At 41.2% G+C, this 134,039-nt stretch overlaps 2 protein-coding genes and 1 long non-coding RNA gene across 4 annotated transcripts in view; 2 read left to right on the top strand and 1 right to left on the bottom strand.

Moving 5' to 3' along the window:
* The first annotated feature begins 12,421 nt into the window (after window positions 1-12,421).
* On the top strand, window positions 12,422-68,972 carry LOC128688891 (zinc finger protein 665). The gene is made up of 3 exons (XM_070085653.1): window positions 12,422-12,500; window positions 43,982-45,642; window positions 67,149-68,972. Exons 2-3 carry the CDS (start codon window positions 44,059-44,061, stop codon window positions 68,334-68,336), a joined length of 2,772 nt encoding a protein of 923 aa, XP_069941754.1. The 5' UTR covers window positions 12,422-12,500; window positions 43,982-44,058; the 3' UTR covers window positions 68,337-68,972.
* A 2,585-nt stretch (window positions 68,973-71,557) lies between these two features.
* Window positions 71,558-87,377, bottom strand: LOC128688892 (uncharacterized). Its single transcript, XR_011392072.1, has 3 exons — window positions 87,089-87,377; window positions 80,210-80,294; window positions 71,558-71,696 (listed from the first exon to the last, which is right to left on the bottom strand). It is a non-coding gene; the product is annotated as an uncharacterized lncRNA (long non-coding RNA).
* A 44,805-nt stretch (window positions 87,378-132,182) lies between these two features.
* LOC128688888 (zinc finger protein ZFP2) overlaps window positions 132,183-134,039 on the top strand; it is a 47,504-nt gene continuing 45,647 nt past the window's right edge. Inside the window, exon 1 of one of the 2 annotated variants that reach the window (XM_053776917.2) lies at window positions 132,183-132,493. The gene's annotated coding sequence lies outside the window, so the exon portion shown is untranslated. The remainder of the gene's footprint in view (window positions 132,494-134,039) is intronic. The other variant, XM_053776915.2, reaches the window with a different exon arrangement.

The raw sequence follows: 134,039 nt of genomic DNA, 5'->3' as shown, positions 1-134,039 counted from the left end.
GCTAGGAAAAGAGACAAGGAGGGAACCAGCAGAGGTCAGTCAGAGCAGGACAGAACAGCAAGGGCAAGCACACACACAACTACTCTCAGAACCACACACACACACTACCCACTACACACACACACACACACACACACACACTACCCACTACACACACACTATAGAACCCCACAGTATGCCACCAGGTCTCCCACCCTCACAGGCCCCCCAAACCACAGTGTTGGAAAGGAAACTGAAGGTATGGTACACAAACGCTGATGGAATAACAAATAAGTGGGAGGAGTGGCAAGAAAGAGTCAAAGAAGCATCACCGGACATCATAGCTCTCACAGAAACCAAGCTTACAGGTATGATAACAGATGCCATCTTTCCAACGGGATACCAAATCCTGAGGAAAGACAGAGGGAACAGGGGGGGTGGAGGAGTGGCGTTGCTGATCAAAAATCGCTGGAATTTTGATGAGCTGGTGAGAGAAGATAGCGGAGAAGAAAGTGATTACATAGTGGGAACACTTCACTCTGGAGGTCCCAAGGTGGTAATAGCAGTGATGTATAACCCACCACAGAACAGCAGGAGGCCAAGGCAAGAGTACGACGAGAGCAATAGAGCGATGGTTGACACACTGGCTAGAGTGGCCAGAAGAGCTCATGCATGCAGGGCAAAGCTCCTGATCATGGGTGACTTTAACCACAAGGAGATAGATTGGGAGAACTTGGACCCACATGGGGGCCAAGATACTTGGAGGGCTAAGATGATGGAGGTGGTACTGGAGAACTTCATGTACCAACACGTAAGGGACACTACAAGAGAGAGAGGAGAGGATGAACCAGCAAGGCTGGACTTAGTATTCACCTTCAGTAGTGCAGATATCGAGGACATCACATATGAAAGACCCCTTGGGGCCAGTGACCATGTGGTTGTAAGCTTCGAATACACAGTAGAGCTACAAGTGGAGGGAGAAGCAGGAAGGCCAGGACGAATGAAGCCAAACTACAAGAAAGGGGACTACACAGGAATGAGGAACTACCTGAACGGGGTTCAGTGGGACAGAGAACTGGCAGGGAAACCAGTTAATGAGATGATGGAATATGTAGCAATAAAATGCAAGGAGGCTGAGGAGAGGTTTGTACCCAAGGGTAACAGGAGTAATGAAAAAGCCAGGATGAGCCCATGGTTTACCCAAAGGTGCAGGGAGGCAAAAACCAAGTGTGCTAGGGAATGGAAGAAATATAGAAGGCAAAGGACCCAGGAGAATAAGGAGAACAGTCGTAGAGCCAGAAATGAATATGCACAGATAAGAAGGGAGGCCCAAAGACAATATGAAAATGACATAGCAGCGAAAGCCAAATCTGACCCGAAACTGTTGTACAGCCACATCAGGAGGAAAACAACAGTCAAGGACCAGGTAATCAGGCTAAGGAAGGAAGGAGGAGAGACAACAGGAAATGACCGGGAAGTATGTGAAGAACTCAACAAGAGATTCAAAGAAGTGTTCACAGAGGAGACAGAAGGGACTCCAGAAAGACGGAGAGGTGGGGCACACTACCAAGTGCTGGACACAGTGCACACAACCGAGGAAGAAGTGAAGAGGCTTCTGAGTGAGCTAGATACCTCAAAGGCAATGGGGCCAGATAACATCTCCCCATGGGTATTGAGAGAGGGAGCAGAGGCGCTATGTGTACCCCTAACAACAATATTCAATACATCTATCGAAACAGGGAGATTGCCTGAGGCATGGAAGACAGCAAATGTAGTCTCAATCTTCAAAAAAGGAGACAGACATGAAGCATTAAACTACAGACCAGTGTCACTGACATGTATAGTATGCAAAATCATGGAGAAGATTATCAGGAGAAGAGTGGTGGAACACCTAGAAAGGAATGATCTCATCAACAGCAGCCAGCATGGTTTCAGGGACGGGAAATCCTGTGTCACAAACCTACTGGAGTTCTATGACATGGTGACAGCAGTAAGACAAGAGAGAGAGGGGTGGGTGGATTGCATTTTCTTGGACTGCAAGAAGGCGTTTGACACAGTTCCACACAAGAGATTGGTGCAAAAACTGGAGGACCAAGCAGGGATAACAGGGAAGGCACTACAATGGATCAGGGAATACTTGTCAGGAAGACAGCAGCGAGTCATGGTACGTGGCGAGGTGTCAGAGTGGGCACCTGTGACCAGCGGGGTCCCGCAGGGGTCAGTCCTAGGACCAGTGCTGTTTCTGGTATTTGTGAACGACATGACGGAAGGAATAGACTCTGAGGTGTCCCTGTTTGCAGATGACGTGAAGTTGATGAGAAGAATACACTCGATCGAAGACCAGGCAGAACTACAAAGGGATCTGGACAGGCTGCAGAACTGGTCCAGCAATTGGCTCCTGGAGTTCAATCCCACCAAGTGCAAAGTCATGAAGATTGGGGAAGGGCAAAGAAGGCCGCAGACGGAGTACAGTCTAGGGGGTCAGAGACTACAAACCTCACTCAAGGAAAAAGATCTTGGGGTGAGTATAACACCAGGCACATCTCCTGAAGCGCACATCAACCAAATAACTGCTGCAGCATATGGGCGCCTAGCAAACCTCAGAACAGCATTCCGACATCTTAATAAGGAATCGTTCAGGACCCTGTACACCGTATACGTTAGGCCCATATTGGAGTATGCGGCACCAGTTTGGAACCCACACCTAGCCAAGCACGTAAAGAAACTAGAGAAAGTGCAAAGGTTTGCAACAAGACTAGTCCCAGAGCTAAGAGGTATGTCCTACGAGGAGAGGTTAAGGGAAATCAACCTGACGACACTGGAGGACAGGAGAGATAGGGGGGACATGATAACGACATACAAAATACTGAGAGGAATTGACAAGGTGGACAAAAACAGGATGTTCCAGAGATTGGACACAGTAACAAGGGGACACAGTTGGAAGCTAAAGACACAGATGAATCACAGGGATGTTAGGAAGTATTTCTTCAGCCACAGAGTAGTCAGTAAGTGGAATAGTTTGGGAAGCGATGTAGTGGAGGCAGGATCCATACATAGCTTTAAGCAGAGGTACGATAAAGCTCACGGCTCAGGGAGAGTGACCTAGTAGCGATCAGTGAAGAGGCGGGGCCAGGAGCTCGGACTCGACCCCCGCAACCTCAACTAGGTGAGTACAACTAGGTGAGTACACACACACACACACACACTACCCACTACACACACACACACACACACACTACCCACTACACACACACACACACACTACCCACTACACACACACACACACACACACTACCCACTACACACACACACACACACACACACACACACACACACACACACACACCACACACCACACACCACACACACCACACACACCACACACACCACACACACCACACACACCACACACACCACACACACCACACACACACACACCACACACACCACACACACCACACACACCACACACACCACACACACCACACACACCACACACACCACACACACCACACACACCACACACACACACACCACACACACCACACACCACACACAACACACACACTACCCACACACACTACCCACACACACACACTACCTACACACACACACACTACCCACACACACACACACTACCCACACACACACACACTACCCACACACACACACACTACCCACACACACACACACTACCCACACACACACACACTACCCACACACACACACTACCCACACACACACTACCCACACACACACACACACACACACACTACCCACACACACACACACTACCCACACACACACACACTACCCACACACACACTACCCACACACACACACTACCCACTACACACACACTACCCACTACACACACACTACCCACTACACACACACTACCCACTACACACACACTACCCACTACACACACACTACCCACTACACACACACTACCCACTACACACACACTACCCACTACACACACACTACCCACTACACACACACACACACACACACACACACACACACACACACACACACACACACACACACACACACACACTACCCACAGTACCCATCACACACCTTCTCCTCACTACACAGCTCTCTCTACATACACCTCTCTTCTACACTCCCTCTCCTTATTACACTCCCTCACAATACACACTCCTCATTACATACTTCCTTTCTCTAGTACACACTCCTCCCCCCCTGCTACACACTCCCAATCCCCAGTATACACTCCCAATCCCCAGTATACACTCCCAATCCCCAGTATACACTCCCTATCCCCAGTATACACTCCCTATCCCCAGTATACACTCCCTATCCCCAGTATGCACTCCCTATTCCCAGTATACACTCCCTCACCATGTTACACATTTCCTTCTACACTCATCCTTCTACTCACACTCCACTCGCACTCCCTATCCCTACTCTACACAGCCTCTCTACAATACATTCTCCCCCCCCCCCACTTGCACACTCCCTTCATAATACACTCTCCCTCCTCTAATGAACTCTCTCAACACATTGGGTACCAATTAGTATGAAGACATAGGGAGGAGCAAGCTGCTTGAATCTCAAGTGCAATACTTCATAAGGAGCATGTCAGTGAACGAACAAGACCGATATAGGGACAATAAAAGTTGGAATGCGTCTTGCGGCAAGCAGTCACTGCATGGACATATATTATCTGATGGAAGGGAAACTGAAGAAGAAAAAGAGAAATTGGAAAATTCAAGAGACTGATGTACAGGAAAGCTGATTGCTGAGAGGTTAGGTCTTTTTGGCTTGAGCACAGTGATGTGATTGTGAGAAAAGTATACAATAATTTTCACTCAGAAGAGCAAGGAAGTAATAGTTTATAGGTGAATAAGACACACAAGTAACCTGTAGGCATCATTATTTGAGAGATGTTTTGCTCACCAGGGGCTCTGTCAATCGAATACAGAGATATAAAACTTAGGTACAGGTCAGTTAAAATTGGGTTATGTTTCTGAAACAGATGCTTTAACTGAAATCATGTTAACTGCACTGAAGAAACGTTTGAGAAAATAGGGTTAAGTTTTTAGACATTCCAAGAAAAAAAGTTTTTCAAGTTTATTACAGTAATTTGTCAAAATGGACAAGTTTTTCATACCTAACATTGCAGTTGTATATAGTAACTTAGTTGCCCAAAATGCATTGCATAACTAGTGGCCTTTTGTGTTTACTGTTGTATTATTTCATGTAAACTATATTATTTGTACAGCATAAAGAAATAAACATTATTATTATAGAGTTGCATCTGCCACTTCCCCAACCACAGCACCATCCTATACAGATCATTCTGTAGTGCTCTAGTGTCTTCATCAGAATTTGATGACCTAATTTAATGTTATTGGCAAACTTACTTATGCTGCTGTTTTTTACCTCAGTGCTTTTGGTGTATATTGTGAGCAAAGCTCCCAATACTGATCCCTGTGGCACACCACTTGTAATAGGTCCCCATTCTAAAGTGAGCTAGTGGCAGCAAAAAATTCACTCTCTAGACCCTTAGTGTCCTCATTTAGAAAAAAAAAAATTTTTTTCTAAATTGGTAGAGAATCTTTTCATGAAGGTAATGACACCAAAAATGCAAAATCTGATGGAAAATTTACAGAATTTCACAGGCATAAAGTTAGCAGTCTGGGCGTATTTTACATGTCGACAATTTCGCCAACTGTCTTAAGCCAATTCCATTGCTCAATTTGACCAAATTCTTAGAAATTTCACTAGTACACCTTCCATTCTATTGAGTGAATATAAGAAATTGCCCATTCAGTTATCAGAAGTGCCCAATAAAGTGCACAGAATTCAGTAATTTGGCCAGTTTTACACAAAGTTCAATAAATTCCAATTTAAAAAGTCCAAAATAAATACTTAAGACATTTCAGGCACTAAAACATTCCCTTTGTGCAATAATTATGTCCCCAAGACTTTCCTGTACAACTACACTTGCCTTCCATTTTGAATTCTTCACAAAAAAAATTGAAGATTTAAATTATTTCTTATATAATATTCAGATATTTGGGAGTGGACGTGTCAGCGGATGGGTCTATGAAAGATGAGGTGAATCATAGAATTGATGAGGGGAAAAAGGTGAGTGGTGCACTTAGGAGTCTGTGGAGACAAAGAACTTTGTCCTTGGAGGCAAAGAGGGGAATGTATGAGAGTATAGTTTTACCAACGCTCTTATATGGGCGTGAAGCATGGGTGATGAATGTTGCAGCGAGAAGGCTGGAGGCAGTGGAGATGTCATGTCTGAGGGCAATGTGTGGTGTGAATATAATGCAGAGAATTCGTAGTTCGGAAGTTAGGAGGAGGTGTGAGATTACCAAAACTGTTGTCCAGAGGGCTGAGGAAGGGTTGTTGAGGTGGTTCGGACATGTAGAGAGAATGGAGCGAAACAGAGTGACTTCAAGAGTGTATCAGTCTGTAGTGGAAGGAAGGCGGGGTAGGGGTCGACCTAGGAAAGGTTGGAGGGAAGGGGTAAAGGAGGTTTTGTGTGCGAGGGGCTTGGACTTCCAGCAGGCATGTGTGAGCGTGTTTGATAGGAGTGAATGGAGACAAATGGTTTTTAATACTTGATGTGCTGTTGGAGTGTGAGCAAAGTAACATTTGTGAAGGGGTTCAGGGAAACCGGCAGGCCAGACTGGAGTCCTGGAGATGGGAAGTACAGTGCCTGCACTCTGAAGGAGGGGTGTTAATGTTGCAGTTTAAAAACTCTAATGTAAAGCACCCTTCTGGCAAGACAGTGATGGAGTGAATGATGGTGAAAGTTTTTCTTTTTCGGGCCACCCTACCTTGGTGGGAATCGGCCAGTGTGATAATAAAAAAAATAATAAAATATTATTTATTTCTTTATTAATACATCAGTAGTTTCCCATCAAGGTAGGGTGGCCCAAAAAAGAAAAACTTTCACCATCATGTCACTATCTTGCCAGAGGTGCACTTTCACTACAGTAATAAAACTGCAACATTAACACCCCTCCTTCAGAGTGCAGGCACTGTACTTACTATCTCCAGGACTCCAGTCTGGCCTGCCGGTTTCCCTGAATCCCTTCATAAACATTACCCTGCTCACACTCCAACAGCATATCAAGTCCTAAAAACCATTTGTCTCCATTTGCTCCTATCTAACACGCTTACGCATGCTTGCTGGAAGTCCAAGCCTCTCGCACACAAAATCTCCTTTACCCCCTCCCTCCAACCTTTCCTAGGCCAACCTCTCCCCTGCCTTCTCTCTACTACAGATTTATACACTCGAAGTCATTCTATTTTGTTCCATCCTCTCTACATGTCCGAACCACCTCAACAACCCCTCCTCAACCCTCTGAATAATAGTTTTGGTAATCCCGCACCTCCTCCAAACTTCCAAACCACAAATTCCCTGCATTATATTCACACCACACATGCCCTCAGACATGACATCTCCACTGCCTTCAGCCTTCTCCTTGTTGCAGCATTCACCACCCATGCTTCACACCCATATAAAAGCATTGGTATAACTGTACTCTCATACATTCCCTTCTTTGCTTCCATGGACAAAGTTCTTGACTCCACAGACTCTTCAATGCACCACACCCTTTTTCCCTCATCATTTCTATGATTTACCTCATCTTTCATAGACCCATTTGCTGACACATCCACTTCTAAATATCTGAATACATTCACCTCCTCCATACTCTCTCCCTCCAAATTTTTTTGGTTATCCTCATCACCTTACTTTTTCTTATATTCACTGTCAATTTTCTTCTTTTACATACCCTACCAAACTCATCAACTAACCTCTGCAACTTCTCTTCAGAATCTTCCAAAAGCACAGTGTCATCAGCAAAGAGCAACTGTGACAACTCCCACTTAGTGTTAGATTCTTTATGTTTTAAAGCAGTGCTGTGTGGCCCTTGTGGTTTAGTGCTTCTTTTTTTATTATAATAATAATAATAATTATCTTTTAAAAGGTATAATAAAATATGACCAGGAATGATTTGTCATGGTTTACACCATCCCAATAATTTAACCCTTTCAGGGTCCGTCCCGTAGATCTACGGCTTTATGGTGAGTGTCCAAACCGTAGATCTACGCCATGAGCTCAGCTCACTCTGATAAACTGTGAGTGGTACATTTGGGCCTAGATATGAGAGAATACATCTATGTGGTATGTGTGCACCACATAAAACAGATCCTGCAGCACACTGTGTATAATGAGAGAAAAAAACTGAAATCATGATTTTTTGATTAAAACAGCAACTTTGCAGTGTTTTTTCGTATGTTTTTTATAGTTGTATTTGCGATTTCTTGGTCTCATTTGATAGAATGGAAGACATATTACAGAAATAGAGATGATTTTGATTGGTTTTAGCACTGGAAATGGCTTGAAACTGAGTTCAAAGTAGCGGAAATGTTAAATTTTTGCCGATATTCAATTGTAAACAAACGACCTCACACGTCTAATACACGTCAGCTGGTGGGTCTAATATACATTCACAAATATGGTGATGATATTTATACAATTATTACAGTATTGCATAGCAGTAAATCTTCTATTTTTTGGTGTGAATAAAAATTCATTATGTGAATAAAAAATCAAAATGGAATTTATTTGTAAAGCCTCAAAACATGACTAATGAACAGAGGAAATGTTAGTTTAGTGCCAGGAATGCCTACATTGTTTATTCTGGACCCTATTTTGAAATTGGAATATTTTGAACTTTGTGTTAAATTGGCCAAATTAACAATTTCCGATCACTTTATTTTGTAGTTGAAACAGTTGACTTGGCGATTTCTTGTGCTCAATCGATAGAATAGAAGTAATACTAGTGAAATAGCTAAGAATTTGGTTGATTGGAATAATGTAATTGGCCTAAAATGGGAGTCAAAGTCGGCAAAATCGCCGATTCGTAAATATCGCTGACACATCAAAATTCGCGAGAGCATAATTTCGTCAATTTTCCACCAAATTTCGTACTTTTTGTTTTATTACCTTCACAAAAAGATTCTCTACGATTTCATAAGAAAAAATAACAAATTTTTTTTTTGAAAATTCTTGGACACTGGTGCGTGACTCCAGATTTGGGCCTTGGACCCTGAAAGGGTTAAACATACAGTGGACCCTCGGGTAACGACAATAATCTGTTCCAGAGAGCCTGTCTTTAACCAATTTTTTCGTTATCCAAATTAATTTTCCTCATAAGAAATAATGGAAATCCAATTAATCCATTCCAGACACCCAAAAGCATTAAACGAAATAATTTGTTTACATGAAATATACATTTCCCTACACAGAAAACAATGACGTATGCAGAATAAACAATACTGAAATGACACTTTTATTGAAGACGTATTGATGAGTGATGAGATGGGAGGAGGGCAGAGGATGGAGGAGTTTACAATTGTTTGGAAGGGGAATCCCCTTCTGTAAAGACTTCAGGTAACAAGTCCTTTTCTGGGGTTACCTCCTTTGGTTTTTAATGCCACTAGGACCAGCCTGAGAGTCACTTTACCCCTGTCGCACCAAAAATCTGTCCAGAGAGCTCTATTTCTGGCATCTCTTTAAGATTTCCTTAAAATGGGACACAACATTGTCATTGTAGATGTTGCCAGCATGGCCTGCAACAGCTGTGTCAGGGTGATGTTCATCCATAAATGTTTTTGCATAAGAAAGCAGGAATACTGCAGCAGGCTGGTGGCCCATACTAGGGAGGTCCTTCACAAACCATCCCACTAACAGAATCGTATTTGCCCAACCCAATTTTCAATGCTTCCCAAACAATAAGCATTTGATAATTCTATTCACTCATGCGCAAGTCCTAATCAGATCAAATCGTGTGTGTGGGGAAGCACCCTGGCTGGTATGTGGGGAAGTACCCTGGCTGGTGTGTGGGGAAGTACCCTGGCTGGTATGTGGGGAAGTACCTTGGCTGGTATGTGGGGAAGTTCCCTGGCTGGTATGTGGGGAAGTACCTTGGCTGGTATGTGGGGAAGTACCCTGGTTGGTCTGGGGAAGTACCCTGGTTGGTATGTGGGGAAGTTCCCTGGCTGGTATGTGGGGAAGTACCTTGGCTGGTATGTGGGGAAGTACCCTGGCTGGTATGTGGGGAAGTTCCCTGGCTGGTATGTGGGGAAGTTCCCTGGCTGGTGTGTGGGAAGTACCCTCACTGGTGTACATAAGAAAGCAGGAACACTGCAGCAGACCTGTTGGCCCATATTACCACCCTCTACCATCATCACTACCACTTTCGTATCTTTCTACAACCTTTTTCTTGAATTCTGTAGTGTTTCTCACCCTATTTACCACAGGGCTGGCACTAGAAGCTTTCTTTGGGCCCATGGTGGCTTATTTAGCAGTTACAAGCACTAAAAATAATGAAATAATACAAAATGTATCACATGTACGCATGGAATCATCCTCACTGGCTTGTAAACAATGGCACACTGGCTATACATGGAGTGTCCAGGTGCTCACTCCGTGCAGACATGTTCGGAACGAATGTCCTTAACCGAGTTCTTTTTCGGTAACCAAGCCAATATTTTGGCGCAAAAACGTATCGCTATCCGATTTTTTCGTTATCCAATAACATTGTTACCTGAGGGTCCACTGTATCTAGCAAAAACCCATAAAACAAGCCAGGGGGGGGTGTAGGGGAGACCTTACCAGTCCTCAGGAATATTGCAAAAAATCAGATATTTCCACTACGTTGAGGCCAATTTCAAGCTACTTCCAGTCATGGAACCAATTAAAATTATCTCTGTCCTCTATTTTTTTGAATGATACCAAGAAACAGCCAATAAAACCATAAAAACCATCCTATAAAACACTTCAGATATGCTTTTTAAACCAAACACAAGGTCAGATTTTTGCTTTTCCCATCATGTGCTGCATGAGGCAGGATTGTTTTTATACTGTGCACACCATCCTTGCAGATCAATTCTCTCATAGCTTGGCCAAAATTTACTGCTCATAGCTTATCTGAGTGAGCTAAGCTCATGACATAGATCTCCGTGATGGACCCTGATGTCAGTGACAAAGTTCTATTTACTGGACAGTCAGAGGGTTAATATTGCTCCAAGTGTCCACCACTGAGAGGGTTAATGAGGCTGGGTTAAGAAGTATAATTCTCTGTACTGCCCACGTATAAACCACGAGTTTAGCTTTGCTAACGTATCTACAGATAGCAGGACCAAGAGCTAGAGTATATCTCAGCAAACTCAAATAAGTATAGTGGAACTTCGGTTTTCGTATGCCCTAGTTTTCGTACAATTCAATTTTCGACAACTTTTTTCATCAAAATTTTGTCCCAGTTTTCATACATCCGCTCAATTTTCGTACAGTTGAAAATGGTCCAAACCAAACTTGTCTGCCTGCTCACGTGGCTCGGCCACTCATTTCCTGGAATCAAGCGCCCACACAAAGCATCCTATGCGTTTGTGACTCAGTCTGCCTTGGTGTATCGTTGAGTGAGCATCACCACCAGCGTTCATCCAAAACATTTCATAATAATCCATTGTTTTTAATGCTTGTTGTGGAAGAGTTGGTGGATGACCACAGGGAAGAGGTAACCACTGAAGAGCTGCAAGACATTCAACTGGAACAGCAACAGACCGCAGCTGAGAAAATTGCTTCAGAGGAAGAGGAAGAGAGAGGAGAGAATGTGCCTTCTTCAGTGATTAAGGATATGTGTGCAAAGTGGAATGAGTTGCAGAATTTTGTGGAGAAATATCACCCTAGCAAAACTGTTGCAAGCTGTGTCTGCAACATGTTCAATGACAATGCCTTGTCCCATTTTAGGAAATTCTTAAAGAGATGCCAGAAACAGACCTTTCTGGACAGATTTTTTGTGTAACAGGGGTCCAGTGACTCTCAAGCTGGTCCTGGTGCCAGTAAAAAACAAAGAAGGGAAGTAACCCTGGATAGGGCCTTGATACCTGAATTCCTTATGGACAGGGATTCCCCTTCCAAACAATAACCTCTCCTCCTCCCTCTCCCCTCCTTGCTGTCTTCCATACGCCAACAAGAGTCTTCAATAAAGGTAAAAGTGATGTTAAGTGTTCATTTATCCATTTTATTAGTTATATATATTTTGCACTGTTTTCTGTATGTAAAACTATAGTTATTCTGTATAAAATGTACTTTTTGTTAATATTTTTGGGTGTCTGGAACGGATTAATTGGATTTACATTTTTTCTTATGGGAAATGTTATTTCAGTTTTTGTACGATTCGGTTTTCGTCAGTTTTTTGAACGGATTAATCACGAAAACAGAGGTTCCACTATAGTTAATTGCTAATGAGGGTAATATAGAATTAGTATTATGGAAATAGTCATACAGTATTGGTGCTAGTATTTGTTACACTACAGTATTTTACCAATAATAGTTACGTGTACTGGTATATAAGTAAACAATACCCAAGCTAAAACTTTAAAAATGTTTTTTCTTTACAGGTATCCGCAGAAAAGTGAACTTACTGAATCACATGAACCTGTGCGAGCAGCAGCAGGTAATCTGGACGATGTCCTTCATAATTTTTCTTAATACTAGGTCACTTTTGTTTTACATGGCTATAGTAAGATGTATTTATGCACACACACACACACACACACACATACACACACACACACACACACACACACACACACACACACACACACACACACACACACACACACACACACACACACACACACACACACACACACACACACACACAGTAAAACAAGAGAGACAGGGGTGGGTAGACTGCATTTTCTTGGACTGTAAGATGGCATTTGACACAGTTCCACACAAGACATTAGTGCAGAAGCTGGAGGACCAAGCAGGGATAACAGGGAAGGTACTACAATGGATCAGGGAATACCTGTCAGGAAGACAACAGGGAGTCATGGTACATGGCGAGGTGTCAGAGTGGATGCCGGTAATGAGCGGGGTGCCACAGGGATCAGTCCTAGGACCAGTGCTGTTTCTGGTATTTGTGAATGACACGACGGAAGGAATGGACTCCGAAATGTCCCTGTTTGCAGATGATGTGAAGTTGATGAGAAGAATTCAATCGGATGAAGACCAGGCAGAACTACAGAGGGATCTGGACAGACTGCAGGCCTGGTCCAGAAACTAGCTCCTGGAGTTCAACCCCACCAAGTTCAAAGTCATGCAGATTGGGGAAGGGCAAAGAAGACCACAGACGGAGTACAGTCTAGGGGGCCAGAGCCTACAAACCTCACTCAAGGAAAAGGATCTTGGTGTGAGTATAACACCGGGCACATCTTCTGAGGCGCACATCAACCAAATAACTGTCACAGCATACGGGCACCTGGCAAACCTAAGAACAGCATTCCGACATCTAAATAAGGAGTCATTCAGGACCCTGTACACTGTGTACATTAGGCCCATATTGGAGTATGCAGTGCCAGTTTGGAACCCTCACCTAGCCAAGCATGTAAAGAAACTAGAGAAAGTGCAAGGGTTTGCAACAAGACTAGTCCCGGAGCTAAGGGGTATGTCCTACGAGGAGAGGTTAAGGGAAATCGACCTGATGACACTGGAAGACAGGAGAGTTATGGGATATGATAGCGAGATATAAAATACTGAGGTATAGACAAGGTGGACAAAGACAGGATGTTCCAGAGATGGGCCACAGAAACAAGAGGTCACAATTGGAAGTTGAAGACTCAGATGAGTCAGAGGGATGTTAGGAAGTATTTCTTCAGTCATAGAGTTGTCAAGCAGTGGAACAGTCTAGAAAGTGATGTAGTGGAGGCAGGAACCACACATAGTTTTAAGACGAGGTTTGATGAAGCTCATGGAGCAGGGAGAGAGAGGAACCAGTAGCAATCATAGAAAAGGCAGGGCCAGGAGCTATGACTCGACCCCTGCAACAACAAATAGGTGAGCACACACACATTATACAGCAATAACATGTTTGGAGATAATGCATTACAATATTGAAAAAAATAATCTACAAAGAATGACTAAAGGCATTGGAAATCCCCATGTTGGAAGATAAGAGGAAACATGATACATATAGCAAGACTGATTTACAAACATAGTTGAGGCCTTTTATGAATTGCAGTTAAATGCACACACACAGTTATGTAGTGTCTGTTCCTAAAGAAATACCTAAGTAAAGCAGAAAATGTCCAGAGGTGTGAAATAAATTTGATTCCTTTAACTGATGTATAAAATTTGACCTATTGAGGATAACAAAACCTTAAAACTGCCTATACACATGTATTACAAGTAGAGGAGGGGAGACACAATAAACACATAAAGCTTAATAAAAACATTAAAAAACAGTCACTGGAGTAAGAGATATATAGAGGAGGAGGTGTTAAATAGAGCCAGTGAAAAGCAGGGGCACCATGTGCACAATAAGAGAACACTGTGTTAATATCCATGGTCCAAAACTGCCATCAGCAGACACAAGAAACATTGCCTGAACAAATGTAGAAGTTTTCAAAATGAAACTGAATTATTACTTCTTCCAAGTGCTAGATCAACCAGACTATGATTGCTGTGTGAAAGTGAACATCTGGCTTGTTTCGTTGGGATTTTTTTTTTTTTAGGGCCTTTCCCAGGATGCATTCCACAACAGTCGACAAGCTCTCATGCCTCTATTTACGGATAACTAATGGGCAGGAGGTGTTAGGAGATTTTCTCATAAAATGAAAATTTCCTTGCAAAACTTACAATGTGTGGTTTTCATATTATAAAATATTAATTACAAAGAAGGCCTCTAGCATGCCTGGGCATTTCAGGCAGACTAATCCTAATTCTTACTCTCTATTAACACAGATTATGGAGCAGTACATTTTAATATACCTTATTGCATACTAGGTAACTGAAGTGATTAAATACGTAGATTTATAATAATGAGGTAGTACAAAACATAACAATATTACAATTAGGAATTTTAGTAGTAGGAATGGTTAAGTCTTGGCCTGCACAAGTTTATCCTTGCCTAGGATTCAACCCAAGTCAGTTGTCAGCCAAACACCCTACCACTGTACTTCTTGATACCTAAGTAATCCCACACATGTGCATATTATTTCTTATAGTGCTCAAAGAGCAAATAGTTCAGTTTGAAAGATTTACCTAACTTGTGAAATTCCATGCATGTACACTGGAACAAGACAAGTTTTTATATAATTTAACCCTGTCAGGGTCCAGAGGCCAAATTTCAAAGTGTGTGCCAGAGTCCAAGAATTTTCAAAAAAATTTTCATTATTTTTTCTTATGAAATGGTAGAGAATCTTTTTCTGAAGGTAATAAAACCAAAAAGTACGAAATTTGATGGAAAATTGACGAAATTATGTTCTTGCAAATTTTGATGTGTCAGCGATATTTCGCATCGGCAGTTTTGCCAATTTTGACTCCCATTTTAGGCCAATTACATTATTCTAGTCAACCAAATTCTTAGCTATTTCGCTAGTATTACTTCCATTCTATCAAATGAGCACAAGAAATTGCCCAGTCAGCTATTTTAACTACAAAATAAAGTGATTGGAAATTGGTAATTTGGCCAATTTAATGCAAAGTTCAAAATATTCCAGTTTCAAAATAGGGTCCAGAATAAACAGTGCAGGCATTCTTGGCACTAAACTAACATTTCCTCTGTTCATTAGTTACTTTTTCAGGCTTTATAAATGAATTCCATTTTGATTTTTTATTCACATAATGAATTTTTATTCAAGCCAAAAAATGGAAGATTTACTGTTATGCAATATTGAAATAATTGTATAAATAATATCACCACATTTGTTAACATATATTAGACCCACCAGCTGGTGCGTATTAGACGTGTGAGATCATTTGTTTACTGTTGAACAATGGCAAAATTTTAACATTTCTGCTACTTTGAGCTCAGTTTCAAACATTTCTGCTACTTTGAGCTCAGTTTCAAGCCATTTCCAGTAAAAAAAAATAATCAAAATCATTTCTATTTCTGTAATATATCTTCTATTCTATGAAATGAGACCAAGAAATTGCAAATACAACTATAAAAACATACGGAAAAACACTGCAAAGTCGCTGTTTTAATCGAAAATTGTGGTCTCGGTTTTTTTCACATTATGCACTGTGTGCTGCAGGATTTCTTTTATGTGGTGCACACTTACCACATAGATGTATTCTCTCATATCTAGGCCCAAATTTACCGCTCAGAGCTTATCTGAGTGAGCTGAGCTCATGGCATAGAACTATGGTTTGGACCCTCAGCTCAAAGCCATAGAACTACAGCATGAACTGTGAAAGGGTTAATTGCATTGGATATTCAGGATCACCTGACCCTGTTTAACCACTTTAGTTTTTACAGAGGTATGAAATCTGATAGAATGGTGTAACTCAAATATGAGAACTGAAACCAGCAACAAGAGAATAAGCTGTGATTGAAAATTGTCCTAACCAAAAATTCAGTATCATTCAGCAGTTCTGTAAAGCTTCTTTCCTAAAGGAGTTTGCAGTATACAAGTAGAGGGAGCAAGGAAATACTGTACCCCATTTGTTTTTATATGTGGGACAACTAGTGTTAGCGAATACAAATAGATTTGATGAAAATACAGAAATGTTGCTGGATTCGGGAGACCTTTGGTAACAAGATCTTGTATTTAAAAGCAGCATAACATAGTGTAAAAATACTATATACAGTACAGTGAAACCACACCTGTGATTTTAAAAAGCAAAAGGTTAAAGATGCATGAAAAAGTATAGTAAAAGTCAATAAAAGTCGAAAGAAAACAAAAATTTATCTAGGCGTGTTCCGTGGAAGTATTTTGATCAACTGTGTTGAAGCTATGTAGTGCTTGTAAAGTGCAGTACTAAATTTAAATCATGGTCAGCAAATTATAGTACTGTACAGTATTACATACAGTAAACCCTCCACTTTTATTTATTTATTTATTTAATAATTTGAACATACATACAGAGGTACAAAAAAATACAGGTAAAAGCAGCATGCCAAAGCAACTTGTATGCATAGCATTACGGGCAGGCTTAAAATTAACTTAAGATTAACTAAGCAATGATGTAATCAGTGATAAAACATTATTGTAAACAGATAACAATAAAGCACAAATGAGTATTACAAAGACAGGTCATATGGTTGCATGCACTGCTGTACATTCAGTAGAATGGAGTATTCTGTTAGGTAGCGTATTTAAAAAATAACAAAGTTAGATTGGGTCTTAGGTTTAACATTTATGTGATATAATTGTGAGAAACATTTAAGATATACAATTTACAAGGTTCAGTTATTCAGTATTTATTTGGTTTTGGGTGAGTAAGTGATCTTTGAGAAGAGACTTGAATTTATAAACAGGTAGTGTTTCTTTTATATTTACAGGTAATGAATTCCAGATTTTAGGGCCTTTTATGTGCATTGAGTTTTTGCATAACATGAGATGGACACGAGGAACATCAAAGAGTGATCTGTGCCTTGTGTTATGGTCATGTGTTCTGTTGAGGTTGGCAAGGAGATGTTTGAGGGGAGGGTTAATATCAGAGTTAAGTGTTCTATGTATGTAATAGGTGCAGTAATAAGTATGGATGTTTTGTATGGTGAGTAGGTTTAGTGTATTGAATATTGGTGGAGTGTGCTGCCTGTAGTGAGAATTTGTTATTCTAACTGCAGCCTTTTGTTGGGTAATTAGTGGTCTGAGATGATTAATTGTTGTTGAGCCCCATGCACAAATTCCATAGGTGAGATAGGGGTAAATAAGAGAGTGATATAGGGCCAGGAGGGCTGACTGTGGAACATAGTACCGTATCTTCGATAGTATGCCTACGGTCTTGGAAATTTTCTTAGAAATTTGTTGTATATGTGTATGAAATTTGAGTCTATTATCAAGGTGGATTCCTAAGAATTTTCCCTCTGTTAGCTTTGTGATAGGTGATCCGTTTATCATTATGTTAAGAGGGACATCTGTAGCTCTGTTACCAAACTGAATGAAGTAGGTTTTGTCAATGTTTAGTGTAAGTTTGTTAGTCCTCATCCAGGTAGATATTTTCTGTAATTCGGTATTTACAGTATTGGCTAGCATGACTGGGCTCGGGTGAGAGAAGACGTATGTAGTGTCATCTGCAAATAGTGTGGGTTTGAGTAATTGCGAAGCATTTGGTAGATCATTTATGTATAGGAGAAAGAGAAGAGGGCCAAGGACACTTCCCTGTGGGACACCAACTGTAATTGGTTGTGCGGAAGAGTTTGCCCCATTTGTGTACACATATTGGCTTCTGTTGCTGAGGTATGACTTGAGGTAGTTGAGGGAGTGCCCTCTTATACCATAGTGTGACAATTTTATGTGGAGCAAGTCATGGTCAACTTTATCAAAAGCTTTACGTAAGTCAATGAAGATCCCCAGTGGGACTTCTTTTTTCTCTATTGCAGTGTATATATGTTCTAACATGTGTATAATAGCATCATTAGTATTTTTATTAGGCCTGAATCCAAATTGGCAGGGGTTGAGTATGTTTTGGGAGATGAGGTAGGAGTAGATTTGTTTATGAATTAATTTTTCAAAGATTTTTGAGAGAGGGTGTAAGTTGGATATTGGCCTATAGTTATTTAACTCTGTTTGGTCTCCTCCTTTATGGATCGGGGTGACCCTTGCTATTTTGAGAACTGTAGGGAAGGTAGAGGATTCAATGGATTTGTTAAAGAGTGTTGCAATGATTGGTGATAGCACTTGTGACACTTTTTTGTATATAAAGGGTGGTAAGGTATTTAAATCTCCTGCCTTGTTTTTTAGTGTGTTGATAATAAGGGAGACTTCGTATGGGTTAGTCGGAGCTAGGAACAGTGTGTTCGGGTAGTTGCCAGTGAGGTAGTCATTTGGTGGGGTATCTGAGCTTGGGATTTTATTGGCAAGGTTTTGTTATTATTAATGGACTTTGTAAAATAGAACAAAATCTGCTGGGTTGATAGCTTTGGAAATGATGGACAAAGTGCTTTAGTCACATGATTATTCATTCTTGTTACAATCACAGCAAAATAGTCTTTTCTTTACCCAATATATCTACCATTACTGGTCATCTGGTTCCCCCCCCAATTAGTCTGTTAAATAGAGGGTTTACTGTACATAGTGTATGGGAAAACAAAATTACTTACAGGTGTTTTGGTCTATATTAAGGCTATCATTTAGCGAATTCTACTACAATAATGCATTTTATGTGTTAAACATTATCATACCTTCTATTTTGTTTTAACGAGCTAGACACAAGGAGGGACATGCATAGCCACTTCCTCAAAATTTAAATTCAAATTGTTTATTTCTTTGTAAAGTTTACTAGTATGCCTGAGCATTTTGGGCAGACTAATACACTACAGGTCCGCCATCACAAATCCGGCAATCAGTTATTCGGTTCCTTCAGTTATTCGGCACTAATTTTGGCTAGCATAATTTCAAATTTCCAGGGTCGCCACACCAACCTGCTGGTACTGTTTGGTGGCGCTACTTGCTGCATAAGTCATTCCAATTTCTTTTTCTCCATTTATTGTTTTAACCTGCTTACTTTTAGCCCTAGCCATGGTTCCAATGAATAAAAGAAATGCTTCTCATTATGTAAAGCACCTACACAGTACATTATCCATTAACGATAAGGTGGCTTTGAAGCCACTGTCGGCTGCCATGAGCTCAGTCTCATGAAGCAGGAGAATATGCTTTATTATTACGCTAATATCAACACTACAGCTTATTTGCCTATCACAATTGATCTAATATCACATAAGAAACAATATAAATAACATAAAACATGTTAAATACTCCAGAATGAATAATATTTGGCATAACACCGAGCAGTTCGACAGAGTTATGAAGAGGATATGGTAAACAAATACCATTCTCCTATCCTTGTCTTGGGGGCTTATATTAGAGAAAACGGAGTATAGCACAGGGCTAACTGTGATATACACTCGTACTGCACCATAAACATGAAACAAAAAAGTTATTTTCTCTCAATAGATTATCACACATAGCAGCATATGTGTAGAGAACCTAGGATAACCCCAAAGAAGTCAACGTGGCTTATTTTTAGTACCTGGCTTGGGTTAACCATATATGATGTTTGGTAAATAGAAACATTAGTAACATTTATGAAGGGGTTCAGGGAAACCGGCAGGCCGGACTTGAGTCCTGGAGATGGGAAGTACAGTGCCTGCACTCTGAAGGAGGGGTGTTAATGTTGCAGTTTAAAAACTGTAGTGTAAAGCACCCTTCTGGCAAGACAGTGATGGAGTGAATGATGGTGAAAGTTTTTCTTTTTCGGGCCACCCTGCCTTGGTGGGAATCGGCCAGTGTGATAATAAAAAAAAATAAAAAAAGAAACATTAGGTGTGTTTCTTTACACCTGTTGTCTATGTTTACCCATCAGTAAATGGGTACCTGGGTGTTAGTCGACTAGTGTGGGTGTTATCCTGGGACACTGACCTAATTTTCTTGAAATACTCAGCATAACAAGTGCCTTTCTATACAGTAGTATGTCACTGATGTCAGCTAGGCCTGTATACCTTGTACATGTACGTGTAGTAAATAAAGATATTATTATTATTATTATTATTATTATTATTATTATTATTATATTATTTTCTCAGTTGTTTGTTGGGTTATCTTATTCAAACTTGGGCAATGTATGATGGAAAGGTACTTCTTCACGTACACCAAAAATGAAAGAAATCAGACCATAAATAGCGGAGTTCACTTCTCAGCCATTAGCAGCCGCTTAGCAGTATATTTTTGTATGGTTGTTATGGTTATATTCTCATTTGATAGGATGAAAGATATACAGTGGACCCCCGGTTAACGATTTTAATCTGTGCAAGAGGGCTCATCGTTATATGATGCGAATGAATTTTCCCCATAAGATAATGCCGTGCAAGACGCCCAAAAGTTCACATGAAATGTTAATTTTAATACGAAAAGTGCACAATTACATGACACTTACTTTTATTGAAGATCTGGTGATGATTGATGGGATGGGAGGAGGGGAGAGCATTATCTTCTTACTGCCCCTTCCACTTGAGGTAGCAAGTCCTTTTCTGGGGTTACTTCCCTTCTTCTTTTAATGCCACTAGGACCAGCTTGAGAGTCTACCTCTGTCGCACAACAAATCTGTCCATAGAGCGTACCTCCCGTTCCTTCAAGACTTTCCTAAAAATAACATTGTCATTGAAATAGTCACCAGCACGGCTTGCAACAGCTGTGTCAGGGTGATTTTCATCTATAAAGGTTTGCAGTTCAACCCACTGTGCACACATTTCCTTAATCTTTGAAGTAGGCACAATGGATTCCACTGGCATAGGCTTCTCAGGGTTAGCCCCAAACCCTTCAAAATCTTTCTTAATTTCCATACTAATTCTCACCCTTTTTACCACAGGGTTGGCACTAGAAGCTTTCTTGGGGCCCATGGTCAGCAGCACCGAAAACACTGTAATAATACGAAATATTCCGAGTGTATGCTTGGATGTTACCGCGGAGGCTGGCTGGTAAACAGTGGGACGGCCGGCACATGTGAGGGCACATTGGACGCGTCTCGGACGAAAATCGGTAAGCGGGTTTTTAATCGGTATGCGCGGCAAAAATTTTGCGATAAAAGTAATCGTTATGCGGAAAAATCGCTATGTGATGCCATCGTTATGCGGGGGTCCACTGTATTACAGAAATAGATATGAATCTGATTGCTTTCATGACGAAAAGTACCTTGAAATTGCGCTCACAGTAGCAAAAATGTTCTATTCTTTAGCGAAGCTCGAGTAAACAAATGACGTCACCGTCCAATACCTGTCCGCCTTCCAGTCTAAATTCCAGTATGGAGTCAAGAATGGATTGACATTATTTATACAATTATTAAAATAATGCACTAGTCTGCATAACAGTAAATCTTCCATTTTTTTGTGTGTGAATAAAAATTCCAAATGGTAAGCAAGAGTAATATAAGAGTGGCCTGTAGCCGTGACTAATGAACAGAGAAAATGTTATTTTAGTGCCAGGAATGTCTGCATTGTTTATTCTGGACCCTATTTTGAAATTGGCATCTGTTGAAATTTGTGTGAAATTGGCCAAATTGCCAGTTTCTGACCACTTTATTGGGTAGTTGAAATAAGTGAATGGGCAGTTTCTTGTACTCAGTTGACAGACTAGAGGTAAATAAGTTTATTCAGGTATACACAAATACAGTTACATAGATTATCATACATAGCAGTGTATGTATAGAGAACCTGGGATAACCCAGAAAAGTCAGACAAAGTGACTTATTTCCAGTACCTGGCTTGGGCTTGCCATATAAGATTTTTGGTAAATATTTTTTTTTTCTCGGTTGTTTGTTGGGCTATCTCATTGAAACTTGGGCAATGTATGATGGAAAGATGCTTCTTAACGTGCAACAAAAATAAAAAAGACAGACGATAAATAAGGGAGTTCACTTCTTGGCCATTAGCCGCCTCTTTGCAGTATATTTTCGTATTGTTTTATGGTTGTATTCTCATTTTTTTGGACTCATTTGATAGAATGGAAGATATATTACAGAAATAGACATGATTTTGATTGCTTTCATAACGAAAAGTACCTTGAAATTGAGCTCAAAGTAGCGGAAATGTTCGATTTTTGCCGATGTTCAATGAACTGTGCAAGTCGAAGTTGGTTAATTTTATTAAGTGTATTCTAACCTAACCACTCTGTAATTCGGCAAACTCAGTAATCCGGCACACTACAGGTCCCAATGATGCCGGATTTGCGATGGTGGACCTGTATTTAAAACTAGACATAGGTTATGGAGTGGTAAATTTTAATTAGTCTCTCCTCACTTAGTGATGTACTCGTTTGCCGATGACTCAGACTTATGACAGGCTCTGACCAGTATGCATACCAAAATAATTTATATTAGAGCTGATTTCCTCTTATTCTGGTTATTACAGTATACAGGACAATACTGTATAAACATTTAAAAATATACTAGAAATGTTATAAATGGTGCAGAGGTGACATTAAAACAATATCAAAGATGGCCGACACGAACCCATTACCATTATAGTATGCTCCTCATTTAGCTTCAGATTTGTTTACCGAGGTCTTAGGAACAGAACTCTGTCATTAAGTGAGGAGAGGCTGTATTCATTATTTTACATTATTACAATAGACAGGTAGCCAAAAATTTTATAATTAATAAGATTTATAGTAGAAAGGTAGCAAGAAAAACAAATAACAGTATTAAATTTAGTACAGTTTGCATTATTACAAGGAGAACAATTTTAAGCATGTCTTAATATTATTTTAGATTGAGCTAGCGGTCCTAATTTTTGGGGGATTTCTTGAGCAGTTTTAAACTGGCTGAATGATTTAGTATAGTGGAAGTAACATTAAGTTTGGAAGATGAGATGAATTTTAATTATAGCCCTAAAGTGATTGGCAGGCAGGGAACCCTTTGCAGATTTAAACAGTGGCCCTTTATGTGCATTGCATATTTTGCATAGGGTGAGATGAACATAAGGGATTTCGAAGAGAGTTTTGTGCCTTTGTGTTGTGCCTGTGAGTTCTGTTGTAGCTATCAAGAAGAAGCTCTTAGTAGTACCATATGTAAACTAATGGAATGTATTGTCAGCAGGAGACTAGTATGGTACAGGAAGGCCCCGCTTACGGAGTTTCACTTTACGGCGTTCCGCTAATACGGTCATTTCAAATTATGACCAAAACTCGCTATACGGCTCCCCCCACCTGACTTTCTAATACGGTCACCACGCCCCACCTTGTTTGTTTACATTCTTCGTGAGCTCAGTAAGCACTAAGTCTCTCCATTTTGTTTGGAAACTCCAAAATTTCAAATGTTTTTAAAAGTTATTTCATATTTTATATATACTCTGATAATTATACTTATGTATACCTGTACTTAAATAAACTTACATACTGTGCTGGCATGCAGGTACACATTAAAATCAGTAAGTGTGTCTTATGTCTCCAGACGTCATATTAGTAATGATAATAATAATCATTGAGTCTCATTTAAATGTCGTATATTACGTTAAATACACATTTTCATTAATCCATCTATGATATTTTTTCAAAATTATATAATAAACACGATACATAACATAAAAAGATGATAAATACACCCTACAATAGAATAAATAAACTTAAATATGAGATGTGGTAGCAGACGACTTGCACAAGTGACGCCATATTAGAAATGCTAATAATAATAATAATAATCACCAAGTCTCATTAAATGTTGTATATTACATTAATATACACATTTTCATTAATCCATCCATGATATTTTTTCAAAATTATATAATAAACACGATACATAACATAAAAAGATGATAAATACACCCTACAATAGAATAAATAAACATAAAAGAGGAGGCAGTTAGGGTAAGATATAAACAGCTATTGGAGGATAGATGGGCTAATGAGAGCATAGGCAATGGGGTCGAAGAGGTATGGGGTAGGTTTAAAAATGTAGTGTTAGTGTGTTCAGCAGAAGTTTGTGGTTACAGGAAAGTGGGTGCAGGAGGGAAGAGGAGCGATTGGTGGAATGATGATGTAAAGAGTAGTAAGGGAGAAAAAGTTAGCATATGAGAAGTTTTTACAAAGTAGAAGTGATGCAAGGAGGGAAGAGTATATGGAGAAAAAGAGAGAAGTTAAGAGAGTGGTGAAGCAATGTAAAAAGAGAGCAAATGAGAGAGTGGGTGAGATGTTATCAACAAATTTTGTTGAAAATAAGAAAAAGTTTTGGAGTGAGATTAACAAGTTAAGAAAGCCTAGAGAACAAATGGATTTGTCAGTTAAAAATAGGAGAGGAGAGTTATTAAATGGAGAGTTAGAGGTATTGGGAAGATGGAAGGAATATTTTGAGGAATTGTTAAATGTTGATGAAGATAGGGAAGCTGTGATTTCGTGTATAGGGCAAGGAGGAATAACATCTTGTAGGAGTGAGGAAGAGCCAGTTGTGAGTGTGGGGGAAGTTCGTGAGGCAGTAGGTAAAATGAAAGGGGGTAAGGCAGCCGGGATTGATGGGATAAAGATAGAAATGTTAAAAGCAGGTGGGGATATAGTTTTGGAGTGGTTGGTGCAATTATTTAATAAATGTATGGAAGAGGGTAAGGTACCTAGGGATTGGCAGAGAGCATGCATAGTTCCTTTGTATAAAGGCAAAGGGGATAAAAGAGAGTGCAAAAATTATAGGGGGATAAGTCTGTTGAGTGTACCTGGTAAAGTGTATGGTAGAGTTATAATTGAAAGAATTAAGAGTAAGACGGAGAATAGGATAGCAGATGAACAAGGAGGCTTTAGGAAAGGTAGGGGGTGTGTGGACCAGGTGTTTACAGTGAAACATATAAGTGAACAGTATTTAGATAAGGCTAAAGAGGTCTTTGTGGCATTTATGGATTTGGAAAAGGCGTATGACAGGGTGGATAGGGGGGCAAAGTGGCAGATGTTGCAAGTGTATGGTGTAGGAGGTAGGTTACTGAAAGCAGTGAAGAGTTTTTACGAGGATAGTGAGGCTCAAGTTAGAGTATGTAGGAAAGAGGGAAATTTTTTCCCAGTAAAAGTAGGCCTTAGACAAGGATGTGTGATGTCACCGTGGTTGTTTAATATATTTATAGATGGGGTTGTAAGAGAAGTAAATGCGAGGGTCTTGGCAAGAGGCGTGGAGTTAAAAGATAAAGAATCACACACAAAGTGGGAGTTGTCACAGCTGCTCTTTGCTGATGACACTGTGCTCTTGGGAGATTCTGAAGAGAAGTTGCAGAGATTGGTGGATGAATTTGGTAGGGTGTGCAAAAGAAGAAAATTAAAGGTGAATACAGGAAAGAGTAAGGTTATGAGGATAACAAAAAGATTAGGTGATGAAAGATTGAATATCAGATTGGAGGGAGAGAGTATGGAGGAGGTGAACGTATTCAGATATTTGGGAGTGGACGTGTCAGCGGATGGGTCTATGAAAGATGAGGTGAATCATAGAATTGATGAGGGAAAAAGAGTGAGTGGTGCACTTAGGAGTCTGTGGAGACAAAGAACTTTGTCCTTGGAGGCAAAGAGGGGAATGTATGAGAGTATAGTTTTACCAACGCTCTTATATGGGTGTGAAGCGTGGGTGATGAATGTTGCAGCGAGGAGAAGGCTGGAGGCAGTGGAGATGTCATGTCTGAGGGCAATGTGTGGTGTGAATATAATGCAGAGAATTCGTAGTTTGGAAGTTAGGAGGAGGTGCGGGATTACCAAAACTGTTGTCCAGAGGGCTGAGGAAGGGTTGTTGAGGTGGTTCGGACATGTAGAGAGAATGGAGCGAAACAGAATGACTTCAAGAGTGTATCAGTCTGTAGTGGAAGGAAGGCGGGGTAGGGGTCGGCCTAGGAAGGGTTGGAGGGAGGGGGTAAAGGAGGTTTTGTGTGCGAGGGGCTTGGACTTCCAGCAGGCATGCGTGAGCGTGTTTGATAGGAGTGAATGGAGACAAATGGTTTTTAATACTTGACGTGCTGTTGGAGTGTGAGCAAAGTAACATTTATGAAGGGATTCAGGGAAACCGGCAGGCCGGACTTGAGTCCTGGAGATGGGAAGTACAGTGCCTGCACTCTGAAGGAGGGGTGTTAATATTGCAGTTTAAAAACTGTAGTGTAAAGCACCCTTCTGGCAAGACAGTGATGGAGTGAATGATGGTGAAAGCTTTTCTTTTTCGGGCCACCCTGCCTTGGTGGGAATCGGCCGGTGTGATAATAAAAAAAAAAAAAAATATGAGATGTGGTAGCCAGATAACTTGTACAAGTGATGCCAAGAATAACATTTTCTCTAATCTAACATAAGAGAAAATGTGTTACTGGGGGTAACTGTAGAAATTTATTCCTTTCGTATGTATGTATGTAAGTAAGTTTATTCAGGTATACACAAATACAGTTACATAGATTATCATACATAACAACATATGTGTAGAGAACCTAGGATAACCCAAAAAAGTCAGAGTGACTTATTTCCATTGCCTTCACTCAGAGCATCATTTCTTCTCAAAATGATGTTACATGAGAATGGGAGTGTTCTTCTTTATTTATTCTACCGTATCAATGTAGAGACAACCTGTACACAATGTAACTTGTACACAAACCAGACGTGTACACTTCGTTTACAAAACTTACCTTCGCCTGGTTTGTTTACATAACTCTGCGCCTGTCCTCTCTCATGCACTCATTCTTTCTCTCTCTCATTTATTCGTTTTATCTCATTTACTTACTCCTGACCCTACATTAAGACTACAAATATTTTAAGGTAAGTAATGAGTGAACTGTATATACATTTTATCGCTCTGGGATGCTTAAATGTAATAGAATATTATGTGTAGGTGGGTTGGCCTGGTATGGTAGCCCGGCTGACTACCATACATACCACACTTGATTTTTTACAATAAATACTACTCATCTCACCCTATATTTTAAGGTAAGTAATGAGTGAACTGTACAGGAAGGCCCCACTTTACGGCGTTTCACTTTACGGCGTTCCGCTAATACGGACATTTCAAATTATGACCAAAACTCTCTATACGGCTCCCCCCACCTGACTTTCTAATACGGTCACCGTGCCCCACCCTGTTTGTTTACATTCTCCATGAGCTCAGTAAGCACTAAGTCTCTCCATTTTGTCTGGAAACTCCAAAATTTCAAATGTTTTTAAAAGTTATTTCATATTTTATATATACTCTGATAATTATACTTATGTATACCTGTACCTAAATAAACTTACATACTGTGCTGGCATGCAGGTACACATTAAAATTGGTAAGTGTCTTATGTCTCCAGACGTCATATTAGTAATGATAATAATAATCAGCGAGTCATTTAAATGTCGTATATTACGTTAATATACACATTTTCATTAATCCATCTATGATATTTTTTTCAAAATTATATAATAAACACGATGCATAACATATAAATAAGATAAATACACCCCACAGTAGAATAAATAAACATAAATGTGAGATGTGGTAGCAGACGACTTGCACAAGTGACGCCATATTAGAAATGATAATAATAATAACAATACTCACCGAGTCTCATTAAGTGTCGTATATTACGTTAATATACACATTTTCATTAATCCATCCATGATATTTTTTTCAAAATTATATAATAAACACGATACATAACATAAAAAGATGATAAATACACCCCACAATAGAATAAATAAACATAAATATAAGATGTGGGAGCCACATAACTTGTACAAGTGATGGCAAGAATAACATTTTCTCTAATCTAACATAAGAGAAAATGTGTTACTGGGGGTAACTGTAGAAAATTATTCCTTTTGTATGTATGTAAGTAAGTTTATTCAGGTATACACAAATACAGTTACATAGATTATCATACATAACAACATATGTGTAGAGAACCTAGGATAACCCAAAAAAGTCAGTGTGACTTATTTCCATTGCCTTCACTCAGAGCTTCATTTCTTCTCAAAATGATGTTACATGAGAATGGGAGTGTTCTTCTTTATTAATTCTACCGTATCAATGTAGAGACAACCTGTACACAATGTAACTTGTACACAAACCAGACGTGTACACTTCGTTTGTTTACAAAACTTACGTTCGCCTGGTTTGTTTACATAACTCTGCGCCTGTCCTCTCTCATGTACTCATTCTTTCTCTCTCTCATTTATTCGTTTTATCTCATTTACTTACTCCTGACCCTACATTAAGACTACAAATATTTTAAGGTAAGTGATGAGTGAACTGTATATACATTTTATCGCTCTGGGATGCTTAAATATCATAGAATATATGTGTGGGTGGGTTGGCCTGGGATGGGAGCCCGGCTGACTACCATACATACCACACTTGATTTTTTACAATAAATACTACTCATCTCACCCTATATTTTAAGGTAAGTAATGAGTGAACTGTATATACATTTTATCGCTCTGGGATGCTTAAATATCATAAAATAGTATGTGTGGGTGGGGTGGCCTGGTAAGGTAGCCTGGCTGATTACCATACATACCACACTTGATTTCTTACAATAAATACTACTTGTCTCACCCTAGATTAAGACTATAAATATTTTAAGGTAAGTAATGAGTGCACTATGTGTGTATTGTACTTTTTTATTGTTTTTTGATGCCTGGTTCTATTGCTAACTTAATATATGTTAGTGTAAACTTATTATCTAGTGTTTGTATGCATTTATAAGTGGAAAAAAAGGGTGTTCCACTTTACGGCGGTTTCCGCTTTACGGCGGTAGCCTGGAACCTAACCAGCCGTATAAGTGGGGCCTTCCTGTATTAAAGACACAGCTACACAATCCTATATCAGTTGGATGCAGAAGCCGTTCTACTATTGATCCTCTACTCTAGTTGATATGTACATTTGATGCCTTTGATAAAGGTTGGCTTGTGGCGGTAGCCTTTTTCAACTTAGAAAAAGCTTATGATACAGCATGGCAATACAGTGGACCCTCGACTAACGCTATTAATCCGTTCCTGAGAGCTCATCGTTAGTCAAAATTATCGTTAGTCAAGTTAATTTTCCCCATAAGAAATAATGGAAATCAAATTAATCCGTGCAAGACACCCAAAAGTATTGAAAACAAAAAATTTAACACATGAAATATTAATTTTAATACACACAACCTGAAGAAGACATGCACAGTTACATGACACTTACCTTTATTGAAGATCTGGTGATGATTGATGGGATGGGAGAGTGTTGATGGTGTTAGTGTTTAGAAGGGGAATCCCCTTCCATTAGGACTTGAGGTAGCAAGTCCTTTTTCGGGGTTACTTCCCTTCTTTTAATGCCACTAGGACCAGCTTGAAAGTCACTGGACCTCTGTCGCACAACATATCTGTCCATAGAGGCCTGTACCTCCTGTTCCTTTATGACATTCCTAAAGTGTTTCACAACATTGTCAGTGTCACAATTAAACACTAGTTCAGGTTTCAATTCTTCACTGTCTATGTACTCCTTGAATTCCTGCACATATTTTTCAGCTGCCTTTTGGTCCAAACTGGCAGCCTCACCATGCCTTATCACACTATGTATGCCACTACGATTCTTAAATCTCTCAAACCAACCTTTGCTGGCCTTAAATTCACTCACATCATCACTAGTTGCTGGCATTTTTCTAATTAAATCCTCATGCAACTTCCTAGCCTTTTCACATATGATCGCTTGAGAAATGCTATCTCCTGCTATCGTTTTTCGTTTATCCACACCAATAACAGTCTCTCAACATCTTCTATCACTTGCGATCTCAGTTTTGAAAACATAGTTGCACCTTTGGCAAGAACAGCTTCCTTGATTGCCGTTTTCTTGGCCACAATAGTAGCGATGGTTGATTGGGGTTTTGTGTACAGCCTGGCCAGCTCGGAGACACGCTCTCCACCTTCATACTTAGCAATGATCTCTTTCTTCATATCCATAGTAATTCTCACCCTTTTTGCTGTAGGGTTGGCACTAGAAGCTTTCTTGGGGCCCATGGTGGTTTATTTTGCAGGTGCAATCACTAAAAAGGCTGTGATAATATGAAATGTTCCGATTGTATGCTTGGAAGCGACCGCGGTGGCTGGCTGGCTTGTAAACACTGGGCACTCAGGCCAAAGTGGACGCGTCTCGTACAGAACGAATAGCGCTGGTCGGGTTTTTAAGCGCTAGTCGAGGCAAAATTTTTGCGTTAAAATGTATCGCTAGTCAGATTTATCGTTAATCGATGCCATCGCTGGTTGAGGATCCACTGTATTCAATTCTATCTTGGGAGGCCCATTCTTTTGGCTTGCAAACCCAACACCCACTCTTTCTTGAGGTTGTTATGGATCAACATTTAACCCTTTGGGGGTTGACAGGTCCTCTCAGAGACTTGTTCTCAGGGTTGGCCAAATTTAAAAAAAAAAAAAATTATTTTTCTTATGAAAAGATCTTTTCCCGATCATAATGACAGCAAAAGTATGAAATTTGATGGAAAACTTACGGAATTATGCTCTCGCGAAGTTAGCGGTCTCGACGATGTTTACGCAACGGCGATTTTGCCCACTTTGAGCCCTGTTTTCGGCCAATTCCAGTGTACTAGTTGACAAAAATCATAATTATTTCGCTAAAACTCCATTTTTTCTATCGAATGAGTACAAGAAACCACCCATTTACTGATTTCAACTATCCAATAAAGTGGTCAGAATTTAGCAATTTTGCCAATTTCACACAAATTTCTAAAGATGCCAGTTTCCGAATAGGGTCCAGAATAAACAAGAAAGACATTCCTGGCACTAAAATAACAAGTTCTCTGTTCGTTAGTCACATCCCCAGGCCCCTCTTATATTTCTTTGGCTTTCCACTTTGAATTTTTATTCTTACACAAAATAGAAGATTTACTGTTATGCAGACTACTGCATTAGTGTAGAAATGGTATAAATAATATCAGCGCACTTGTGAAAGAATATTAGACTCACCAGTTGATGTGTATTGGATGCTTGGCATGATTTGTTTACTTTTGAACTTTGGTAAAAATCAAACATATCTGCTACTTTGAGCTCAATTTCAAGGTACTTTTCTTTGTAAAACCAGTCAAAATCATCTCAATTTCTGTAATATGTCTTCCATTCTATAAAATGAGACCAAGAAAACTAGAATACAACAATAAATAACATACGAAAATACAGTGGAAAGTCGCTGTTTTAATCCAAAAACACAGTCAAAGTTTTTTTTCTCATTACGCACTGTGTGCTGCAGGATTTTTATACTGCGCACACTGACTACATAGACCCATTCTTACATATGTAGGCCTACCAGCTTTCTCTCACTAGATTTGAGGGCGCTAGAATTTAGGCATACTAGTACGTCAAAAACCCTGGGTCGTAAGACGTACTAGTACGTCCGAAACCCCCAAAGGGTTAAATGTCTGTGTTCCATAAAGGTGCATTTTTAGTACAACCTTTTTTCTGTTAGATATTAATAGTACTTAGTACTACTATAAACTTGGTCATCTTTATGTGTGGATGATTTCACCATTGCTTGTGCTGGCACAAATATTCACTGGGTTACCACCTCTGTTGATTATAATTGACTGTGCATCCAGCTGGGCTAAATTACATGTCTTTTAAGTTCTCACTATCCAAGATAAACTTGATTATATTTACTTGGTACCCTATTATTCCATATTTTGTATTCTCCCTGTATGGTTTTATCCCAGTTTAACACACTTAGATTTCTTGGCCTCCACTTTGACAGTATAATGTCATGGAAATTATATATGGCTGTTGTGAAAGCTGTGTGTCTTGGTAGACTGAATTCTCTTAGAACTTTATCACAGAGTGCATTGTAAGCTCTTCAAAGCACTGACTCCTCGCATCCCATTATTCTTATATTCATTGCTCTCTGTGTCACTTCTTCAGCAGGTATGAAGATATCTTTTGTTGAATCCCGGGTCATTCTGGTGTATGAAGCAAGGAACTTGCAGACTCTTCTGCACATTCCATAATCAAAGACCTGTCCATCTCCTATTGGGATGTGCCCTCTTTGGACTATTTTCCCGTTTTGGTTAAGTATTCAGGACCGATGGCAGTGTCATTGCTTTGGTTTAGAGAACAACAAGCTGTTTGTGATCAAACCACAACTGGGTTTTTAGATGACTCTTTTCATTGTTGTTATATTTGGAAGACGGTTATTACACAACTGCATATTGGCTACATGACACATGTGTGGTTAGTATACGAGTGGTGGTCAACAAGAGAATGATAATGGGAAAGATACCTTTGTGGATCTCCAGGTGATTACCCCAGACACACATACACACCTCCCAGATCCACAACACCAAAGACATAATTTCATTTGCCATTCCCTACAATTAAGAAATACTAGTATTTCCCATCGAGGCAGGGTGGCCCAAAAAGAAAAACAAAAGTTTCTCTTTTTAAATTTAGTAGTGAATACAGGAGAAGGGGGTTACTAGTCCCTTCCCCCGAGCATTTTAGTCATCTCTTATGACACGCATGGCTTATGGAGGAAGAATTCTGTTCCAGATAAGCAGAAATAAACAAAAACAAGAACTAGTAAAAAAAATAGAAGAAAACCTAGAGGAGTGTGTGTGTGTATATATATGTATATGCTTGTACATGCATGTGTATTGTGACCTTAGTGTAAGTAGAAGTAGCAAGATGTACCTGAAACCTTACAGGTTTCCATTTTACACTCACTTCGCAGGACGGTAGTACTTCCCTAGGCGGTTGCTATCTACCAACCTACTACCCAGGAGTTCAACAGTTATATATATTTATTTCCAAATGGAGTGTCCACTTGAGGGATACCATGAACCACAAATGTATTATTAACATCCAAAGAAAAAATGAACACAAGAAGTAAATGTTTTAATAAAAAGTTGTCCTGAGCGAGGGAGTACTATATGATATTAATGTTTTGTAACTGTTGCTGAAGCTTTTTTTTTTTTTTTTTTTTTTTCTCCTGAATTTTTAAATTTCCAAATCACTTATTAATTTAAACTGTATAGCCCTTGTGGCTTAGCACTTCTTTTTGATTATAATAATAATAATAATAATTATTAATTTAAAACTTTGTCTTTGAGCTTCTCAGATTTTTTTTTCAATATCTTGAAGGGTTTTATTGGAGCCCTTCTTAATGTATTCTTCAGAGAAAATAGACTTAGCTCTGAGCCTTTCATCATATTCTTTACTACCGCATAATAATAAACTTATTTGCTGTTTTCTGTTTTGTAACATTTCTAGATTATCATCATTCACAAATTATTTGGTGCCTAAACTGTAAAATGTACTATATTCAAGGTGTTAACATTTATTGGTGGGAAAGATGCAAAAAAAAAAAAGTGGTAATATATGCATGGCTATTATTGTAATTAGGTTCTTTGTGTGTAGATGTGTTTGTTAGCCTTTGAACTGCTTAACCCATGGATGGGTTCATGGGTGTATGGCAAACTGGCTACAATGTTGATTCGTGTTAGTGTCTTTACATCGCTGATTCATGATTCAGTCCATGGATGGGTCCATGGCTGTATACCTGGAGAGGGTTTCAGGGGTCAATGCCCCTGCAGCCTCATGGTGGATCAGGGCCTGATCAACCAGACTGTTACTGTTGGCCACACGCAACCCGACGTACTAACCACAGCCCGGCTGGTCAGGTACTGACTTTAGGCTCCTGTCCAGCGCCTTCTTGAAGACAGCCAGGGATTTATTGGTCATCCCCCTTATGTATGCTGGGAGGCAGTTGAACAGTCTTGGGCCCCTGACACTTATTGTGTTGTCTCTTATTGTGCTAGTGGCACCCCTGATTTTCATTGGGGGAAGTTTCATCGTCTGCCAAGTCTTTTGCTTTCATAGGGAGTGATTTTCATGTGCAAGTTTAGTACTAATCCCTCTAGGATTTTCCAAGTGTATATAATCATATATCTCTCTCGCCTGCATTCTAGGGAGTACAGGCTGAGGAACGTAGAGCGTTCCCAGTAATTGAGGTGTTTTATTGCAGTTGTGTGTGCCATGAAGGTTCTCTGTACATTTTCTAGGTCAGCAATTTCACCTGCCTTGAAAGATGCTGTTAGTGTGCAGCAATATTCCAGCCTAGTTAGAACAAATGACTTGAAGAGTGTCGTCATGGGCTTGGCATCCCTAGTTTTGAAGGTTTTCGTTATCCATCCTGTCATTTTTTCTAGCAGATATGATTGATAGTGTTATGGTCCTTGAAGCTGAGATCCTCTGATGTTATCACTCCCAGGTCTTTTACATTAGTTTTTCGTTCTATTGTGTAGTTGGAATTTGTTTTATACTCCGATATAGTTTTAATTTCCTGACGTTTTGAATATTGGAGTAATTGAAATTTCTCATCATTGAACTTCATATTGTTTTCTGTGGCTCATTTAAAGATTTGGTTGATGTCTGCCTGGAGTCTTGCAGTGTCTTCAATGGAGGACACTGTCATGCAAATTCAGGTGTCATCTGCAAAGGAAGACACAGTGCTGTGGCTTACATCCTTGTCTGTGTCAGATATGAGGATGAGGAACAGGATGGGAGCGATTACTGTGCCTTATGGAACAGAGCTTTTTACCGTAGCCACCTCAGACTTTACTCTGTTTACTACTACTCTTTGTGCTCTGTTTGTTAGGAAATTATAGATCGATCTACCAACATTTCCTTGTATTCCTTTATCACGCATTTTGTGCACTATTACACCATGGTCACATTTGTCAAACTGGCTGTAATGTTCATTCATGTCAGTGTCCTTGCATGGCTTATTCATGATTTGATATACAAAACATCTACTCTTAGTACTGTGCATACTATGTCTATTGGACAATCAATTTAAATTCAAACCTTTTTGTAATGCTCTTCTTAGAGCTGCAATAGATACAGATATCTTTTCAGTGTCCCATGGGTCAGTCTCAACCTTAGTAGAATTTCGCTGCGTCTTGCTTGATGTGACATATAATAATAGAATATAAATGGCAAAGACTATATCTTTTAATATAAACATTGTAAATTGATACCAACACAGTGGTTTAAAAAGACACATGAGCAAACACTGGGACATATTAGAATACGTGTTCGAGTGATTGAGGACCAAAATGTTTTCTAATAAATATGACCTAGTGTTTGCAGAGGCATTTGTATGTTCTGCAACCTGCTGATCAAGTTGCTATTTCACAGTCATAATCATGCACTTCTTAACTCCACTTTCTTTCTACACTCAAGAACTTTGTATTTTATGTAGGTTGGTAGACAGCAACCACCCAGGGAAGTACTACTGTCCTGCCAGATGACTGTGAAACAGAAACCTGTAACTGTTTTGCATGATGGTAGGATTGCTGGTTTCTTTTTCTGTCTCATAAACACACTAGATAACAGGGATATCTTGCTACTCCTACTTACACTTTGGTCACACTTCACAGATGCGCACATGCATATATATATATACATACATCTAGGTTTTTCTCCTTTTTCTAAATAGCTCTTGTTCTTCTTTATTTCTTCTATTGTCCATGGGGAAGTGGAAAAGAATTTTTCCTCCGTAAGCCATGCGTGTCGTATGAGGCGACTAAAATGCCGGGAGCAATGGGCTAGTAACCCCTTCTCCTGTAGACATTTACTAAAAAAGAGAAGAAGAAAAACTTTATAAAACTGGGATTCTTAAATGTGTGTGGATGTAGTGCAGATGACAAGAAACAGATGATTGCTGATGTTATGAATGAAATGAAGTTGGATGTCCTGGCCCTAAGCAAAACAAAGCTGAAGGGGGTAGGGGAGTTTCAGTGGGGGGAAATAAATGGGATTAAATCTGGAGTATCTGAGAGAGTTAGAGCAAAGGAAGGGGTAGCAGTAATGTTGAATGATCAGTTATGGAAGGAGAAAAGAGAATATGAATGTGTAAATTCAAGAATTATGTGGATTAAAGTAAAGGTTGGATGCGAGAAGTGGGTCATAATAAGCGTGTATGCACCTGGAGAAGAGAGGAATGCAGAGGAGAGAGAGAGATTTTGGGAGATGTTAAGTGAATGTATAAGAGCCTTTGAACCAAGTGAGAGAGTAATTGTGGTAGGGGACCTGAATGCTAAAGTAGGAGAAACTTTTAGAGAGGGTGTGGTAGGTAAGTTTGGGGTGCCAGGTGTAAATGATAATGGGAGCCCTTTGATTGAACTTTGTATAGAAAGGGGTTTAGTTATAGGTAATACATATTTTAAGAAAAAGAGGATAAATAAGTATAAAAGATATGATGTAGGGCAAAATGACAGTAGTTTGTTGGATTATGTATTGGTAGATAAAAGACTGTTGAGTAGACTTCAGGATGTACATGTTTATAGAGGGGCCACAGATATATCAGATCACTTTCTAGTTGTAGCTACACTGAGAGTAAAAGGTAGATGGGATACAAGGAGAATAGAAGCATCAGGGAAGAGAGAGGTGAAGGTTTATAAACTAAAAGAGGAGGCAGTTAGGGTAAGATATAAACAGCTATTGGAGGATAGATGGGCTAATGAGAACATAGGCAATGGGGTCGAAGAGGTATGGGGTAGGTTTAAAAATGTAGTGTTAGTGTTCAGCAGAAGTTTGTGGTTACAGGAAAGTGGGTGCAGGAGGGAAGAGGAGAGATTGGTGGAATGATGATGTAAAGAGAGTAGTAAGGGAGAAAAAGTTAGCATATGAGAAGTTTTTACAAAGTAGAATTGATGCAAGGAGGGAAGAGTATATGGAGAAAAAGACAGAGGTTAAGAGAGTGGTGAAGCAATGTAAAAAGAGAGCAAATGAGAGAGTGGGTGAGATGTTATCAACAAATTTTGTTGAAAATAAGAAAAAGTTTTGGAGTGAGATTAACAAGTTAAGAAAGCCTAGAGAACAAATGGATTTGTCAGTTAAAAATAGGAGAGGAGAGTTATTAAATGGAGAGTTAGAGGTATTGGGAAGATGGAGGGAATATTTTGAGGAATTGTTAAATGTTGATGAAGATAGGGAAGCTGTGATTTCGTGTATAGGACAAGGAGGAATAACATCTAGTAGGAGTGAGGAAGAGCCAGTTGTGAGTGTGGGGGAAGTTCGTGAGGCAGTAGGTAAAATGAAAGGGGGTAAGGCAGCCGGGATTGATGGGATAAAGATAGAAATGTTAAAAGCAGGTGGGGATATAGTTTTGGAGTGGTTGGTGCAATTATTTAATAAATGTATGGAAGAGGGTAAGGTACCTAGGGATTGGCAGAGAGCATGCATAGTTCCTTTGTATAAAGGCAAAGGGGATAAAAGAGAGTGCAAAAATTATAGGGGGATAAGTCTGCTGAGTATACCTGGTAAAGTGTATGGTAGAGTTATTATTGAAAGAATTAAGAGTAAGACGGAGAATAGGATAGCAGATGAACAAGGAGGCTTTAGGAAAGGTAGGGGGTGTGTGGACCAGGTGTTTACAGTGAAACATATAAGTGAACAGTATTTAGATAAGGCTAAAGAGGTCTTTGTGGCATTTATGGATTTGGAAAAGGCGTATGACAGGGTGGATAGGGGGGGGCAATGTGGCAGATGTTGCAAGTGTATGGTGTAGGAGGTAGGTTACTGAAAGCAGTGAAGAGTTTTTACGAGGATAGTGAGGCTCAAGTTAGAGTATGTAGGAAAGAGGGAAATTATTTCCCAGTAAAAGTAGGCCTTAGACAAGGATGTGTGATGTCACCGTGGTTGTTTAATATATTTATAGATGGGGTTGTAAGAGAAGTAAATGCGAGGGTCTTGGCAAGAGGCGTGGAGTTAAAAGATAAAGAATCACACACAAAGTGTGAGTTGTCACAGCTGCTCTTTGCTGATGACACTGTGCTCTTGGGAGATTCTGAAGAGAAGTTGCAGAGATTGGTGGATGAATTTGGTAGGGTGTGCAAAAGAAGAAAATTAAAGGTGAATACAGGAAAGAGTAAGGTTATGAGGATAACAAAAAGATTAGGTGATGAAAGATTGAATATCAGATTGGAGGGAGAGAGTATGGAGGAGGTGAATGTATTCAGATATTTGGGAGTGGACGTGTCAGCGGATGGGTCTATGAAAGATGAGGTGAATCATAGAATTGATGAGGGGAAAAGAGTGAGTGGTGTACTTAGGAGTCTGTGGAGACAAAGAACTTTGTCCTTGGAGGCAAAGAGGGGAATGTATGAGAGTATAGTTTTACCAACGCTCTTATATGGGTGTGAAGCATGGGTGATGAATGTTGCAGCGAGGAGAAGGCTGGAGGCAGTGGAGATGTCATGTCTGAGGGCAATGTGTGGTGTGAATATAATGCAGAGAATTCGTAGTTTGGAAGTTAGGAGGAGGTGCGGGATTACCAAAACTGTTGTCCAGAGGGCTGAGGAAGGGTTGTTGAGGTGGTTCGGACATGTAGAGAGAATGGAGCGAAACAGAATGACTTCAAGAGTGTATCAGTCTGTAGTGGAAGGAAGGCGGGGTAGGGGTCGGCCTAGGAAAGGTTGGAGAGAGGGGGTAAAGGAGGTTTCGTGTGCGAGGGGCTTGGACTTCCAGCAGGTATGCGTGAGTGTGTTTGATAGGAGTGAATGGAGACAAATGGTTTTTAATACTTGACGTGCTGTTGGAGTATGAGCAAAGTAACATTTATGAAGGGGTTCAGGGAAACCGGCAGGCCGGACTTGAGTCCTGGAGATGGGAAGTACAGTGCCTGCACTCTGAAGGAGGGGTGTTAATGTTGCAGTTTAAAAACTGTAGTGTAAAGCACCCTTCTGGCAAGACAGTGATGGAGTGAATGATGGTGAAAGTTTTTCTTTTTCGGGCCACCCTGCCTTGGTGGGAATCGGCCAGTGTGATAAAAAAAAAAAATTGTCCATAAGAGAAATTTCAACATTGTAACTCTTGAACATTACCTCAGAGTTTAGGCACCATGTGTTTACAAGTGGCATGGATAAACTAATATCTTCCAGACTAGTTTACCAATTTTTTCTCTCTCAGATCATTCATTTCAAATTCTCCATATTCTTGATTACTACAGTATTTATTGATACCTAAAAACATAATCAAATGAGGGAACTGAGGCTGAGTATAAAAGCAGATTACAAAGGCTTTAGAGGTTATTTACTATCAAAATATATTTTGTGTACTGCCTTTAGAACATTAACTTATTTTTGATATGGGGTGGTCAGGAATGACACTCTTAATGAGATGGCTGGTGCTTTTCCCAATACTTACTAACTTTTCAATCTGTAGTGATGTTTTGAATGCCACAGTATTGAGATTATCTTTAATATGGTTTCTACTTTGTCATTTAGACTTTATAAGCGAGCAGGAAGGAAATTTTACACATGGAAAAAACTTGAGTTTCTTGGAGCCTGTGTTCCTCTAAGATAGCAGAGCTGTCATCCATTATATGCCTGCTTATTAGAATTTGATGAGCATCCATCAGTCATCTCCTTGGGCTGTTATTTGTATGTTTATTTTTTTCCATTAATTGAAGGCTTTTCATGTGAGGGAACGGGTCACATGAATTTGAAGCTTAACAGCAAGTCCTACACATAACTAACACATTTTCAACTTGCACCTGCCAGTCACACTGGCTTCTCTTCCCTGTCTGTATAGACTTAAATTCACAGTTTCTCTTTTTGTTTTTTGACATTATAGTTTTAGTAAAAGAATTGCAACATGAGACTTGGGGAAATTGGCATTCGATAACTTTTGCACTTCACTACAGTATACTGAAAAAGAAGCACTAAACTTGTGTGGGCCATACAGTGCTGCTTGTGCTAAAAAAAAAAAAGACAGCTTTATTAATCGTTAAGTTCGAACCTTACAGTACAATAAGAACAATACAGTATGGTTATATTGTAATATGAAAATATGAAAACATAAGTATATAAATGATATATATGTGATAGTGATGTTACCACAATATTTGAATACACACTTGATAGCTAACTTACAACTTGTATTGAAGAAAGCACCAAAAAATATGTGTAGTAGTATTTCAGTGAGGTGAATAAATGTACTTTAGAGTAAATGCTTGGAGTAAAATTTTGGAAGGGGGCAAGAATTTAAATGGTAAGATTATTAAGGATAAATCTGACAATTTCTCCGGCATGGATAATGTTTTTACACCAGCCTGAGGAAGCATGAACAACAACAAATGTTTTTTAAGGTGTATTCAAACATATTACTATTTATTAATGAAGTTAAAATAAATTTAATGCAAATTATTCTTGGAAAGTTTTAAACTTATAAGGGTCATATAACTCTTGGGAAATAAGTGTTAATTAGGTTTGATTCAAGGAAGGGTAGGGGAGCTCCAATTCTCTGGATCACCAGCTGTTCATTGGCATCAAGGGACCCTTGAAGAAAGGGGTTAATGTAAAGATGGTTAATGGATAATATACAATCTTTTGTAAATGTATCAGTCTTCATCTTGATTTTTTTCCTCATCTTTTCTAAATAGAGGTGTAAATAAATACAGTGAAACATCAAATTTCGAACTTAATCCGTTCCAGGAGCTAGTTCTAAATTCGAAAAGTCTGAAATTTGAAGCAATATTTCCCATCAGAAATAATGAAAATACAATTAATCCATTCCAGAAACCCAAAAATATTAAAAAAAAAAAAAATACATTTTATAGAGATTAATTACAGTTTTACATACAACAAATGCTATAGTCTTTAATTATGTAAAGTAATATAAAATAACATTTTTACTTACCTTTATTGAAGATTGGTGATGGCATCTGGAAGATAGGGAGGAGGAAAGAGGGAGTTGGGGTTATTGTTTGGAAGGAGAATCCCCCTCCATGAGGACTTCCGGTATCAAAGCTCTCTGGGGTTGCTTCCCTTCTCTGTATTTTAATGCCACTAGGACCAGCTTGAGAGTCATTGGACTCCAGTCTCACAAAATAACTGTCTACAGTCCTCTATTTCTGTCTCACAAAATAACTGTCCACAATCGTCTGTTTGTCTCACAAAATAACTCCACAGTTGTCTGTTTCTGTCTCACAAAATAACTCCACAGTCATCTGTTTCTGTCTCACAAAATAACTGTCCACAGTCCTCTGTACATCCTGGCAAGCTCAACAAGTCTCACTCCAATCTCATACTTCTGTATTATTTCCTTCTTCACATCTATGGTGTTTCTCACTTTCTTTACCACAGGGGTACCACTAGCAAGTTTCTTTGGGCCCATGGCAGCTTATTTCACAGCCCCACAAGCACTAAACACAATTAAATAATCGTAAAATGTGTGATTGAGATCGCAGGTTAGTGTTCACTCAAGCATAAACAAAGCTAGACTGCTCACGGCGCCTGCGCAGGGACGCGGACAGAGGAGGCCAGCAGACAGGTCCCATACCCGGCGGTCCGAAAATAGGGGCGCGTTCAATAATAGGGACACAGTTTGTCCGAAAAAATGGTCTTATTTTCGAAGCATTCGATATGTGATACGTTCGATTTTTGAGGTTCCACTGTAATTTATAATATAATAGCTGTTAAAAAGAGCAGAGTTAAAGCAAATCATACATTAATAACAGAAGAAAATTAAAGGAATGACAATGTTCAGCCTTGTAGGTAGTATTAGTAGAGGCTCAGATTACACTGATGTTTGCCAATAATCTTTATGCTATCTTCCACACAACCAAGCACAGTAGCAGTCCCACAGGGAAGTGTCCTTGGACCACTCCTCTTTCTCATCTACATCCATGACCCACCAAATGCATCACAGCTACTCAAACCCATATTATTTGCAGATGACACTACATACGTCTTCTCCCACCGAAACCCAGTCATACTCGCCAACACTGTCAGTGCTGAATTGCAGAAAATATCTACCTGGATAATGACTAATAAACTTACCCTAAATACTATCAAAACCTATTTCATTCAGTTTGGAACCAGAGCTGCAAATGTTCCACTTAACACTAAATGGATCACCCATCACAAGACTCACAAAGGGAAAATTCCTAAGAATCCACCTTGACAGTAGCCTCAAATTCCACACACACATACAACAAATTTCCAAGAAAATCTCTAAGACAGTACACGTACTATCAAAGATACGGTACTGTGTTCCACAATCAGCTCTCCTTGCACTGTATCATTCACTCATGTACCCTTATCTCACATATGGAATTTGTGCATGGGGATCAACAACATCAAATCACCTAAGGCCACTAATAATCCAGCAAAAGGCTGCAATCAGAATGATGATAAATTCCCACTCCCTACAGCATACTCCACCTATATTCAAAAGTTTAAATCTCCTCACCATAAAGAACATCCACACTTATTCATGTGCCTACTACATATTTAGAACAGTACACGCAAACATCAACCCTCCACTCAAACTTCTCATCAACTTTAACAGGACACATGACCATAACACAAGACACAGATCTCTTTTTGATGTACCTCGTGTCCATATCACACCGTGTAAAAACTCTATGCGCATAAAGGGCCCCAAAATTTGGAATTCATTACCAGAACATACTAAAGTAACCAGGCCTGAAAATCAATTTAAGACTCTTCTAAAGAACCACTTACTTGCCCAGGACTAAATAATCAACACTCAGTATTTAACTTTACCAATAAATCTCCCAATTACTTAAATCTTAAAACTTCAAGACAACTTATAGTAAAGTGATCATCTTGTTATGTATACATTGTAATGCAACAAATTTGTACAACGGCAATGCTTCAAAATCAAAATGTTCAAATTTCATTGTTTCAAACACTCGGTTGTACCTCATATTGTAAATTGTTTACAGTAATTTTTACCACTGAACCTTTCATTGCTTAGTTAATTTTAAGTTAATCTTAAGCCTGCCCATAATGCTCTGCATACAAGGGGCTTTTGGCATGTACACCCAACTACTATAATTCCTTGTACAACTATTTATCATGTCCAAATAAAGGATTGATTGATTGATTGATTGAGATAACATATAGAAAGACATATGGGAAAATAGCAAGAGTGTGATAAAATGTGTTTTGGGAACATGTAATATTTTTTTGGAATGACTAATTTTTGCACAAATTATTTTATTGTTCAGTTGTATTTTTTATTTATTTAAAAAAATTAAAAGGCAGAGGGATGTGCAGATTTGTTATTTTTACAAAATAGTTTTGAAAGATTTGTCATCGTAAATCTTATAAAATTAAATTTTTAAAAAAAATTAATCGAGTCTGAAGTCTCTCTAAAACTAGTACATGTTCTTGAATGGCATGTTATCAACAGTTAAGAAGTGTATTTATAATGCTAATTGATCTATGTATGTGCAACAAAATACATAGTTGACTTCAGCTTACATGGCACCATTATATGAAATTGTATTATTTGACATTTTGAAAGAAAGGAAACAATAATATTTGAAAAGTATTTTCAAACTTCTACATACATATGTTACTTTGAAATTGTAAGCACTACTTAATGGTAACTCGTGAACACGACTAAAATGACTGAAAATAATTACGTATAACTCAAATTCTATCAAAATTAGTTTTTTGTGAGTGCATATCTAGTATGCATGCTAATTCTCAGTATATAATTACAGGTGCCACGTAACCTGAGAGTCATGGCGCGGTGAGGTGGATAATGAAGTGAGGGCAGGTTGTGTTGTGGCACATCATCATGGACCATTTGGCTCCTTCATCAGGGGTCAACTGGTATACCAGTTATAATGGTTTTGGGGAATTGCTGGCAGGCTCCCAATTTCCTCCTCTTGAATTGGGTGGGACGGATGTTGGGAGACGGTTTACCCACCAGGGACATGTGCAATACACACTGCCACAATTATCAGGCGGGGGTATGCACTATACACAGGATCATCATAGTCTTCATAGCTCCATTGTCGAAGAAACCCACACTATCCAGACCGAACCTTCATTGCACCTCGGATTCCATACTGATCACCATATGCGTCCAGCTTTAGTAGAGAAGGTAATTTGTCATACATGCGGTGCTACATTTGCCTGTGGGGCAAATCTTAGAAATCACATGAGAATACATACTGGTGAAAGACCATATGTATGTGAGGAATGTGGCTCTTCTTTCACTCAGCGTTCAAATTTGCGTAGTCATAAGCGTGTTCATACTGGTGAACGACCATATATGTGTGGAATTTGTGGACAGACATTTTCTCGGTCATCACATTTACCAGGGCATATGCGAACGCATACGGGTGAAAAGCCATTTAATTGCCCTCGGTGTAATCGTTCTTTTGCCACTAATCAAATCATGAAAAATCACATGAGGACTCACACGGGAGAAAGACCTTTTGTGTGTGATGTTTGTGGTGCCACATTTGCTCAGAGTTCATGCTTAGCTACTCATAAGAAAATTCATACTGGTGAACGCAATTTTAAGTGTGTAGAGTGTGGGAAAACTTTTATATCCAGGTCAGGGTTGCAAACACATGAACGTGTTCACACAGGAGAAAAGCCTTATACATGTGAAAAATGTGAAAAATCCTTCAAGACTTCCTCATATCTTTCTAAACATAAGCAAAATTATTGTGGTAATAATGGATACAAGAAAAGAGTTCATCAAGCTGATGCGCTAAACCCAGGTCGGAAGACTACAAACAGTAAGAATATGAGCAGATCACGAAAGTCTGCAAAACGACCAGGGAGATCACTGAAGAGAGGTAAAGCAAAGATATTTCAACATACCCAAAAGTATAAAAATGATTACTGTAATGACAAATTACCAGAGGCTAAGTACATCATAAAAGAGGCTCCTTGTGAAGTAGATGATTTACTAATAAAAGAAGAAATTTATGATTCAGAAGAAAGTGGCAAAGTGAACAGTCTTCATCAGTCCAAGTTTGCATCCATTGCTCCCCATTTTAATTTCAGTGATGAAGAGAACATTCCATCACCTTGTCATGAAAAAGAGAGTTTCTTGGTTGATAGCAGTGAAAGCCTCAAAAATGAAAAAAACCACTATAATCCTTCAGAATCTTATTCACAGTTTTTACATATCCATCAGAAAGTCACAGAAATCCAACAACAGACAACAGATGCTAACTTCAAGGAAATAGCAGATACAGAGTTACCCAAGAGTACAAACTGCAATTCAGAAGTAGCAAGTTCACCTCTAGCAGATGCTCATCAGATCATCGGAGTATTCCCACCAATCCTTGCTACTCTTCTCACCTCTGAGGCTCATCAAAAAGAGTATGTAGTTAAAAATGGCTCAACTGCCTGGTATTCCTGAACTTTGTTAAGTCTGACACTCAGAATACAGGTATATTTTTTGTATTTTTCCATATAGATTCTATGTACAAATTGCCTTTTGATGGCTGATAGTAGATTCATTTTATGTAATATTTTTGTACAAGTTAATATGAAAATAATTTGTTATATTACATATAAGTGTTGATTATTTTATGAATGAATTTCTAGAAGAAACACTGAAAAAAGGCAGAGCCGTAATAATGTGATGAGGGTGTTATAATGATGCTGCTGACAATAACAAAGAAAAGATGTTTTTGCAAAACTTTTCAATATATTAAGATCTTTATCGAGTTATACAGAGGATACAGATTGCACGCACATATATAATGGTAGGAGAGGAAGAGCTGAGGGGAGTGAAATTGTTGAAGCATGATGAATCATGGGTCTGTGGAGTACTGCAGTAGGTACACTGAATAAGTATGTTGAAATGCTATCCGGTTTCTGAAATGGTGTGTGTGCCTATATTCCCATGCACCTTTAATGCCCTGTAATATTAGCATGTTCCAGAGGTTTGGTATACAGGTAATTTAGGTATGGAATGTTCCAAGAAAACTACAAGTGTGTCATCATCACTCGTGTGAGCATACCCTTGCTGGAGAAGTTGTTGATGTCAGGTGTGTATATTTTTTTCCAGTAGCTGTGTGAATGTTAGTGTCCAAGTCAGTGAATGCCAGAAGAGGAACCAAGAAAAGAAACTTGACAGAATCTGCTGACATGGTACCTGGAATTATTATTAACCCTTTCAGGGTTCCCGACGTACTAGTACGGCTTACACACCAGAGTTATTGACGTACTAGTACGCCTAAATTTTAGCGCCTTCAAATCTAGCAAGAGAAAGCTGGTAGGCCTACATATGAAAGAATGGGTCTATGTGGTCAGTGTGCACAGTATTTAAAAAATCCTGCAGCACAGTGCGTAATGAGAAAAAAAAAAACTTTGACCGTGTTTTTTGGTTTAAAACAGCGACTTTGCACTGTATTTTTGTATGGTATTTATAGTTGTATTCTAGTTTTCCTGGTCTCATTTTATAGAATGTAAGACATATTATAGAAATTGAGATGATTTTGATTGGTTTCACAATGAAAAGTACCTTGAAATTGAGCTCAAAGTAGCAGAAATGTTCGATTTTTGCCAAAGTTCAGAAGCTAACAAATCATGCCATGCGTCCAATACACGTCAAGTGGTGAGTCTAATATTCTTTCAGAAGTGCGCTGATATTATTTATACTATTTCTACACTAATGCAGTAGTCTGCATAACAGTAAATCTTCTGTTTTTTTGTGAGAATAAAAATTCAAAGTGGAAAGCAAAAGAAATGTAAGAGGGGCATGGGGACGTGACTAATGAACAGAGGAAATGTTATTTTAGTGCCAGGAGTGTCTGTCTTGTTTATTCTGAACCCTATTTGGTAATTGGCATCTTTTGAAATTTGTATGAAATTGGCAAAATTGCTAATTTCTGACCACTTTGTTGGATAGTTGAAATCGGTAAATGGGTGGTTTCTTGTACTCATTTGATAGAAAAAATGGAGTTCTAGCAAAATAGTTATGATTTTTGTTGACTAGTACACTGGAATTGGCCGAAAATAGGGCTCAAATTGGGCAAAATCACCTATGTGTAAACATTGTCGAGACCGCTAACTTTGTGAGAGCATAATTCCGAAAGTTTTCCATCAAATTTCATACTTTTGGTGTCATTATGATCGGGAAAAGATTCTCTATCTTTTCATAAGAATAAAATAATTTTTTTTTTTTTCCCTGAAAAATTTTCAACCCTGAGAACAAGTTTAGGGGAGGGCCTCTCGACCCTGAAAGGGTTAATACAGTATAATCATAACTAAGTGCTGAACCCACAGAGGTCATACAGCCCTGCTCACAGTACCTGGTAGAAAATAAGAAACCCAACCAATAACTTCAGCAAAGGTATACTCATATTCATAGTAACTGTAACTTTCTTGGAACCTTTAATACTTCTGCCAGACTACTGGCACATTTCTTATTACAGGAACAGGGCAAAGTTGTAAAATGGCATTTCAGCACACTCCAGTGTGTCTCCTGTAGTATTCCACAGATGCACGAATCATCACATTCCAATGATTTCATTCTTGTCACCTCTTCCTCTCCTACCATTATTTATATACAGCAGGGCCCCCATATCTGCGGGTCCTGTTTCCACAGTTCCAGTTATTCAGTTTACCCTGGCCTGAAAATAACCCTTAATTTTGCTTAATAATGGCCTCTAAGTGCATAGGCAGTGATGCTGGTATTTCTTCAAAGCTGAAGAGAAGCCATGAAGTGCTTCCTATCAATGAACAAAGGCTAATTCTCTACTTAATGTTCATAATTTATCAATTAAACTTTATCATAGGTATGTATGTAACCGAAAAACAACTTCTATAGTATAGGGTTTGTTACTATCCATGGCAGGGCCTTGAAATATATCCCCCACAGATACTGGGGTCCTACTGTATATACAGCCTCTCCTCACTTAGTGACGTACTCGTTTACTGATGCCTCGGACTTACAATGGGCTCTCTGACCAGTATTTATACCTAAATAATGTATATTAGAGCTGATTTCCTCTATTCTGTTTATTACAATATACAGTACACTGCTGTATAAACATTTAAAAATATACCAGAAATGTTATAAATGGTGCAAAGGTGACATTAAAACAATATCAAAGATGGTCGACACAAACCTACTACCATTATAGTATGCTCCTCACTTAGCGATGAATTTGTTTAACGACATGGTCTTAGGAACGGAACTCCGTCGTTAAGTGAGGAGATGCTGGCTCTGTGCGTGTGTGTGTGCGAGTGTGTGCATGTGCGTGCACACACAATTTGTATCCTCTGTATGACTTGATAAAAGATTTCAACATGTCAAAAAAATTACCCAATAAAAGATCTTTTTGCAAATATGTCTTTCCTAGTAAATATTGTCATGTGACCCGATATGAGATTGTATTTAAAAACTCTTTGCAAATGTAATTGTTCTTAGGGACTTTACTGTGCAATGTTTCAGAACACTTTTTATATGAAGAGAATTTTGTATTGAAAATGCTTGATATATTTTTAATACATATGGAAAATTACTTTGTTTTATTTAACCCTAATATTTAATAGCTACTGAAATTTAGCCCAGCAAATGTAAAGTTATGAAAACTGGAGAAGGGCAAAGACGTCTAGAAACAGTATACGGGTTCAGGACAAAGGCTGTAAACCTCTCTGAAAGAGAAGCACCTTGGGGTGAGCATAGTTTTGAGCATTTAGGCACACATTAACCGAATAACCTCTTTAGCAAGTGAGAGACTGCCAAGTTTAACAGTAACTTTCGAGAAAATCAAGAAGGAGGCATTCACAGTCTTATACAAGGTGTATATCAGGACCATTTTGAGATGGAAAAAGTCCAACGGTTTGCAACAGAACTCCTCTTCAAGGGGGGCTCCTTGGCGTGGTGAAGAGGCTCTTGGTCTGAGGAATTAGACCTGTCGGTCTCCTTCCTCAGACCAAACCTAATGACCCCCCAATCCCCCCTTCCCTCTCCCATCCTCCCCTTTTTCCTTTCCTCCTCCTCCTCCCCACCCCTCCCTTTTGCCCTTCCTTTTTGGCCTTTGGGATTTTTTCCCACAGGCACGCTAGTTCCTAGGTAGGGGAAAGGGTACCGGGGTCCATCCCATTCCATTGAGGTTCTTGGCAGTAGCGTAGTTTGCCGTGGAATCTGGATTGCCTGGGAATGTCCCGATCCCTCTCCGGTATCCCGGAGGGTGGCTTTGGGTGTCTTTCAGGCGACGGGTGTATCTCTGGAAGCCACCTTTTGGATTCCGGGGGTGGTGGCCGAAGTAGGTATGCTTTGTGGCGGATATCCGGCCACCCTCTCTTTTGTCCACCGAGGTAGCTCGGCAGATGTGAGGTTGCTATCCCGGATTGCTGGTTTACTGGCATGATGGGTAGGGTATGGCACGGGTCCCATGCTGCATCTGTGCCACTTGCGGTGCTGAGGTCCTCTTGGGCGCAGAGGGAGATTTCTGGCCCTTTCATTCCTCCTAGGAACTATCCCTCCCCGGTCCCCCCCCCCTTTTTTTATTCTTTTTTTTATTTTATTTTATTTTTTTTTCTTAAAAACAAAAAGAAAGGAGCAACCTAACCATGGAAGCCCTAGTCCATGAACCTGCTACCCCCGGGCCCCTTCTTGATACCGCACCCCATTCTGACCCCGCCTCGTCTTTGGACCACTCTTTGGACACTCCTAATGTCTCTGTACCTCTTGCCGGTGCTGTTTCCTCACCCGCTTCAGGTACTGAGGTCTCGACTGACTCCTTCAATTTATCTGACCTCCGCTCTCCTTTGACTATGCTTCCAGCCTCTCCCTCTCCCTCGCCGGCCCGTTCCACGTCGGACCAACTCCGGTCCCACGCCTAAACGCCAGTGACAATTACCTGCTGATGATACTTCTCCACCTTCTCGTTCTTCTCAGAAAAGATTGACACGTCCTGCACTCCATTTCCACGCTCGGTTTCAGAATGCACAATGGACTAAATTCTTCAATTTACGACCGACTTCCTCTATTGCCTATCTTTCCGACCATAGTATTGGCAAGGCACTCCTACGCCATGTCGGTAAAGATATTTCTTTTCATGCTCTTAAGAGCGGTACGTGCATCATCACTGTACAGAATGTTACTCAAGTCCATTATCTTTCTCTTCTTTCCCATATCGATACTGTTCCTGTCACTATTGAAAAACATCCTTCCCTCAATTCTTGTAGCGGTACCGTCATTCTGCCCCATACCATAGTTCAAAAAAATTTCCAGACAGGTGGCAATGACATTCTTGAGCAGCTGGAACTCCAAGATCTCCCAATCCTCAAGGTAGACACTTATGTTCTTCCTGCCCACGGGCGGAGACGATACCCTAGCAATGTGGCTCGTTTAACTTTTGACAGCCGTGAACTCCCATCCTCAGTTTATGTAGCAGGACATCGGTTACAAGTTCGAAAGGTGATCCCTACACCGCAACAGTGTAGAAATTGCTGGCGATTTGGCCATCCAGCGAAATATTGCAGATCTATAGCCGAATGCCCAGTCTGTGGTGCCGATGACCATTCTAATACGTCTTGCAATCGACCTCCCTCTTGCTTGAATTGTCATGAGGCTCACCCTTCGTACTCTCGCCGTTGCCAAGTCTACTTAATGAGCACCTCTTCAAGGGGGGCTCCTTGGCGTGGTGAAGAGGCTCTTGGTCTGAGGAATTAGCCCTGTCGGTCTTCTTCCTCAGACCGAACCTAATTACCCCCCATTCTCCCCTCCCCTATCCCATCCTCCCCATCCTCCCCTTTTTCCATTCCTCCTCCTCCTCCTCACCCCTCCCTTTTGCCCTTCCTCTTTTTAGCCTTCGTGATTTCTCCCACAGGCGTGCTAGTTCCTAGGTAGGGGAAAGGACACCGGGGTCGATCCCATTCCGTTGAGGTTTCTTGGCGGTGGCGTAGTTTGCCGTGGAATCTGGATTGCCTAGGGATGTCCCGATCCCTCTCCGGTATCCCGGAGTAGCTTTGGGTGTCTTTTGGGCGACGGGTGTATCTCTGGAAGCCACCTTTCGGATTCCGGGGGTGGTGGCTGAAGGAGGTATGCTTTGTGGCGGATATCCGGCCGCCCTCTCTTTTGTCCACCGAGGTAGCTCGGCAGATGTGAGGTTGCTATCCCGGATTGCTGGTTTACTGGCATGAAGGGTAGGGTATGGCACGGGTTCCATGCTGCATCTGCGCTACTAGCGGTGTCGAGTCCTCTTGGGCGCGGAGGGAGATTTCCGGCCCTTTCATTCCTCCTGGGAACTATTCCTCCCCGCTCCCCCCTTTTTTTATTCTTTTTTTTGTTTTTATTTTCTTTTCTTCTTTCTTTTTTTTTCTTAAAAACAAAAAGCAAAGGAGTAACCTAACCATGGCAGCCCTAGTCCATGAAACCACTACCCCCGGGCCCCTTCTTGATACCGCACCCCATTCTGACCCTGCCTTGTGTTTAGACCACTCTTCGGACACTCCTGATGCCCCTGTACCTCTTGCTGGTGCTGTTTCCTCACCCGCTTCAGGTACCGGGGCTTCGACTGACTCCTTCGATTTGTCTGAACTCCGCTCTCCTTTGACTATGCTTCCGGCTTCTCCCTCTACGGTACGGCAATTTTCGAATCGCCCACCCATTTCATGCCGGACCAACTCCGGTCCTACTCCTAAACGCCAACGTCAATCTCCTGATGATGCTCCGTCGTTACCTTCCCATTCTACTCGGAAACGACCGACACGTCAAGCACTCCCTCTCCACGCTCAGTTTCGGACCACACAATGGACTAAATTCTTTACTTTAAGACCAACTTCTTCTTCTGCCTACCTTTCTGACCATAGTATTGCCAAAGCGCTCCTGCGTCATGTTGGCAGAGATATTTCATTTCACGCTCTCAAGAGCGGTACGCGCATCGTCACTGTCCAGAATGCTACCCAAGCTCATGATCTTTCTCTCCTTTCGAATATCGATACTACTCCTATCACTATTGAAAAACATCTTTCTCTCAATTCTTGTAGTGGTACTGTCATTCTGCCCCATACCATAGTCCAACAGAATTTCCAGTCATGTGGCAATGACATTTTTGAACAGCTGGAACTCCAGGATCTCCCAATCCTCAAAGTAGACACTTATGTCCTTCCTGCCCGGGGGCGGAGACGTTACCCTTGCAATGTGGCTCGTTTAACTTTTGACAGCCGAGAACTCCCGTCCTCTGTATATGTCGCGGGACATCGGTTACAAGTTCGAAAGGTGATACCTACACCGCAACAATGTAGAAATTGCTGGCGTTTTGGTCACCCAGCGAAATATTGCAGATCTATGGCCGAATGCCCAGTCTGTGGTGCCGACAACCATTCTAATACATCTTGCAGTCAACCTCCATCTTGCCTTAATTGTAATGAAGCTCACCCTTCGTACTCCCGCCGTTGCCAGGTCTACTTAAATGAACGTGAAATCCGTTGCCTCAAAGAGGCAGAAGGTCTCCCTTATGCTATGGCAGTTACTCATCTCCGCCTCCAAGGGAGACTACCCCGTGTTTCTTATTCTCGTGTTTCCAAACATCCCCCCACTTCTGGGGTCCCATCTTCTGCAGCCTCCTCTGTTGTTACCCCTCCCATAGCCATTACGGCATCTAATCCTTTTGCTGTCCTTGGCTCTGACGTCCCGACTACAACTCAGTCTGTTCTCACATCTTCGCGTCCTTCCTCACAAGCCCCAGTATCGACAAGACCTCGTACGACACCTAATACCAATCGCCCCTCTACTCAGAAGTCCAAAAAATCCACATTGCTCAAATCTTCTTTGCCCCTTCCTTCCCTTCTTCCACCTCCACACGTTACCTTTCCAGTCTCTGTACCTAGTTCTTCCCCTCTCTCTGGCTCTATTACAAGTGTGGAGATTCACCCTCCTCCTCGTACTATGCCTTCCACCCCCGTCCCCTCCCAAGTTTCTCCCTCTTCTGTCACCTCCCAGGTTTCTACCTCTTCTGTCCCCCCCCACACTTCATCTCCAGTCCCTTACACTTTTCCCTCCCCCTCTACTTTGGTACAGTCCATTACTGTCCCAATCTTTACTCACCCTCCTCCTCCTATCTCCAATATGGTTTCCCATACATCTTTGAATTCAGAAACACTTGAAGCCATTTCAGAATATATTGCAGAGACTAAACCTTCAATGGACACTGATTCACTTCCTGTTCCTTCTCTTCCCTCTCCTCCATCTTCACAACCCCATTCTTCGCAACGCTCCGTTCCTTCGCTACTTGAACATCTTCCAATGCCACCACACGTTGACTTTTCTAACCCCTCTAGTCCGTAGGTGCCTTTACCTACAGATTCCTGATATTTTCTTCATCGCCAATCATGGCCTATTTACAGTGGAATATCCGCGGCCTCAGGGGTAATCGGGGTGAGCTTCAGATGTTGCTTTCCAGGTTTTCCCCTGTTGGTGCTTGCTTACAAGAACCAAAATTACACTCGGCTGTTTTCCAACCTATCTCAGGCTATAATTTATTGTATTCTTCGGATCCTTTCTCAGATGGGACCTTTAATGAAAGTGCCCTTCTTCTACGCAATGATATTCCGTACTGTCAACTATTTGTCCATACCTCGCTGCATTACACTGCAGCCCGTATCCACTTGAATAAGTGGTTTACAATATGTTCTTTATATCTCTCTCCTTCTCGAGCATTTTCTATCCCAGACTTTGCCTTTCTTGTTTCATCCTTACCACCACCACTTCTGTTACTTGGTGATTTTAATGCCCACCATTTCCTCTGGGGGGGGTCTCATTGTGACTCACGTGGCATTCAGTTGGAGGCTTTTCTTGCCTCTCACCCCCTCCATGTTTTAAATACGGGTACTCCCACCCATTTTGATCCTCGTACTCATACTCTCTCTTGCATCGATCTATCAGTCTGCTCTTCCTCCACAGCACTAGACTTCACCTGGTCTGTTCTACCAGACTTACATGACAGCGATCATTTTCCGATCATTCTTACTTCTCCTTCCTATTCACCACCTTCCCGTAGCCCTCGCTGGCAATTTGATCGGGCAAATTGGGATCTTTACTCACACCTCACTGCTTTTAGTGAGGTTCCTTCTTCATCCTCCATTGATGAGCTCCTACACATCTTCTCGACATCAGTTTATACCGCAGCTTCTCATTCTATACCCCACACCTCAGGCAGGCATTCTCAGAAGTGCGTGCCTTGGTGGTCTCCTGCTTGTGCTCGTGCAGTACGTTTGAAACGTGCTGCATGGGGCAGGTACCGGTACAATAGAACCGCTGAGAGACTTGTTGATTTTAAGCAGAAGCGTGCGATCGCTCGCCGTGTCATCCGTGAAGCTAAACGCACTTGTTGGCGAGACTATGTTTCCACCATCACCTCTGCTTCTTCTATGAGTGCAGTCTGGAAAAAAGTGAGGAAATTGAGTGGTAAATACTCTCCTGACCCGGCTCCTGTTCTACGGGTCACTGGTGTTGATATAGCAAACCCTCTCGACGTTGCCATTGAACTTGGCACACATCTGGTCCGTATTTCCCGAGGGCTCCATCTATGCCCCTCGTTTCTTTCCTCAAAGTCTGCCAGAGAGTTAGTACCCTTGGACTTTTCTTCTCTCGGAGAAGAACAGTATAATGTGCCTTTTACACTTCAAGAACTGGAGGCAACGCTCTCAGCTTGCCGATCATCGGCAGCTGGGCCTGATGACATTCATATTCGTATGTTACAACATTTACATCGGTCAGCCCTTGTAGTCCTCTTACACCTCTTCAATCTTATTTGGGCACAAGGAGTTCTTCCCCAGCTGTGGAAATCTGCCATTGTTCTCCCTTTCCGCAAACCGGGTACTACAGGACATGATGCCTCCCACTATCGCCCCATCGCTCTTACAAGTGCAGTTTGCAAAGTGATGGAACGCCTCGTAAATCGACGTTTAATGTGGTATTTAGAGACTCACAACAGTCTCTCCGCTAGTCAATATGGCTTTCGTAAGGGTCGTTCTACCATAGACCCCTTACTACGCTTGGATACGTATGTTCGTAATGCCTTTGCGAATAATCACTCAGTTATTGCCATATTTTTTGACCTTGAGAAGGCATATGACACAACTTGGAGGTATAATATTTTGGCCCAGGCCCATTCCTTAGGCCTCCGAGGCAATCTACCATCCTTCCTTAAGAACTTTTTAACTGACAGACATTTCCGTGTTCGAGTCAATAATGTTCTTTCCCCGGACTTCGTCCAAGCTGAAGGTGTCCCTCAGGGATGTGTTCTAAGCACAACACTTTTTCTCCTTGCTATAAATGATTTGGCCTCTGTTCTTCCACCCAATATTTGGTCATCACTCTATGTTGATGACTTCGCTATTGCTTGTGCAGGCGCTGACTGTCACCTTATTGCAGTTTCTCTCCAGCATGCGGTCGACCGTGTTTCCACTTGGGCCACCACACATGGGTTTAAATTTTCAAGTACCAAAACTCACCAAATTACTTTCACTAGACGCTCTGTTATCTCCGATCATCCTTTGTATCTCTATGGCTCCCGTATCCCCGAACGTGATACAGTCAGGTTTCTAGGCCTTCTCTTTGACCGTCGGTTAACCTGGAAACCTCACATTACCTCTCTGAAGGCAACTTGTCACAGCCGGCTAAACCTTCTTAAAACCCTTGCTCATCTTTCCTGGGGAGCTGATCGTCGAACTCTGCTTCGCCTACATTCAGCCCTCGTTTTATCGAAACTCGATTATGGTGACCAGATTTATTCCGCGGCCTCTCCTGCTACTCTCTCTAGCCTTAACTCTATCCATCACCAAGGCTTACGTTTGTGCCTTGGTGCTTTTCGCTCTTCCCCTGTTGAGAGCCTCTATACAGAAGCAAATGTTCCATCCTTGTCTGATCGCCGTGATGCCCATTGCCTTCGTTACTATGTACGCTCTCACGATCTACACAATCCTTCCATTTATAGAATGGTCACCGATATTAGTAGACATTCTTTATTCGTTCGCCGCCCCTGTTTGCTCCGTCCCTTTTCTCTTCGCCTACTTTCACTCTTGTCTTCCCTTCAGTTACCACCTTTATATGTTCATGTAGCATCTCACTTTTCCCTACCCCCCTGGGAAGTTCCAGCTGTTCGGGTCTGTTCTTTCTCACTCCCTTGCTCGAAAGCTCAACTGCCTACGGTGGCTTCCCGCTCTCTTTTTCTTGATCACTTCCACTCTCATTCTCATGCCACCGCTGTGTACACAGATGGCTCTAAGTCTTCAGACGGCGTCGGATTCGCAGCAGTGTTTCCGGACAGCGTCGTACGAGGGCATTTACTATCTTCAGCTAGCATTTTTACTGCTGAACTGTATGCCATTCTTGCAGCACTTATTCGTATCGCATCTATGCCTGTGTCATCATTTGTAGTAGTCTCAGACTCCCTTAGTGCTCTACAGGCTATACGAAAATTTGATACATCTCATCCCCTAGTTCTCCGTATCCAACTTTGGCTACGCCGTATCTCTACCAAACATAAAGATATTGTTTTTTGTTGGGTCCCTGGTCATGTCGACGTACAGGGCAATGAACAGGCAGACACTGCTGCGCGGTCAGCAGTATATGACCTACCAATTTCCTATCGAGGTGTTCCATTTCTGGACTATTTTGCTGCAATAGCTACCCACCTTCGCACCCGTTGGCAACAACGTTGGTCAACTCTGCTCGGTAACAAACTTCATTCTATTAAACCGAGCATAGGTTACTGGCCGTCTTCTTGTCATCAGTGCCGAGGTTGGGAGACCACTCTCTCCCGCCTTCGCATTGGCCACACTCGTCTTACTCATGGGTATCTCATGGAGAGGCACCCTGTTCCTCTCTGTGAGCAGTGTCAAGTTCCAGTATCGATTAGCCACATTCTGTTAGACTGCCCTCTCTATCAACGAGCACGCAGAATTTACCTCCAACGTCGTCTTCGTTCTCCTACTCTCTCTTTACCTTCCCTTCTTGCTGATGGACCCTCCTTTAATCCTGACTCTCTCATTGACTTCTTGACAACGACTGATTTACTCCACAAACTCTGATGATACTTTTCGCACTCCCCTCAGCCCTTTCTGGTTCAGTCTCTTGCTGCCCTTTACCCTTTCACCATCCACTGCCCCGCTGTTATCCGTAACCTGTTGCTCATCCATCTCCCTTTTGCCACCTGATGCCCTCGCTTCCTTCCTGCCCTGCAGCGCTGTATAGTCCTTGTGGCTTAGCGCTTCTTTTTGATTATAATAATAATAATACTTAATGAGCAGGAAATCCGTTACCTCAAAGAGGCAGAAGGTCTCCCTTATGCCATGGCAGTTTCTCATCTCCGCCTCCAAGGGAGACTACCTCATGTTTCTTATTTCCGTGTTTCAAAACGTCCCCCCAGTTCTGGGGTCCCATCTTCTGCAGCCTCCTCTGTGGTTACCTCTCCCATAGTCACTCCTGTATCTAATTCTTTTGCTGTCCTGGGCTCAGACGTCCCTACTTCAACGCCTCAGTCTGTTCTTGCTTCTTCGTATTCTCCCTCGCAAGCCTCGGTATCGACGAGATCTTGTACGACACTTCCTCCCAATCGTCCTTCTACTTCTCAGAAGTCAATTATTATTATTATAATCAAAAAGAAGCGCTAAGCCACAAGGACTATACAGCGTCTCAGAAGTCAAAAAAAGGTCCTTTAACCCCTCCTTCCCTTCTTCCACCTCCTCATTTTACCTTCCCTGTCTCTGTACCTGGTTCTTCCCCTCTCACTGGCTCTGTTACAAGTGTAGAGGTTCACCCTCCTCCTCGTACTGTACCTTCCTCCCCTGTTCCCTCCCAAGTTTCTTCCTCTTCTGCCACCTCCCAGGTTCCTGCCTCTTCTGTCCCCTTCCACGCTTCTTCTCCACTTCCCTCCACCCTTTCGCCCCCCCCTACCTTGGTACAGTCCATTACAGTTCCAATCTTTACTCATCCTCCCCCTACCATCTCCAATATTGTCTCCCATACGACGTCTCTGAATTCCGAAACACTTGAAGCAATCTCTGAATATACTGCAGAGATCAAACCATCAATGGACACTGATCCACCCTCTGTTCCTTCTCTCTTCTCTCCTCCATCTGCGCAACTCCTTTCTTCGCAGAGCACCGTTCCTTCGCTGCTTGAACATTTTCCGCTGCCTCCGCATGTTGACTTTTCTAATCCCTCTAGTCCGTAGGAACCCTTACCTGCGGATTTCAGGTATCTTTATCATTGCCAATCATGGCCTATTTACAGTGGAATATACACGGCCTCAGGGGTAATCGGGGTGAGCTTCAGATGTTACTCCCAGTTTTCCCCTGTTGGTGTTTGCTTACAGGAACCAAAATTACACTCTGCTGTTATCTATCTCATCTCAGGCTATAATTTATTGTATTCTTCAGATCCTTTTCCTGATGGGACCTTTAATGAAAGTGCCCTTCTACGCACTGATATTCCGTACCATCAGCTATTTGTTCGTACTTCGCTGCATTACACAGCAGCCCGTATCCACTTGCATAGGTGGTATACGCTCTGTTCTTTATCTCTCTCCTTCTCGGGAATTATCTATTCCAGATATTGCCTTTCTTGTTTCGTCATTACCGCCACCGCTTCTGTTACTTGGCGATTTTAATGCCCATCATTTCCTCTGGGGGGGGGTCTCACTGTGATTCCCGTGGCATTCAGTTAAAGGCTTTTCTTGCTACCCACCCCCTCCATGTTTTAAATACAGGTACTCGCACCCATTTTGATCCTCGGACTCACACTCTCTCTTGCATCGATCTCTCAGTCTGCTCTTCCTCCGCCGCATTAGACTTCACCTGGTCTGTTCTCCCAGATTTACATGACAGCGATCATTTCCCAATCATTCTTACTTCCCCTTCATATTCACTACCTCTTCGTATCCCATGCTGGCAATTTGATCAGGCAAATTGGAACCTTACTCACAACTAACTGTTTTTAGTGAGGTTCCTTCTTTGTCCTCCATTGATGAGCTTTTACACCTCTTCTTGTCCTCCGTTTTAACCGCAGCTTCTCATTCTATACCCCAAACTTCGGGCAGGCATTCTCAGAAATGCGTGCCTTGGTGGTCTCCTGCTTGTGCTCGTGCAGTACGTTTGAAACGAGCTGCGTGGGGCAGGTACCGGTACAATAGAACCATGGAGAGACTTCTTGATTTTAAGCAGAAGCGTGCGATCGCTCGCCGTGTCATCCATGACGCTAAACGCACTTGCTGGCGAGATTGTCTCCATCATCACCTCTGCTTCCTCTATGAGCGCAGTCTGGAAAAAAGTACGAAAACTGAGTGGTAAATATTCTCCTGACCCGGCTCCTGTTCTGCGGGTTGCCAGTGTTGATATAGCAAACCCACTAGATGTTGCCAATGAAATTGGCAATCATCTTGCCCGTATTTCTCAGGGGCTCCATCTATGCCCCTCGTTTCTTTCCTCAAAGTCTGCCAGAGAGTTAGCACCCTTGGACTTTTCTTCTCTCAGAGAAGAACAGTATAATGTGCCTTTTACACTTCAAGAACTGGAGGCAACACTCTCAGCTTGCCGATCATCGGCAGCTGGGCCTGACGACATTCATATTCGTATGCTACAACATTTACATCAGTCAGCCCTTGCAGTCCTATTACGCCTTTTCAATCTTATTTGGTCACAAGTTCTTCCACAGCTGTGGAAATCTGCCATTGTTCTCCCTTTCCGCAAACCGGGCACTACGGGACATGAAGCCTCCCACTATCGTCCCACTGCTCTTACCAGTGCAGTTTGCAAAGTGATGGAATGCCTGGTAAATAGACTTTTAGTGTGGTATTTAGAGACACACAACAGTCTCTCCACTCATTAATATGGCTTTTGTAAGGGACGTTCTACCATAGACCCCTTACTACGCTTGGATACGTATGTTCGTAATGCCTTTGCGAATAAGCACTCAGTTATTGCCATATTTTTTGACCTTGAGAAGGCATATGACACAACTTGGAGGTATAATATTTTGGCCCAAGCCCACTCCTTAGGCCTCCAAGGCAATCTACCATCCTTCCTTAAGAACTTTTTAACTGACAGACATTTCCGTGTTTGGGTTAATAATGGCTCCCGTATCCCTGAACGTGATAGTCAGGTTTCTGGGCCTCCTCTTTGACCGTAGGTTATCCTGGAAACCTCACATTACCTCTCTGAAGGCAACTTGTCACAGCCGGCTGAACCTTCTTAACCCTTTGACTGTTGCAACCCCCAATCCTGAGGTGTCTCCTGGTGTCGCAAAATTTAAAAAAAAAAAAATATTTTTTCTTACGAAATGATAGAGAATTATGCTCTCACGAAGTTAGCGACCTCGGCGCTGTTTACAAATTGGCGATTTCACCCACTTTGAGTCCTATTTTCGGCTATTTCCATTGTTCCAGTCGCCCAAACTCATAGCTATTTCTTTAGAACTCCATATTTTCTATCGATTGAGTACAAGACACTGCCCATTTACAGATTTCAACTACCTAATAATGTGGTCAGAAATTTGCAATTTGGCCAATTTCACAAAAACTAAAAAATATGACAATTTCAAAATAAGGTCCAGAATGAACAATGCAGACATTCCTGGCTCTAAAATAACATTTTCTTTGTTCATCAGTCACGTCTCCAGGCCCCTCCGATATTACTCTTGCTTTCTATTTTGAATTTTTATACAAACGAAAAATAGAAGACTTACTATTATGCAGCAGCGCTGTATAGCCCTTGTGGCTTAGAGCTTCTTTTTTATTTTAATAATAATAATAATACTATTATGCAGACTACTGTAATAATTGTATAAATAACATCAACCCATTCATGACTGCATATTAGAATGGCTAGTTGGACATTTATTGGACAATGGCATCATTTGTTTACTTTTGAACATTGGCAAAAATCAAACATTTCCCCTACTTTGAGCTCCATTTCTAGGTTCTTTTTATAGTAAAATCAATCAATATCACCTCTATTTCTATAATATGTTTTCCATTCTATCAAATGAGACCAAGAAAACGAGAATACAACCATAAATACTATACGAAAATAGACCACAAAGTCGGCATTTTAATTAAAAAAAAAACGGTCGGAGTTTTTTCTCATTATGCACTGCATGCTCCAGGATTTTTTTTATATGGTGCACACTGACCACACAGACCCATTCTCTCACATGTGGGCCTACCAGCTTTCTCCTGCTTGATTTGAAGCCGCTAGAATTTATGAATATATATACGTCAAACACGGTACCTCGTAAGACGTATATATACGGCCGCGACAGTCAGAGGGTTAAAACCCTTGCTCATCTTTCATGGGGAGCTGATCGTCGAACTCTCCTTCGCCTACATTCCACCCTCATTTTATCGAAACTTGATTATGGTGACCAGATCTATTCAGCGGCCGCTGCTGCTACTCTCACTAGCCTTAACCCCATTCATCACCAAGGATTACGTTTATGCCTTGGTGCTTTTCGCTCTTCTCCTGTCGAGAGCCTCTATGCAGAAGCGAACGTTCCATCCTTATCCGATCGCCGTGATGCCCATTGCCTTCGCTACTATGTACGCTCTCATGATCTCCGCAATCCTTCCATTTATAAAATGGTCACCGATATTAGTAGACATTCTTTATTTGTTCGCCGCCCCTGTTTACTCTGTCCCTTCTCTCTTCGCCTACATTCGCTCGTCTTCTCTTCAATTACCACCTTTCTATGTTCATGTAGCATCTCACTTTTCCCTACCCCCCTGGGAAGTTCCAGCTGTTCGAGTCTTTTCTTTCTCTCTCCCTTGCTCGAAAGCAGAACTGTCTACGGTCGCTTCCCGCTCTCTTTTTCTTGACCACTTCCACTCTCATTCTCATGGCATTGCAGTGTACACAGATGGCTCTAAGTCTTCTGACGGCGTAGGATTCGCAGCAGTGTTTCCGGACAGCGTCGTATGAGGGCATTTACTATCTTCGGCTAGTATTTTTACTGCTGAATTGTATGCCATTCTTGCAGCACTTATTCGTATTGCATCTATGCCTGTGTCATCATTTGTGGTTTTCTCAGACTCCCTTAGTGCTTTACAGGCTATACAGAAATTTGATACACCTCACCCCTTAGTCCTCCGTATCCAACTTTGGCTACGCCGCATCTTTACCAAGCATAAAGATGTTGTTTTTTGTTGGGTCCCTGGTCATGTCGACGTACAGGGCAATGAACAGGCAGACACTGCTGTGCGGTCAGCAGTACATGACCTACCAGTTTCATATAGAGGTATTCCATTTACGGACTATTTTGCTGCAATACCTACCCACCTTCACACCCGTTGGCAACAACATTGGTCTACTATGTTCGGTAACAAACTTCAGTCTATTAAACCGAGTATAGGTTACTGGCCGTCTTCTTGTCACCAGTGTTGAGGTTGGGAGACTACTCTCTCCCGTCTTCGCATTGGCCATACTCGTCTTACTCATGGATATCTCATGGAGAGGCGCCCTGCTCCTCTTTGTGAGAATTGTCAGGTTCCATTATCAGTCAGCCACATTCTGTTAGACTGCCCACTTTATCAACGAGCATGCAGAATTTACCTCCGTCGTTGTCTTCGCTCCGCTGCTCTATCTTTACCTTCCCTTCTCGCTGATGGACCCACCTTTCATCCGGACTCTCTCATTGACTTTTTGACAACAACTGACTTACTTCACAAACTCTGATACCTTCAGCCCTTTCTACCTCAATCTCTTGCTACCCTCTACCCCTGCACTATCCCCTGCCCCGCTGTTTTCTGTAACCTACTGATCATCCCTCCCCCCTTCTGCCGCCCAATACCCTCACTTCCTTCCCTACCCTGCAGAGCTGTATAGCCCTTGTAGCTTAGCGCTTCTTTTTGATTATAATAATAATTGCAACAGAACTAGTCCAAGAGCTGAGGAGGCCTATGAGGAGAGGCTAGAGGAGCTAAACATGATGACAGCAGGGTCAGAGGTGACATGATTACAGTACACAAAATGGTCAGAGGAATTGACAAGGTGGACAAGGAGAGTCTGGTTGAGGGGTGGGTCTCGGGTACACGAGTCACATCTGAAAGTTAGTCACAGGGTTGTTAGGAAATACAGTATACTTAGAGTGGTCAGGAAGTGGAACGACCTAGATAGTGTAGAGGTAGATAAAATCCATACATAGCTTTAAGAATAGGTATGATAGGACTCATAGCCAGGTGTGTGTGAAACCAGTAGTGACCAGCAGGAAAGCAGGACCAGGAGCTAAGACTCAATCCCTGCAACTACAGTTAGGTGAGTACCATTCTTGATTTTTTTTTAATTCTTTATAAGAAGGAAAACAAAAAGGCAATATAAAAATGGTGACATGATAAAAAAAACAATCACAAAGGACAAAATCTGAATATGCAGTAGGAATAGTGTCAGACCCCATAAAACATGTGAGCCAACTAGAAAAAGTGCCATGATTAAAAAGTTATGGAGAAAGGCTGAAAGCATTACTGTATATACCCACTGTATGACCCTTATGAGTTTAGTGCTGTCCATCAGTATAATAAATATAATTAGATGGGCCTTTGTTAAACATGATAATTTAAAGTAAAAGAGTAAAAAACTATGAAAAAATAGATATGAAAGATTTCTCATGACAATCAAATGGAGAAAACAATCTATAAAATACAAGTTTATTTTAACATGGTACATTGTTTGTACAAAAATAGGTTGACACTTGAGAGCATGTTGAAAGTCCATCATTGTGCAGAGCATTTCAGGCAAGCATAAACAGAAAGGAAGAGGTGGTGTTGAAACACTTCCGGAAAGTTGTTTTGTTTGTGAATGTGTGATATATTCTGCAACCATTCAATTTCTTGATGTCAACAGTGGAGAATGAGAGGGCATTGCTGTAAAATAAGAAGTGGTATTGAAAGAATACTAGAAAGCTCTTCACAGCAGGCTAGAAAGAAAAAAGATTGAAGATCAGTTATCAATGGAAACTAAAAAATTAAGTACTGAAGATGAGTCATTTTTGGGAAATAATGGATGACGGTTTATAAGGAATATTTATAGTCACATGATAATATCAGTCATTCAGACGAGATTTAGTAAAGGAGAATGTATAGTCTATGATGATCTAATTTAACTCTGAGGGTTTTCGTCGTACTAGTACGTCTTACGCGTAGGGGTTTTTGACGTACTAGTACTCATAAATTCTAGCGGCCTCAAATCTAGTGGGAGAAAGCTGGTAGGCCTTCATATGAAAGAATGGGTCTATGTGGTCAGTGTGCACAGTCTAAAAAAAATCCTGCAGCACACAGTGCATAATGAGAAAAAAAAAACTTTGACCATTTTTTTTTAATAAATCAGCGACTTTGCAGTGTATTTTCGTATGGTATTTATTGTTGTATTCTAGTTTTCTTGGTCTCATTTTATAGAATGGAAGACATATTACAGAAATAGAGATGATTTTGACTGGTTTTACAAAGAAAGGTGCCTTGAAATTGAGCTCAAAGTAGCAGAAATGTTCGATTTTTATCAAACTTCAAAAGTAAACAAATCGTGCCAAGCGTGCAATACACGTCAACTGGTGAGTCTAATATTCATTCACAAGTGCACCAATAATATTTATACCATTTTTTACACTAATGCAGTAGTCTGCATAACAGTAAATCTTATATTTTTTGTGAAAATAAAAATTCAAAGTGGAAAGCAAAAGAATATAAGAGGGGCCTTGAGACGTGACTAATGACTAGAGGAAATGTCATTTTAGTGCCAGGAATGTCTTTCTTGTTTATTCTGGACCCTATTCGGAAATTGGCATCTTTTGAAATTTGTGTGAAATTGGCAAAATTGCTAAATTCTGACCACTGTACTGGATAGTTGAATTTCATAAATGAGTGGTTTCTTGCACCCATTCGATAGAAAAAATGGAGTTCTAGCGAAATATTCATGTTTTTTGTCGACTAGTACAGTGAAATTGGCCGAAAATGGGGCTCAAAGTGGGCAAAATCGCCGATGCGTAAACATCGCCAAGACCGCAAACTTTGCGAGAGCATAATTCCGTAAGTTTTCTATCAAATTTCAAACTTTTGGTGTCTTTATGATCGGGAAAAGATTCTCTATCTTTTCATAAGAGAAAATAATATTTTTTTTTTTTTTTAAATTTGGCCGACCCTGAGAACGAGTTTCGGAGAGGGCCTGTCGACCCTCAAAGGGTTAAAAGCAATGTGATCAACAATGTCGAATGCTTTGCGAAGTTCAAAATTTGTCCCTCCAGGACAGTGTCTTGATGCTAGTGAAGGGCTCTTAACCCACGTGAAATTTAAGCTACCCTCCATTGGATTACACCTGATTGCATTACATTCCCTAGGAACTGTTGACTTCTTCATGGTAGATTTATGTGATATCTTTTGTTAACCAGTCTAAGAATCTTGGGTGGTGGGAAGTAGTGTACCTGCACTTGGAAGGATGGGGAGGATGCTACAGTTCAGAGCATCCAACAATATAGTTATTGAATTACTGATTGTGAATTTGTTAACTTCTTTAGCACCATATAGTATTGTGGTGGATCATGGGGATGGTAAAGAAATCTCTTTGTTACACGAAGAGCATCATGTGAATCCTGGCTTCCAGATGTTATTGATTTTTATCACAATTTTTATGAATGAGAACCGTATAAGGATTAGAATCTGCAGCATCATTTTTCTGCCTTCAAGTTTCCTTTTTTTGTTAAATACAACTTTTTCCATTGGTCTTCTTTTTTATCCCTTGTATAGGCATCTGTCATTATTTCTTTTATTACACTTTCTGCAATTATATACATACTTTCTTAAGGACTCATTCTTCCACACCTTCATCTTTCTCAGTGTGTGTACATCACAACTGCTACATATGTGTAATAAAATACAGTACTTGGTATAGTGTAGTCAGTGGTATAAATAAACTTGCAAGAAGAAATAGAGGGTAAGAAAAGAAATGTACAGACCTCAATATGAGATCAAAATAACATGCAGTACGTACTTCTCTTAACTTGCATTTTATATTATTCATGTGAATTTTTTGTGCCATTGACCAGTTTTATTACACTTTATATTTATGTTTAGCTAATTTTCAAGCACTTCAAAAATCTTCATTACTTAAAAGGAGTTAGAGTACTTGATCAGAATTCAGACTAATGCTACTCCTTAAGGGAGTTAGACAAGGGAACAACAAACAAGGCTCAAAGATAAAGAAGACTGAAGCCTTCCATTACATTGTTCTGCAACATATTGCTTGATAATTTCCTAGATCAATCTTTATGTAGTAATAAATATTTCGTCAGTGTTTTATTGTGTAAGTTATTAATTGTACACTGTATTATATAATAATTTTATTTTATTTTTATCATAATCTTTTGGTGTCCCTGAGTAATGTTACCTGTAAAACACTGAAATTAGCAACTCAAATCTTATTCTTATTAGATTTCACATATGCTATTGCTCAGTATTCCTGATATGCAAAAAGTTATTCCAATGCATTGTTGCTAACTTTCAGTGTTTTTACAGGTGGCAGGAAACGGGACATAAAATGGAGGCGTCGGTGTGGAGGGTAGCAGACTGTGTGACACGTCCAGCAGTGCACAAGCTGCCTCCACTTCTCACTCGGCTCTCTCTCTCTTCACTGTTTTCTCAAAGAAAATATCTTGAAATCTACATCATGTTATTTCTGTCACATTAACAGAATAAGATTTTTTCAAAGTTATTTGCAGCCATCAGAGATATTATGAATTTTAATTTAACTTATTCTTTGTCTACAGAGGTACTGTACTTCAAAACATGACCATGTGTAAAAGACAGTGGAAAAAGAAGGGATGGCTCTATTTGCTGAAAATTTTATCTAGAGAAATAAGACTTTTTTTGACATTATATTTAGTGGGGAAAGGCAATGAAAGTGTTCTTAATTTTGCATTAACTCTTTAGGATGGAGCACCTTGGAGGAGCTAGTGTTGGGTGGTATAACTGGGATCTTGTGACAAATAAGGTTCAGGTGGACCTTATGAGTGCTGATGTAGCCCACCAGATAAATCAGCAAGTTCATGCTTCATATGGAACTCCTCAACATGTATCTGTGCAGCTAGCAGTTCCTCAGGCTTCACGAGGAACACATGCCTTACCCGCTGATACTCCTAATGCTACCAATGTTCCTAAACAACCGGGATCGCGACCACCAAAAGTGCGAAATGCTCATGGTGAGAGGGTGTCATGTCTAGAATGTGGGAAAACATATGCATGCAATGCAAATCTTCGTGATCACATGAGAATACATACCGGTGAAAGACCATTTATTTGTGATGAATGCGGGATGACTTTTACCCAAAGATCAAATCTTCGAATGCATAAGCGTGTCCACACTGGTGAACGACCATACATGTGTGGTGTGTGTGGTAAAACATTTTCTAGGTCATCACACCTACCAGGACATATGCGTCAACACACTGGAGAAAAGCCATACACATGTGAAGAATGTGGACAAACATTTACAACAAGTCAGAGCATGAAAAATCATAAACGAATTCATACTGGAGAAAAGCCCTATGTATGTGATGTTTGCGATGCTGCCTTTACCCAAAGTTCTACACTATCTACTCACAAAAAATCGCACACTGGAGATAAACCTTTTAAATGTGATATTTGTAATAAAAGATTCATATTCCGTTCAGGACTAAATGAACACATGATTGTACATAGCAGAGATAAACCATACCAATGTGACCAGTGCCACAAAAGATTTAAATACTCAAATTATTTGTCCAAGCATAAAAAGAAATACTGTGGCAATGATGGGTACCGGAAACGATGGCAAAAATCAGGAATAAAGAAACCTTCAGGACGAAAAATAAACATGGTATGCAAGACTACCTCATCAATAAGATTTCCAGCCTCTCGCACATTAAGCGATATTCAAATTAATACTGATGATGATGATGATATCTCTCAGCTTGATGAAGAAGAAGAAGGAGAGGATACAGAAGAAGAAAGGCAAGAAATATTACACCAAAATAGAGTATCCCAATACGAACGGAAGAAAGAGAAAGTGCCACTACATATTTCTGATGATGGAGACTGGATAAAAGCTTGGATAAGACAGGGCTTTAAATAGCGCTAAAATTCCAAAGAATAAATGAACAGTTATTATTTTAGAACTGAAGTGAATGACATAATTTGTCGTCTTTCAATTTGTTTGCCAAATTATTACATGCATTATTGTGCCGACAGATAAAGTTAAACAATACAACACAAAGATTCTTATACTGTTGCAGATATCATGCTAAATCTCATTAGATCACTGGTATATAATACCAACATGTACAGAACCTGGGTATTTTTTATTGGGAAACTTTTACCCACCAAGAGCTTTAGCAGTCTAATAGAGAGACATGAGACTAGACACTTTTGAAAGTCTATCTTCATATCAGTGTATCAGATTGATAATGCCCCTAGTGAGTAAAAGATCTCATTAAAAATATCCAGGTGTTGTACTTGTGTCATATTCATCATGCCAAGTCTCCATACATATAGCATTCCATTTCAGTAGGCATTCTCTTTGTTCATTATATTTTGCCATAGGACAAGTCAAGCTATATTTTTTGTTCTAGATTATGAGTTTTATGTTACAATGATTTATAATGACTCATTTTTTAATACAGGAAAATGATCCTCACTGTATATTTAAAAAGCACATTTATTTATGTTGCCAAATGTTATGGCCATTAAGCATAAAGTATACCAAATTTTATGAGAATTTTTATTTGGAAAATTTTAAACATTTAAGTCCCCCCCCCCCCAAAAAAAAAAAAAAAAAACTTTAAACTTACAAAGTTTTAATAGATATTATTAACCTTTTCCCTGCCCAGATCCCCCAAATTAATATTGATTTCTGTCCACATTTTTAAAACAAAATATCTGAAATTGTAGAGATTTTTTTTTTTTAAGGTACTGACACCAAAAGTATGAAATTTAATGAAAAACTGAAAAACTTATGAACTTATGCAGGCACAGCAGCGTTGTATAGCCCTTGTGGCTTAGCGCTTCTTTTTGATTATAATAATAATATGCAGGCACAAAGCTATCAGTCTGGGTGGAATATATGAATTGGCAGCGTTTTGCCCGCTTCAAAGTCCTATTTTAAGCCAATTCCATTGCTCTATTTGACCAAATTTTTAGCAGTTTTACTAGTCTACTTCCATTATATTGATTGAGCACAAGAAATTGTCCATTTAACTATCAGAACTATCCTGTAAAGTGTACATAAATTGGTAATTTGGCCAATTTTACACAAAATTAAAAAAATTCAATATAAAAATAAAAGTCCAAAACAAATACTGTAGACATTCCAGGCACTAAAACATTATTTTTGTTCATTAATCATGTTCCCAGGCCTCTTCTATATTGTACTTGCCTTCCATTTTGAGTTCATCATCATAAAAACAAGCAAAGACTTACCCTATTTCTCAGATAAAATATAACCAGAAATGAGTGGTCATGGTTTATGGAATCCCAATAATTGAATCAGACCTATTAAAAACCCATAAAACAGACCAGGGGTATAAGGGGGGGGGGGGAGGGCTTTACCTGTCCTCAAGAAAATCAGCAAGAATTGAATATTTCAGTTACTTTGAGCCTAATTTCAAGCTACTTCCAGTCCTAAGCAACCAAAATCATATTTTTTTCAGTAGTATATCTTCCATTTTATCAAATAATACAAAGAAATAGAAAAAAGTATTAAAAACCATCCTAGAAAACCCTTCAAAGTCATTATTTTAAACCAAACATAAGGCGAGCGTTTTGCCTCTTCTATCATGCACTGTGGGGGAGTAGGATTATTTTACACTGTGTACACTGTATAGGCCCATTATCTCATATCAAGGCCAAAATTCACCACTCACAGCTTAACTGTGGGAGCTGTACTCAAAATGTAGATCTACACCAGGGACTCAGGCATCAAAAGCTGTCAGGGACCCTGACATCAATAACATAGATTTACGTGACGGCCACTGAGAGGATTAAGTCTTATAATTTCTGTTAACATTCCTCATTGTATCTCTTTAGTTTGTGTATTCAATACCTTGTAGACTTCCTTTCCTGTGTGCCTCATTTTGCAGCTCATCCTACCTCTCATTTCTGTTCTTCATTTTGAAGTTCTTCCTACCTTTTACTTTTCACTTCCACCTTGGATACCTTTATGCTTTACCACTACCCTTTTCAAAGACTTTCTTATCTGCTATTTACTTGCTTTCTCCCTTTATTTAGCATTTCCAGTTGCATTCTCTCATACTTGATGTGTACAATAATGGTTTTATCTCATTGTAAAAGTATTTTTCACTTGGATTTTATGCCCTACTTTCAGCCATCATCTATACTGCTACCATGTCTTTCTTATGTTTTTCATGTGATTCTATCAGTGCACTGCAAGCAATTCAGTCTTTTGATTCTTCTCATCCCCTTGGTAATTTCCATGTAAGTGTTACCTTGTTTCATCTCTGGATCCCTAATCATTCTGGAATTCCAGACAATGAACTTGCTGACTCCTCTAAATATTCAGCATTTTGGAAGCTTCCAGCCTCCCACAGGCAATTACTGTATACCCAATTTTCACCCAGTACATATGAGGTTGCTGGCAGTACTATTAGGCATAAAGATACCCAATAAGCTGTTTTCTATAAACACACCTGGCCAACTGACCATCTTTGCATTATCATTACACTGAGCATACCATTCACCCATGGTCATCTCATGGTTGGGCACTACTTCACTGAGTGAGGTTTACAAAAACCATAATGTCCATCACATCATATTAAACTAATTTGTTAATCTTTACATACATTGTGTTTACTTTCAGTCTCTATTTTCATGCTCAATCATCCCTTTTCTGTAAAAGTTCCAACTTTAATATAGAGGCTATCTACAACCTTTTACCAGAGACCTGTTACACTGATTTTTCTTGTAATTCTCCTGTCCTGTCCTGTCCGCCTTGTGCCTTTTGACCTTTTTTTCTTTTGATGGGCATTCTTTTCTGCTGTACAGTGCTGAATGACCCTCCTGGGTTGAGCACTTTTCATTAATAGTATTATTACCGAGTGATCTTTATTACTTTCATGTTTATTCTACTTTTACTTTTCAATGACTATTCAAAATGATAATTTTGCTTTTAAATATATACTGTATATAGATAACCATTCCTGTAAACTTAGAAAGCTGCTACAAGAATGTTGTGTTGGGTGAAATCTGTAACATTCAGATATACTTGCTCAGTTTTCTTACTAAACTTTCAGGATGTTTATCATAATTTCATTTGTATCAGTCCACATCTGGATGAAGACATGTCCCAAGCCTTTTTCCTATTTGCTTCCTCACACTTGTGTACTGTATTGACATCTATCCACCCACTGGGAGCAACACAGCAATCAACATTTATCTTCATTAACCAATTTCCCATCTTCATGGAACAGGGAGGCACATGCTAGGAAGAGGTAGAAAAATATATATTGTACAGTAATAGTCACACTAACATGACAGGAAAGTAGTATATTTAAGCTGTTTTGTGGGTTGTGTAATGTACAGTGAAACCTCGGTTTTCGTGATTAATTTGTTCCAGAAAGTCAGACAGAAACCGAACTGTGATGAATGGTTTTGAAAACCGACAAGTTGAAAAATTGAGACACTTATGCAACATATGAGAATCTTTAATTTAGAAATGTTTCGCCACACAGTGGCTTCAGTCCAATACAAAGTAGAAATGGGTAAGGAGAGGAGGAGTTTGAGGTAATCAGTACCTCACCCTGGAATCGATGTGTTCAATCCACCACTCTTGTAGGAAGTACAGCATAGGGCCAGAGAGGTGGCTTATATACTGCAGTCAGGTGAGTCAAAGCAGGAGGAGGTGGGATCACAGTGGGACCTTCCACTAGTGTAAGTAGGTTGTCGTCCAAAAGTTGGACAAGCGCTGAAGAGGTCTATGTACCAAGATCCCATGATGTTGCAGTGTCTGACAGATGTGATGAATGGTTTTGAAAACTGACAAGTTGAAGAACTGAGACACTTATGCATCATACGGGAATCTTTATCGAAGAAATGTTTTGCCACACAGTAGCTTCATCAGTCCAGCTCAAAGTAGAAATGGGTAAGAAGAGGAGGAGTTTGAGGTAATCAGTCCCTCACCCTGGAATCGATGTGTTCAGTCCATCACTCTTGTAGGAAGTACAGCATAGGGCCAGAGAGGTGGCTTATACACTGCAATCAGGTGAGCTGAAGCACGAGGGGGTGCGATCACAGTGGGACCTTCCACTAGTGTAAGTAGGTCGTCGTCCAAAGGTTGGACAAGCATTGAAGAAGTCTTTTGTATTGGACTGATGAAGCCACTGTGTGGCAAAACATTTCTTCAATAAAGATTCCCATATGTTGCATGTGTCTCAATTCTTCAACTTGTCGGTCTTCAAAACCATTCATCACATCTGTCAGACACTGCAACATCATGGGATCTTGGTACAAAGACTTCTTCAAATCTTGTCCAACCTTTGGATGATGACCTACTTACACTAGTGGAAGGTCCCACTGTGATCCCGCCTCCTCTTGCTTCGACTCACCTGACCTCTCTGGCCCTATGCTGTACTTCCTACAAGAGTGATAGACTGAACACATCGATTCCAGGCTGAGGGACTGATTACCTCAAACTCCTCCTCTTACCCATTTCTACTTTGTACTGGACTGATGAAACCACTGTTTGGCGAAACGTTTCTTCAATAAAGATTCCCGTATGTTGCATAAGTGTCTCAATTCTTCAAAAACCAAATTGTACGAAAACTGAAGCAATATTTCCCATAAGAAATAATGTAAATCCAATTAATCCGATCCAGACACCCAAAAATATTCCATACCCCCGGCCGGGATTGAACCCGCGGTCATAGAGTCTCAAAACTCCAGCCCGTCGCGTTAGCCACTAGACCAGCTAGCCACAATAAGATTCATCCAACTAGGTATATTTCTACACCATAGGAAAGTTAGCACAGGCACCTCTGTGACCACAAATGCAAGTTTTTACAGACGAATCTCCAGCTAGCGTGGCCATGACGAACTCTAGCTCAAGTCCCTTCACTGCCGTCAACATGACTCAAGAAATCGTAATGACACGATTGCAAATAAACCATACCCCCAGCCGGGATTGAACCCGCGGTCATAGAGTCTCAAAACTCCAGCCCGTCGCGTTAGCCACTAGACCAGCTAGCCACAATAAGATTCATCCAACTAGGTATATTTCTACACCATAGGAAAGTTAGCACAGGCACCTCTGTGGCCACAAATGCATTTGTGGTCACAGAGGTGCCTGTGCTAACTTTCCTATGGTGTAGAAATATACCTAGTTGGATGAATCTTATTGTGGCTAGCTGGTCTAGTGGCTAACGCGACGGGCTGGAGTTTTGAGACTCTATGACCGCGGGTTCAATCCCGGCCGGGGGTATGGTTTATTTGCAATCGTGTCATTACGATTTCTTGAGTCACCCAAAAATATTAACAAAAAATACATTTTATAGAGAATAATTATAGTTTTGCATACAGAGAACAATGAGACATAAATATAAATTACTAAAGAAATAGATACATGAACATTTAATATCACTTTTACCTTTATTGAAGACTCTTGTTGGCATATGGAAGACGGCAAGGAGGGAAGAGGGAGGAGGAGAGGTTTATTGTTTGGAAGGGGAATCCTCCTCCATAAGGACTTCAGGTATCAAGGCCCTATCTGGGATTACTTCCCTTCTTTGTCTTTTACTGGCACTAAGACCAGCTTGAGAGTCACTGGACCCCTGTCACAAAAAATCTGTCCAGAGAGGTCTGTTTCTGGTGTCTCTTTAAGATTTGCCTAAAATGGGACAAGGCATTGTCATCAAACATCTTGCAGACACAGCTTGCAATAGCTTTGTTAGGGTGATATTTCTCCACAAAACTTTGCAACTCATTCCACTTTGCACACATGTCCTTAATCACTGAAGGCACATTCTCCCCTCTCTCTTCCTCCTCCTCTGCGGATGTACAAAAACTGGGACAAAATTTAGACGAAAAAGCCATCCAAATCCGAATCCTACAAAAAGCAGGGCACACAAAAACCAAGGTTCCACTGTATATACAGTAACGTGAATTAAAAGTAAATTGTTTTACGTACATTCCTTCCTTCCTAAGGAGTTACTTCCACTCAGTCCTGTTCATTGCCACTGTGTTTTGCCTACATATCACATTATATCATGCTACCATCCGAGTCATTAGTATTCACTTTTTGGCGCCTTATCAATATTCATGTGTTCGAAACAGCCATTCCATGTGGAATACATGGAATGTTTCCATGTACATTTTCAGGGTTCTTTATTTTTAATCTAGAGCCATCAAGAAATGGCTGACCCTCTGAAATGCTACTATTTAAAAATAGATGTATGGATGAACAGTATGACAACTCTATTATCCCAGAGGAAAGAAAATACAGATACAATATTGCTGGTGTTAGTGTCTAGGTGGATTGTGAATTCAGTAACCCTCATAGTGCTGCTGGGGTGAAAAGCTGAAAATTTTATTAAGGTATACCTGAAGTAATTTGGATTAGGTGCTGCTTATATGCCAAAAATAATTATATTCTTACTGAACCAAAAAAATATAAAATTTCTATAACTGCTTTAAGAGGATTACAAAACTGTTAATACAGAATGATCATGTGGCAATGACCTCAGCATTGAAATGAATAATAGCATATTTATTTTTATTATCACACTGGCCGATTCCCACCAAGGCAGGGTGGCCCGAAAAAGAAAAACTTTAACCATCATTCACTCCATCACTGTCTTGCCAGAAGGGTGCTTTACACTACAGTTTTTAAACTGCAACATTAACACCCCTCCTTCAGAGTGCAGGCACTGTACTTCCCATCTCCAGGACTCAAGTCCGGCCTGCCGGTTTCCCTGAACCCCTTCATAAATGTTACTTTGCTCACACTCCAACAGCACGTCAAGTATTAAAAACCATTCGTCTCCATTCACTCCTATCAAACACGCTCACGCACGCCTGCTGGAAGTCCAAGCCCCTCGCACACAAAACCTCCTTTACCCCCTCCCTCCAACCTTTCCTAGGCCGACCCCTACCCCGCCCTCCTTCCACTACAGACTGATACACTCTTGAAGTCATTCTGTTTCGCTCCATTCTCTCTACATGTCTGAACCACCTCAACAACCCTTCCTCAGCCCTCTGGACAATAGTTTTGGTAATCCCGCACCTCCTCCTAACTTCCAAACTACGAATTCTCTGCATTATATTCACACCACACATTGCCCTCAGACATGACATCTCCACTGCCTCCAGCCTTCTCCTCACTGCAACATTCATCACCCATGCTTCACACCCATATAAGAGTGTTGGTAAAACTATACTCTCATACATTCCCCTCTTTGCCTCCAAGGACAAAGTTCTTTGTCTCCACAGACTCCTAAGTGCACCACTCACCCTTTTCCCCTCATCAATTCTATGATTCACCTCATCCTTCATAGACCCATCCGCTGACACGTCCACTCCCAAATATCTGAATACATTCACCTCCTCCATACTCTCTCCCTCCAATCTGATATCCAATCTTTCATCACCTAATATTTTTGTTATCCTCATAACCTTACTCTTTCCTGTATTCACTTTTAATTTTCTTCTTTTGCACACCCTACCAAATTCATCCACCAATCTCTGCAACTTCTCTTCAGAATCTCCCAAGAGCACAGTGTCATCAGCAAAGAGCAACTGTGACAACTCCCACTTTATGTGTGATTCTTTATCTTTTAACTCCACGCCTCTTGTCAAGACCCTCGCATTTACTTCTCTTACAACCCCATCTATAAATATATTAAACAACCACGGTGACATCACACATCCTTGTCTAAGGCCTACTTTTACTGGGAAATAATTTCCCTCTTTCCTATGTACTCTAACGTGAGCCTCACTATCCTCGTAAAAACTCTTCACTGCTTTCAGTAACCTACCTCCTACACCATACACCTGCAACATCTGCCACATTGCCCCCCTATCCACCCTGTCATACGCCTTTTCCAAATCCATAAATGCCACAAAGACCTCTTTAGCCTTATCTAAATACTGTTCACTTATATGTTTCACTGTAAACACCTGGTCCACACACCCCCTACCTTTCCTAAAGCTTTCTTGTTCATCTGCTATCCTATTCTCAGTCTTACTTTTAATTCTTTCAATAATAACTCTACCATACACTTTACCAGGTATACTCAACAGACTTATCCCCCTATAATTTTTGCACACTCTTTTGTCCCCTTTGCCTTTATACAAAGGAACTATGCATGCTCTCTGCCAATCCCAAGGTACCTTACCCTCTTCCATACATTTATTAAATAATTGCACCAACCACTCCAAAACTATATCCCCACCTGCTTTTAACATTTCTATCTTTATCCCATCAATCCCGGCTGCCTTACCCCCTTTCATTTTACCTACCTATTAAGAGGTAAAGAGCTAAATTTCAATATATTATCATACATTGTATGATGCCAAGTCATATACTGTGTCTGTGGTTTGACTGAAGTACTGTACTGTATTTAGTAAAAAGAATCTCAATATTTTCCAGGAGACAAAAAAACTCTTAATCAATTTGGCCTTTTCTGCAATTTTTAAATAATTGATTTATACTAAATTACAGTAGGTAGGGTGTTGGGCATCTGTGGAAAGAAAGAAGTTTATGGAGGCAAAAATGGGAACTGTACCAGAATATGGTTGTACCAACACTTTTATATGGGTGTGAGACATGGGCTTCAAATGTTGCAATAAGGAAAAGGTTAGAGGCAGTGACAATGTCACGTTTGAGAGCAATGTGTGGTGTGAATATTATATAAAGAATTTAGAGCAGAAATAAGATGGTGTAAGATTAACAGAGGTAGAATTCAGAGGGCTGAGGAGTGGGTTGTTGAAGTGGTTTGGGCACGTAGAGAGGATGATGTAGAATAAGATGACATAGAGGGTGTATACTCTCAGGTGGAAGGGGGGAGGGGTAGGGATTGTCCCAGGAAAGGTTGGAGGGAAGGGGTAAAGGAGGTTTTGAATGCTAGGGGCTTGAGCATCCAGTAATCTTATATAAGTGTGTTGGATCAGAATGGAGACAAGTTGTCTTTTATGGTCTGGCGTGCTGTTGTAGTGTAAGGTAACATATATGAAGGAATTCAAGGAAATGATTAGTTGGACTTGTCATGGAGGTGGAAGTACAGTGCCTACACTCTGAGGGAGGGTCAGAATACTTTAGTCCTGAGGACAGGTTGGAAGCAGTACATTTGTAGACTTTTGAATTCGAGAAGGAGTGATACCTAATTTTTGCCGATAACTGATACCACTGCTGAAACTTAAACCAATATAGATACCATCAAAATTAGCTGATATCTACTAATATTGGTACCGATACCATCAAATTTGGCCACTACCAACCGATATCAATACCATCAAAATTATCCAATGACCACTGATACCAATACTTTGGTACACCTCTGCTTTGAAACAAAACACGCATCATGTTGTATCTGATACGATACAGTTAAGGAGCTGAAATTTCAACTAAAAACAATGACTCCAACATTACAATTAAAATTGTGGATTCACAAAAGTTCCACCAGGAGGCAGTAAAGCCTAAGTTACTGATGCCACATATATTAATTTCATGCAGCATATTGTTGGGAGTTAAATACATTATATTGCATTAAGTTAATACAGTATTCTGTTTTAAGTTAATATGGCATACTGTATGTGTAATGTGTTACAGAATGCCAAAGTGTGTATACCAAATCTTGGCAATGGCATGAAACCTTTTACAGAATTATTACCACACAGCAGGTTGTGAGGTCCTGCTGGGCTATTAATGCTACAGTGGCTTAAGGCAAGCCGTTGGGTGCCCATTTACACTAACCTCTTTTCCACAATATGGATGTATTTCTTTGTACTTTAATGATAGCTGTGTTAGGAACGCTGACTTTAATTGTACCTCCAGAGTTACTTGGTCTGTCTATTGTTTAGGTAATGGCTGAGGAGTTGCTTACAGGGATTATTTGTGTTTAAGATACTGTCTACATACTTGGGTCACATTCTTATATAACTCAGGCTGAACTATATTATTATTATTATTATTATATAAAACACTTAAAACTCATGTGAGTGTTATCAGATCAGTTCTTTCTTCAGTCATTTGCTCTGTTGTGAAAAAAAAAAATTATCGCTTAATTTCAGTACTACAGTACTGTTTACCAGGTTGACTATACATTCTTTGTCTCAGCTTTTTGTTAATTATCTTTTGTTATGATACTACTGACTGTTTGTTGGTGAATGAGAACTCAGTGAAAAATTATGCTAATCTTCAGTACTAAAAATATTTTTTTATTTGGTGTACTATTGTTTATTTCATGTAAAACAATGTAGTCTAGTCTTAAATTATGAATATTATATAATGATTATGTATATTATATAATGATTTGGAATTAACTGAATAATACAATGAGCCAGTTAATAATTTACCAGTTATACTGATACTTAGAAATATGGTAAGTAAACCATTTTATACAAGTTAACAAGTTATACAAGTTAACAATAATATTGTATGATTGACAGCAGTTATACAAGTTACCATAATAATATTGTATGATGGACAGCAGTCATAAAAGTTACCATAATTAAACTGTATAAACATAGCAGTACTTTACTGCATTTTCTTATTATAATAGCTATTACATTTTTTAAACTACTAGGGAAAAGTAACAGCTATTGAACATTTTTGTTATATCATACCTCTTTATACTTTTTGCAGATTTGCGATCCCTAAAGATGAAAACTGAAGAAAAGTCTATGTGAATCATATGAGTGCATACCATCAGAATGGAACAGTTCCCACGTGCCCACATGGTGGCTCACACAGCCTCACCTTCAACTGTATCAACAACACAACACACCACCACCATGAATGCTTATAGTTACAGTGGTTTAGAAGAATTCCTTGTGCCTCCTGTGCAAGTTGAACTGAAGGGCAATGTAGCAAAGCAAATCAGTCAACAAGTGCAAAATGTACATTTTACAAATGTAGCCCAACTGCAACCAATGCAGCTTACAGCAACTGCTCCAACTCCAAGAATTTCCGAGAGTCCAGTATCTGCTTTAGGATCCCAAATAGGAACACCTGTTGAGCCTCCAAGACCTAAACCCTCACCAAGACCCCGTGTTCGTAGTGGTACTGGAGAACGTGTGAAGTGCTCTGATTGTGGAAAATCTTTAGCATGTGGAGCAAATCTTGCTGAGCATATGCGTACTCATACAGGAGAACGTCCTTTTGTGTGTGACGAATGTGGAGCTTCCTTTGCTGCCAAATCAAATTTAAGGACTCATAAACGACTGCACACTGGTGAAAGGCCATACATGTGTGGTGTTTGTGGTAAAACTTTTTCTCAGAGTTCTCACCTGCCTAGCCATATGAGAGTGCACACTGGAGAAAGACCTTACAAGTGTCCAGAATGCCCCAAGTCTTTCTCTTCAAGCACTACCTTAAGAAATCATCTCCGCATTCACAAGGGTGATTGCCCATTCAGGTGTGAGTTATGTGGACGAGGGTTTGTTTGTAAATCATGGCTACAGGACCATTATAAAGTTCATACTGGAGAAAAGCCATTCCAGTGTGATACCTGTAGCAAGTGGTTTAAAGATAAATCATATATAACTAAACATAAAATAAAGTATTGTGGTAATGATGGCTACAAAAAGCGTTGGACAAGACCTGGTGTTAAGAAACCACCTGGAAGGAGGCCAGGTAGTTATTCAAAGCCTAAAGTTATTGAAGAAGATGATTCTGATCAGCCAAAACGACCAAGAGGTCGCCCCAAGGGGTCAAAAAACAAAAGGGGAAGGAAGAAAAAAACAAAAAATGTACGTAAGAAAAAAAATAATGCAGCCACTTACTCTGATGCTGAGTTTGAAGAAATGCTGCAGGAGCATGAGTCAGATAAATCAGAATTACCCAAGGCAGAAGAGGCTTCCAGTAACCCTGAGGAAGAAGCAGCTTTATATTTAATTAGCCAAACACATCAACAGAACCACAATGAACAAGAGGACCCTAATGAGTACCACCATTATCAGTTTTTACCACAAGAGCATCAATCACAATCAGAAACTCATTCTAACAAGCCCAATGATTCTCTGTCAATGCCCCACATTCCTGTTGGGCAGCTCCATGTTGCTATGCCTCACACTCCATTGCAAACACATGTTCAGCAAACACATGTTCAGCAAACTCATGTTCATCAAACTCATATTCATCAGTCACTTGCCCAACCTCAAAATCTTACACAATCTCAAAATCTAGTACCCCAAAACCTTACACAATCTCAAAATCTAGTACCTCAAAATCTTACACAGTCTCAAAATCTAGTTCAACCCCAAAATCTTACACAGTCTCAAAATTTAGTTCAACCTCAAAATCTTACACAATCTCAAAATCTAATTCAACCCCAAAATCTTATTCAACCCCAAAATCTTGTACAGCCTCAAAATCTTGTTCAATCCCAAAATCTTGTTCAACCTCAAAATCTTTCTCAATCTCAGAATCTTAACCAGCCTCAAAATCTTTCCCAACCACAGCATCATTCACAACCACACAACCTCTCTCTTGCACAGAGTTTATCACAACCACAAAACCTATCCCTTGCCTCCAAACTTGTTCAATCTCAAAGTATTCATCAGCCTCAAAATCTATCACAGCCTCAGAATCTTTCCCAACCACAGAATTTATCACAACCTCAGAGTCAGTCTCAGCCCCATAATTTATCCCATACTCAGACAGTTTCCCAGCCTCAGAATCTCTCTCAGTCCCAAAATTTGCCACAGTCATGTTTGGCTCAGCCTCAGAATTTGTCTCAACCACAAAATCTGTCACAAAATGATAGTTTATCTCAACCTCAAAATCTTTCTCAGCCTCAAAATTTATCCCAGCCTCAGAATTTGAGCCAGTCTCATGTATCACTTCAAGATCATCTGACACAACTTACACAACCTCATCAAATACATATGGTTTATTATAATTCATGAACATAATTTATGCTAAAGCTTGATTGCATAGTACATATTTGTAAAAACATTTATAATTGATACAAGTATAGAAAAGCATTATTAATATGTTTTTGGAGGAAAGTGTATGTATAAAACAGTATTATGATCAGTGTAGGTGCAAGAGTATTGTAAGGACTGTACCGTAAAAATATTGGCAGCAATTATGACAAAATGTTCTATTAGCAGTACTAAAGATTTTTGAACAGAATTATCTCAAAACGAAAATGGCCTAATCCTGTTGCCTGTTTCTGTCTTTATTCATAACCTCACCAGCTACAGTATAGCCCCTGCAGTATTACTGGTACACTAATGTTAATGTGAAAAGTCATAAACACCAAGAAGTGTTTACACTCTTTCATATTAACATGAATGTACGAGTATATATATGCTGAGAGTTTACTTTGATCTTTGTTATATTGATTAAAGTAACTCCAGTTGGTGGTGTACAAATAACATGCAGTCCTAATGACTCATGTAATCGATAGGTTTAAACCTGATAAACCAACCATGCTAATATTAATGTGACCCTTTTACCACTTTTGTATCATAATGAGCCATCAATGGTCTTCCTGTCATTTTTATTACATTGCCTTCATGCTCTGGTGATTCAACAAATATGCTGATGAAAAACAATCTTGAGATATTCTACTTACTTTTTCTAATATTTCTTTCTTATTAGATATGTTCTATGTTATTTTATTTCATATACAGCATTTAGTTGCCACATATCTGTCTGTCTATAGTTTTGATGCCTTACGTTAGATGGTGTAAATATATATTTTTTCTAAATATCTTTCTAATTGCAAATTAAGAAATGCAGATATGGGTCATCCATATGCAAGATTCAAAATGTTTGAAGGACAGTATGATATGTATTCAGATTTTTTATACAGTGATTACCCATTTGTAGCTCATAATTTAGGTTATTGTATGTTGTTTTTCTATACAGTATCTTTGATATCTTGTTCCCCATTGTGACTTATTTAGTATTTTCTATAAGGATCAAACCTGCCATGTCACAAGCACGAAATATAATACAGTATTGACAAAAGCCAACGTCCCGCTTAGGCCCATCATTTCAGGCATTGGCAGTGCTGTTCCTCATAAATTAGCTGGAAATCAACCAAAGCATTTATCAAAACTTTTGGGGACAATCAGCTACATACATTCAAAAAATTCAGGCAACCTCAACCATGTTAAACACATTAATGTTAGAAACAAGATATTGGCAAGCCTGGCTATAACTTCTTTGTTTACATCCATCCACATGACCCAGACTCTTGAATCTCTTCAAAGGAAGATCAGGTATCTTGTTAAGGATTTTCTAATGTTAACTCTATACATGTAAAACTTTGGCATGGCAGTGGGGTCTCCCATTAGAAATTCACCCCTTTGTGGAATGTGGATTAAATCTGAGTTCCTCATAACATTTAGAAGGTTCAACATCCCCCACCTACAACAAAGGCTCAACCTAACTGAGCCTTCCACTAAATTCACACTTGAAGAGGAATGAGCAGACAAACTTTTCTTCCTTGGTATGCTCCTTTCAAAATGTATAAGAAACCAACTAATAAGGACAATTTAATGCACTTCCACTTAGATCATGACAAGATGAAACGTTAGCTGTCATTGAATTCTGTCCAAGGGCATACACGGTATGTAGCCCTTAACACTTTAAGGATAACTGTGGCTACTTTCACTGGGTCTTCTCTAGACTACACTTTCCCTCACATTTTGTCAATGAATTTTAGACACTGCTCTGCAAATCACTAACACCCCCACACTTAACATATCTCTGATAAGCTTTGCCAGCAGTAAGAAGGCTAATAATATTTCTAGTGCCTTCTCTAAATATTACCATTAGAGACTTAACCAGCAAGAAATCTGCAAGTCTAGTTGAAACTAAAGCTGAAATTTACGTCATATGTGGAGAATGAGTGTAAGTGTGCCTGCTATTCTGACAATGTTAATACCTGTGTTACATTCTTTTTGATTATAATAATAATAATACCTGTGTTACAGAAATAGATACAACCACTTGCTGAAGTAGAATGGTTTACATAGCCATTACTGGTTAGAATTTCCAATCATTTGTCTTAATATAGCTATACAGAACACAGGGTGTTTCAGATGTCTCCAGAGTTTTAGCTAAATGAACTGCAGACTATCAGGACAGGTATCAGATGTTGTCATCAGTAATTTTATGCAATTGGCTTACACTACAACTGACCACCATGCTACTATATATATCTCTTGTTTTGCTGTTTCTGCATTGGATTGATTAAGCCCCTGATAGGCAAAGCCTGTCCATACTAAAGTTATCCTGGCATAATTTCCTCCGTACATTGAAGATTCTTGAGGGGTCACCCAATTCATCTGTTAAAAGATTTCTACAATTACTGTCATTAAGGAATAAGAATATGGAAAGACTGGGAGGGTTGCTTTAGTATGTACTGGTGAGAATAGCATGTATGTCTTGCAATTAGCAGACAGAAGGTAGAATCTCCACCACTCCTTTTCCCGAATGATGAACATCGATTTAGCACTTCATATAAATATAACAGTACGGTAATAATCAGCATGTGTAGAACATACCGGTATATGTGAGAAACAGGATGAAAGACAAAAAAAAAAAAAAGGCTGTCAGGTACAAGCTAAGAAAAATAAAGAATGGGAATTACTGTGACCCATAAAATAAATATTAATGATAGGAGAGTAGTACATGTATTCATTAAAAGGACAGTAATAAAATGGAAAAAAAATATATACTGTACAGTACTGCATTGTACTGTATTTGTCAAAAAGAAGAAACTTTCACTGGTGAATGGGTACCTCATCTATGTGGTCTTTTTCGTTAATACTGTACATTAATTCAGAATAGATGACAAAAAAAAAAGTAAGAAACGTGTGATCTCAAAATACAGGGCTGACTTGAGTATATACCCAAAAATTCTATCAACAAATAAGGAAAGGTAATAAAAAATTTGATATGTCTGCTTCTCCAACAGTAGTGCTTCTGAGAGCCACTTGGGTTTACCAGTTCAAAAGTTATAATTTTTTTTTTTTTACAACTGGGTAAAACTATGTATAACATTTTAAATACAGTACAGTAGGGCAATAGCCCCACTGTACTGGGGCAATAGCCCCACTCCACAAAGGGGACAGTAAAGCAATAGCAAAGAACTACAGACCGATAGCACTAACATCCCATATCATAAAAAACTTTGAAAGGGTCCTAAGAAGCAAGATTGCCACCCATCTAGATACCCATCAATTACACAACCCAGGACAACATGGATTTAGAGCAGGTCGCTCCTGTCTGTCTCAGCTACTGGATCACTATAACAAGGTCCTAGATGCACTAGAAGACAAAAAGAATGCAGATGTAATATATACAGACTTTGCAAAAGCCTTTGACAAGTGTGACCATGGTGTAATAGCGCACAAAATGCGTGCTAAAGGGATAACAGGAAAAGTTGGTAGATGGATCTATAATTTCCTCACAAACAGAACACAAAGAGTAGTAGTCAACAGAGTAAAGTCTGAGGTGGCTACGGTAAAAAGCTCTGTTCCACAAGGCACAGTACTCGCTCCCATCTTGTTTCTCATCCTCATATCTGACATAGACAAGGATGTCAGCCACAGCATCGTGTCTTCCTTTGCAGATGACACCCGAATCTGCATGACAGTGTCTTCCATTGCAGACACTGGAAGGCTCCAGGTGGACATCAACCAAATCTTTCAGTGGGCTGCAGAAAACAATATGAAGTTCTTCGATGAGAAATTTCAATTACTCCGATATGGTAAACATGAGGAAATTAAAACTTCATCAAAGTACAAAACAAATTCCTTCCACAAAATAGAGCGAAAAACCAACATCAAAGATCTGGGAGTGATCATGTCGGAGGATCTCACCTTCAAGGACCATAACATTGTATCAATCGCATCTGCTAGAAAAATGACAGGATAGATAATGAGAACCTTCAAAACTAGGGTTTGTTCTATCTAGGCTGGAATATTGCTGCACACTAACAGCACCTTTCAAGGCAGGTGAAATTGCTGACCTAGAAAATGTACAGAGAACCTTCATGGCGTGCATAACAAGAGATAAAACACCTCAATTACTGGGAGCGCTTCAAGTTCCTGAACCTGTACTCCCTGGAACGCTGGTGGGAGAGATACATGATTATAACACCTGGAAAATCCTAGAGGGACTAGTACCGAACTTGCACACGAAAATCACTCACAACGAAAGCAAAAGACTCTGCAGACGATGCAACATCCCCCCAATGAAAAGCAGGGGTGTCACTAGCACGTTAAGAGACAATACAATAAGTGTCAGGGGCCCGAGACTGTTCAACTGCCTCCCAGCATACATAAGGGAGATTACCAATAGACCCCTGGCTGTCTTCAAGCAGGCACTGTACAAGCACCTAAAGTCGGTACCTGACCAGCTGGACTGTGGCTCATGTGTTGGATTGCGTGCAGCCAGCAGTAACAGCCTGGTTGATCAGGCTCTGATCCACCAGGCAGCCTGGTCACAGACCGGGCCGCGGGGGCGTTGACCCCCGGAACTCTCTCCAGATAAACTCCAGGTAACTTAAAATTGCCTATAGCAATTCATTTTAACCTATAGCAATGACGGAATTTCAGGCACAAATAAACTCAGTGGAAGTTTTTATTAGTAGAGTAAATGCATATCAATATTTAAACAATAAGAGACTTAATATAATAAAGGCAAAATAATTGTAATTTTTTTTTAAATATATACAGTACCATTCTGTATTGCAAAAGCTGACAACTAAGTTTGTGGCTTGTTGAAGACTACAATAAATATGCATGATACCCCAAACTAAATTATTATTATCATGATATTTAGGGAAGCACAATGCTCATAGGAGTCATACAGTGCCCGGGGAGTGGGAGGCAATTGGGTTTGATCCAAGGAAGTAGAGGACAAGAGTCCTCACCAGCATCAAGTTAGCAGCACCCTTGAGGGGACACCTGACTACAGATTATTAGTTTTATATTGGTACCTTATATACTAGAATAAATACAGGTAGTGAAGTCCTTTTTTCATTATCAGTGACCATGTAAAGATTTTTAATAAAGTTCTTAAAAGCTAAATATGCTCTTCAATGTGAAACTTATTACACTCCATTAGGTTAGGTTAGGTAAGGTCTGTCAGGAAACAGGACAATGTTTCCTGATGTGGGTCTTAGTCACATGATGACCTGCAGCTGGACCTTGTGGTCATCTGACCGAGCCCTTCTGCTGGCTTACCAGTTCACCCCTTTACAAATTAAGGTTATAATTATAACCATTACTACCATATTACATTATACTCCATCAAAGGTAGGATGCATATTACTGAAATTGGCAGCCCATGTCACTATGATATGGGCTGTCACTGACATGTTCTGCCTTGCCTCAGAGAATTTCCCTCTGGTGGCTAACGCTCTCGCTTCACATGGCGAGGGTCTGGGTTCGATTCCCAGCCAGAGTAGAAACATTGGGCGTGTTTCTTTCCACCTGTTGTCTATGTTCCCCATCAGTAAAATGGGTACCTGGGTGTTAGTTGACTGGTGTGGGACGCATCCTGGGACACTGACCTAATTTGCCCGACATGCGGAGCATAACAAGCAGCTTTCTATATAGTAGTATGTCATTGATGTCAGCTAGGACAGTATACCATGTACATGTGCTTGTAGTAAATAAAGATATTATTATTACCTGTTGCTGTCCTGCAACACTGCATACCATCTGACGATGCACGAGTGCAAAAGATCTTGAGCAAAAGATTTCCATCCCCAAGTGGCTTATTCTACATTATTAAGATTGCCTGTTTGCGATTGTTTTACATAGTATGACTCACGAAATCGAAATGACACGGTCTGGAGTTTTGCGACTCTGACCGCGGGTTCAAATCCCGCCCGTGGTATGGTTTGTTTTACATAGTAACTTGTAAATTTCACATTCATTACAGCTAGAAGTCATAGATAGCCTTTTCACCAACCACCTAGTCACCCCTATTTTCCAAAACAGCAGCCCTCAAGGAAGGTTCCTTGATGTTGGTGAGGGGCTCTTGATTTAGGAAATTGGATCTGTGCTCCAGTTCCCCGAATTAAGCCTGAATGCCTTCCACATCCCCCCCTAGGTGCTGTATAATCCTCCGGGTTTAGCGCTTCCCCTTTATTATAATAATAATAATAATCCAAAACAGCAGCCTAAATTTTGTTTGCACTTAAAACACTTTAAATATACAGTAGGCTATAACTTACCCTTTGTAAAACCTTGATGATAAAGCTTGTACAATAATACTATAGGGCTTAGTTTTGATTATAATAATAATTGTACAATAAACAATTTATCAACCTGTATTACTATTAAAATTATTTACTATATATAATATCAAATTCACGTATCAGCTGCTAAAAAGATTTATTGATGGTGATAATGTTTATTCCAGCATGATACAATGTTTGTACAACGGAGAACGACATTTGGGTGTACAAAACCAAAAGTCCCTATATGTGGAAAATTACATTTATCTGAATGTAACTCATTATGTACATAACAGTAAATGATAATAAAGATAATTATTATTTATCAGTTAGACAAGTAGGAATTTGGGACACCTAAGTCGCAAAAAATGTCCCCCTTCGATACCTACCACTGTCATATCCACAAGTTGCTCTGGACCTATTAATTACAAATGAAATATGCATCACCAAGAATTTTGGTAAATATATAAATTTGTGGACTGTATATTAAATTAATAAATTATTATATATAAACACATTTACATAACAGAAGGAGAATATCTTAAAATCACTCACCAATTTGACTGGAGATCAAGATGTATCATACTCAGAAAACCTCACTGTCTATCCATGAAAATAACACTGGCCAGAGTTACAAACATAAACAAACTTATCTGAGGTTCCTGGAGCTGTCTTGTCAAGTCGCCTGATATCTCAAGTTATGCAGGAATGCACATCCAACAATCTCGGCTCCTATTTGAGAGGTGTCAGCCCAGAGTTGTCAGAGGAAAGAAAGTCTCCCTGATAACATTGAGTATACATGGTATATAGTGTATACTACAGTGGCTCCCTAGTATATTGTTGATAAAGGCTAAAGTGTCATTTGAAAACAGGTGAATTGGTAAATGAAGTGATAAGCCTATAGAGGCTGGTGCCAGAAGTCGCCAGAAACTTACCACAGGTCAGCTGTTTTTAATAATCTTCCTGGCCTGCTAGTGTACTCGCATATAATCTAGTGATACCAGTGAATAGCACAATACAGTGTTGTAGTAGCAACTAACCAGTATTATAATGGTACTTAGTGGAGTGGAGTGACTTTCATTAGTTTCTTTTTTCTTGAAATACCAGACGTTACTGTGAATTTCATATAACCTGTAGTTACCAGCGGTCGCAATATACACAACCAGAAGCAAATATTACTACAGAAAAAGCGTCCTTCCTCCAAAATTTCCACCAGTCAACTATAGTGATAATATAGCATTTATTGTGGTGGAGACGGAAAAAAAATAGAAAAGCTAGATACAGCGATTGATAAACAAGGGTTGAGGTCGACCGTTCGTCATTGTAGGAGCTGCCAGAAATCTCCGGTTTCTTCAACACGCAAGTTATACTTTTGTATCAATCAAATCACATATTACTCGGGTAGATAATTTCCAATAGATCCTTCATGTGTTAGCCCAAATCACCAACCAGTATGTTTTAAATAAGCGACCCACTGATCAGATCAGATCGACTGGTCCGAACCCTTGACTGGTTTCAAACGGTTTCGTTGGACAATAAAGCAGACTGTAAACGGATGGGGTTGTAGGCGCCCTTATAAACACAAACATTAAATATATATCAGGAACGTGCACGGTAAGCTGTCCAATATACAAAAACAGTTAGAAACAGAAATACAAATAGCTAGAGCTTCATTTAAGGAGGTTATTAATAGAATATTCAAGAGGTTGCTAGTAGAATTGCAGTAAATCAACCATTCAAATCATTATGAAGCTGTGTGTAGTCTGTGGTCAGTCAAACAAACGGGCTTCCACATGGATAAATTGTCATTTGTGTGGAAATTGGTGTCACGCCCCTTGTGCAGATATCCAAGAACTAGCTACAAGCAGTGTTAAAACAGGGAAATGTTTTTGGGTATGCCCAAATGAGATAAATCTGTGGACTAAAATCACAAGGGTATTAAAAGAGGACAACATCAAAGCTGCTTTCATAGACAATCTGGAAGCTTTCTACAACAGATGGGAACATAAAAAGTCTGTGCTGAATGGTCCTCTTCAAGGGGGGCTCCTTGGCGTGGTGAAGAGGCTCTTGGTCTGAGGAATTAGCCCTGTCGGTCTTCTTCCTCAGACCGAACCTAATTACCCCCCATTCTCCCCTCCCCTATCCCATCCTCCCCTTTTTCCATTCCTCCTCCTCCTCCTCACCCCTCCCTTTTGCCCTTCCTCTTTTTGGCCTTTGGGATTTCTCCCACAGGCGCGCTAGTTCCTAGGTAGGGGAAAGGACACCGGGGTCCATCCCATTCCATTGAGGTTCCTGGCGGTGGCGTAGTTTGCCGTGGAATCTGGATTGCCTGGGGATGTCCCGATCCCTCTCTGGTATCCCGGAGTAGCTTTGGGTGTCTTTTGGGCGACGGGTGTATCTCTGGAAGCCACCTTTCGGATTCCTGGGGTGGTGGCCGAAGGAGGTATGCTTTGTGGCAGATATCCGGCCGCCCTCTCTTTTGTCCACCAAGGTAGCTCGGCAGATGTGAGGTTGCTATCCCGGATTGCTGGTTTACTGGCATGAAGGGTAGGGTATGGCACGGGTTCCATGCTGCATCTGCGCTACTAGCGGTGTTGAGGTCCTCTTGGGCGCGGAGGGAGATTTCCAGCCCTTTCATTCCTCCTGGGAACTATTCCTCCCCGCTCCCCCCTTTTTTTATTCTTTTTTTTATTTTTATTTTCTTTTCTTCTTTCTTTTTTTTTTCTTAAAAACAAAAAGCAAAGGAGTAACCTAACCATGGCAGCCCTAGTCCATGAACCCACTACCCCCGGGCCCCTTCTTGATACTGAACCCCATTCTGACCCTGCCTTGTGTTTAGACCACTCTTCGGACACTCCTGATGCCCCTGTACCTCTTGCTGGTGCTGTTTCCTCACCCGCTTCAGGTACCGGGGCTTCGACTGACTCCTTCGATTTGTCTGAACTCCGCTCTCCTTTGACTATGCTTCCGGCTTCTCCCTCTACGGTACGGCAATTTTCGAATCGCCCACCCATTTCACGCCGGACCAACTCCGGTCCTACTCCTAAATGCCAACATCAATCTCCTGATGATGCTCCTTCGTTACCTTCCCATTCTACTCGGAAAAGACCGACACGTCAAGCACTCCCTCTCCACGCTCAGTTTCGGACCACACAATGGACTAAATTCTTTACTTTAAGACCGACTTCTTCTTCTGCCTACCTTTCTGACCATAGTATTGGCAAAGCGCTCCTGCGTCATGTTGGCAGAGATATTTCATTTCATGCTCTCAAGAGCGGTACGCACATCGTCAATGTCCAGAATGCTACCCAAGTTCATGATCTTTCTCTTCTTTCGAATATCGATACTACTCCTATCACTATTGAAAAACATCTTTCTCTCAATTCTTGTAGTGGTACTGTCATTCTGCCCCATACCATAGTCCAACAGAATTTCCAGTCATGTGGCTGTTGTGATAGAAACACAGGCCTTATCTCTAGGCTTTATTGAACATAGAATCTTCATAGTACTTCTGCAACAACAAAATATAATGACTAGTACATCTAATAATAGCTTCTACAGGGATGGTGATGTCTTGCATATGTCAAGAGAAAAGTTATAACTACAGGCCACATATTTAAACTCACCATGTAATCTGCATCGCTGATAAATGGATAAAGTAGGAGAGAATCACACACCATGTGTTGGTGCCCATGACACACACCAAACTGTTGTTGTTGTTAAGGGCCCCTAGAGGTGGTGCAGTATTATCCTGCTGCTGCTCCCCACAGGACCAGTATCACTACAATCTCCCCCTTCTAAAATATCAGAAACAGTAATCTCCCAAACTGTTAGGTGGGCGACGTACACGTCCCGACCTTCGTAGCCCTTGAGCCTCTTCACCAGGTTCGATATTTTCCAGCGGGGTTTGATTAACTGCTGGAGCAGAATCCTCTATTTCCATAGGGGTAGTCTCAAGGGGCTTTCCAGGAGAAAACGAAGCATCTTTCACATCTATTGGTGTATCTTGAGATTCCACACTAATAGGGATTTCAACTGGGGCTAAATGTCTTGTAGATACTGTAGTCTCTTCACCATTTTGGTAGCGAATGTGAGCGTAATGTGGATTAGCTTGCAGGAGCTCTACCTCTTCCACTAAAGGATCCGTCTTGTTCATCCTACGGTGACTCTTCAGGAGAACGGGTCCAGGATGACATAACCAAGTGGGCACGGAGGCTCCCGTAGAGGAACGACGTGAATAGTTGAGGAGTCTTTCATGAGGGGTTGCATTAGTAGCTGTGCACAGCAGTGATCTAATAGAGTGAAGAGCATCAGGTAGGACAGTTTGCCAGTGTTGAACAGGTAGATTGCGCGACTTTAATGTCATTGTAACTGCCTTCCATATAGTACCATTGAACCGCTCCACTTGACCATTGCCTTGAGGGTTGTAGCTTGTTGTTCTGCTGCAGGCAATACCTTTGCTAGCCAAAAACTCCTGAAGTTCGTTACTCATGAACGAGGATCCCCTGTCTGAATGGATATAAGCTGGCATACCAAAAATAGAGAACAACTGTGAAAGACAACTAATAACAGTTGAAGCAGCCATATTTGCACAGGGGAATACAAAGGGAAACCTTGAATATTCATCTACTATGTTAAGGAAATACCTATTCTGATTTGTGCTTGGTAGAGGTCCTTTGAAATCTATATTCAATCTTTCGAAAGGCTGGGTGGATTTTATGAGATGAGTCTTCTCTGGCTGATGAAAGTTTGGCTTGCACTCTGCACATACTCTGCATGCTCTGATCACTTGTCGCACATCTTCCACTGAGTAGGGCATGTTCTTTGATTTGACAAAATGGTACAGGCGTGTAACTCCTGGGTGACACAAAGCCTTGTGGAGAGCTGAGAGTGATTGCAAATCATGACATGCTGCTCCACAGTGGGACCTAGAGAATGCATCAGGTGAGATGTTCTCTTGACCCGGTCGGTACAGAATATCAAAGTCATAACACGATAGTTCCATCCTCCAGCGTAATATCTTGTCATTCTTTATCTTACTTTTGTGCCTCTTGTCGAACATATACATCACGGACCGTTGGTCAGTCCTTATGGTGAAATGTCTACCAGTTAAATAATGCCTCCAGTGGCGAACTGCTTCTATGATGGCCTGGGCTTCCTTTTCTACAGCAGCATAACATTTCTCTGATCCTTGAAAAGTTCTCGAAAAGAAGGCTACTGGTCGTCCTGCCTGAGATAAGACTGCAGCAATGGCAATGTCAGATGCATCCGTTTCCACTTCGAATGGTAGGGACTCATCAATGGCTTGAACTACTGAGTTTTCAATGTCCTGTTTGAGAGTATGGAAAGCGGCTTCTGCTTCCTTTGTCACAGGAAATGTGGTAGCACTCAATGGGCGGACTTTACTTGAATAGTTGTAGATCCATTGTGAGTAATAAGCAAAGAGACCAAGAGTTCTTCGGAGTGACTTTTTGTCTTGAGGCATTGGAAGTTCCCGTAGAGGTCGTAGTCGTTCAGGGTCTGGGAATATTGAACCTCCTTCCACTACATAACCAAGGATGCTAAGCCTTTTAGTTGAAAAAGTGCACTTTTCCTCATTGTAACTGATATTTTTCTTCTTGGCGGCTTCCAAAAACTTATCAAGGTTTGCATCATGTTCCTCCTGGGTCTTGCCACAAATGGTAACATTATCTAAATACGCGTAGGTTCCCATGAGTTGCTCTTCCTGAATGAGTGAATCCATAATTCGTTGGAAGCAGGCTACCCCATTGGTGACTCCAAAAGGGACTCTGGTAAACTGATACAGGCCATCACTAGCCTGAAACGCTGTGTATGGTTTATCTTCATTCCTTATAGGGACTTGATGATAGGCACTCTGCAGATCAATTGTGCTAAACACGTAGTACTGAGCAATTTTGTTCACTGTATCGTCAATTCGAGGTAGAGGGTACCCATCAAGAAGTGTAAATTTGTTGATTGTCTCAGAGTAATCGATAGCCAGTCTCCGTTTCCTATAACCATCTTTAACAACAACAACCTGTGCACGCCAAGGGGAATCACTCGGTTCTATAATACCCTCCTTCAGCAGCCTCTGAGTTTCTTTCTCAATGAACATCCGATCCTCATAAGAATAGCGGCGTGACTTAGCTGATATAGGATGGCAATCCGCGGTAAGATTTGCAAACAGCTTTGGTGGGTCTACCCTTAAAGTGCTAAGTCCACAGACAACAAGAGGAGGCAGTTCACCTCCATATGTTAAGGTGACACTACCATGCAGCTTCTGAAAGTCCTGACCAAGGATAACATCAGAGCACAGTTGTGGCAGAATAGCTAAATGTACATCTTGATAATCCTTTCCATTAACTCTGAGATTTACCTTACAAAACCCTAAGGTCTGAATAGAGAGAGATGTTGATGCCATGGAAACGGTACCTGATGAGTGATGTAGAGTCAAGGAGAGCCGTTTAACTAAGTCAAGGTTGATGAAACTCTCTGAGCTGCCACTATCAATAAGACCATCTACTTCTGTTCCTTTGATGAATACTTTCACAACTGCCTTTGACAGTGAATTTGGAGTAGCCGCAGAAGTCACTGTTGCTAGAGTCGCATGATCACTGGAATGTGTGGAGGCACTAGCTCTTGTTGATGCATTAGCACGACATACTTTAGCAAAGTGACCTTTCTTGTGGCATTTATGGCACATTGCTTCACGAGCAGGACACTTTGGACGTGGATGTCTTGAAAAACCACAAAAGAAACACACCGTACCTGCTGCTGTTGTCACTGAGGCAGGTTCCCCAGTAACTTCATTGCAAGAGTCTTGGTCAGGAATTGCAGCACTTACCACTCGAGAAGGCTGAGTGGTACTGTATACTTCAGAATTCTTCTGGGCTGAATCTAGAGCTCTTGCCTGGTCAAAGGCAGCGGCTAAGTCGAGAGTTTTATTCTCCAATAAACGCTGCCTTATTATTGGTGATTGCAGGCCACTGATAAAAGCATCCCTGATGGACTCTTCACAATACTGAGCAGCTGTCACTGCTTGGAAGTGACAGTCCTTACCTAAAATTTTCAGTGCTTGAAAGTATTCCTCTAAGGACTCATCAATCTGCTGGCGGCGAGTTGCAAGGCGATAGCGTGCAAAGATTTCATTTGTAGGTTTAATATACTGAGACTTGAGGGTTTTGATAGCATCTTCGTAGGTATTACACTCAGAAATAGCCTCATATATCTTAGGTGACACAAAATTGATGAGCAGACTTAGTTTATCTAGATCTTCTTTAGGAAGGGCTCCCAAGAAGTTTTCTAAAGTCTTAAACCAGTGCTTCCATTCCTGAGCAGCCGTTGATAAGCTGGGGTCACAGTCTAGCCTCTCAGGTTTCAGTAAACGCTCCATGTTGTGATGTAGTCTAGCGCAGGATCACCACCAGGTAGCCCAGGATTCTATGTTCAATAAATTGTTGTGATAGAAACACAGGCCTTATCTCTAGGCTTTATTGAACATAGAATCTTCATAGTACTTCTGCAACAACAAAATATAATGACTAGTACATCTAATAATAGCTTCTACAGGGATGGTGATGACATTTTTGAACAGCTGGAACTCCAGGATCTCCCAATCCTCAAAGTAGACACTTATGTCCTTCCTGCCCGGGGGCGGAGACGTTACCCTTGCAATGTGGCTCGTTTAACTTTTGACAGCCGAGAACTCCCGTCCTCTGTATATGTCGCAGGACATCGGTTACAAGTTCGAAAGGTGATACCTACACCGCAACAATGTAGAAATTGCTGGCGTTTTGGTCACCCAGCGAAATATTGCAGATCTATGGCCGAATGCCCAGTCTGTGGTACCGACGACCATTCTAATACATCTTGCAGTCAATTCCATCTTGCCTTAATTGTAATGAAGCTCACCCTTCGTACTCCCGCCGTTGCCAGGTCTACTTAAATGAACGTGAAATCTGTTGCCTCAAAGAGGCAGAAGGTCTCCCTTATGCTATGGCAGTTACTCATCTCCGCCTCCAAGGGAGACTACCCCGTGTTTCTTATTCTCGTGTTTCCAAACATCCCCCCACTTCTGGGGTCCCATCTTCTGCAGCCTCCTCTGTTGTTACCCCTCCCATAGCCACTACGGCATCTAATCCTTTTGCTGTCCTTGGCTCTGATGTCCCGACTACAACTCAGTCTGTTCCTCTCTGTGAGCAGTGTCAAGTTCCAGTATCGATTAGCCACATTCTGTTAGACTGCCCTCTCTATCAACGAGCACGCAGAATTTACCTCCAACGTCGTCTTCGTTCTACTACTCTCTCTTTACCTTCCCTTCTTGCTGATGGACCCTCCTTTAATCCTGACTCTCTCATTGACTTCTTGACAACGACTGATTTACTCCACAAACTCTGATGATACTTCTCGCACTCCCCTCAGCCCTTTCTAGTTCAGTCTCTTGCTGCCCTTTACCCTTTCACCATCCACTACCCCGCTGTTATCCGTAACCTATTACTCATCCATCTCCCTTTTGCCACCTGATGCCCTCGCTTCCTTCCTGCCCTGCAGCGCTGTATAGTCCTTGTGGCTTAGCGCTTCTTTTTTTATTATAATAATAATAATAATGTGCTGAATGGTACTGCCCTTGATACTGGCCATGTAGTCAGAAACTGTAAGGCTGGAGATGAAGTCCTGGTAGTCAGTAAATGTGGGGCTGATAGTGCTGTCCTGGGAGACAGTAATGGTGAAGCTGGAGGTGCTGTCCTGGGAGACAGTAATGGTGAAGCTGGAGGTGCTGTCCTGGGAGACAGTAATGGTGAAGCTGGAGGTGCTGTCCTGGGAGACAGTAATGGTGAAGCTGGAGATGCTGCCCTGGGAGACAGAAATGGTGAAGCTGGAGATTTTGTCCAGGCAGTCGGGAACTATGCGCAGGAAGGAATACATATAAATGACCTCATAGGGGACAGGAGCCATAGTAGGGAAACAAGTGTAGTCAAAGATAAGATAAAACCAATATTGCAAACTAGAAATACCGCAGGAAATAGCAAACAAGAGGACTCCACTAGCAATAGTGAGGATATATTACCAAAAACAACTGGTGGGAGCTCCATTGTTGGTGCTAGGGAGGATAGAAGTAAGACAGGGAAACATGCACCAACAGGGAATACAGTCACAGAAACCCAAGGCAAACGGAAACCAAGCCTGTGCACATACTATGCACTTGGTATCTGCTGGCATGGGAAATCTGGAAAAACAGATGGGACGTGCAACTATGACCACCCTAGAAAATGCCATGCCCATATGACAACAGGAAAATGCAAACTCCCTTCCTGTAAGTTTTTTCACCCTGAACTGTGTACCTCTTCAGTACAGGAAAGACTGTGCTATAACTTAAATTGCCAGGCATACCATCTAAAGGGGACAAAAAGATACAAAACATCCAGGCCATGGGAAAACCTGGGTAGCCACAGCCACTCAAGAGGGAGAGGTTTTTTAGTGCCAGGAAGGAAAAAAAACTGGCAGGAAATGGCAGAAATCGTACACCAAATTCAGTCATTCCTGGAGTGGAACCACAGTCGATGGCCTCCACTCCAAACCAACAGATACAGATACTAATGCCGGAAAAAAAATCCCCCCCCAGTACCAACAATACCACCAGTCCGATAACATTCTTCTTTGCAAATATACAGGGTCTAAAGCCAGCAACAAACAACAAAATACCTTTCATCCGTGGACTGCTTGCAGAGGCAAAGGCAATGTTCGCGGCTTTCACTGAGACCCACATAAAGGATCACTTGGACAACGAAATATGGATCCCAGGTTACAACCTATACAGATGTGACAGAGTGAACAGGCAAAAGGGGGGGTTGGCCTGTACATTGCAGAGTCACTTGTTTGCACAGAACTGCTAAATGCCTCAAATGATGTAGTGGAAGTTTTAGCAGTAAAGGTCGAGAACCAAAACCTAGTCATTGTGGTAGTTTACAAGCCTCCGGATGCAACATCCCAGCAATTCCAGGAACAGCTGTTAAAAATTGACCACTGTCTGGAAAATCTTCCAGCTCCTGCACCCAACATCTTGCTCCTGGGGGATTTCAACTTAAGGCACCTAAAATGGAGGAATATAGCAAATAATATTGTTGCAGTAATAACACCAGGAGGCAGCTCTGATGAAAACTCACACGAACTTTTAAATCTCTGCACAAAATTCAATTTAAACCAGCAAATAATAGAGCCTACTAGACTGGAGAATACACTAGACCTCATCTTCACTAACAATGATGATCTGATGAGAAATGTCACCATATCAAAAACAATATACTCAGATCACAACATAATTGAGGTTCAGACATGTATGCGTGGAGCCCCAGACCTACATAATGAGACTAGTCACGAGGGAGCATTCACCAAATTCAACTTCAATAACAAAAACATAAAGTGGGACCAAGTAAACCAATTCCTAACCGATATAAGCTGGGAAGATATACTAAGCAACACAGACCCCAACTTATGCCTAGAACAGATTAACTCGGTGGCACTCGATGTTTGCACAAGGCTTATTCCTCTAAGAAAAAGGAGGAGTAGATGTAAAATAGAAAGAGACAGGCGCTCCCTTTACAGGCGACGGAAAAGAATAACAGAGCGGCTAAAAGAGGTCAATATATCTGAAATGCGTAGGGAGACACTGGTCAGAGAAACAGCAAGCATCGAACTTAAGCTAAAAGAATCCTTTAGGAGTCAGGAATCGTGGGACAAACTAAAAGCCATAAATGAAATCGAAAGAAACCCAAAGTATTTCTTCTCCTATGCCAAATCAAAATCGAGAACAACGTCCAGTATTGGGCCCCTACTTAAACAAGATGGGTCCTACACAGATGACAGCAAGGAAATGAGTGAGCTACTCAAGTCCCAGTATGACTCAGTTTTTAGCAAGCCGCTAACCAGACTGAGAGTCAAAGATCAAAATGAATTTTTTATGAGAGAGCCACAAAATTTGATTAACACAAGCCTATCCGATGTTATCCTGACGCCAAATGACTTCGAACAGGCGATAAATGACATGCCCATGCACTCTGCCCCAGGGCCAGACTCATGGAACTCTGTGTTCATAAAGAACTGCAAGAAGCCCCTATCACGAGCCTTTTCCATCCTATGGAGAGGGAGCATGGACATGGGGGTCGTCCCACAGTTACTAAAAACAACAGACATAGCCCCACCCCACAAAGGGGGCAGTAAAGCAACAGCAAAGAACTACAGACCAATAGCACTAAGATCCCATATCATAAAAATCTTTGAAAGGGTCCTAAGAAGCAAGATCACCACCCATCTAGAAACCCATCAGTTACACAACCCAGGGCAACATGGGTTTAGAAAAGGTCGCTCCTGTCTGTCTCAACTATTGGATCACTACGACAAGGTCCTAAATGCACTAGAAGACAAAAAGAATGCAGATGTAATATATACAGACTTTGCAAAAGCCTTCGACAAGTGTGACCATGGCGTAATAGCGCACAAAATGTGTGCTGAAGGAATAACAGGAAAAGTCGGTCGATGGATCTATAATTTCCTCACTAACAGAACACAGAGTAGTCGTCAACAGAGTAAAGTCCGAGGCAGCTACGGTGAAAAGCTCTGTTCCACAAGGCACAGTACTCGCTCCCATCTTGTTCCTCATCCTCATATCCGACATAGACAAGGATGTCAGCCACAGCACCGTGTCTTCCTTTGCAGATGACACCCGAATCTGCATGACAGTGTCTTCCATTGCAGACACTGCAAGGCTCCAGGCGGACATCAACCAAATCTTTCAGTGGGCTGCAGAAAACAATATGAAGTTCAACGATGAGAAATTTCAATTACTCAGATATGGTAAACATGAGGAAATTAAATCTTCATCAGAGTACAAAACAAATTCTGGCCACAAAATAGAGCGAAACACCAACGTCAAAGACCTGGGAGTGATCATGTCGGAGGATCTCACCTTCAAGGACCATAACATTGTATCAATCGCATCTGCTAGAAAAATGACAGGATGGATAATGAGAACCTTCAAAACTAGGGAGGCCAAGCCCATGATGACACTCTTCAGGTCACTTGTTCTATCTAGGATGGAATATTGCTGCACACTAACAGCACCTTTCAAGGCAGGTGAAATTGCCGACCTAGAAAATGTACAGAGAACTTTCACGGTGCGCATAATGGAGATAAAACACCTCAATTATTGGGAGTGCTTGAGGTTCCTAAACCTGTATTCCCTGGAACGCAGGAGGGAGAGATACATGATTATATACACCTGGAAAATCCTAGAGGGACTAGTACCGAACTTGCACACGAAAATCACTCACTACGAAAGCAAAAGACTTGGCAGACGATGCACCATCCCCCCAATGAAAAGCAGGGGTGTCACTAGCACGTTAAGAGACCATACAATAAGTGTCAGGGGCCCGAGACTGTTCAACTGCCTTCCAGCACACATAAGGGGGATTACCAACAGACCCCTGGCAGTCTTCAAGCTGGCACTGGACAAGCACCTAAAGTCAGTTCCTGATCAGCCGGGCTGTGGCTCGTACGTTGGTTTGCGTGCAGCCAGCAGCAACAGCCTGGTTGATCAGGCTCTGATCCACCAGGAGGCCTGGTCACAGACCGGGCCGTGGGGGCGTTGACCCCCGGAACTCTCTCCAGGTAAACTCCAGAGCACGAAAATTCTTCCCAATATTCACTAACGTTTGTTACTCAATTCAAAAAACAATGGCGAGTCTTCTCTGCGCAGGTGCAGGGTCACTTGTGTGCACAGAACTGCTGAATGCCTCAAAATGATGTAGTGGAAGTTTTAGCAGTAAAGATCGAGAACCAAAACCTAGTCATTGTGGTAGTCTACAAGCCTCCGGATGCAACATCCCAGCAATTCCAGGAACAGCTATTAAAAATTGACCACTGTCTGGAAAATCTGCCAGCTCCTGCACCCAACATCTTGCTCCTGGGGGATTTCAACTTAAGGCACCTAAAATGGAGGAATATAGCAAATAATATTGTTGCAGTAATAACGCCAGGAGGCAGCTCTGGTGAAAACTCACACTCACACGAGCTTTTAAATCTCTGCAAAAAATTCAATTTAAACCAGCAAATAATAGAGCCTACTAGACTGGAGAATACAATAGACCTCATCTTCACTAACAATGATGATCTGATACGAAATGTCACCATATCAAAAACAATATACTCAGATCACAACATAATTGAGGTTCAGACATGTATGCGCGGAGCCCCAGACCGACATAATGAGATTAGTCTCGAGGGAGCATTCACCAAATTCAACTTCAATAACAAAAACATAAAGTGGGACCAAGTAAACCAAATCCTAACTGATCTAAGCTGGGAAGATATACTAAGCAACACAGACCCCAACTTATGCCTAGAACAGATTAACTCGGTGGCGCTCGATGTATGCACAAGGCTTATTCCTCTAAGAAAAAGGAGGAGTAGATGTAAAATAGAAAGGGACAGGCTCTCCCTTTACAGGCGACGGAAAAGAATAACAGAGCGGCAGACGATGCAACATCCCCCCAATGAAAAGCAGGGGTGTCACTAGCACGTTAAGAGACCGTACAGTAAGTGTCAGGGGCCCGAGACTGTTCAACTGCCTCCCAGCATACATAAGGGGGATTACCAACAGACCCCTGGCAGTCTTCAAGCTGGCACTGGACAAGCACCTAAAGTCGGTTCCTGACCAGCCGGGCTGTGGCTCGCACGTTGGTTTGCGTGCAGCCAGCAGTAACAGCCTGGTTGATCAGGCTCTGATCCACCAGGAGGCCTGGTCACAGACCGGGCCGCGGGGGCGTTGACCCCCGGAACTCTCTCCAGGTAAACTCCAGCGGCTAAAAGAGGTCAATATATCTGAAAGGCATAGGGAGACACTGGTCAGAGAAATAGCAAGCATCGAACTTAGTAAGTAAGTTTATTCAGGTATACACAAATACAGTTACATAGAATTATCATACATAGCAGCATATGTGTAGAGAACCTAGGATAACCCAAAAAAGTCAGACAGAGTGACTTATTTCCATTGGGGTCCTTTTACCTTATTATTATAATATAAAGGTTATAATATTTTCTTATTATTCTACAATGAAGATAACATCTTATTCATACTAAAAAGACTATCTACTACACCAAGGTCATTAAGACTATCTACAATACGAGTGTCATTACTAGGAATATGGTAAAATTTACACGTATGTTAGCTGAAAAATAGAAAATCATTCCCCTCCCTTTCTGTAGCTACATTCATCAGACACCTTTTGGCACTCTTCTTGAACTGGTTCATGCTATGACTGGCTTTGACATGTGCGGGCAGTCTGTTCCATTCCTTTATTGCTGTACAATAAAAGGTGTTTGAAGCCTGTCCAATGACTGTGGGTACTACAAAGTTGTGCTCTCTCCCCCTAGTACTATGATTGCTTTGGTTCCCAACCTTGACAAAATTGACAGCAAGATATTCTGGACATTGTGAGCAATTTTATAAACATGATTTAGCTTCAGTTGTTTTATGACTTAAGAAATCGTAATAACACGATTGCAATCGTGTCATTACGATTTCTTAAGTCATGTTGACGGCAGTGAAGGGACTTGAGCTAGAGTTCGTCACGGCCACGCTAGCTGGAGATTCGTCTGTAAAAACTTGCATTTGTGGTCACAGAGGTGCCTGTGCTAACTTTCCTATGGTGTAGAAATATACCTAGTTGGATGAATCTTATTGTGGCTAGCTGGTCTAGTGGCTAACGCGACGGGCTGGAGTTTTGAGACTCTATGACCGCGGGTTCAATCCCGGCCGGGGGTATGGTTCAGTTGTTTTACTCTGTCTTCAACATTCAGCATATCCAACTGCTGTAATTCATCCTGGCCTACATGTTCTCTTTGTCCCAGCCCCAGGATGAATCTTACGATTTTGTTCTGGGTGATTTGCAGTCTATCTTTCAGTTTTTTTGTCAAGGCAGAGTACCAAGAAGAGCAAGCGTAATCCATATGGCATTGTATAAGGGCTAGCCATAGGGTCCTGCGAGCCTCAGTAGGTAGACACTGTGCTTGTCTATACAGGAACTTCAGTCTGGCACTCGCTTTCTTTACTACACTGTTCCCTATCAATTCTCCTGACATGCATGGGTCAAAGGGGATTCCCAAATATTTTACTGATGAAACCAAAGTGATGGGCTCCCCATTACATTGAACATTAAAATTATTTACCCTTCTCAGTTTATGTTTCATGCCAAAGAGAATGGCTTCAGTTTTCCCTAGGTGTAATGATAGTTTGTTGTCTACTAACCATTTGCTGCAGGACTCCAGTGGGTCTTTACCTGACACTAACAGAGCACTGTCATCTGCATACAGTAGGAGTTTGCACTTGACACTGATAGGCATATCATTGACATAACATAAGAATAATAAGGGACCCAGAATACTACCTTGGGGAATTCCACATGTTATCGACAGGGCTTCTGATTCTGTTTTGTTGATTTTGACTATTTGTCTCCTGTTGCTAAGGTAGGACTTCAACCAGTCTACAGAACCTATACCGATAGCTTGAAGTTTATTACATAATATATTGTGGTTGACAGTATCGAAGGCCTTTTGCAGGTCTAAGGTTACCATACCTATGAGGTTCCCCTTTGACATTTCAGTTCTCAGGTAATCCATCAGATTAATAAGGGAGGTGTCGGTTGAGTAGGATCTTCTAAAGCCCGAGTGATAGCTATGGAGAATGTTGTTGTCATTAAGGTACTTAACTACTTGAGAATACACCGCCCTCTCTAGAATTTTAGATATACTGAGTATACTAACAGGCCTATAGTTGCTTACATCAGACCTACTATTTTTCTTGAAGATAGGAGTAACTGGCCTCCTTGAACCCCTCCGGTACGGTATTAGTGGTGATTGATAGATTTATTATGTGAGCAATAGGGATTGACAGTTCAGAAGCACCATCTTTTAGGAACTTAGACGGGATGTTATCAGGGACTGTGCTCTTAGTTGGGTTTAACCTGCTTAGTTCTTTTTGAATAAAGTCATGAGATACACTTACTAGTTGACAACTGTTTGGGGTTACCCCTTTATTGGTATAGTATGTTTGAAACTTATCAGAGTCTGTGTTAAAGGTATTTGATGCAGCTGGTAGTTTACTTACTAGTGTTGATGCAACAGATGTGTAGTAGGAATTAAAGCAATTTGCCACCTTAGATGTTTCGTGGCATACCTCATTATCGATAGTGAGTACTATGTTAGACCTATCTACTGGCTTATGGCTATACCCCAACTGTTTCAGTTGTTGCCAGAGCTTTCTGGGGTTATGCTTATACTCTTCAATTTTTGAGCAGTAGTGCTTTGCCTTTGCTCCTTTTATAAGTCTCTGTACTCTGTTCCTCACCCTTTGGAATTCATTTAGTGCTGCAATATCCTGTCTGTTTGCTTAAATCTTTTTAGCAGCTGGTCTCTGAATTTCATATTATCTAATATCTCAGTATTCATCCAGGGTTCAGTTCTTCGTTTAATCCTAACCTCTTTAACTGGTGCAATATTATCAAGGATGGTAGTGAACATTGTTTTGAATTTTTCCCAGGCATCGTTTACGTCCGTGCAACTTGTTATCTCTGTCCAGTCACAATTGTGTAGCCTATTTACCAGTGTTTCTTTACTGTAGTTTCTAGTTGACCTCATTTTTATTGTCCTGTGTAGGCCTATCCTATCCCTAGTGATTTTCCTGGTGCAGTAAATGATGATTTAAATGATCACTAAGACCTGTGGTAATGACGCCTGACTGACTAATGTTCTCAGAGCGGTTACAAAGTATGTGGTCAATTAGGGTGGCTGAGAACTGTGTGATCCGGGTTCGAGTATTAATTAGTTGAGTTTAACTATTTAATCCTAGAATTTGCTTATACCTTTTGCATAGCCCGTTATTTTGCTGCTGAAAACAGATATTGAAGTCGCCCAGTATTATTGTCTCGCAATTGTTTTCAACTCCGGACAAGACTCTGGAAAAGTCTTCTAAGAACTGGTCCTGGGTAGGAGGGCGGTAACTAGTTCCTACTAAGATGGGTTTGGTCTTAGGAAGCAGCACTTCAAACCATAGAATCTCCAGTTTATTGCTATTTAAATCAGGTCTTGGGTTGTAAGCTAAGTCATTTCTAATGTAGGCACATACTCCACCACCCTTTCTGTTCATATCTGAGCGTTTTATATTGTAACCATCTATTTTGACCTCGTCGTCAGTCACCGTATCATCCAACCAAGATTCAGAGATGGTTATAACTGCCTCCCTAATTTTGTTAGCTAGAATCCTAATCTCTGCCAATTTAGGAAGAAGTGATCTTGCATTGACATGAATAAAGTGAAGGCCTGTTTTCATAAAACAATCATAATCATCAATATATGGCAATGGGTCATTTGTATTAAAATTAGGTAAATCAATGTCATCACTGCTAAAGGGTAACTGTGCCAAAGTGCATTTGTTACACACAAAATGAATTCTGGCACCGTTGCTATAATTGTACATACATCCATCATGCACCCACCCCTTACACATTTTACATAAGGTGCCTTTTCTGTTTTTCATGCGTACTTTAGTACAGTGTATGCACCTGTTTGGTAGTGTTTGAGATAATAATGGCTGTATTGTCTCACATTGACCTATGTATGCATTACATATGGAGTTAAGGTTATCATTCCTAGCTACTAGACCGTCATTATCACCGTCATTTATCTGTCTGTTTTGCCTCTGCACACTAGTTTGAGGTCCTGGATTAATTTGGATATCACCACTTAAGAGCGCTACAATAAGAGCTGTGTGCCACTGTTTTTGTTTGGGTATGCGGTGTTGCCATACCTTGCAGCGATAGTGAGGTTTACTTTTCTGGTAGGATGGCAACTGTTGGGCTTTTACTGTCCAGGGCGCTGTTACTCCATTCACCTTTTCCAGCCCCCATGACTGATTTCTTTCTTCATGGAATTGAAGAAGAAATATAAATATAATTATGGCAGCCTGTACCCCCCTAATGCCTGCCATTTTCACTCTTCGCTCTTTTACTCATATACAATAATATTTATTTCTCTTTTCCAGTCCCTAGTACACTTAGTATCTACTTTAGCAATCACCACTGAATTACTAGTAAAATTTCCTCTTCAAAACCCTCTTCACTGCTCACTTTTCCCTTAACTTCACACAACCCTTACAGTTAAACCCTTATTACACACTCCCCTTCCCATTTCACTTCACAGTCTGGCTTCCCCAATTAACTTCTAACTCCTTTCCATTCTGGTAGATCAGAAAGGTTTAATCCATGGTTTTATCCTTCCAAATCCCCCTCAATTCCATTTATCGGGGGTTGTGTGGTGTTGTTGTCTGCCTGACCTGTTCTGCTGTCTCAGCCATTTTTAAAACACTGAGGGGAGTAACGCCACCTACAACCTGACTTTCCTTGAGTTTATAGATATATTTGGCGTTTTCTGCTATGATTCTCTCACTGTACACTGGTCAGCTGAATATAGGTCAGCTACTAAAACATTAACCTTGACTGTTTAACTATTCACTTCTTTTTCACGACTGGCACTGAGGGATATAAGAACATAAGAACGAAGGAACACTGCAGAAGGCCTACTGGCCCATGTGAGGCAGGTCCAAGTCTCCTACCGGCTTAAGCAAATGCACCCAACCTAGTCAGGTCAGGTCACACTGACTTAAGGGAGGAACACGGCAACCGACCTGGTAGCACAAGCTATCAGGTCCAACTCACACCCACCCACATCCACTCATGTATTTATCCAACCTATTTTTAAAGCTACACAACGTTCTGGCCTCTATAACTGTACTCGGGAGTTTGTTCCACTCATCCACAACTCTATTACCAAACCAGTACTTTCCTATATCCTTCCTGAATCTGAATTTTTCCAACTTAAAACCATTGCTGCGAGTCCTGTCTAGGCTAGATATTTTCAGCACACTATTTACATCCCCTTTATTTATTCCTGTCTTCCATTTATACACCTCAATCATATCCCCCCTAATTCTACGTCTTTCTAGAGAGTGCAGATTCAGGGCCCTTAGTCTATCCTCATAGGGAAGGTTTCTGATACATGGGATCAACTTTGTCATCCTCCTCTGTACATTTTCCAGAGAATTTATATCCACTCTGTAATACGGTGACCAACACTGTGCAGCATAATCTAAATGAGGCCTAACCAAGGATGTATAGAGTTGAAGAACAACCTGAGGACTCCTATTATTTATGCTTCTTGATATGAAGCCAAGGATTCTATTAGCTTTATTGCGAACACTTATGCACTGTTGTCTTGGTTTCAGATTACTGCTAACCAGAACTCCTAAATCTTTTTCGCAATCCGTAATATTAAGATCTACATTATTTAGTTTATATGTGGCATGGTTGTTGTCCTGTCCAACATTTAGAACTTTGCATTTGTCTATATTAAACTGCATCTGCCACTTCTCCGACCACTGCATCAGTCTATTCAAATCTTCCTGGAGTGCTCGAATGTCCTCGTCAGAATGAATTCGACGGCCTTTTTTGGTGTCATCGGCAAACTTGCCGATGTCGCTCTTTATGCCCTCATCTATGTCGTTTATGTAGATTGTGAACAGCAGGGGGCCCAACACCGACCCCTGTGGAACACCGCTCGTGACGCTTCCCCACTTTGATTTTTCCCCATTTATGCAAACTCTCTGCTGCCTATTTGTCAACCATGCCTCTATCCAGGAAAAAATTTCTCCTCCTATTCCATGTGCTTTAATTTTCCTCAATAGTCTCTGATGTGGGACCCTGTCAAAAGCCTTACTGAAGTCCATATACACAATATCATATTCATTACCATGATCTACCTCCTCAAATACCTTAGTGAAAAAAGTTAATAAATTCGTAAGGCAGGAACGCCCCTTTGTAAAACCATGCTGAGATTCGTTGATTAATTTATGCTTTTCAAGGTGGCTACGAACTGCCTCGGCAATTATTGATTCCATAAATTTTCCCACTATGGAGGTTAGGCTTATTGGTCTATAGTTCGAAGCTAAGGACCTGTCACCTGTTTTGAAAATAGGTATCACATTTGCCATTTTCCACTTATCTGGCACCATGCCAGTTTGTAGTGATATGTTGAAAAGATTAGCCAAAGGTGTGCTAAGCTCCTCTTTAGATTCCTTTAGAACCCTTGCATACAGTTCATCAGGGCCTGGGGATTTGTTAGGTTTTAATTTATCTATTTGCCTAAGGACCATGTCACTCATGACTCTAATCGTGCACAGTTTATTATCGTCCTGTTCTACATAATTTATCATTACTGGAATATCGCTGGTATCCTCCTGTGTAAAAACTGAGAGGAAATATGTGTTAAAAATTCTACACATTTCCTTATCACTGTCAGTGAGCTGACCCGAGGAACTTTTGAGTGGGCCTATCTTGTCCCTGATCTTACTTCTGTATACCTGAAAGAATCCTTTTGGATTAGTCTTCGATTCTCTTGCAACTTTAACCTCATAATCTCATTTTGCTTTTTTAATTCCCTTTTTTATTTCTCTCTTTAACTGAATATATCGATTTCTTAATTGCCCCTCTCCTCTTTTGATTTGCCCCAGTACCAACAATACCACCAGTCCGATAACATTCTTCTTTGCAAATATACAGGGTCTAAAGCCAGCAACAAACAACAAAATACCTTTCATCCGTGGACTGCTTGCAGAGGCAAAGGCAATGTTCGCGGCTTTCACTGAGACCCACATAAAGGATCACTTGGACAACGAAATATGGATCCCAGGTTACAACCTATACAGATGTGACAGAGTGAACAGGCAAAAGGGGGGGGTTGGCCTGTACATTGCAGAGTCACTTGTTTGCACAGAACTGCTTAATGCCTCAAATGACGTAGTGGAAGTTTTAGCAGTAAAGGTCGAGAACCAAAACCTAGTCATTGTGGTAGTCTACAAGCCTCCGGATGCAACATCCCAGCAATTCCAGGAACAGCTGTTAAAAATTGACCACTGTCTGGAAAATCTTCCAGCTCCTGCACCCAACATCTTGCTCCTGGGGGATTTCAACTTAAGGCACCTAAAATGGAGGAATATAGCAAATAATATTGTTGCAGTAATAACACCAGGAGGCAGCTCTGATGAAAACTCACACTCACACGAGCTTTTAAATCTCTGCACAAAATTCAATTTAAACCAGCAAATAATAGAGCCTACTAGACTGGAGAATACACTAGAGCTCATATTCACTAACAATGATGATCTGATAAGAAATGTCACCATATCAAAAACAATATACTCAGATCACAACATAATTGAGGTTCAGACATGTATGCGTGGAGCCCCAGACCGACAAAATGAGACTAGTCACGAGGGAGCATTCACCAAATTCAACTTCAATAACAAAAACATAAAGTGGGACCAAGTAAACCAAGTCCTAACCGATATAAGCTGGGAAGATATACTAAGCAACACAGACCCAAACTTATGCCTAGAACAGATTAACTCGGTGGCACTCGATGTATGCACAAGGCTTATTCCTCTAAGAAAAAGGAGGAGTAGATGTAAAATAGAAAGAGACAGGCGCTCCCTTTACAGGCGACGGAAAAGAATAACAGAGCATCTAAAAGAGGTCAATATATCTGAAATGCGCAGGGAGACCCTGGTCAGAGAAATAGCAAGCATCGAACTTAAGCTAAAAGAATCCTTTAGGAGTCAGGAATCGCGGGAAGAACTAAAAGCTATAAATGAAATCGAAAGAAACCCAAAGTATTTCTTCTCCTATGCCAAATCAAAATCGAGAACAACGCCCAGTATTGGGCCCCTACTTAAACAAGATGGGTCCTACACAGATGACAGCAAGGAAATGAGTGAGCTACTCAAGTCCCAATATGACTCAGTTTTTAGCAAGCCGCTAACCAGACTGAGAGTCGAAGATCAAAATGAATTTTTTATGAGAGAGCCACAAAATTTGATTAACACAAGCCTATCCGATGTTATCCTGACGCCAAATGACTTCGAACAGGCGATAAATGACATGCCCATGCACTCTGCCCCAGGGCCAGACTCATGGAACTCTGTGTTCATCAAGAACTGCAAGAAGCCCCTATCACGAGCCTTTTCCATCCTATGGAGAGGGAGCATGGACACGGGGGTCGTCCCTCAGTTACTAAAAACAACAGACATAGCCCCACTCCACAAAGGGGGCAGTAAAGCAACAGCAAAGAACTACAGACCAATAGCACTAACATCCCATATCATAAAAATCTTTGAAAGGGTCCTAAGAAGCAAGATCACCACCCATCTAGAAACCCATCAGTTATACAACCCAGGGCAACATGGGTTTAGAACAGGTCGCTCCTGTCTGTCTCAACTACTGGATCACTACGACAAGGTCCTAAATGCACTAGAAGACAAAAAGAATGCAGATGTAATATATACAGACTTTGCAAAAGCCTTCGACAAGTGTGACCATGGCGTAATAGCGCACAAAATGCGCGCTAAAGGAATAACAGGAAAAGTCGGTCGATGGATCTATAATTTCCTCACTAACAGAACACAGAGAGTAGTCGTCAACAGAGTAAAGTCCGAGGCAGCTACGGTGAAAAGCTCTGTTCCACAAGGCACAGTACTAGCTCCCATCTTGTTCCTCATCCTCATATCCGACATAGACAAGGATGTCAGCCACAGCACCGTGTCTTCCTTTGCAGATGACACCCGAATCTGCATGACAGTGTCTTCCATTGCAGACACTGCAAGGCTCCAGGCTGACATCAACCAAATCTTTCAGTGGGCTGCAGAAAACAATATGAAGTTCAACGATGAGAAATTTCAATTACTCAGATATGGTAAACATGAGGAAATTAAATCTTCATCAGAGTACAAAACAAATTCTGGCCACAAAATAGAGCGAAACACCAACGTCAAAGACCTGGGAGTGATTATGTCTGAGGATCTCACCTTCAAGGACCATAACATTGTATCAATCGCATCTGCTAGAAAAATGACAGGATGGATAATGAGAACCTTCAAAACTAGGGAGGCCAAGCCCATGATGACACTCTTCAGGTCACTTGTTCTATCTAGGCTGGAATATTGCTGCACTCTAACAGCACCTTTCAAGGCAGGTGAAATTGCCGACCTAGAAAATGTACAGAGAACTTTCACGGCGCGCATAACGGAGATAAAACACCTCAATTACTGGGAGCGCTTGAGGTTTCTAAACCTGTATTCCCTGGAACGCAGGAGGGAGAGATACATGATTATATACACCTGGAAAATCCTAGAGGGACTAGTACCGAACTTGCACACGAAAATCACTCACTACGAAAGCAAAAGACTTGGCAGACGATGCACCATCCCCCCAATGAAAAGCAGGGGTGTCACTAGCACGTTAAGAGACCATACAATAAGTGTCAGGGGCCCGAGACTGTTCAACTGCCTCCCAGCACACATAAGGGGGATTACCAACAGACCCCTGGCAGTCTTCAAGCTGGCACTGGACAAGCACCTAAAGTCAGTTCCTGATCAGCCGGGCTGTGGCTCGTACGTTGGTTTGCGTGCAGCCAGCAGCAACAGCCTAGTTGATCAGGCGCTGATCCACCAGGAGGCCTGGTCACAGACCGGGCCGCGGGGGCGTTGACCCCCGAAACTCTCTCCAGGTAAACTCCAGGTAATATGCCTCTCTTTTGACCAATCAGATATTTTAATCTATTGTTCATCCATTTAGGATCATTTTTGTTTGATCTGATTTCCCTATTTGGAACATAATTTGACTGAGCAGCTAGAACTATGCCCTGGAAAGCATCATATCGGCAACCATCACCACCTACCTGACCCTTAGTCAGGTCATTCCAGTTCAGCCCACCTAAGTAATTTTTCAGTCCTATGAAATCAGCCAAGCGAAAGTCAGGGACGGAGACTTGATTGCCATTATTAGGGGAATTCCATGATATATTAAAACTGAGTGATTTGTGATCACTTTCCCCAAGCTCATCATTAACCTCAAGATTATTAATTAGTGTTTCCCTACTGGCAAGAACCAAGTCAAGGAGGTTATTTCCCCTAGTTGGCTCTGTCACAAACTGTTTTAAAAAACAATCCTGGATCGTATCAAGAAAGTCGCCTGACTCTAAATTTCCTGTCAAATTGCTCCAGTCAATCTGTCTATAGTTGAAATCTCCCATTAGCACAACATTTTCGTATGTAGATGCCTTACGAATTTCGTCCCATAGAAGTTTACTGCACTCCCTATCAAGATTTGGGGCCCTGTAAATCACACCCAAAATTAGTTTTTCTCGGCCCTCGAGAAGCTGTAACCAAACAGATTCAGTGGCTGACGCTTCTCATTTAATATCTTGTCTAACACAACAATTTAAATTGTCTCTGACATACATCGCTACTCCACCACCTTTCCTGTTGACCCTGTCAGTGTGGAATAATTTATAGCCTTGTATGTGACATTCAGAGGGCATCTCTCTATCTTTCAGATTGAGCCAGGTCTCTGTTATAGCAATAATATCTATGTTTCCTGCACTTGCAATTAATCTTAGCTCATCTATCTTATTTCTTACACTCCTGCTATTAGTATAGTAAACCTTAAGGGAGCTAGTCCCTTGCTGCCCTCTGCTGTCTCCCTTTGTTTGCTGACCTGATCTATTGTCTTTATTTATAATTTCATGCTGAATGCCTTTTATACATTTACTGTTTCCAACCTTAGTGTTGCAACCTGCTTGTTTCCCACACACACCCATACCTCTATCTTCCATCAGTTTAAAATTATAGGCATTTCACCAATGGCCTTCTCAATCGAGTCTGCAAGTGCTACCACCCCTGCCCCAGAGAGATGTACCCCATCCCTTGCATACATATCATGTTTGCCATAAACGTTGTTCCAGTTGTCAATGAATGGGATTGCAAGTTCCTTGCAGTATCTGTCTAGCCAGCAATTTACACCAATTGCCCTAGACAACCATTCATTTCCTACTCCCCTTCTAGGCAAGATGCTACATATGATTGGGATCCCTCCCTTAGACTTAATGAAATCTATAGCTGACCTGTACTTATCTAGCAGCTCTTCTCTCCTACCCTTCCCAATATCATTTCCACCAGCACTGAGACAGATAATGGGCTTGTTCCCATTACCTGACATGATATTATCCAGCCTGTTGACAATGTCCCCAACACCAGCTCCAGGGAAGCACACTCTATCTCTCATCTTCTTATTCCTATTACAAAAAGCACGGTCAATATATCTTACCTGAGAGTCACCAACCACAAGAATGCGCTTACCTCCATTAGCAGGGGCAGTAGTACCCTCACCTTCACTGGCCACTGAAGTACATTCATCCTGAAGAACAGAGAAGCGATTTCCTACCTTCAGATCTTCACTCTTAACTTTCCTTACTCGGATATCCGACCTATAACCTTGGAGTTTTGTACTGTTGATTTGACGATGTCTCCTGTGTTTCCCTCTCGTTAGCACTGGAACAGGTGATATGATGGTGGTACAGATATGATGCTACTGTCAACAGATGAACGTCAGTAAAGATGAGAATTTCACTTTGCTAGTTGTACGTCTGGCAGTAGCGGCTGTTTGGATGCCGGTCAGCCATGTTTAAATGCTCAATTCTTTCCCTCGTTTGGCACTGAAGAAAAAAGTCCTACAGACCTGTCATTTCCTTGGAGATTTAGTTGATCAGGTTTTCTGCCATGTTGTCTTCCCGTTAAACACTGGTGCAGTTGATATGGAGGTCAGTTATTTCATTGTAGTGGAAAACGTCTCATGTCTGGTTCACGTCTGGCAGCAGGTCTGGTACTTGAATGCCGGTCCCTCTTTTGTCATATTTAGTCCATTTCGTTGTCGTCACCGTCAGTTTTTATGTCACTATAGGTTCCTTGCATGTTGTTGCAGCAGTACTTGCAAATTTGGCCATCACTGGAGTTCGGATAGGCCCAGGGGACGGCAAGATATAGGAGCAGCCTTGTTGTTGCTTGCTGCGGCTGCCCAGTGTCGAGTTTAGCAAAAGGAATCTTATAGGAGTCAGGAATCGCGGGAAAAACTAAAAGCCATAAATGAAATCGAAAGAAACCCAAAGTATTTCTTCTCCTATGCCAAATCAAAGTCGAGAACAACGTCCAGTATTGGGCCCCTACTTAAACAAGATGGGTCCTACACAGATGACAGCAAGGAAATGAGTGAGCTACTCAAGTCCCAGTATGACTCAGTTTTTAGCAAGCCACTAACCAGACTGAGAGTCGAAGATCAAAATGAATTTTTTATGAGAGAGCCACAGAATTTGGTTAACACAAGCCTATCTGATGTTATCCTGATGCCAAATGACTCCGAACAGGCGATAAATGACATGCCCATTAAACCATACCCCCGGCCGGGATTGAACCCGCGGTTTATTTGCAATCGTGTCATTACGATTTCTTAAGACATGCCCATTGTCATGCCCCTATGGTTAACCTTTCTTTAATATTACATTGCGGTTATTTCCTTTAATAGCTAAATTGGAAATGAACGTCCTTGTATTATTAAGGCTAATTCTTATTAACAATTATTATAATTTATGTAACATGGCCATAAGTTTAATTGGAGGTATAGTAACATGCCTGCCGCCCGGTGTGCCGATGTATGGTTAGCCCCTTTATGTTCAACTATACCGAGTGTTGGTGAGTCACGTCACGTGACCCACTTGACCTGTATGCTCAAGGTTGAGGGACGAGCAGTGAAGAAGTAGCAGCCAACGAGAACACTCCTGCTCGTCTCTGGTAACTGGCCAAGGTTTATAATCCGGCCTGGACATATTCTGTTTTATTCTGACTGCTTCCAATTGGGAAACAAGACTTCATACATTAAAGTAATCTCTATATACATATATGTTATATCTAGGATCTCCTCCTAATCATCTGTTATGAAAGCCTTATATATATTTTGGATAATATAGAACATGCATTCTTAACTTATATACGATAATTCGTATATTATTTCTGGCTTTTGTTGTATTATGAATATACTTAATTAAAATTAGGCATTCCGGAGGATCACTATTATTACCCTAACCTCTCTGACCAAAGTTGTTATGCTCTAAAAAGAAGGAAATAGTGGTTACAATACTTGGAGTGTAACACCCATGCACTCTGCCCCAGGGCCAGACTCATGGAACTCCGTGTTCATCAAGAACTGCAAGAAGCCCCTATCACGAGATTTACCATCCTATGGAGAGGGAGCATGGACACGGGGGTCGTCCCACAGTTACTAAAAACAACAGACATAGCCCCACTCCACAAAGGGGGCAGTAAAGCAACAGCAAAGAACTACAGACCGATAGCACTAACATCCCATATCATAAAAATCTTTGAAAGGGTCCTAAGAAGCAAGATCACCACCCATCTAGAAACCCATCAATTACACAACCCAGGGCAACATGGGTTTAGAACAGGTCGCTCCTGTCTGTCTCAACTATTGGATCACTACGACAACTACTACAACTACTGATGCCAATAACAAAATCCCCCCAACAAACACAGAATACAACCTCGTTCATATTTGCTAATATACAGGGCCTTAAGCCATCCACCAACAACAAAATACCTTTTATCAGTGGACTTCTAGTGGAGTCTAATGCAATGTTTGCAGCCTTCACAGAGACTCACACAAAAGATCACTTTGACAGTGAAATATGGATAAGTGGTTACAACCTTTTTAGATGCGACAGAAAAAACAGGCAACAAGGGGGGGTTGGCCTGTATGTCAAAGAGTCCCTTATATGCACGGAGTTGCTGAACACCACAAATGAGGTAGTTGAAGTTCTATCAATAAAGATCGAGAACCAAAACCTAGTCATTGTGGTTGTATACAAGCCACCAGATACAACCTCCCAACAGTTCAAGGAACAGCTACTGAAAATCGATTACTGTTTGGAAAACCTTCCAGCTCCATCCCCAAACATCTTACTGCTTGGTGATTTCAACCTAAGGCATACAAAATGGAAAAATGTAGCAAATAATGTTATAGCTGAAACAATCCCCGGAGGTAGCGCAGATGAAAGGTCTCACACACATGAGCTACTAAGTCTCTGCGAAAAACACTCCTTAAGCCAGCAGATAGTGGAGCCAACAAGACTAGAAAACACACTTGACCTTATCTTCACAAATAATGAGGACCTGATAAGAGACATAAGAATATCAAAAACAACTAATTCCGATCACAATCTAATCGAAGTCCAGACGTACATGCATAGGGGTCCTGAACAGCAGAATGCATGTACCGGTGAAGGTGTCTTCACAAAATACAATTTCAACAACAAGAACATCAACTGGGACCAGGTAAACCATGTCCTAAACGAAACATGTTGGGAAGATGTCTTAAATGACATGGACCCAAACCAGTGCCTTGAAAGGATCAACTTCCTGGTAGCCGAAGCATGTTCTAGGCATATTCCCCTAAGAAAGAAGAAGAGCAGGAGTAAACTGGAGAGAAAAAGACGCTCCCTCTACAGAAGACGACGAAGAGTCACTGAGCTCCTCAGGAGTGCTAGAATATCTGATACACGAAAGGAGGCGCTGACCAGGGAAGTGGAAACTATCGAACTTAAGTTAAATGACTCTTACAGGAACCAGGAGAGGCAGGAGGAGCTTAAAGCTATTAGTGAAATTGAAAGAAATTCAAAATATTTCTTTTCATATGCCAAAAACAAGGCAAATACCACATCTAGTATCGGGCCCTTACTCAGACAGGATGGGACTTACACAGACGACAACAAGGAAATGAGTGAAATATTGAAATCCCAGTACGACTCTGTGTTTAGTGAACCACTAATCGGTCTGAGGATCGACGACCCAAATGATTTCTTCATGAATGAGCCTCAAAACTCCATAAATGTATGCCAGATTTCCGACATTACCCTAACTCCGATAGATTTCGAAAAAGCCATTGACAACATGCCTATGCACTCAGCCCCGGGCCCAGACTCGTGGAACTCTGTTTTCATTAAGAACTGCAAGAAACCCCTCTCGCGTGCCCTAAGTACACTATGGAGGAGGAGCTTGGACATGGGTGAGATTCCACAGTCACTTAAAACAACGGATATAGCCCCGCTCCATAAAGGTGGCAGCAAAGCATTAGCTAAGAACTATAGACCAATAGCTCTGACGTCCCACATCATAAAAATCTTTGAAAGAGTGCTAAGAAGCAGGATTGCAAATCACCTGGATTCCCAAAATCTGCACAATCCAGGGCAACATGGGTTCAGGGCAGGTCGCTCCTGCCTCTCACAACTACTGGATCACTATGACATGGCCTTTGATGCACTGGAAGAAAATCAGAATGCAGATGTAATATACACAGACTTTGCAAAAGCATTTGACAAATGCGATCATGGTGTAATAGCCCATAAAATACGTGCTAAAGGAATAACTGGGAAAGTGGGGAGATGGATCTTCAACTTCCTAACAAATCGAACACAAAGAGTAGTGGTCAACAGAGTTAAATCGGAGGCTGCCATAGTGAAGAGCTCTGTTCCACAAGGCACAGTACTCGCCCCCATCTTATTCCTTATCCTCATATCAGACATAAACAGAGATATACACCACAGCACCGTATCATCCTTTGCGGATGATACTAGGATCTGCATGAGGCTGTCATCTGCTGAGGACGCGGTTAATCTCCAAGAAGATATAAACAAAGTTTTCCAATGGGCAACGGTAAACAATATGATGTTCAATGAGGACAAATTCCAACTACTCCGTTATGGAAAACTGGAGGAGATAATAACTAGAACAGAGTATACTACTGACTCCGGCCATACAATAGAGCGGAAAAATAATGTAAGGGACCTGGGAGTAGTAATGTCTGAGGATCTCACTTTCAAGGATCACAACAGTGCCACGATCGCACGTGCAAAGAAAATGATAGGATGGATAATGAGAACTTTCAAAACGAGAGATGCCAAGCCCATGATGATCCTTTTCAAATCACTTGTTCTCTCTAGGCTGGAATACTGCTGTACATTAACATCTCCATACAAAGCAGGTGAAATCGCAGATCTAGAGAGTGTACAGAGATCCTTTACTGCACGTATAAGTTCTGTCAAGCACCTTAACTACTGGGAACGCTTGAAAGCACTTGACTTGTACTCGTTGGAACGCAGGAGGGAGAGATATATCATAATCTACACTTGGAAAATCTTGGAAGGAATGGTCCCAAATCTGCACACAGAAATCACTCCCTACGAAAGTAAAAGACTGGGCAGGTGATGCAAAATGCCGCCAATAAAAAGTAGGGGCGCCATTGGTACACTAAGAGAAAACACCATAAGTGTCCGGGGCCCAAAACTGTTCAACAGCCTCCCATCAAGCATTAGGGGAATTGCCAATAAACCCCTGGCTGCCTTCAAGAGAGAGCTGGACAGATACCTAAAGTCAGTGCCGGATCAGCCGGGCTGTGGCTCGTACGTCGGACTGCGTGCGGCCAGCAGTAACAGCCTAGTTGATCAGGCCCTGATCCATCGGGAGGCCTGGTCGTGGACCGGGCCGCGGGGGCGTTGATCCCCAGAATAACCTCCAGGTAACCTCCAGGTAACCTCCAGGTAACCTCCAGGTAACCTCCAGGTCTTAAATGCACTAGAAGACAAAAAGAATGCAGATGTAATATATACAGACTTTGCAAAAGCCTTCGACAAGTGTGACCATGGCGTAATAGCGCACAAAATGCGTGCTAAAGGAATAACGGGAAAAGTCGGTCGATGGAACACAGAGTAGTAGTCAACAGAGTAAAGTCCGAGGCAGCTACGATGAAAAGCTCTGTTCCACAAGGCACAGTACTTGCTCCCATCTTGTTCCTTATCCTCATATCTGACATAGACAAGGATGTCAGCCACAGCACCGTGTCGTCCTTTGCAGATGAGACACGAATCTGCATGACAGTGTCTTCCATTGCAGACATTGCAAGGCTCCAGGCGAACATCAACCAAATCTTTCAGTGGGCTGCAGAAAACAATATGAAGTTTAACGATGAGAAATTTCAATTACTCAGATATGGTAAACATGAGGAAATTAAATCTTCATCAGAGTACAAAACAAATTCTGGCCACAAAATAGAGCGAAACACCAACGTCAAAGACCTGGGAGTGATCATGTCGGAGGATCTCACCTTCAAGGACCATAACATTGTTTCAATCGCATCTGCCAGAAAAATGACAGGATGGATAATGAGAACCTTCAAAACTAGGGAGGCCAAGCCCATGATGACACTCTTCAGGTCACTTGTTCTATCTAGGCTGGAATATTGCTGCACACTAACAGCACCTTTCAAGGCAGGTGAAATTGCCGACCTAGAAAATGTACAGAGAACTTTCACGGCGCGCATAACGGAGATAAAACACCTCAATTATTGGGAGTGCTTGAGGTTCCTAAACCTGTATTCCCTGGAACGCAGGAGGGAGAGATACCTGGAGTTTACCTGGAGAGAGTTTCGGGGGTCAATGCCCCCGCGGCCCGGTCTGTGACCAGGCCTCCTGGTGGATCAGCGCCTGATCAACCAGGCTGTTGCTGCTGGCTGCACGCAAACCAACGTACGAGCCACAGCCCGGCTGATCAGGAACTGACTTTAGGTGCTTGTCCAGTGCCAGCTTGAAGACTGCCAGGGGTCTGTTGGTAATCCCCCTTATGTGTGCTGGGAGGCAGTTGAACAGTCTCGGGCCCCTGACACTTATTGTATGGTCTCTTAACGTGCTAGTGACACCCCTGCTTTTCATTGGGGGGATGGTGCATCGTCTGTTATGCTGTTAATGTTTCATTCATCATGTCCCATTGTATTGTTTATGTACTGCATCTATATTTCATGTAAAAAAAATTTGTTTTAATACTTCTGGGTGTCAGGAACGGATTAATTTTATTTACATTATTTCTTATGGGGAAAAATATTCGAAAATGGTCTATTTCGATAATCGTCGCACTTCTAGAAACTGATTAACGACTATAAACGAGAGACCACTGTATTCTCAAATTTAGTGTAAATCACTAAAATCTTTTGGAGTGAACCTCAGGGTTCAAATATTTAACCAATTTGACAAGAGCAAGGAGACCTGGCTGCATCTGTTCATAGATGCATACTTGGTAATCAGTCACATTCTAAGGATGAGGGGACACTTCCCCCATCCAATAATAGAAATTTTTGCTTTTTTTTTTTTTTTTTTTTTTTTTTTTTTTTTTAAAACATCTGCCATTTCCCCACCAAGGCAGGGTAACCCAAAAGAAACTCTTCACTCCATCACTTTCCAGAGGCATGCCTACACTAGTTATTAAACTGCAACTTATCAATACCATTCCTTCAGAGTGCAGGCACTGTACTTCCCTCCTCCAGGATTAAAGTCCAGCCTGCCATATTACCCGAATCTCTTCATAAATATCCTGCTCACTCCAACAGCACATCAAGTAATAAAAACTGTCCATTCACTTACTTACACTAACACTGACATGCACCTTGCACAACTCTTCCCCCCCCCCTCCCTCCCTCCCTCCGACCTTCCCTAGGTTGACCCCTACCCCACCTTCCTTCCCTTACAGATTTATGCACTCTCCAAGTCATTCTATTTTGTTCCATATTTTCTAAACATGGAAACCTCAGCAACCCCTCTCTGCCCTCTCGATAATTTTAACCCCCGCACCTCCTAATTTACAAACTATCGATTCTCTGCATTATATTCACACTGCATATTGCCCTCAGACACTACATCTGCCTCTAGCCTTCTTGCAGCAACATTCACTGTCCATGCTTCACACACACCATAGTGTTGGTACAACTTTACGCTCATATTCCCCTCCTTGCTTACATGGCCAATGTTTCATCTCAAAGGACTCTTCAATACACCACTTGCCTTTCTCCTCCCCCCCCCTCCCTCATCAATTCTATGGTTTACCTCATCTTTCACAGACCCATCTGCTGATAAGACCACTCCCGAATATCTGAATACGTACATTCATTTCCTCCACACTCCTTCCCTCCAATTTTTCATTACCTAAATTTGTCATCCTTATCGCCTTACTCTTTCCTATGTTCAATTTTAGTTTCCTCCTTTTACAGATCCTACCAAACTCTTCTGCCAACCTCTGCAACTCTCTCCCAAAAAAGCAACCGACAACTCCCACCTTGCATGTATCTCTCCCGCCTTGCAGGCGGGAGAGATACATGATTATATACACCTGGAAAATCCTAGAGGGACTAGTACCGAACTTGCACACGAAAATCACTCACTACGAAAGCAAAAGACTTGGCAGACGATGCAGCATCCCCCCAATGAAAAGCAGGGGTGTCACTAGCACGTTAAGAGACCATACAATAAGTGTCGGGGGCCCGAGACTGTTCAACTGCCTCCCAGCACACATAAGGGGGATTACCAACAGACCCCTGGTAGTCTTCAAGCTGGCACTGGACAAGCACCTAAAGTCAGTTCCTGATCAGCCGGGCTGTGGCTCGTACGTTGGTTTGCGTGCAGCCAGCAGCAACAGCCTGGTTGATCAGGCTCTGATCCACCAGGAGGCTTGGTCACAGACCGGGCCGCGGGGGCGTTGACCCCTGGAACTCTCTCCAGGTAAACTCCAGGTACATAGACAAGTAGGAATTTGGGACACCTAGGTCGCAAAAAATGTCCCCCTTCGATACCTACCACTGTCATATCCACAAGTTGCTCTGGACCTATTAATTACAAATGAAATATGCATCACCAAGAATTTTGGTAAATATATAAATTTGTGGACTGTATATTAAATTAATAAATTATTATATATAAACACATTTACATAACAGAAGGAGAATATCTTAAAATCACTCACCAATTTGACTGGAGATCAAGGTGTATCATACTCAGAAAACCTCACTGTCTATCCATGAAAATAACACTGGCCAGAGTTACAAACATAAACAAACTTATCTGAGGTTCCTGGAGCTGTCTTGTCAAGTCGCCTGATATCTCAAGTTATGCAGGAATGCACATCCAACAATCTCGGCTCCTATTTGAGAGGTGTCAGCCCAATTTTACCTCTAGAGCACGAAAATTCTTCCCAATATTCACTAACGTTTGTTACTCAATTCAAAAAACAATGGCGAGTCTTCTCTGCGCAGGTGCAGGCTTCCCATTTTTTATGACAAATTTTTATTAAATACAGTATGTTACACTGGACAAGCACCTAAAGTCAGTTCCTGATCAGCCGGGCTGTGGCTCGTACGTTGGTTTGCGTGCAGCCAGCAGCAACAGCCTGGTTGATCAGGCGCTGATCCACCAGGAGGCCTGGTCACAGACCGGGCCGCGGGGGCGTTGACCCCCGAAACTCTCTCCAGGTAAACTCCAGGTAAACACTAATTTACATAAAATATACACTGTATTTTTTCTGGAAAATACATTATTTTCCACAATATATATGCAGAGCATTTCAGGCAAACTAAGACTAATAAGGAAGTAACAATAAAGTGTAAATTTAGGAGTTTACAATGAATACAAAAGAATTAATATTCTATTATTATTATTATTATTATTATTATTATTATTATTATTATTATTATTATTATTATTATTATTATAATCAGAAAGATGTGCTAAACCACAAGGGTTATACAGTGCAGCAGGGCAGGGAAGGATGCAGGGGTAATGGGTAATAAGAGGGAAAGGGATGATTATCAGGTTATGGAGTGTAGAGGGGCAGTGGATAGTGCAGGGGTAGAGGGTAGCTAGAGATTAAGATGGAAAGGGCTGACAAGTGTCAGAGACATCATCATCCTCAGAGTTTGTGTAGTAAATCAGTTGCTGTCAAAAAAGGCGATGAGAGAGTCCAGATTATAGGAGGGACCGTCAGCAAGAAGGGAAGGTAAAGAAAGGGCAGCAGTGGAGATGACGTTAGATGTAAATTCTGAGTGTTCGCTGATATTATTATTATTATAATCAAGGGGGAAGCGCTAAACCCGGAGGATTATACAGTGCCTGGGGGGGGGATGTGGAAGGCATTCAGGCTTAATTCGGGGAACTGGAGCACAGATCCAATTCCCTAAATCAAGAGCCCCTCACCAACATCAAGGAACCTTCCTTGAGGGGTGTTCGCTGATAGAGTGGGCAGTCCAACAGAATGTGGCTAACAGATACTGGAACTTGACAATTCTCACAGAGAGGAACAGGATGCCTCTCCAGAAACCTCTCACAGTGATAAACATCTACAGAGTACCACAGTCAAACATTAGCCGTTTTAGTGAAAACCTAGGAAGTATGATAACTGATGCACGCATGAATAAAGATCACTTACTACTCTCAGGTGACTTCAATATAAATCTCCTGCAAGACCAGGACCCACACGTTACTGAATTCACAAACACTATGAGTATTTGCTTGTTGCTACCAACAGTAACAAAACCTACTAGACCACATCTGGACCAACACCATATCTCCTTTAAAATCAGGCATAATCACAGATAAAAGCACAGACCACTACCCTACCTTCCTCATAACTAATCTAGGCAAACTACCCCAAGACTCTACTAAAGCCACTTTCAGACTTCAGAATGAGGCAGCCATTAATAACTTCACAACAGCAGTGACAAACACTGATGGGCATACTGAGCTAGAAATCTATACAGATATCGACGAAAGTATTAATAATTTTCTAAAAAAAAAACAGTACCTCTATAACAAGCACTGCCCTAAAAAACTAAACAGATGACAGCTAAGAGACTGAACAGTCCCTGGCTAACACCCAGCATCCTCAAATCCATAAATACAAAGCACCTATACGAAAAACAGTACAGAATGGGTCACACAACCAGAGACCAAACAAAACGTTACTCGTCAATCCTAACCAGCCTGATTATGAAAACAGATTATCCAACTTAAAAGGTGGTATAAAAAAAGACCTGGAAAACCCTATCAGAAATTCTAGGAACAAAAAAGACATCACGAAACAGCGCAATTGAACTAACAAAGCCAGATGAACCCCCAACTCCCACCAAATGAAACAGCAGACTCAATGATTTCTTCTCCACCATAGAAAAAACCTTGCCAATAAAATCCCAAGCTCAAATACCCCACCCAATGACTACCTCACTGGCAACTACCCGAACACACTGTTACTAGCTCCGACTAACCCAATAGAAGTCTCCCTTATTATCAACACACTAAAAAACAAAGACAGGAGATTTAAATACCTCACCACCCTGTATATACAAAAAAGTGTCGCAAGTGCTGTCACCAATCATTGCAACACTCTTTAACAAATCCATCGAATCCTCTACCTTCCCTACAGTTCTCAAAATAGCGAGGGTCACCCCGATCCATAGAGGAGACCAGACTTGAATAACTATAGGCCAATATCCAACTTACACCCTCTCTCTAAAATCTTCGAAAAATTAATTCATAAGCGAATCTATTCCTATCTCATCTCCAACAACATACATAACCCCTGTCAGTTTGGGTTCAGGCCTAATAAAAATACGAATGATGCTATTATACACATGCTAGAACAAATATACACTGCAATAGAGAAAAAAGAAGTCCCACTGGGAATCTTCATTGATTTACGTAAAGCTTTTGATATAGTTGACCACGACTTGCTCCACATAAAATTGTCGCACTATGGTATAAGAGGGCACTCCCTCAACTACCTAAAGTCATACCTCAGCAACAGAAGCCAATATGTGTACACAAATGGAGCAAACTCTTCCGCACAGCCAATTACAGTTGGTGTCCCACAGGGAAGTGTCCTTGGCCCTCTTCTCTTTCTCGTTTACATAAATGACTTACCAAATGCATCGCAACTACTCAAACCCACACTATTTGCAGATGACACTACAAACGTCTTCTCTCACCCGAGCCCAGTCATGCTAGCCAATACTGTGAATACCGAATTACAGAAAATGTCTACCTGGATGAGGACTAACAAACTTACTCTCAACATTGACAAAACCTACTTCATTCAGTTTGGTAACAGAGCTACAGATGTCCCTCTTAACATAATGGTAAACAGATCACCTATCACAAAGCTCACAGAGGGAAAATTCTTAGGAATCCACCTTGATAATAGACTCATATTTTAAACACATATACAACAAATTTCCAAGAAAATTTCCAAGACCGTAGGCATACTATCGAAGATACGGTACTATGTTCCACAGTCAGCCCTCCTGGTCCTATATCACTCACTTATTTACCCCTATCTCACCTATGGAATTTGTGAATGGGGCTCAACAACAATTAGCCATCTCGCCATTAATTACCCAACAAAAGGCTGCAGTCAGAATGATAACAAATTCCCACTACAGGCAGCACATTCCACCAGTATTCAAAACTCTAAACCTACTCACCATACAAAACATCCATACTTATTATTGTACCTACTTCATACATAGAAAACTTAACTCGGATATAAACCCTCCCCTCAAACGTCTCCTTACCAACCTCAAGAGAACACATGACCATAACACAAGGCACAGATCACTCTTTGATGTTCCTCATGTCCATCTCACACTATGCAAAAACTCAATTACCTGGAGTTTACCTGGAGAGAGTTCCGGGGGTCAACGCCCCCGCGGCCCGGTCTGTGACCAGGCCTCCTGGTGGATCAGAGCCTGATCAACCAGGCTGTTGCTGCTGGCTGCACGCAAACCAACGTACGAGCCACAGCCCGGCTGATCCGGAACCGACTTTAGGTGCTTGTCCAGTGCCAGCTTGAAGACTGCCAGGGGTCTGTTGGTAATCCCCCTTATGTGTGCTGGGAGGCAGTTGAACAGTCTCGGGCCCCTGACACTTATTGTATGGTCTCTTAACGTGCTAGTGACACCCCTGCTTTTCATTGGGGGGATGGTGCATCGTCTGCCAAGTCTTTTGCTTTCGTAGTGACTGATTCTCGTGTGCAAGTTCGGTACTAGTCCCTCTAGGATTTTCCAGGTGTATATAATCATGTATCTCTCCCTCCTGCGTTCCAGGGAATACAGGTTTAGGAACCTCAAGCGCTCCCAATAATTGAGGTGTTTTATCTCCGTTATGCGCGCCGTGAAAGTTCTCTGTACATTTTCTAGGTCGGCAATTTCACCTGCCTTGAAAGGTGCTGTTAGTGTGCAGCAATATTCCAGCCTAGATAGAACAAGTGACCTGAAGAGTGTCATCATGGGCTTGGCCTCCCTAGTTTTGAAGGTTCTCATTATCCATCCTGTCATTTTTCTAGCAGATGCGATTGATACAATGTTATGGTCCTTGAAGGTGAGATCCTCCGACATGATCACTCCCAGGTCTTTGACGTTGGTGTTTCGCTCTATTTTGTGGCCAGAATTTGTTTTGTACTCTGATGAAGATTTAATTTCCTCATGTTTACCATATCTGAGTAATTGAAATTTCTCATCGTTGAACTTCATATTGTTTTCTGCAGCCCACTGAAAGATTTGGTTGATGTCCGCCTGGAGCTTTGCAGTGTCTGCAATGGAAGACACTGTCATGCAGATTCGGGTGTCATCTGCAAAGGAAGACACGGTGCTGTGGCTGACATCCTTGTCTATGTCGGATATGAGGATGAGGAACAAGATGGGAACGAGTACTGTGCCTTGTGGAACAGAGCTTTTCACCGTAGCTGCCTCGGACTTTACTCTGTTGACGACTACTCTCTGTGTTCTGTTAGTGAGGAAATTATAGATCCATCGACCGACTTTTCCTGTTATTCCTTTAGCACGCATTTTGTGCGCTATTACGCCATGGTCACACTTGTCGAAGGCTTTTGCAAAGTCTGTATATATTACATCTGCATTCTTTTTGTCTTCTAGTGCATTTAGGACCTTGTCGTAGTGATCCAATAGTTGAGACAGACAAGAGCGACCTGTTCTAAACCCATGTTGCCCTGGGTTGTGTAACTGATGGGTTTCTAGATGGGTGGTGATCTTGCTTCTTAGGACCCTTTCAAAGATTTTTATGATATGGGATGTTAGTGCTATTGGTCTGTAGTTCTTTGCTGTTGCTTTACTGCCCCCTTTGTGGAGTGGGGCTATGTCTGTTGTTTTTAGTAACTGTGGGACAACCCCCGTGTCCATGCTCCCTCTCCATAGGATGGAAAAGGCTCGTGATAGGGGCTTCTTGCAGTTCTTGATGAACACAGAGTTCCATGAGTCTGGCCCTGGGGCAGAGTGCATGGGCATGTCATTTATCGCCTGTTCGAAGTCATTTGGCGTCAGGATAACATCGGATAGGCTTGTGTTCATCAAATTTTGTGGCTCTCTCATAAAAAATTCATTTTGATCTTCGACTCTCAGTCTGGTTAGCGGCTTGCTAAAAACTGAGTCATATTGGGACTTGAGTAGTTCACTCATTTCCTTGCTGTCATCCGTGTAGGACCCATCTTGTTGAAGTAGGGGCCCAATACTGGACGTTGTTCTCGATTTTGATTTGGCATAGGAGAAGAAATACTTTGGGTTTCTTTCGATTTCATTTATGGCTTTTAGTTCTTCCCGCGATTCCTGACTCCTAAAGGATTCTTTTAGCTTAAGTTCGATGCTTGCTATTTCTCTGACCAGTGTCTCCCTACGCATTTCAGATATATTGACCTCTTTTAGCCGCTCTGTTATTCTTTTCCGTCGCCTGTAAAGGGAGCGCCTGTCTCTTTCTGTTTTACATCTACTCCTCCTTTTTCTTAGAGGAATAAGCCTTGTGCATACATCGAGTGCCACCGAGTTAATCTGTTCTAGGCATAAGTTGGGGTCTGTGCTGCTTAGTATATCTTCCCAGCTTATATCGGTTAGGACTTGGTTTACTTGGTCCCACTTTATGTTTTTGTTATTGAAGTTGAATTTGGTGAATGCTCCCTCGTGACTAATCTCATTATGTCGGTCTGGGGCTCCGCGCATACATGACTGAACCTCAATTATGTTGTGATCTGAGTATATTGTTTTTGATATGGTAACATTTCTTATCACATAAAAGGCCCAAAAATCTGGAATTCACTACCTGTGAATATAAAAGAATTATTATTATTATTATAATCAAAAAGACGCGCTAAGCCACAAGGGCTATACAGCGCTGAATAAACACTGTTTATAAATTCAAGTCTCTTCTTAAAAATCACTTACTCACCCACAACCAAATAAATACTGAATAATTGTATCACATAAATGTTTAACCTGTGACCCAATCAAGTTTTGTTATTTTTAATTACATCACCTAACAGAATACACCATTCTACTGAATGCACAGCAACACAGTAAAAGACCATACCTGGAGTTTACCTGGAGAGAGTTCCGGGGGTCAACGCCCCCGCGGCCCGGTCTGTGACCAGGCCTCCTGGTGGATCAGAGCCTGATCAACCAGGCTGTTGCTGCTGGCTGCACGCAAACCAACGTACGAGCCACAGCCCGTCTGATCAGGAACTGACTTTAGGTGCTTGTCCAGTGCCAGCTTGAAGACTGCCAGGGGTCTGTTGGTAATCCCCCTTATGTGTGCTGGGAGGCAGTTGAACAGTCTCGGGCCCCTGACACTTATTGTATGGTCTCTTAACGTGCTAGTGACACCCCTGCTTTTCATTGGGGGGATGGTGCATCGTCTGCCAAGTCTTTTGCTTTCGTAGTGAGTGATTTTCGTGTGCAAGTTCGGTACTAGTCCCTCTAGGATTTTCCAGGTGTATATAATCATGTATCTCTCTCTCCTGCGTTCCAGGGAATACAGGTTTAGGAACCTCAAGCGCTCCCAGTAATTGAGGTGTTTTATCTCCGTTATGCGCGCCGTGAAAGTTCTCTGTACATTTTCTAGGTCGGCAATTTCACCTGCCTTGAAAGGTGCTGTTAGTGTGCAGCAATATTCCAGCCTAGATAGAACAAGTGACCTGAAGAGTGTCATCATGGGCTTGGCCTCCCTAGTTTTGAAGGTTCTCATTATCCATCCTGTCATTTTTCTAGCAGATGCGATTGATACAATGTTATGGTCCTTGAAGGTGAGATCCTCCGACATAATCACTCCCACGTCTTTGACGTTGGTGTTTCGCTCTATTTTGTGGCCAGAATTTTTGTACTCTGATGAAGATTTAATTTCCTCATGTTTACCATATCTGAGTAATTGAAATTTCTCATGGTTGAACTTCATATTGTTTTCTGCAGCCCACTGAAAGATTTGGTTGATGTCCGCCTGGAGCCTTGCAGTGTCTGCAATGGAAGACACTGTCATGCAGATTCAGGTGTCATCTGCAAAGGAAGACACGGTGCTGTGGCTGACATCCTTGTCTATGTCGGATATGAGGATGTGGAACAAGATGGGAGCGATTACTGTGCCTTGTGGAACAGAGCTTTTCACCGTAGCTGCCTCGGACTTTACTCTGCTGACGACTACTCTCTGTGTTCTGTTAATGAGGAAATTATAGATCCATCGACCGACTTTTCCTGTTATTCCTTTAGCACGCATTTTGTGCGCTATTACGCCATGGTCACACTTGTCGAAGGCTTTTGCAAAGTCTGTATATATTACATCTGCATTCTTTTTGTCTTCTAGTGCATTTAGGACCTTGTCGTAGTGATCCAATAGTTGAGACAGACAGGAGCGACCTGTTCTAAACCCATGTTGCCCTGGGTTGTGTAATTGATGGGTTTCTAGATGGGTGGTGATCTTGCTTCTTAGGACCCTTTCAAAGATTTTTATGATATGGGATGTTAGTGCTATTGGTCTGTAGTTCTTTGCTGTTGCTTTACTGCCCCCTTTGTGGAGTGGGGCTATGTCTGTTGTTTTTAGTAACTGTGGGACGACCCCCGTGTCCATGCTCCCTCTCCATAGGATGGAAAAGGCTCGTGATAGGGGCTTCTTGCAGTTCTTGATGAACACAGAGTTCCATGAGTCTGGCCCTGGGGCAGAGTGCATGGGCATGTCATTTATCGCCTGTTCGAAGTCATTTGGCGTCAGGATAACATCGGATAGGCTTGTGTTAATCAAATTTTGTGGCTCTCTCATAAAAAAATTCATTTTGATCTTCGACTCTCAGTCTGGTTAGCGGCTTGCTAAAAACTGAGTCATATTGGGACTTGAGTAGCTCACTCATTTCCTTGCTGTCATCTGTGTAGGACCCATCTTTGAAATACTCATTTGTGCTTAATTGTTAACTGTTTACAACAATGTTTACCAATGAATATGTCAGTACTTAGTTAATCTTAAGTTAATTTTAAGCCTGCCCATAATGCTCTGCGTACAAGGGGCTTTGGCATGTTACACTTAACCACTGTATTTCCTTGTACTTCTATGTATCATGTTCGAATTAATAAATAAATAAATAAATAAATACCCGTAAGTAAGACGAGTGTGGCCGATGCGAAGACAGGAGAGAGTAGTCTCCCAACCTTGATACTGATGACAAGAAGACGGCCAGAAACCTATACTCGGCTTAACAGAATAAAGTTTGTTATGGAGCAGATCAGACCAACATTGTTGCCAACGGGTGCGAAGATGGGTAGCAATTACAGAAAAATAGTCTGTGAATGGAACACTTCTATATGGAAGTTGGAGGTCATGTACTGCTGATCGCACAGCAGTGTCTGCCTGTTCATTGCCCTGTAATAGTAATGATAGGGTAGTGGTGATGTTAGAGGTAGTAGTAGTGTTGCAGTAATGTTAAGGTAGTAATGTTGGAGGTAGTTGTAGTGTTGTTATGGTAGTGGTGATGTTGGAGGTAGTAGTGTTGTAGTATTGTTAAGGTAGTGGTGATGTTGGAGGTAGTGGTAGTGTTGTAGTATTAAGGTAGTGGTGATGTTGTAGTGTTAAGGTAGTGGTGATGTTGGAGGTAGTTGTTGTGTTGTTAAGGTAGTGGTGATGTTGGAGGTAGTAGTGTTGTAGTATTGTTAAAGCAGTGGCGATGTTGGAGGCAGCTGTAGTGTTGTTGAGGTAGTGGTGATGTTGGAGGTAGTGGTAGTGTTGCAGTATTGTTCAAGTAGTGGTGATGTTGGAGGTAGTTGTAGTGTTATTAAGGTAGTGGTGATGTTGGAGGTAGTTGTAGTGTTATTAAGGTAGTGGTGATGTTGGAGGTAGTGGTAGCGTTGTTAAGGTAGTGGTGATGTTGGAGGTAGTAGTAGAGTTGTAGTATTGTTAAGGTAGTGGTGATGCTGGATGTAGTGGTAGTGTTAAGGTAGTGGTGATGTTGGAGGTAGTTGTAGTGTTGCTAAGGTAGTGGTGATGTTGGAGGTAGTTGTAGTGTTGTTAAGGTAGTGGTGATGTTGGAGGTAGTAGTGTTGTTAAGGTAGTGGTGATGTTGGAGGTAGTTGTAGTGTTAAAGTAGTGGTGATGTTGTAGGTAGTGGTAGTGTTGTTAAGGTAGTGGTGATGGAGGTAGTGGTAGTGTTAAGGTAATGGTGATGTTGGAGGTAGTTGTAGTGTTGTTAAGGTTTACCTGGAGTTTACCTGGAGAGAGTTTCGGGGGTCAACGCCCCCGCGGCCCGGTCTGTGACCAGGCCTCCTGGTGGATCAGCGCCTGATCAACCAGGCTGTTGCTGCTGGCTGCACGCAAACCAACGTACGAGCCACAGCCCAGCTGATCAGGAACTGCCTTTAGGTGCTTGTCCAGTGCCAGCTTGAAGACTGCCAGGGGTCTGTTGGTAATCCCCCTTATGTGTGCTGGGAGGCAGTTGAACAGTCTCGGTCCCCTGACACTTATTGTATGGTCTCTTAACGTGCTAGTGACACCCCTGCTTTTCATTGGGGGGATGGTGCATCGTCTGCCAAGTCTTTTGCTTTCGTAGTGAGTGATTTTCGTGTGCAAGTTCGGTACTAGTCCCTCTAGGATTTTCCAGGTGTATATAATCATGTATCTCTCCCTCCTGCGTTCCAGGGAATACAGGTTTAGAAACCTCAAGCGCTCCCAGTAATTGAGGTGTTTTATCTCCGTTATGCGCGCCGTGAAAGTTCTCTGTACATTTTCTAGGTCGGCAATTTCACCTGCCTTGAAAGGTGCTGTTAGAGTGCAGCAATATTCCAGCCTAGATAGAACAAGTGACCTGAAGAGTGTCATCATGGGCTTGGCCTCCCTAGTTTTGAAGGTTCTCATTATCCATCCTGTCATTTTTCTAGCAGATGCGATTGATACAATGTTATGGTAGTGGTGATGTTGGAGGTAGTTGTAGTGTTGTTAAGGTAGTGGTGATGGAGGTAGTTGTAGTGTTGTTAAGGTAATGGTGATGTTGGAGGTAGTTGTAGTGTTAAGGTAGTGGTGATGTTGAAGGTAGTTGTAGTGTTGTTAAGGTAGTGGTGATGTTGAAGGTAGTTGTAGTGTTAAGGTAGTGGTGATGTTGAAGGTAGTTGTAGTGTTGTTAAGGTAGTGGTGATGTTGAAGGTAGTTGTAGTGTTGTTAAGGTAGTGGTGATGTTGAAGGTAGTTGTAGTGTTGTTAAGGTAGTGGTGATGTTGAAGGTAGTTGTAGTGTTGTTAAGGTAGTGGTGATGTTGGAGGTAGTTGTAGTGTTGTTAAGGTAGTGGTGATGTTGAAGGTAGTTGTAGTGTTGTTAAGGTAGTGGTGATGTTGGAGGTAGTAGTGGCGACATAATGGAGTGTTGGAACCTCACGTTGCCAGTTCTAGCCATCAAGATGGCGGCGGCCGCCAAGGCTTCTTTGTTCTCCTTATTATTCTCATTCCTGTTTTTAATTCCGCTCCACCTAAAATATCTAACAAAACCACAAATAATAAATTTTAAATATCACGCCATTACCGAGTAAATACTGCGGATATTCTAGAGGCGGCAGCATTTTCATAAATTTTTATAAGACAATGTTGGCAACTGTGGTGTAAACAGCCAGGACTTCCGACTACTCCCATCGGTCGCTGTAACTAACGTGGAATATTCTCAATAACGCCCCTTCCTGCCTGTGTTTGGTAAGTAAATATGCTTCTGCCATTTTATTAATGTACAAAGAGTGTGAGGAAGGTGTTATAATTGGGTAATAGGGTAATATAGGTGGTGAAAAGTGTAGTGTGTTGTGGTGGTTCTCGGTGACCCTCCTAGACACAGACGCCACACCTCGCCAGACACTACTAGTATTAACTCTTAACTTTATTCTGGCGCTGGTCTGCCTCCTGGTGTTTGCTGCCTGCTCTACCAATATTACACATACTATTTTATGACCACAGCTTTATTATCAGCCTCAAGTTTGACCTTGCCGGCTACCGGGCCTCGCTCTCTCCTCTCCATAACAATTGTAAACATTTCAAAATTTGACAAGAGAATTTTCGTAAATAATGAGGCAATAAGTTTTTTAGCTGGAGCTATGGAGGCTGTCAGTGTCAAGAGAAACGTATGGAGAGTGTGGTGGGCAGGGGCCGCCCACCCAACACTTGTGCGAGTATTAGGAAGAGCAAAGGAACCTTTTATAGCATAAATAAAATGTTCTTTGCTATAAGTGATTTTCTTGTCATTTTTCGGTGTTTGCAGCCATTATTACACACTTGTGACTGTTATAACCCTACTCTCTCCTGCTCATCCTAACTAGACTCAGTAAGGTTATGCATCATATATTTTGGTGCTCTGGGATGGAAAGAAGTAGCTACTGGCATAAGAAAGTTAATGGAGGAAATTACAAGTGATCTTGCAGATTTCTTTACACTTATACAATGGTCTATCTGATCGTCTCTGATATCCTACTGGCAAAAAGTTCTCTGTGAAAACTTAGTGAAACCATTCAGGAGCACTAACTTAAACCTAAATATAAATTAAATTAGGCAGTCATTGAAAGTTGCTGCTCAGTGGAACTTGGACATTATTTTGCATTGCATATTAAATGCATGCTGTCTACTTCACAGCCATATGACCCTTGTGGGTTTAGTGCTTAGTTTTAATTATAATATCTACTCCACAGAATGAATAGTTATTTCTGCAATAGTTATCAGCAACTCTGTGCAACTTGGACATTACATTTTTTAGTTCACATATACAACCGAGGTACATCTTGGAATAAGTAACTTATTTCTCGTGTAAATTGTTATTTGGGATTTCAGGGCCCCTAGTGGAAATGAGTCACATTCTTTGACTTCGTGTTATCCTGTATAAGGACACCTAAACACGAGGTTCTAGTTGTCGTTGCTCTACAACAGCAACTGAAAAATATCTGGTTTTCATTATAACGTTGCACAAGCCAAAAATGACCTTATTTTAAGGCCTGTTTCCTCCCTTCAAGGGCAAAACACCTATCCTGAAAATAAATATCTTGTAGTCTAGAATCTGCTCTAAGAAAATTGGTTGTGCTCCGTTTTTTGCTATTGGTCTTCAGAAATGGCCTAAAATTCACCATGAGGGTTCTGAGGGCATTTTTAGGTACCATTTGCACAGGAGTTAAAAACATTTGGGGTCTTGATATTTTAGGATTGGGTAGCTGGCTACAATAATGTCATATTAAAATGTTTTCCTTTCGAGATACAGGCAGCT

The sequence above is a fragment of the Cherax quadricarinatus genome, chromosome 16, assembly GCF_038502225.1.
Source record: "Cherax quadricarinatus isolate ZL_2023a chromosome 16, ASM3850222v1, whole genome shotgun sequence".
Lineage (NCBI taxonomy): Eukaryota > Metazoa > Arthropoda > Malacostraca > Decapoda > Parastacidae > Cherax > Cherax quadricarinatus.
Note: the sequence above shows the minus strand (reverse complement) of the source record. Positions and strands in the feature narration are given on the sequence as shown.

Bases quoted from the DNA above. Each gene is read 5' to 3' on its own strand.
- LOC128688891 (XM_070085653.1), top strand. From the start codon at position 44,059: ATGGACCATTTGGCTCCTTCATCAGGGGTCAACTGGTATACCAGTTAT. The intron at 45,643-67,148 runs TGAACTTTGTTA...ATTTTGCATTAA, and splicing joins GCTCAACTGCCTGGTATTCC to CTCTTTAGGATGGAGCACCT.